Here is a 118,538-nt window from a genome sequence, read left to right on the forward strand (position 1 = left end):
CATTTTGCATTGTAGACATTAAACCAATGTTATTTCTATCTTGTTTCCTTTTAAGCAGTCAGCTTCTTACTGAATTTGCTTCCAGACACATTCTTAAGCACGTCATCCTCTTGTCATTGTTGGTTGATCACAACTTTTCACTAAATACAAGTTTATTTTTTATTCTATTATTGACACGCTTGTTCAAATAATAACAGGCTTTACAAGTCAGCCCAGCTGAAATGATCTGACAGCTTCGGAGAGAAGAATTGTCTGAGGTGCCAGCGTTGAGCAGACTATTACAGAGGCTATAAGATGTTTTGGCAAAGAACGCTCAGACCCTGACAACTTGTCAGGCGTGATTGCTCCACTAACAGCTTTCCTTTACTTGTGACTGACAGGTACATTTTTAGCTGCTCTTCCTCTCAGGTTCAAGACTTTAGTGATTGAGATTTCAGAGACCTTGTTTTATCTTTGTTGAGAATGGGATTGTGTTAAAAGTTTCTGTTGTCTGCAGTTGCTTTATAATAAAAGCAGAAATACAAAGACCACATATTTACTCTGGGAAAATAGTTCTACCAATCGAAAGGACATATAGACCGTAATTTTTACCTCTCTACTCTTTAAGTTGGGTTTTGACCTTCTATCTTTGTTGAAATAAAGAAATGACTAGTAGTATTATTGCTTAAATAGAAACTGTCTCCCATCTTGAAGTGGGCAAAAGGAGTCATTGGCATCTATCAGTCTACAAAGGGTTACAAAGCAATTTCCGAAGAATTTTAATTGTGTGGCACAAGGAAATATATATAAAATTTACCAACGATGGTACTTACCAAACCCTGGTTTTTGTGTACTGTCATATCCCTAGTAAACACACAACAGAAACATCAGTGGAGAGTGTTAGTTTTTATAATTTTGTTAATTTGTGGATGTCAGTAGATGGAGAACATATAAAAAGTAAAAACCACAGTAAAATGCATTTTCTTACCTGAGCAACTGTATGCTAACAAACAACACCCAAAGTCTAGGCATTCAGTTGTTCTTTCAATTGAAGCCAAAATTCAAATAGTCTCATAATGCTGGAGCAAAAGTAAGAATGATGACTCAATCATTTTTGTGGTTGCCTTCAAGTACCAAGACGTTAATCAACAAAACAATCTTTTCTTTTGTAAATGGATCTTTTTTTGTCAAGAATGTGTTTTATTGCTGTAAACTACAAAGCAGATTTCAAAAAAGCCCTTTTGACTTGCAGTACTATGGAAAAAAGAGATTTTCAGACCATGGAAATAGAATAACAAATCAGTTTTCTCATTTGGTAAGCAATTTAACATGATAAACCTAAATGTAATAGATCTATTATGTCAAGATCTATGATAACTGCGACAGTTTCCCAAACTCAACCATCATTGCTCCAGACAGATGGTTTGTACCGACTGTGCAAGGCCTCCTGCTGTGCCTGATAACAAGGTTCCTGGTCTATATAGGGCAACTGTGATTGTAAACACAGCAGCCTGAAGTGGTGTGAACAGGTGGCCTGCCTCATAGGGCCACTGGTCATGTTGTGTGTCTACAATAAAAGTTCAGTTATGAGGAAATGCCCAAGTGCTTTAATAGCTTGAGACAGAATGGCTGGCTCAGATGTGCTGATAGAGAAAATGTCAGTGCTGAAAATCTTCTGGGAAATCAAATGTGGTGCCCTGAACTCATCAGAGGTACAGTCTTTGGTTACAAGCCATTAAAAATGCTGTAGGTTAGACTTTACAGTTATATGTTCATTTCTTCTGTCCTGCTTCACAATGACATCACTTTTGGCCTACTTGTAGCTCTGGCTTTAAATCACTTCCTCCACGTATTTGTTTTTGGACACAGTATCCTCTGGAGGGTAGCAGATGATATTTTCCAAGAGAAAGGAGAGAAATGGTTTGCTAAATGCCAAGATTCAGCCCTTTGTTGTCATTAGGTCGGCGATTATTGGCAGGCATGCTGCCACAGAGGCCCTGTTGAACCACCATCTTTTCCCCTCTTCCTAACGTCCCTCAGCCCTCTCCACATTGACCCATATAGGTACTTTGAATCACTGGCAAGCCAAGGATATCTGGGCCCCCTTCCCAGGAAGACCTTAGAGAGGTGGGTTTGTGGTGGTCGTGCATGCATGATCTAAAAATGTAAAAATATAAGCATGCCGTCAGCCCCCGTACATACATGTGTACAAAATCGGGCTCCTGGCTTGTGACAGTACTTTGGATGCAGATTAAAGTATCCTAGGCTTTGAGTCTCCAGGTGGTTCTCTTCTAGCAGACTCAGCAATGATTTAAGGTGAGGAGGGGTAGAGGATTTTGTTATTTATACAGGGTTCCTACACAGTCTGGAAGAATATGGAAATGTCTGGGATTTGTTTGAAATGTTTTCCAAGTTTGGAGAAATAAGGAAAAAATGTAGCGGATGTTTTAACAATCTCCATCTTATATGTCCATCCATCCATTCAGCCACCAATCAATCATGTGTCTGTTTTTTCAACCATCCTCCTGTTTTATCAATTCTTTGGTTTAGGCAAGCTCCATTGAAATGTGTAGCAACACTTTTTATAGTGTATGAGGCAGTCCTTGGCATGTTTAATTTTAATCTTAATATGTTAATGTTATCCAGGTCTAAACCTGAAGTGAAGGGCAAAACTTAAAACTGATGTCCTTTACTTTGTAGTAGCAAAGTCAAAGGCCTTTGTAGTAAAAAACCCTGAAACACAACATGATAAAGTTAGTAGACCAAACAAAGTTTCCTCCAAGAACTGTGTTGACTGGCGTTCTTCCTGTATGCTCTCTCTTGGAGTCTGATATATATTCCCCAGATTAATTAGCTGTGTTTCAGTCACTTCGTGTAGCGCGACCCTCAGCAATCTTGCCTATCAACTTACAGGGCGCCAGAGTTTTCTTCTCTTTGATGATCGCCTTGGCTTCAGAGTCAAAAAAGCCTTCTCTGATCTGACAACTAAAGGAAAGGGCCCCTGTAGTGCGCCATTGCAGACTGATAAAAGCTCTGAAAAACAACATTTGGGTAACACATACATCAACAGGGACGAAAGAAAAAAATTAGGATTAATTTGGTTGTGAAAACAAGAGGCAGTATGGAACAATGACAATCTGGCTCCTTTGGTAATTTTCTGTCGGCATCTATTCCTATGATGTGGTGGTGACTGTTCTGCTGGGATCAATCAAACCTGTGAGCAGATGGCATCGTATTCCTCCAGCAGTCCGAGGGTTGTAAGAGATTTTTTTATTCCGGAGATGGTAATTGGCCTGCTATTCCATGGACCGGGAGTGTGCTAACAACCACTGCCATCACCGCTGCGCTGCGGCAACACCTCATGTTCTGATCTGAATGACTCATAATGTGCTACAGGCTCCATTTAGTTTTAACGCCAACTTGTGTTTAACATGGCTTCTACTAACAGGCAATAATGATAGTGTGGAAAAGCAGCGACAAAATAGTCCTCTACACAGGGCTTTGTGAAAGTATTCATACAATGTTTTTCTATGTTGTCAAATTACGGTAGAGGCAAAATTATGGTTTTCATGTTTTGTTATTGACATGCCATGGCAAAAAGAGCAAACAATCAGAGAGGCAGCCAAGAGGCCGAGGATAACTGGAGGAGTTGCATAGATCACTACTATTTGTCCAATTAATAAATGTTTTACCTATAGAAGAGTGGCCTGAAGTAAGTAGCACATTATAATTGGCTTATTACAAAAGTAAGATTATCCTGACAAAAATGGTTCTTCATCATGAATACAATAAACTCTTAATGATGAATATGCAAACCCCAAAAAGTGACAGTATGGCTTTTATTGCGTACTGTTCTGATGCGTCATTTTTCTTCCACTTTACAATTACTGCACTACCAATATTTCAAGAAATATACGCTGACGTTTAACAATGTAATGTGAGAAAATGTGAGGGTATAAATTCTTTTTTAGAAGTAACTTGGAGCTTTTAGTATCTTTAGTATCTTTAGTATCTTCAAAATGTTGTATTTCTATTAAGCACAAATATCCGGTCCCGTACACATTTAGTAAGGCAGTCACAGTGGACTAACAGTAAACAAAAACACATAGTCTGCACTTCATTTGCAAATAAGGCTTGTATTTAGGTGTGGAAAGCTTATGTAGATAAATGGAACCGTGTGTGGGAGACCCAGCAAGCTGTATAAAAGGGAAACAGTGTAATTGCTTGCGTACTGTAAGAGTGTGTGTCTCTGAGACGGCGGGCACTTCAAAGCTTTGATGTTGGCGCTCCTAAATGAGGGCCACCAGAGGTCCCGACTAATGGGACATCATGGGGAGATTAGAGGCCAAATGGAACAGGCAGGCAGGCAACACGCTCCTATGTATGTGCATGTTGCCCAGAAAAGCAGCGAGTTCCTGTGTGTAACCCTTTTGTAATTAAAAGTGAAAGATTAGCTGAAAGTCTTGGCTGGTAATTAGAAAGGAAGAACCTATTATATACAGTATTGGTCAGTGCTTTCTGTAGTATGGTATAAATCCTTTATTAAATAATCATAACAATAATTATAATAACAATCATAAAAAGAGCATTTCTGTACAAAGACCCCTTTAAAATAACAACAACAGCAGTCCTAGTAGTGCGAAAAAACGGGGCGGGGGAATCCTGTCCTCTCAAGTTTTTTTTTTTTCCTCTTAGCCCTCCCAGACAGAAGAGGGCGCTGTGACTGTCACTGTCAGTGTCAAATGAGTATATTTTATACCGGCTCCAAAGGCAAGCTGGATCCCCGAGGCTCCAAGGCACTTTGAAGAGAGTCAGTGGGGTCCATTAATGTGGGCCTCCGAGGACGAAAGATGCCGAGAGTGAGGGTGAATGAGATGGGTGCGCTTCTACAGTGAATCCATTGAATTTCATTTCTAAGCTGGAGTGGGTGTTTAAAACAGGCATGTGTGTGTCCAAACATTACGGGTTGATTGTGTACTCAATGTTCTGTATATACAACAGTACATTCAGTTGAAACCAGATATTTACACACATTGTAAAAATATGCACAACCTTTTTTTCATTGTTGTCTGACTAACTTTTACCATATAAGGTTATTAAATCCAGAAGTGAAGGAACTGGTGCACTTCACAAAATAGATTGCATTAAAGTTAAAGAAAATTACGTGGAAATTTTTACAGACTGGCCTTGAAGCTAAGCATAGTGTCAAGTTAGTTACAAAGTGGATTAAGGACAACAAAATAAATGTTTTGGAGTGTCGTAGTCCCATAGAAAATTGTGGGCAGAGCTGAAAAGCTGGGCGGAATCGAGACATACTACATACCTGACAGTTTCACCAGTTCTGTCTTGAGCAATAAGCCAAAATTTCAGCAAACTATTGAGGAAAGCTTGCAGAAGGAACGGTGTGAACCAGTTCACACAGTTTAAAAATGTTTTTTTCTCATTATTTTGGCATTTAGCCATTGAAAATTATTTTTGGTAACTGACTTATGACAGTGACTGTTTAGTTGGATTTATTGTTGGGCGATGGAGAAAAAGGTTATGCAGTGTATGTAGATATCTACATTCAACTGTACAAGTGAAGTGTCTGTGTATTCATGTGCTCAGGAATGAATGCTGAGATCGTTCTTGTTCGTCCTCTTTCTTACTCATGGCTTACAAGTCTCTGACTGGTTCAAAACCATGTCATAAAACAAATACATAAAAAAGCAATGACAAAAAAAGCTTGCCTTGGTACGCAGTGATAAAAAAGAAAAGATTCCCAAAGTAGGCCACCATTAGTCAATAAATTGAGGTGGATGTTTGTGTGTGTTGGAGGAAAGATGGAATAGGTCCTTTAAATCATGGCTTTTGAGGTCCACGTGTAAAAATGTCTCAATGTTGCCTCGACAATCCTTTCCCCCCCCCCAGCATTTCCACACACAATGCTTTGCTTTTAAGGCTTGTTGTGCATCTGGGTACACAGTCGCTCTGTTGATCGGATATGTCTATGGTTTGTTTCTGATCCCATTTGTTCTTTTTGTGTTTTGAAAGCACAGAGCGAGCAATAGCTCCTGGGAGGGAGAAGCATGGGGGAATTCGAGTGCTCTATCAGTCACAGTCTTGTTTGTTCTTTTGTTTGATTCACTTCCTTCAGGGTTTCGGTCTCTGCCCCAACCAGCAATCCATAGGTTGCACCGTCCAAATCTCCTTGACCTTTTCTGATTTGCCGCCAATGTAAACACGACCTTCTCTTTGACAGGAATCAGTAACAACTAAATCTAACAATAACACCTTTCCATCAGTAAAAGAATGTTTCCCTCCCTACCTCTACATACACCCATACACACGCACACATACACGCATACATATATATCTATATATACTTTCTTCACCTCTTTTTTCCCCAACTTATCTTTAACCACAGGACTGGCAACTGGCCCGAAAGAAAACATTAAAACAAAAATAAAGTGATTGAGTAGAAACTCAACTAAAAATACCACAGAGGGAAAGAAACTAAAGGGCCAACTGAGTGTGTAGCAGGAACTAAAGAGTCAAGGGGCCTTACAAAGGAGCTAAGTACTAGGCCACTGTGTTCACAGGTGATCAAAAAATACTCTTTTCTAAACTTATTCCTATCCTACCACCTTTCCAACACAATGTATCCAAATCTGTCTGTAGTTTACAGTATCCAGTTGCAAAACTAGACATATCTATGACGCATTTAGAAGCAGTTTTCTTTTTGTGACCCAGGATTCAGCAATTGATATGTGTTGATATTCAGTGTTTGAGGCCTGTCATCCCTGCAGTGAAGCAGTCGATGGAGGTAACCCTGGTCTCTCAGTCGTTGATGCATTTGCAGAAACAACTGCCAATACTGGACGGTGATTCGTTTTCCAAACAAACAAGTTCTCACTGAGACCTCCACCACTGAGGAACACTAAAGTTGGCAAAGATGAAGAAAATAGAGAGAGATTTTCACAAAATGCCTGTATCTTTTCCTCATCACTTCTCTCATGCTTCAGTGCAGCAGCGCTGCTGGTTGAGTTTGACTTTGTGCTTGAGGCCGTCGTACAATTCGAAGTTGTAGTTCTCCAGAGTGGTGGAGGATCGTGACGAGAGTCCACTGTAGGAGCACGTGCAGTACAGGAGGAGGCCGGCGCAGACTGCCCCGAGCAAGACGCCCAGGGAGCTCATGACGATGATTGTGACCAGGATGGGGTCCAATGTGTATAACCACGAGTTGTCTTTTTCTGAGGTGTGTGTCACTGGAGGATCAGATGATGGCGACGTGGGCACGTTCCACTCTGGGATATGCAAACCTAAGACAGGTAGAGGAGAGTAGATGAGAAAAATAAGGTATTTGCAAAAGTAAAATGCCAGTAGACAACCCATGCATTGAGCAGACGTTTTAGTAGGTGCACCTGCTCAACTTCAAACCAGCCAGTCCCTTTGGTAGGCATGGTGAAGACACCTTGCTGAAGTTTGAACTGTGCCACAGAATGGGACAGAAAGTGACTTTCAATATGATGCGGTCATTGGTGCCTGAGAAGCTGGTCTGAGTTTTTATGACGCAGTTTACAGGTTTGAAAAACAGAACAGGCCGAGTATGCAACGGTTGAGTGGACAAAAAACCCTTCTGATGTCAAAGAAGAATGGATAGAGTGATGTTACAAGATATAAAGACAACACTAACTTAGATAAGCACCTGTTACAACCGAGGTACACAGCAGGTCAGCTAAAGACCAGAAATTGAAGATACTTTATGCACACGTGTCCACTCAGACTTCAGAACATGGCTGGTCTGCTGAATTTCAAATTCAGCAGTAAAATCCAGATAGTAGGGTTAGAAAGTGGTGTAATCAACATAGGCTTGAATCATACTTTGGGCCCATTAGTACCAGTTGTACATCATGTAACTGCCACAGTTTGCCTCATTATTATTGCTGACCGTGTCAATCCCCTGTAGGACCACACTGTACCCATCTGCTGAAGGCTATTTCCAGCAGGATCATGTCAGAAAGCTAAAATCAAAACCCAACTTGGATTCTTGAACAGGACAGTGAGTAATTAATTCAACGTACTAACAGACACTAGATATTTATCCATGCAGTGGAACGGGAGACTTGCATCCTCGATGTGCAGCCAAAATATCAGCAGGAACTTTGTGATGCTATATAAAAATTAAAGGTGTTCCTGAGGCACAAGGGAGTCCAAACTCGTATTAACAAAGTGTACCTAATAAAGTCATGGATGAGTGTATTTTGGTATGTGAATGATGTGCCTTACCACTGCCAAGAGGGTCTCTGCCCATGGAAAGTCTCCCATCTCCAATGTGTCTGGTACCTGTCAAAGAAAAGCATGGGATCTTTAGGAGCAAATCAATTTACACCAACTTTTCACACTCATCCAAATGAAATCCTATAAAACTTGATGCCAAAGAATAAAAACTGATCTTGTGTTTAAATGTTATGTGTCAGATAGCTTTATTCTTGTGCAATGACACAGTGTTTTTTGTTTTGTTGATTGGCACAAAAACTCTGAATATGATGAAACATGGCAGTAAGAGTAAAAGACAGAACCCATCAAAATTTATTTAAAACAGAAAACTAGGGCACTGAAGTTCACAAAGAAGTTACAAAATGTTTCACATCACCCAAAGCCAGCTGTTTTTCTACTTGGAACAGCACTCCAGACCTATTGTACTGTATAATTACCCTCCAAATATTCCCGGTCATGTGTCAAACAAATAAACACTAGCAGGATACATCGGAACATGTACCTAAATAAATCTAAGGAGAGTGTTCATTGCCATACTAATATTAGCAATACATTAGTGCTTTGCTCAACTGTTGTGCACTTCCGGTTAGTTTGCCCCTTTACCGATTCATACACTCATTTTATGCGCACATGTTTATGCTCAGACCTGGTCTACCGCAAGTTGAGTATATTGTTGAATTTTTCTAAATACTTCATACTACACTATATTTCTTTTTACTGTGGAGTTGATCTCAGAGTTTTTGACTCCACTTCCAAATACTAAGGTACAGTGGACCCTGGTATTTCCATGAAAGCTGAAATCTGCAAGATCCACTGTAAAAACACATATAACTGCCTGTTTTAATAGCTCAAATACCAAATATACCTGATAAATCAATAGGCACAGTGGGAGTCATGTTGGCACTGCCACTGTAGCTGACAGCTACGGTCTTCTTTATTTCTGTTCTTGGGGACTGGCTGCTTTGCAAACACCAGTTAATAGAAAAAACTTCAAATAGATCAATTAGCAAATACTGAACTACAAATAGATGGGAGTTCACTGTTCCATAGAAAATTAAAATCATTGGTTCTCAAAGTAGGTTTCAAAGGTTCCTAAGGTGGGTGTGACTGATAATAAACCTCCATTTTTGGACCTGAAATGACTTAATATGAAATGACAAAGAAGCAAAATGACTGGCCACTACTTTTACTGTAAAATATAGAGACCTATAAAGTGAATCACTGAACGGTTTCAAACATGGTTTTTGTGTCTTTAGCTCCATTTCATTCCAATACCTATGCTAACAAGAATAAACAATCAAAAGTAGAAATTAGCTATTTGTGCCATAATATCCAAGATAGGTATATTTACAAGATCAGTACCCTTGTGAATATACCAAATAAATTCACCTACACATCATATTTTTTTTGCCAGCATAAGAAAATAAAACAGACAAATGAGTGCTTTTAAAATAGAAAAATATGACTTTATTTATAGAGAAAGTTCATTAAGATACATTCCTGTCAAACACACAGTCATCACATTTGATAAAGATTGTATAAGACTGCTCATTCTGTGCCAGGACAAGTCAAAACACAATATCAATGTTGAAATCATTGCTGTCAAGGTTAAGAGCAGTGCATTTGACGATTAAAGAAAGAAAAAAATTGGCAACGTTTACAATCAACAAAGTAGTGCTTATGCCTGCCATACTCGTTGACATGGCAGGTGGCCTGAACTTAGACCTGATGCCAATGTCTGAATTAGAACATGAGTAAACTACTAATAGAAGCAGCACTTTGGTTGAGTTTTAACTTTGTTTCTTTGTGTCTGTCTGTGTTTGCTGCTCTTGGCGAGTGTTCAGGAGTGGGAGTAGCTGCTTGGCAAGGGATACGACTAGATCTAGAGGTCTTTGATGGCCGATGGCATTATTAACACGGTTGCCAGGACAACGGAGGTTGGCAACGAACCGGGCGACGGAGGCGCAGCAGATGGGAGGAAAAAGTGCTTACCGCAGCCTTAATAAATGTTATCCATCCATTAACTAATTACTGCTATTAGAAGCTTGGTGGGTAATGGTGTTGGGATAGATTGAGTAAGGTGTCCAGTCCTTCTCTACTCAAGTTGATTTAAAAGCACAATGTGAGAGTGTGCCAAAAACAGTTTTCCTCCACAGCGGAGGAATAAAAAGTGCACCTTTGTAGTTTTGTCAACAGACTGAGGTGTATTCTGCTGAGGTGTGGATAGAAGGTGATGGGTTTTTGCAGTTTTGACAGACCCAGAGTGCAATACCCCATTAAGCTGCAGAGCAAACGCTTCAATTTCATTCAAACCATCTGAGCGTAGGTCAAAGCCTATCAGCTCTGGAGCAACTGATGGGGGGAAAATTGGTGCCAGTCGGGCACATTTTTTGCAAAATTGCTAATAAACAATATTTGTTTTATTATTGTTGTGTTAAGCCAGTGGCATCCAAAGCCGGAGTCCATAAATGTAAATGTATGGGAAGCCCTCTGCAGAACTTAATGACATTTGAATTAGCTGTTTCAATTTGAAAACATATAGGACTGTTAACTACCAGGAGAAAGTGCATCTGCAGTCTTTGATAGCGTCTTATGGCACAAAAGAAATCAAGCATAATAGCTGGGTCAAGGGTTCCTACATGTCTTTCATGTCAAAATTCAGGACTTTTCCCATCTGAGTTTTAAGTTATTTTTAATGTTTAACTAAAAAAACTGAACTATAAATTTATGACGGACATTTCTACAAAGGTCAAATTTAAACGTGGGATGGATGGATGAATTGATAAGACAACATGACTGAGAATAAAGTCTGGAAATGCGTATTTTGTGTAGAAACCCTGTAGATCTGTCCACTGGAAGTCATAATATCCTGAAACTTTCTTTCAAGGATACGCTTATACACTGCAAAACAGCCTCCAGCTGGTCCTGTGGCATTGTGGGATTTGTAGGAGCATAAATCAAGTAAGAAGTGGTGATGGCCGACAGCTGTGTCTATTTACAATCCCCCTTAAAACAACAAGCACATATTCGCACTGAAAAACACGACAAGGCTCGGTCTGGCGCAGGCTTTCATCTGGGCAGCTCATGATGAGGGGGGTTAGAGTGGTGAGGGGGGAAACAACCGGAGTGGGTGGTAAGGAGCACGAGTGGGAGTGGAACAACGTGCTTTAATACACCAGAGAGTCAGAATGAAAACACTAAACACTGAGGACGGCTGCATCCATCACCGACTGATGCCTTTATCAGGAGAGGATGAGCCGCTCAATCAAACAAGCTGGTTATCTCCGTTTTGCGATGCAGGGATTTAAGTATGATGGATTTGCATTCTTTTTGGTTTTAAATGTGCACATGCTGTGTTTGAAAGATCAATGGAAACATATTTTCTTCCTTTCCATCCGGTGCTGCAACGCCCTCCACGTTGGCGTGAGTTGCATCGCAGCTATCCTGCGTTGTTAATACAGAGACCCCATGAGCAGTATTTTCTTCCGGCTTGCCAGATCATTTCCACAGCTACAGCACAGAAAATGTGTCTCAGCCTAACAGTTTTCTCCCCTTTTTTGGGTCTCTTGGGTCTTGTTTTAGCCTTGCCGTTTGGCAGCTCTGGCTGGCTCGACCTCTTCCCTGCCCCCCTCCCACCTACCCACAGGCACACATGTCTTTGTCTGAGTCCATGCTGGGGTCGTTCCAGGCGGACTGTCAGGGTTACGAGGGAGCCAGACGCTGCTAAATGGTCCGAATCAAGCTGTTCGGGAAAAATAACTTCGTCCCTCTCATCGGGGGCAGCGTGGTGTGATAATGTCAAGAGCAAACTCCTTTATGAAACAAAGGTGCAGAGTGTTTCTTTGCAAATTTTCACTTAGTGTCACCATCACCATGGTAGCGTAGTAGCTGTAAACAGGAGTGGATCTGTCGGTCTTTGCAGCATTTCCACGGACATCACAAATTGGCATCCAGATGGCTAACCGGTGCAATAAGCTAAGTGTTTCTGTTTTTAGCAGAGGGTGCGGTGTCGGTCCCGGCTGTCCAGCCTTACTGTCAGGACTGGCTCCACCCCTGGGGTGGCCATACTGGTGGACCAGTTAGAGTACTGGAAGCACTGTGAGGAGCTGTGATAGGCCACGGAGAGCTGGTTCTTCTTGGTGGCCAGGTGTTGTCGGCAGCAACAGAGGGCTCTGACCAAGATGGCTACCGCCAGGAAAAGCAGGGCGCCTCCGGCGGCCATAATGTAATACCAGTGGATGGGCAAGGGAGGCACAGGAACGCCTCCCCCTGGTGGAGAAATACAGAGTGATTGGCCAATGGGAAAAGAGAGGAGTGGCATTTTTTTGTTTATTTTCTGCATTTAATTTGCTGCTTTATGTTCTTTTTTCTTCATCTCTTAGCTCACAAACAGCAGGCGTGCATCTCATTTGAGCATGCACAAGCATGCCAGTTGCAAAGAATAAAACAAATCCTCAATGCCATAAATAATAAAAAAAGAAATTAAAACATTGAAAGCATTTACTTCTGTCATGGAGCTGGGGTTGCAGTTTGAGGACAACCTTTCACACCAAGATCATCAAGAGATTTAGGTTGACACCAGTCCAATAGCTGATTCAGGCAGATGCAATGCAGGCAAGTCTTTTTGAAGCCACAGTGATTTTACTTGGTGTGAACTGAAGCCACAACTATTAGTTATACAAGCAATCACACACATTGAATTAAGGAGCTTCCTCTTCCTGTTTCACACTGGCACAAGATGCCACATAAAGCCTTTGGAGCCATGCAGGAATCAGTGGGACGACCAATTATTTAGCTGGCTCATGTTGGTTGATTTGTCCCAAGTTCGTAAATTATCCTGTTCTCTTGTCTCGGCTTCTTCACATTCATCAGCCATCCTGGCCGGTCCTCTCCTCCTCAAAGCCAAGGACTGTCTCCTTAGAGACCATCTCCACAGATCCTCTCTGCTTCTTCCCCTGGCGCCAACCTCTCCTTCCTTAAATTCTTGGTAAGAACAAACTAACCGTCTTCCAAGAAGCTTGTATGCTCCTTTAAAGTACAGCTGAAATAAAACCCAGATGAGATTTGGGGAATATGAATAAATTAGCACCCACATGAACTGTGTGAAATCTCACACCGAACTAGGGATGGGGGAAGCAGAGCTCAATACTTCCAGATTTTTGGACCGTGTCACATAATTACAGAGAGGGAAATGGTGCGTGATCCTGCTACTTCACACCGCACACACTCATCAGACGTAACAGAGTGGAGGGACCCGCGCTCAGTGCTGCTCAGTCACTCTATCTGATTGCTTTCCGCTGGGAAAACCGCCGCGTGCGTCTGTGTCAACGCCAGCGCTCGTGCGCGTTCGTCGAGGGTTAGGGGATTTTGCGTGGGAGTGCGAAAGCCAGGGAAGTGCACACGCATCACATTCTGCAATAAAAACCCCCAGACAAGCCTGCATCTTAGTGGAGGGCATTATGAGATGCTGAAACACTTGCATCAATCAAAAAGAGACCCCCTCCTCCCAATCCTGTCCCATCCCATCCCCACCTCCTTGGATGTTCTAAACATTTTTCATGAGGCATGGAGTTATTAAATCCCTTCAGGCTGTATCCTGTAGACTAGACCTGGGAGAATGAAGCTCTTTTCAAATACCTGACTGCATGAGGTTGGTTTGATTTAGCTTGCCTTGCACACAGAGTTTGAGATTTATTCTTTGTTGGTGACAAAACTAACCTACTATGCAACTTGCCTTAACTTTTAGACTGAAATTGTGTTTTGCGAATGTGATTGTTTTCATTTTAGTAGGAGGTTTAGAGATTTCTTCATGCTGGCTGATGATAAAAATGAATGCAGTTTAGTCTGGTCAGCTCCAGCAGACTTAACATCGTCAGTGAAGGAAAGGTTTTAGGCGACATTGCAGAAAGTATTCACACTCTTTCGACTTTCCCACATTTTGTCACATTTCAACCACAAAGGTCAATGAATTTTATTGGGATTTAATGTGCCAGACCAATACAAAGTGGAATGTAGTCATTAAAAATCTCATGTGTTTGTATTAACCTTCTCTGTGTCAACACTTTGTATTAGTTGCAATACGAAGGCTGGTGTGTCACTACCAGCCTTGCACATCTAGAGACTGACGTATTTTCCTTCTATTTCACATTTCTGCTCTACTTTGTGTTGTTCTGTTACCTAAAATCCAAATAAGATTCATTGAAGTTCTTTGGTTGTAGTGTGACAAAACTGGAAGGCATTGTAATCTTTCATTGTGCAGTTTGGACAACCAAAGCGAGAACCCCCCCTCTCCCCTGGGTTGATGCATACTGACGGGCAGGAAGCAAGACCACATTTAGGAAGTGACATCCTTATAAAAGCCAAACTCACCTGGGTTTTCTGGAGAAAACGCCGAGAAGGGTTCTATGAGGATAGGGAGACAAGATTCAGACAAGAAAAGAAGAGAATCTCTTAATATGACGGAAAAATGTCACAGAAATGTCACAAGACTATCTAAATGAAATTTTCCTGATATCTAATGTGAATAATGGCATTTACTGAGCTTTTTGGGAGGAATGCAATTTCTTACATGACATGAGTTTGGTTGTGAGAAGGTGACAGACAGAGTGTGTGTGGGCTACATGAACGTGCTTACTGGTGGACTCCCAACAACACTGGGGAAGGCTGGGAGGTTCTGGGTGGCTGTAAACTAACGGAGCAGAACCTTCACTTTGATTGTGTGGAATGCAAACAGAAAAAAAGCGGCGCTGTGTGTGCTTCCTAGGGGGTGTTTGATAGCGTGTGTGTGTGTGTTGAAGGGAGGGCGGTTAAAAGAGAAGGAACGAGGGGAAAACAACTAGGGAACGAGAGCCAATTTTTTTGAGGGAACACAAACGCGCTGTGAAAAACTCAACTGTGTTTCTTGATAAGAAACATCCCGGCATGCCATGGGAGTGGCAGGAGGAAGTAGGCAAAACAGGAGGGGGAGATGTGAAGGCAGGGCTGTCATCTTCGCCTTCCAAGCTGATGGGCAACATAGACTCTCTCAGGACTCTCGTGACACATTTATAAACACAGAAAATGGCGGAAAGTGCAGGGAAAAGCATCCAAAAAAAAAAAAAAGCCCAGACGCATTTTCTTTTAATTATACACTAGTCCACCTGCGAGGCCAGCTCCAAAGAGATGATGGCTGGGGTTTGGCTTTGAACCTGCAGCTTGGTCTCTGATCTGTTTAAGACCCTCTCTGAAGCCCCCGCTTGGGCCAGATTAAGTAGGCTATGCTTGTACTCGACTCACGCCCTACACTCCCAGAGTTTGCTTGGGAAACAGCCTCTCTAGTAATTCCCTCTGACGGTTCGGGAAAAGCTCTGTTTACAAAATACGACAGGAGCGAGAGCGAGAGAGATGGATGGAGCAGAGAGGAAGAGGAAAAATCTAATGAAACATAGATTAGCATCTTCAAGACCCACGGGGCATTTATGGCCTACTTTTCCTATTCTTCTTTTCTTTTTGGTGAAGAAGTAAACGATGTCCCCCCCTCCCCTTACCCCCATCCCTTCGTTTTATCTCTACAGTTGGTGGGCTCGTCGATCTCCAAAAGCTGGGATGTGGAGGGGAGGATTAGAGTTTGAAGTGTTTACCTCCTCATGTGCATCAATGTTCAAGGACCTTGTGGCTAAAATGTTTTCGTACAGCGACTTTGCATAAAAACTTCCATTAAAGGGCCTTGTGGAGCTTTTATGACATAACGTAGGTAATTAATTATAAAATAGAATTAAAATCTTGTATGGTTATTTTTTATTTTTTTTCAAATGTAAATCTGAAAAGTGTGGCATGCATTTGGATTTAGTTGATACTGTGAAAAAAAGCACCCTTCTTCTACTTCACAATTACGCTCCACTTTTGTTGTCTCATCACACTAAATACCAATAAAATAGAACAAAATAAAAAAAGTTTGTGGTTGTAACATGAAAAAAATATGAAAAACAGTCCAAGGGATGTGAATACTTTGCAAAGATACGCCAACCAGAGTGAGCAATGATGGATGTGTTGATGGTTTGCATGTTCCGTTCTATATTTAAAAATCCATTTTGGCAAGCTATAGCATTATGCGACGTACCTGTGCACTCTTTCAGAGGGGAGCTCGCACTCATGTGGAGGTTGTCTATCCAGATGTGTCCTCTGGTACTGTGATGAAAGAAACCCTCGATCACAACCTGGCAGCCAGAAAAGAGACAGAGAAGCGGAAGAATGCATGAGACAGAGGACAAGATGAAGGTAAGGCGGAGCAGGGGGCGGAGGCAAATTGAGAATAGGGACAAACAGAAGGAGGGAGGATAAAAAGTTAATATGAACCTGGTTGCACTCAGCACTTGCAATAATGGTTTAGTTTACTGCAAGCACTTATGCTTACTTTTTTATGAGAACATCCACTTCTTGTGATGTCTCTGACAAATGTATGAGAACAAACAACCAAGCAGCCGGCAGAGAAAATACTTTTCTCTGTGTACTTTTTAAATTTAAACCTAACTTCAAAAGAATAAATCTGACTGTATTTTTTTTTTTTTTTGTTAATAATCTATAAATTCAGCCATTTTCTACCTGGAATTCTTTCGGGGAGCGCGGCACGATGGTCCGGCCTTCTTTCCAGACTGTGGTGTGGTTGTCGCGGAGCGACCACAGGAGGACCTCGTCATTATGGTCGTCCCGCAGAAACACGTTCAGGTTGCCCTGGGAATCCCCCCACATCTGATAGGAGAAAAGGAGGCAGAGGGGTCCGGCGTCGGCGGGCACCACCGGGCTCACGAGGCGAGCGCGCTGCTCCAGGTTCTTCAGGCTCACGTCCAGGTACAGGTAATTGTTCAACGCTGGAATGGTAGAAAATTAAGACTTACAGCAAATGTATTCATTGTGCAACTCACAGAAGGGACGACTGAAATAAAAACCACTCTTTCTGTCATTTGTAATTGGAAAAGAAAGTGAGAAACAAGAAGTAATCATAATCGGATCTGATATGAAAAATCGTATTTTTAAACCTTATCGCCCAGCCCGGTTTGTTTACTTTTGCAAGAAGCTGTGTTTAAGTATTTTAACTCTAATTTGATTGGCTGTATAGTTTATGCCAGAGTTGTGTGAGGCTGGAGGTTGTGTTCATTTCCAACCTGACCCTTGAACAAAAAAAACGGAGCTAATCACTGATTGCTAACAGGAACGGGATCCCTGCTGCACAATGGTCGCACAGAACAATAGGGATATGACAAATATAAACACACCGAAGAATAGGTCCTAACAAGAGGGCCATTCATATGTGAAGTATCACGGCCCATTCCTCTTCATTCCCGTCTCAGGTAACTCCTTTAGCTACTAAAAAAAAGGTCTTGACAAAAAGCACGGCACTCCATTTGTTTACACCAGAGGATGTTTAGTTTGCAAATTCGAAGCCGGCACGAACTGCATTGTGAAAGACAAGCGAGCCGACTGTATGAGAAAGAGATTGAATGCGAACGCGAGTGTGAGAGAGAGTGACTCTGTGAAGAATTTCCTAAGTGGGCCCGGTGGGAAAATGTCCAGCATCAACAATCTGCACATTAAATCACCTGCTTCATCACAAACAACTGTGTATATGCTGCAGGAGTCCTTCAGGGCCAGAAAAAGAATCACGAGCATAACAGCAGATTATAGGATCTGTCTGAATGTGTTAGTTTCCACTGTTTCCTGCACAGCAGAGACTAATAGCCTGTATTATTCAGCGGTGCAACCAAGCTCAGGTTGGAGAGTGACTCCACTGATTCGGACTGGACCTTTTCCTGAGTGGCTGTGTGGGTTTTACGTCGGATCACACAAGCTGTATCTGGGGGGAACAAATCTGTCTCGAATCTGACAGGCCCGCCCCCCCTCTGCCCGCCATACGGTCAGAGTCGCCTGTCTGTGACACTTTCCACACTGTGACTGTGACAGTATCTCCCATGGCCCTTCACGACTCAGGAATGATTGTGTTTGAGTGCAGTCTTCGCTGAATTTGAAGAATATTTAGAGCTCTACAAAGGATTTGAAACCTCTTACATCAATTCCCCCCTACCCCACCACATTGTTGTAACTCCTTCTAGCATTACAGCATTATTAATCTAAAGTTTTCTACAAAAAATGAACTCTTTTTTTTCTTTTACATTTTTGGTGACAGTGAAATAATAGGTAGTTCTAAACATTTTTTAGTTTTTACAAATAAAACCTAAAAACTTTAGCATGCATCCACTTTACTCTGAAACCCTTGCATATAATCCAGTGTAAACTGGTGACTTTAGACGGAAAATTTGTTGGATTTCACTTATTTAACCAACTTATCCACTGCTGTCACAGTGACCCATTGCTATCCTGCTGCTTTTACAGACCTGGTGGAAAGTGGCGTGCTAATCAGACCTACAAACCACAGAGTATTAATAATCTATTTCACTATTTTTCTGCTGCCACAGGAGGCAAACAACGAGTGAATTTGTGGAGCTTAGTTGTCACATTTTCATCAGGAAAGCATCTAAAGCCAAAAATAATCTTATAAGTCCATGGTGGCTAATTCTGGCTTTATTACTGGTTTCACGTCTGAGGTCAAGAGGTGACAAGTTTGTGGCTTTGAGGTCACAAGGGAAAAACGAGCCCTGCAGAGGATTAAACAGTGATTTGATAGTGGTGAAATAATGATCCTGTTCTGGCTGAGATTTCTGACCTTTGACATTAGGAGGAAAATCAAAGGCGTGTATGGCGTGTCAGAATGGCTGGAAATGATACTTCAAACATAAAAGGCGCAACCTGGCTTAATCTATGCAACCCTTCGTGATCCGGCTGTGATGAAAGAAGCCGCTTTGAAGCCCTCTGTTGAAGTCAAACAGATCACGCTTCAGGAGCGGCGGGATTAGGCATAGGATTGTTACTGGTATCAAGATAGATCAGGTTTTTAAAAGGTTAATATTTCAAAAATGTACAATACGGCAGCTTAAAGTCCTTTCAGCAAGATGCTGAAAAAGTTAATTGCGAAAGTTTTTAGCAAGTCAAATTAAAGAATTTTAGGAGCTTATAAAGGCTACTAAGATGATAAAATCTAATAAAAAAGATGTCATATTTACATGTCTCTAAAAAAGGACAGCGGCTGTGAGAATCTCATGAATACTACACAGGAGATTGTGTAAATATTAATTTGAAAATTGAGCATACAAGGTCACAATAGTTATTCAGCTGTGGTGAGGTGTTTCAGAAGGTAAAAAAAATATATATATATATCTATATATATATATACATACGGCTGGTGCCGTATCCTTCCTGATCCCAGAGGGAATCCTCTTCTGTAGCTTTGAATATCACGCTAAACGCCACACATTTGATTATTGCTTATGCATTAGGAAGAATGTCACTTCTGCAGGGAATGATTGAATAGATGCAACTCTCCACAGCGTCATGAAAGGTGGGGCTAACATAACAGTTGGGAATGATTGCTCTTCTTTGGACTTTAATTACAGCTACTGGGTCCTAACCTCTTCCTGTGGAGCTTTTTGACACCGTAAGCCTGTTTGTCACATATGAGGATGTATATACATGCCTGACACATCCGCGGCGTCTGTTTCCCTCTGATTCCCCCGCTTCATTTTCATTTCAACACCCTTGGCGAGCAGCACGGCTGGCAGACAATGCTGCCGCTAAATTAGACTGGTTTCAATTTAAGAAAATTATTTTAATCAAATTGAAAAAGCGACTCAATGAAGACGCAGTGGGAAAATGACTCCATTTAATTGTGGAAAACGGCATCTTGTCTGGACCCGCGGAAGTTGATAAACTTAATGCATTAGTGCTTGTGCTATTTTCTCCACAGAAATAAAATCCTCCCTGCAGCTGCATGCATAAAGGCTCTCAGATGATGTAGAAAATCATCAAACACTGAAATGCATTTTAGGGGTGCCATGTTTTCTAAATTCATTCAGCCCTCGAGTCTCTGCAGGCGAAATCTGAGTCATTTAGCTAACCAGTCAGAGAGTCCAAAGGGGGTGAATTACAAGATGGAACATAAAACAGTGGGTGTTATGCTTTTCTTTTATGAACTATGCATTCAGTTAGACAGCCTAATAAATATGGAGGGTGAAATAACACTAACTGTAGCCATTTACACTATAACTGGCAATAAGAAATGAGAAGGCCTTTAAATAGATAAGAAAAAGTTTCTTCATTGCACCAAATTTGACCAATACCTGACTGACATAATGACATCATTTTAATTTTTGTAAGGCTTCACAGATAATATAAATATGATATTTCATGGGTACTACAAACAAATGTAAGTAAGAGTTTATTTTGTCGATGTGAAACTTAATAAGTTAAAGGGGCTTTTGTGCTTATTCCCAGTCAAAGTTGTACTGTTTAATGTCCACTTTCATAGAAATATGTCCCAAAAAATATAATAGATACAACTGAAAACAAATAGATTCTAAATTGTACATTTTAAAAGAACAACTTGAAATGCTGAGCTATAGGAAAGTCAGGAGCAGATTAGTTTTGGTTGATGTGCTATTTGAGATAATTTAATGCATATTGCATATACTGTATATGTAGTCATGTTAAGGCAACTGTTTAATTCTTTCTAATTATATGGTGGCAATGTTATAATCTCACGCTTGCACTTACAAGTTGCTCTTTTCATTAATCTTACCATCCACCTGGATGGTATTATTACAAAATAGCCAAGTAAATTAGCATTTAGAGTTGATCTGAAAAAATGTATTTAGGGGAATCTAAGTGCATTAAATGTTGTCAAAGATAGCTAATGCGCTAAACGAAAAATTAGATCCACCGTTGGCGCATTTCTCTTTTCCACTCTTTTCCATATAAAGTACTCTCAGACTCTTATAATTTCACTTTGTTGCCCTCATTCATTCACAAAATTGCATCCTTTTGTTAATGTGGGGGGCCACTCACATTGTTTCCGCCTCGACCAGAGCAGTGAGGCGCCGGGGTCCTGTGTCCATCCGCACAGGTCGTGGTCAAAGTCACACATGCCAAGAGATGAAGGAGGGGTGGCTGCTGTTGAAACAGTGAGTAGAGAAGAAAAAATGTAAGAACAGAGTAGGGTGAATGTGAAATTAGCTTTATTACCATTGAATCAAGCCTCCTTAAACGACAAATGATCCAAGGTGGGATGCTTTTTACCTGTAGTCGTGTTGGGGACTGTGGTGGCTTCTGGGGTAGGAGTCGTAGTCGTAGTTGTAGTCGCAGTTGGAGTGCTGATTTCTGCAGAAAAACACGAACCATGTCTCGGGTCAGGATGGTTAGCTACAGAAATTATCTAAACATTTTTCTAATCTGAAAAGTCAGAACTCAGACTTGAAAAACCCTGTGGTCACTGATCTTGCTAACTACTAAAAGCATTGCAACGCAATAACAATACCATCACTATGTGCGCGCATGGTGACACAAAGGCCAATTTATCGCATGAACTCTTCAAAATGGAGAAGATAACAGAACATACAAATGATTGTATGCTCATAAGTTTGAAATTTGCAACAGGAAAACAGGCAGTCACCAAAACGTGCCCATGTTAACAGTCAGAGCAGTAACTAAACAGTTTAAAACACTGTTTAAGTTTAAAGTGCTGTAAATATCTGCTTTAAAGCAGCTCTAAACAGTAATTTCAGCAAATGCTTTAAGAGCCTAAACTGAAAACTGCTCATGCTTTTGTCTCCTGCCAGAGGCATGAAAGGACAGAAAGCCCCTCAAACACCCGAGAGGGCCCCTGTCATGTTTTGTCTACGAGCTTAGATGTCGGTATTCGTCTAAGACGCATACTGGCCAAAAAACGCATACACACACAAACACACATGTCTGACACTAAAGCTGATGGATGGATGTGTCTAACTAACTCCCCTCGACCTTGGATGGGATGATCACACTCCGAGACCAATCTCTGGCTTTCAGCATGGCTCCAGCACGCACATATATAAACAGATACTCAAACCACCACTCTGTTGTCTTCAGATGTGGGCGTGTGGGGGTGTGTGTGTGTGCGAGCAAGTCTTTTATTTTCATAACTTCCATGCATTTGGACAAAAAACTCCCGGCAGGAACAGAGAAATGTAAAACTACTCTCACGCCGTTTCCTGCATTGCCACGTACAGTATGCTGGCATATTGAAAAACATGTGGGTCTAGGAAATGAAGACGGACATCATGTCCTGTCACGTTTTTGAAATAAGTGTGATGCTTCTTTTAAAGATTTTCATGCATTAGACGCATCTATAACAGTAAAAATATGTAATATCTCTTGATGCCTCATGCTCACCCATGTGTTGCTTTCTATTTGTTCCTGTTATGAATAGTGAGTGTATATTGGGATCAAAGGTGTGGATTTCACAGTGTTTTGCTGCTTCGGGAAAGAGTATGTTGTTCTCACTATGAGGTCACAGTTTCATTTTTATATTTTTACTTAATACTTTTATATTTTTATATAAAAGTATTTTTATATCTTAAATGTTTCAGACAAAGATAACTTGATCAGAAGAAGTTATTTAATTCCTTGAGGAAAAATGGCCACCTAACCCTAAATCTAGGTGTTTCTGAAAACTGGAGTTTTTACATTGTTGTGGAATAATCTTGGTTCACTCTTTTTTTTTGCAGAATTGTATGTCATTTTCTCCCCTAACAGTGTCTTTTAGTTGTATCATGAATAAAGCCCTTAAAGGAAACAGAGTTTTGCAGCGATGAAATGTTGTTCTGGGTTCTTTGATGACCTCCTAGATGATTCATTGATGCACTTTTGAAGTAATCGTGATTGGTTGGCCTAACCTGGGAAGATTCGCCGTTGTTCCATGATTTCTCAGTTTGTGAATAATGACTCTCTGTGATTTTCTGAAGCCCTAAAGCTTATAAATGCGAACAACTTTGCTTTCCAACTTTTATTAAGTTTGATTTGTTGCTTTTTGGGAATTGTCAGCCTCCATGTTGCTAGGCAAGTTGTTTTAAAGTAATGTCTTGCAATAATGACACCTGGGTTTCACAGTTGAACAAACAAACTCTTTAAATCACAGATAATTCAAGCTCTTACATAGGGTCAGGTTGGTTCAGATGTTTTTTTCCCCCCCTGAATGAATGAAACTGAAAAAAGTTGTTTTTTAATTCAATTTGTTATGGTTATTTTTGTCTGATACTGAACGTATTTAGAAGATCAGAATCAATTAAGTGTGACAACAAAAGTAAAAACAGAAGAAATTGTTTTTCACTGCACTGTACCTGATGTTAAAGACGTTTTAAAGCATTGTCAGATAGCTATTTTCCAATAGCATCAAGTAAAAGAAAGCATATCTGATTTTTAGCAGTCAAGTCATAAAAAAGGCACAGTTTGCGCATTAAGAAAAACTGAGATATGTACGCAAACACACATGTGGAGCAGGCTGCTGCCGGAATGTGAAGTGGGAGTGTTATTAGGAGCAGATGGGTCAACCTTGGTGCAAACACAGAAGTTTGGGTCAGGTCTCAAACAAAGCTTCACATTTATCATGTGAGCAAATTGTGCAAGAGCTTTTCTCCTCCAATATCTGCAGCACGAAACGATTACAAACATATTCACACCGTTTTTAAGCATCGCTTTCGCAAAAGCAAAAACATCTATTGACTATACAAAGCCGATTCTTAAGCATATCACATTTCATACTCCTTTGTCAGCTTTCCCGGCTTTGTCTCACTTAAGACGACCCAAACAACTCCGAGGCCTGGACGCCCAATGAGCTCATGTGAGACGCTTTCAAAGGGAAAACCGGCGCACGGAACAACGTGAGGGGAAGCGGAGTCGCGAAAATTTACCGCTCCGAATGCCTGTTAGTGCCGCTACTCCAGGGTCCTGCTGGGAATTTTTCATCTCTCCTTGTGACTACCGTTTAAAGGCTGCGGAAAGCAAACACAATGTGATAGACAACTGATCGGCTTGGAAAATGAGTGGAACGCCGGCCCAGCTGGAGAAATGGCACACATGAAAGGGGTCGGCCACAGCTGGCGACGGCTTCTGACATTAACCCAGCGTTAATGTCATGTCCTTTATGCCAGTCATTTTCCACCTAATGAGACGCTTATCACTGCCGGGAAGGTAAAGGCAAGGAAAAGCAGACCTCTTCCCAACAAGCCTCTCTCCGTCGCCTATTTGCCTTTTTATTCCACTTTGACCTTTGAGTTCAATCTCAGGACAAGGTGTTAAAATAAACCAAGAGCCAACACCTGTGTTACCTGTGTGCACAGCTGAATGCAAACACACACACACACACACACATATGCACTTTTGGTTGAGTCCATTAAAATTCCCAAGAACTTGGTGCTTTCAAAGGTCAGGCCCTGTCACGGTGTAAATGGGCTGACCTTTCCAGCGTGTGACAGCAGCGTCGAGGCCAACGCGACTGACTTGTGCATTCGTGCGCACGGAGAAAGACAGAATGTGTGCTAACGTATACGACCTACCTCCCTTGCCTCGAGCACTGTGCTCATTGTGTCCAAGTGCGCCACGGTGGAGAGGCCTAATAATGCGGGAAAAGTCCCTCTGCGGCAGAGCGCCGGCTGACATAACACGTCTGCAGCTGCAGGTGGTGATGCAAGTCATCATCATGCTGCAGGACGCGGCTCCGAACTCTTGGGAGCAGCCGACACAGATAGCGCAAAGTCATGCAAGCAAGCATGCCAAGATTTCTCTCTGGTTTTACACCTAAACCTTTTCTTTCTCGCTCACTCATAGGGAGGTGGCGAGGTCCAGCAATGAAAGACATAGCTCACTCCCAAAGAATCTGACTCAGCAATATGTCAGAGACAGGAGGAAGGAGGGGAAAAAAAATCCTCAATTATGTAGAAAGCTTTTCTGTAAATCTCTCCCTGGCACTCCCAGGCGCAGTCACACGCTGATAAATGGACACACATTCCTGTCCCAGAGGAACGAAATGGGAAAAAAGAAGTAGGGGTGAGCCTTAGTGGTTTATCCCTGCATGTTTTAGTACAGTGCATTCTTGTGTTTCTGTCACTTCAGAAGTACATCCTACTACTAAACCACTGCTTACTCTAAACCAGTCATTCTCAAAAGATTAAGTCCCTCCTTTTGAGAAAAAAAAAAACTTTCTCTGTCTGGCAGGAAGTAAAAAGGGTCAGGTTAATTTTTAGTAACTGAATATTGAATCAAAATTCTCTCAAATGAACATGTCTATTTGATGTTAACAAAGAATTAAATACGTTTGTAAGTAACTTTATCTTTCAGGCTTTGCTTTTTAAAAATAAGTAAGATTAGTGCTTAATCACTAAAATACTGCCCCACCCAATTCACAATGGCGTTCAATGAATGAATGGAAGGAAGGAGATGGATGGATGGATGGATGGATGGATGGATGGATGGATGGATGGATGGATGGATGGATGGACCCTCAAACCTCAGAGAAAGCAGGAAATCAGTCTTTGCCAATGAATCAGTTGGATCGGTTCATGTCGACAACAAACTTCTTGTTCCTTGCTTCTCATTGGTCAGCAGGTCAAAATGGAGCATATTGACCACATCTTCCTCCTTGTATGACATCTAGTCACCATGGAAATCCTGATTCGCTGATTATGTTGCATGGAACCAAGTCTTGGAAGTCAAGGAATCCAAATCTTTTTTACTCCAAATAGCTCCACCAAATAGACATAAAGCCTTATTTTCCTCTTTTCTTAAAAGCTTTAGGGTTTCCTTGAGTGTCTTTAAGTCTTTCTTCTGATGTCATGAAATAAATCCGTTGTTTTATTCTTTGAAGTAACATGGAGACAAAGAGGCGGACCTGAATTTTGTTCTTTTAGTTTTATTGCTTTTTCTGAAATGTTTTGGGCCTCATCACATAAATACTAATTAAAGGAAATTTTCCTAGCCCCTTGAGCTTTGCTGTATTTACTGGGATTTTAACGACAAACAGAAGCACGAATCTAGGTACCGGAGGTTTAAATTATAGGTGTGTACATGAACGTGTGAGGTCTCCTACTCTGGATAAAGCATCGAGATTATCTACCTACATTCTTTACAGATCCACAAGGATTCCAGTCCTGAAGGTATAAATATTTAATTCAAGGAGTATGCAAACAAAAAAATACAAAACTACTTGTATAGCAGAAGCACCGTGTATGAGGCAGCAGTGCGGGAATATGGTAAAAAAAAAAAAAGAAAAGGTGCGCGCGATGATGAGCAACAGGAGAATGAGGGGAAGGAGAGGGAAACTGGCGAGGCATGGTAACCAAAAGAGAACAAAAACATTTACAGACCCACGCACCGGGCCCCAGGCTGGGAAAGGAAAGAACTGAAACCATGTGCAGAGACGAGGGAGAGGCAGCTCATCCTGCCTGACTGGTGGTAGCTGCTGATATGCTAAAACATGCATGGAGGGAGAAATATGTTTGTTTCATCAGCCTGAATCATATAAATAAGTAGAGTGAAGACATCACTGAGCGGTCTGAACTGAATGATTCACAGGATGTCGGCAGCGGCCCGTTATCCCAGCTGAGTTGGTGGTGGTGTGTGAACAATGTGCGACTGTTAGCAAAGTTTCTGCGTGCCACATTTGACCAAAGCCTTTCTCGTGAATTCAATCCTCTGTATCAAAGTGTTCATTTCATTTCGCTTCCATCTTTCTGGTTGCTGTTTGTTGATTTAATGCGCGCAGGCCCGGTGTTTTCTTCACTCGTCAGTCAGCAGTTAATGTAAAACATATTGTTTCCTGTGTTTCGCAAGACTTCAGGAGGTCGATGGAGGTACAGTTTCTTGCAGTATTCACCGCAGTCACAACCATAAACCTTAATGTAATTTATTAGGATTTTATGAGATAAACCAACACAAAATAGCACATAATTGTAAATTAGAGAAAGTATCGGACATGGATGGAACCCTGGAAAAGAGTTCACAGAGAACATCTGAGAATATTCCACATATCAAATTATGTCTTTAGCAGTTCGCCGAATCAGCATGCTTGAAATATTGTTTTACGGCAGCCATCTGATCAGTGACTACCCCTTATGTATCACTGGACAAAATAGCCTTACAGTTTGTTAACGAAAGTTTTGGGTTTTTACAATTTACGCTGTCTATTTTAAATTGTTTCTGTTGAATTGCATTAAAATAGATCGGTAATGTCAGACTGTGCAGTTTTCCACATACGTTGCTGCCATGTTTCAGAGTTCAGGACAACAAATCTTATTAATTTCCCCCAAAACAATATAGGATACACATTGAAAAGTTTAATTTTGTCCACGTCTAACCAGAGCACATACTTTCACACGTCTGCTGCGGCCTGTCACATAAAGTACAGATAAAACACAGAGAAGATTGTGATAACGTGTGAAAAAATTCAAGCCACAGCAGAATTAGCGCAGAAGTTCTTGGAGGAAACTAATCACGCATCTTTGTGTGGTGATAAATCTTCACTGCCCAAACAGATAAAGGAAATGGAAAGCTACAAACAGACCTAATGATGAAAAGCACCTTCAATTCCAATCAACACATATGGACCCGGTTGTTGTTCGGCGGGTTGTTTGGTAAATATGTGGCCCTGTGCGTGTCGAGCTACACGGCCGCCCTGTTCAGGCGCAGCAGAGGGAGTGGTAAACAGTAACAGACCGTGTGTGTGTGTATGTCAGTGAGAGTGTGTTTGTCTCTGAAGGAGCACAAAGATCACATCTGGCCAACAGACCATGCTGGAAAGTGAACAAACCGGCGCTCTCACTTGCTGGAGATGCATTCCTGTAAACCAAACCTTGTACAGATCCCTGCTGAGTATTGCGCTTGGAGAGGAACTGAACTCTTCTTCAGGTGAAACGATTAAAAAAAAAAAAAAAAAAATCAGAAAACTGCCTCTCCTCACCTCAGGCAGCCTCTAATGACTCTCATGCATATCTAATGTGAGCCTGAGCCACCTTACTCAGGGTCCATTCAGTCCTGCCTGGATAATTTCAATTCAGCAAATAATTCGCCACTGAATCCTGCAGGCAGGAAATAATGGGGGAGAATAAAAGCAGAAAGACATCCTACCTGGAAGGTCACATCCAAGGATCTCCACTCTCATCCCAATCCCTCCCGGGGACCACCTCTCTGGATACAGCCTGATGTACTGCGCCACCGTCTCCTCAAAATGACGCAGCTCCGGAGTGTCGTATTGCGTGTTCCCCTCAAATAACTGCACAAAATATTATCACTGAGCTCACAGGCAAATGGGCACCTCAGAGGATGATCTTTCATTAGCTTCACCCACCTTAGGTTGGCTGGTCTTTACATCCATGATGAAGTTCCACTCTTTTCCATCCAGGCTGTGTGCGACTTTGTATTTCCTGACAAACGCACGGTTGTCTGTGGCAGATCCACTTCCTGGGTCTCCTCCCCGCGCTCCCTGGGTAATGACTCCACGGACGATCTTGGGAACACCAAGGTCCACCTGGAATGAGGAATGAGATTTAGACAACATTCATAGAAAACAGCCCAGGTTTAGGTCGTTATTGAACTGTTACTTGGAGTTTCAGGTTACTTGTGTAAGGAATGTAGAGTGGCTTTACCCCTTGTACTTAGGATCCATTTCCACTACACCGGTTCAGTTTGCTTTAATTGAACTCTAGTTCATTTGTTTAGAATGTTCGGTTAATTTGGGAAGGTGTGAATGTACAATCGAACTCTCATATGGACAAAATAAATTGTGGCAAATGTATAATCAAGGGCTGTGAATATCTTTGCAAGGTATTTTTAGAAGTCCATCAGTCCAAATGCACAGTAACTAGGACATAATCTCTTACCTGGAGCCACTCCTCTCCAGCCAGAGGCTGCGTAGGTGCGGGGAACCAGCCCGAACGACTTGCCACAAGCCGAGCCGTGCTGGGATTCCACATCATGTCCCTGCTGGACGACACCGAGATCTGGGCATCAGGGAGCAGGCCGGACATCAAGCCCTGCAGGTCCGAGCACGGAGCGCCTGGAACAGAAAGCAGAAGGAGGCAAGAGAGGAGTTAAAGCGTTGCTACGCATATTCCCACCAGGGAGCGGTTAAAGATTGCACTCCTGACAGCTGAGCTTTAAGATTTCAGATCGGAGGAAATAGGAGAAGCAGAGATTCTGGCTGGACTCTAAGCGTGCAGTTAGACTCCCATTAGTGAGATAAAGGCTCATATTAACTCCACCGCTGCTTTGCATTCATGCAATTCACGTCTCACACTGATATTTAAGCATCTTTTAATGTCATTCACTGCGATGTTTCTGTCACTATACAGGAAATGAGACTCATAGCTGTGCAAGTGACTGGCATGGGGAATATACGTGAGGAGGAAATGAAGGATTAGGCAAAGGTAAAGGCATAATACACAAAGATAGGAGGAAGAGATGGGGGGGGGGAAGCACAAGTGACTAGCAGAAAATGTAGAGATGAGACATCTGCAGAGAAAAACAGGAGGAAAGCAGTGGCGCCGGATCGGCATGGAGGGGCTTTTGAGAGCTTGAAGAAGAGGAACAAAGACACAGAGAGAAAGAGGGAACTGGTGGGAGGATGGGAGCATGGGGGAGATGTTAGTTGTGCTGACGGTTTAAGGGAACACAAATCAAACTTTCATGCTGTTATGTCACTGCAAACGCAGAGCCACGTAAATAATAAATAAATCAACCAGGACGAGCAGATATACGCGTGCACATTCCTGAATGATGCACCTTCCTTTGAGGTCACCGCCCTATATTTAGAAGCCACCTTTATGCGGCAGGTTGCACCGATGCTGTAGGAGCTAATAGCTGTTTCAATAGCAGCTGTTGAGGCTGAACTGAATCACGGTTTCTGATGTAAGAGCGAACAGAAAGCCATGAATGATTGAGAAGTACTCGTTTCCCGATCCGGAGGAGCTCACGGAGCGAAGAGGAAGCTTCAAAAAGAGTTTGGAAACCATGGGAGATTTTTCTTAAAGAGGAAGGGGAGGTTGGAGACAGAAAGTGAGCATGGAGAAGAAGTGGAGGGGCATCAGAAGATTAAAGCGACACATGGTGGTACCTCCAGATGGAACAACAGAGAATGCTTTCTTTCATTAGCCTAAGGCTCGGTATACTCAAAAGACGGCGCTGGGAATATGCATGAGTCTAAATGTACACGTTAGATCTTATTTCTTTTTTACTCTTTTTGAATAAACTTTGCATGATGTACCAGACAGTTGTTCTTACTGGAAAAGCATTAAGCAGTGGGAGGCAGAAAAAAGTCTGAATATCAGATTTTTCCACAAAATTATTGAAATAGGGCTATTATTATTATTATTACTACTACTACCACCATGTCATTAAAAATGATCACTATCGTATACAGTTTGCAACTCTTCATCATGAAAACATATAGTAATGCCATTTAGCAATGTGAACATAGTCTTATGAAGGAAGATCTGTCAGGAAGTTAACCTGTGATCTGGCATCCATGGAGCTCAAATCTCAGCGCAATTCCATTCTTCCAAGTTTGAGGCCGGATCCGGACAAAGCGAGCCAAAACCGGCTGCGGGACGCGGTTCAGGACCACCTCGGCTGGGTCTGTGTTGGCGTGGAAGATCTGTGGAGAAAAAGCGAGGACAAAACACGGCGTCAGAGGGGAGACGGCAGACACACACACATGCACATCTCTTGCTTCGACACCCTCCCGCTGTGCGCAGTTTCGCTCGGCTTCACACGCACAGTGGCAGGCCGGACAAAGCGGAGACAACCCAAACACGGATCCGGTGTCAGCATCCCAGCTGTCGATGTGTTCCCAGGTCAGGGGTTCAGTGCCGGGAGGCTGGGAAAGCCCACTTAATATATATATTTTTTTCCCTCTCCTTTTCACCTCCATGCTTACACGCATGCAGACGTGTAAGCGTGCGTGCCAACTCAACACGTTGGTGGGCACAGGAAACCCACGGGAGACGTGACCTGACACGGCCGAACGCAGGAAGTCTCTCCAGGTGGGCAGGATGTCAGTGAAACCCACTTCCTGAGACGTCCACCTAAAATCATCAACGTTCAGCGTTTTCTCCTTGAACACTCCCTTCCGTCCTGCAGCCAGTTCAGAGGGACGATGTAACCACGGTGACTGGGTTTCTTCCTGTTTTGGGTGGAAAGGTGACCTGGGATTGACTGTGATGTTGGAAATCAGAAATCCCAGTTCATATTTGTGAATAACTTCCCCTTTTTTTCACGTCCTTTTCCAAATCCTCTCCCCACTTCTTTGTCATCTCATTCATTTCTCAAACCTTTTCCTTCCAGACCGCACAGTTGATGTCTGTTCACACCTCCTCCTTCCTCGCCTCTTCCTTTTGTTGGCAGCTACTAACTGAAACCACACAGGAAAACCACAGGAACCCACACACATCCACCCTACACACTCAGATAAGCAGAGGAAGAGCCTTTTAACCGACTGAGTGACTGTTAAGTGTCATTCACTCTCTATCTGTCTGTGGCTGACCGTGGCGGCTGTTAATATAGCATCAAAACACACTGCGTCGCAGCCTCGACGCACAATAAGAAAGAGATGAGAGAGACAACAGTTACAAGCGGCTGAATTAAAGATTAAAGGCATCATCCTTTAAAAAAAGCTTCCTACATGATTTTTCTTTTACTTTAATCTGAGAACAACATGATCAAACGCAAACAGTCTCCCACAGTTTGAAAACTCAAAGTAAATGCATTATATTAGCAAAAGTATTCTCCCATCTACACAAATAAAGTTGAGTAATATCCGATTCTCAACCCATGGGAAGTCAGCCCACCTTATCTCACTGTTAACTCTGTTTTTAGGGAAATCTTTACCAAAGGCATATTTATGAGCATTCTTCCAGAAGTTCAAATTCGAGGTCAGACACTGATGTTGGATGTTAATTCCTGGCCCTTATTCATACCATATAGGTATTCTAGCAGGTTGAAGTCAGACTGGTCCAGTTATTCAACACCTTTTTTGGAGGTTTTCTTGTGCTGGGCGTGTTGGAAAACTATTTTTTGCATCCAAAAAATAGTTTTCACAAACATCAGGAATCTCTTGAGAGCTTTCATAAATATTAGATTTTATACATCTGGGGCCATAAAAGTGATTGAAACACCCAAATTCAATATTTTGGATGGGTGAACAAATATGTTTATATATTTTTTTTTCTTGTGTTAATGGCGCTTCCTTATGGTTTCTAATTTAAAAAATACACTGTAGGAAAAGTGACCCATAGTGACGACAGTATATTTAATCTTGAACATTTTATCACATTAACACAGCAAACTTAAACAACTGCTGACCAGCTTTACAAAATTATGGTAATTTTAGCAGCATAAATGGGAATTTGATATTTCACATAAAATCCTTATGAAGTACATTAAAGATTTTGGTTCTAAAGGTTTGAGCAAAATTCCCTTGCTTTCTAAAGAAAACCTATGTCAGAAATTTCATACTAACACACCGTCTGAATGTTGCCCCTTCAAAATCCTACTCAAGGGGGTTTTATTTGATTTTGGGCATGGCCTGATTTAATCAAGTGCAGCTGACACTGGTAATACAAAGCAGTGTGAGTGTTTGAACAGATAACAGGGCTATCGCCGCTGAATCTGCTGCTGGATGGAGGGATAGGCAGTTGCTGTGTTTACCTAAGAGGCACAAGAGCCGATGCGGGCTCTTATGGGGGGTTATGTAAACTCCTACGCACGCTCAGAGAGAGACAGGAGTGTGACGAAAGATCAGCTGTCCACCGTCTCTCCCACTGTCGGATAACCCGAAACAAGGGCAGACAGGATGAGAAAACAAAAAACCTCTGCAGGGAGGTTCGGATGCCCGCAGAAGAAAAGTTGAAACCAGATGAAGTGGGTAGAAAAAAAAAAACGAAAAGGTTGAATGGAGGGCAGGGTGTAGAAGTTGGAGGGAGATGAGTGGAGGAATGTGGGACAGGACGCAGGGAGCAGTGCTGAGGAGCAACAACAAACAGATTCATCATTGAAACAGGAAATGTCCTTTTCAAGTATTTATCTCGTGATAAGGAGCTACAACCCAAATTCGGAGGAATTTCCTCAATTCTGAAGTGATTTACCGGGAAAACAGCTAAAATCAAGTACTGGAGACCCTAATCGGATGATTGGAATCACGATAGTTAAAAACAGGCACAGCCTCTCCAATAAGCCTGTGCATTACAGTGCAGCTGGCTGCTTTTACCCTTTGCTTTTGTCTTTGGAATAAAGCTGGGAATGTGTCCAAAAACTCTGTTATTCACAGGGAGAACAGGTTGTTCCATAAAAACCCGCTCTAAAAAGGCTCATCTTTTTTTCTGAATGTAAACTAGAGTAGAGTCACAGTTCTTTTACTTTTCTTTTTGGTATTTTGTCACACTTTAGCAATTTAGATCAAACACATTTAATAAGACGACAAGGATTCCCTGCATCAAATATTGAATACATTTTAGAAGGTGAAAAAAGCTTTTCAGCTGTAATAAACTTACATATTTTTTGTTTAATTTTACTGGCTAAAGACAGATTTGATTAATGACAGACCTTAAGAATGAAGAAGTCACTTAAATAGAACAGCAGGAAGTAGGATAAAAGAGCTCAAAAAGCAACACACCAGCTCCAAACCAAAGAAATTTGAGAAGACATGAACATATCAGCCAGGAAACGGTTACAAAACAGTTTCTAAGTCTTAAGCTGTTATTTACCATTGGAGGCTGTGGTGAATCTGCCAAGATCTGTCTAACCAAACAACCACACAGAAATTTAAAGAGGAGCGGCAAAAGCAAATGAGGTAGATTAGCAGTGACAAATGTACATCATCATCGCATCAGATAGACATTCCCCAAAAAGTATTAATGTCTCCTGCTGGAGAAGCAGAGTAGCTGAAGAGAAAGATCAACATTGCTGTCTGAGGCAATAAACTTCTGACCAATCACACAACACTTCGCACAAAGCTCAGCGCGAAATGGTACGACCTGGTCCTGGTGTCGAGTTCGACAGGCGCATGGCTTCTAAATTACGTAGTTTTGTCGCACATCTACGCCACTGAGAAATGTTTTCGTCACTTCTCATGAAGGATGTGGGAGCTTTTAGGGTCAGAGTTCACAACTGACAACTGTGTGGGGCTTCGACAGAGAGGAGTGGGAGAAAATTCTTCTACATAATCTCCAAATCTCCTGTGTCCAATGCACTTCCTCCCCACCATTGTCAGGACACCTGAGAGGTTGCTCGTTCAACTCTGCTTTAAGGTTAAAGGTTAATGGCACCAGGAAGCAGATGGTTGCTCATTGACTAGCCCAGTTGATAGGCATGGCCACTTTTTGACTGAGTAGGAATGAAATGCTGCTGGTGGTTAAACAAGAGTAGGTGCAGCATCATCCATCTGTTTGTGTGTGTAGTGGTGAGGAGGAGGGGAGGCGGGACGGTAATCTGCCAGACAACAACGCCGCGTCTCCAGGATCTCCGCCCCTCACGTGACCTGCCACCGAGGTAGGCTGAATAATTGATGCTGTCGTGTTGTGTCTCATCGTGTAGAGGGTCATGAAATTATAACGAAGAAACCCCCTCCCCGCCCCCCATTACACACACAGCCGTGGCGGTAGCAGTAAGTGGGGGGTCAGACTTGTTTGTGCATCAGGAGTGTTTAAGTATTGATGACCCCTTCTGAGAAGGAGGTCACCAAGAAAGGAGTGTCCATTTCCCAGAATCAACCTTCTAGCCCGTGTAATGCAAAAGCAAGCAGATGTTTTGCTTTTTAAAATAAGGGATAGTTGGATTGCGTCTCGATTTAGTCATTTCGTTTTCTGCACATCATCGTGTTTTCCTTCAAGCTGACAACACCAGTGGGAGATATGAGAAGCTCAGCACAAGACATTAGTCTTTCAATGGGTTTTTTTTTCACTCCTACGGTATTTTATTCCCATGATTACACATCCTGTCCTTCTGATTCTCCACTCGGTTCTTCTCCATAAAGATGCCGAATATATTGAACCAGTTCTGGCTGACGGAAACTGGATTCTATGTGATAGAGCAACAAAAAGTTGAGCTTAAGTGGAAAGTAACAGGAAAGTGCAGACAAAAAAAGATCTAAAAAGGGGGGCATGCATTTAATTTTGATCAGGAACATTCCAGCGTAGCTCTGGCTGTTTGGTTAGGGTTTGATCAATCTCAAGTCTTTTCTAGCGTCCCCACAGCATGATCCCACCGCTGCCATGTTTGCCAGGTGCTATGATGTGTTCAGGTCTTCCAAACCACCTATCATTTTGCATGCAGGCCGAAAACGGAGAGGACTTGCATTTTTAGTGTGCACGAAGGTTTGACAGCCGTCTTTTTGGTCAAGCCTTGCTGCAGATGTTACCATCTGTCACTAACTCCACCTGCGTGCCAATGCAAATTTGATTATGATTGTTGTATTATGCATGAGCATGCAAACAAAGCGTGTGTGTTTGTTTGGTTCTGTGGGTTTGCAGCACACCATGATTGGATGAGCAGGCTGAAATGCTGTGTGGGCTGTTTTTTTTTGTTTTGTTTTTTTTCCTTTTCTCCCCCCCCCATCCCCTCGCTCAGGGTTACTTGATGTGTGTGACAAATTTAGCACAACCTCACGACACTTTTCAGCAACACAAAGCTTGTTTAGCACCAGAGGCTGCTGGGACCTTCCCTCACAGACGCTGACAGATGACAGTGTGTGTTTTTCATGTTAATTAGTGTGGGCACGCTCGTGTGTCTGTGTCGGAAAGCGAGAAAGGGAGAGAGCGATGGAAAAAAAAGATGACTGCACGCTCATGTCTTACAGTTCGCGCGAGTTGGTGAGGAATGCAGCTCCCGAGCGAGTTAGCATCTCATCAAGTAATGAGGTGCATATGTGAGCCGTGCGACTTTGATTTAACGAGTCACATGCACGTTAAGCTGAGATTGGGTTGTCATGCAGAAAATTGGTGAAAAGGAACGACAAAAAACACAAAAGCTTATTGTGGGTGTGACTCTAGAGGCGGTATCCTTGTTCTCTTACTGTAGTTTTCATAACTTCCTGTCCTGACAATGAAAAAGTTCCCTTTTCCTGACAAACACAGGAGGGTGAAGACTGGAAAGCCACTCCTATTATTAATAGTAATCTCTTATCTGGTGTGCAGATGTGGCGCACGTGCAATTCATAAGCCTCTATAACATTAAGCTCACTGTTAAATGACAATTAGAAGAACCAAATCTGAGTCATTACAAGACCCCCCGACGAGAACTGAGCTTCAACCACTTAAGGCTCTTTGGGGGGGCTTAGGACCGGCTAACAGGGGGGCTTGAGCAGCACGACGGGTGGATTAGTGGTCACGGAAGATTCAGCCGCGGCCCATGGGGAAAGACGCAGCCCCTGACCAACAAGGAGTTTAGCATACTCTTCGGTTTTAATATTAAACTGTAAAGCCGGGCTCCAAATTATGGCTAAAAATCCCTTTTGAGTTAGATTTGTTGAATATATCCATTTATTAAGATGTAAAAGTTGGCCTCTTTCAAGAAATCTTTTCTTAAAACATGCTAAAGGAATGCTCTTAACACTTAGATATCCGTTTGATCAAATCAAACATTTGTGTCAAAGATAACAGAAGTGGATGCAAAAAAACTGTTTTCAAATGATTTAATTCAGTGGTGAGAAGTTGTGAAAATATAGCTGCTCCTTTGTTTAAATCATGAGTTAGCCATGATTAACAACATTTTCTTGGGGTCATTTTCAATAGCCACACCCAGCCCTGGTGACTCGCAGACATTAATTAAATCAATGAATCGCTTAAACAGGAGCTGTCTGACTACCTGAAGTACAGAAAACACAAAAACATCATACGCAGATGAAGGGACAGGACATTTACAGCAGCAAGTTCACCTCCGAAAGGTGAAAAAAGCTACAAAAAATGAAGATGAGTGGCTTAGTCAAAGTCTGATTCTAATAAATCCTAAAGCGTGACCTTAAACAGGCCTCGCTGTTTAAGGTCCGCTGTACTCAGGCATGGATCCTGAATAAACGCTTGTGGTTTTAAATCCTAATGTGACCAATAGTCTCATGTATGGGGTCCATCTTTAAACTGTCATCATTTCTTTGTTTGAATCAAAAACAGATGGTGTGGCTCACATTTTATGGAGGTTATGCAATGAGGCAGGGTAAGAAGAGCAAGACTTCCTGGTTTCAGCTCGGAGGCAACATGGAATTAGTTTTGATCGCCGTCGAGTCACACCTAATTTCCCTTTTAAAAACCGCACTTTAAAAATTTGCTAACTTCCATCAATCTCTTTGAGTCATGCCGCCCCTCTGTGCATTCAAAATGTTGAAAACAATTTTCATAATGCCTGCAAGATCCATCCCAAAAGCCTGCAAATGATGCATCTGTCTGAAGCCGTGTCTGAATGTGTCTCGATATCTTTTTTTTTTCCTATGCTCCAACAGATTAGAGGACTCATATTACCAAAACACAGACGGACCTGCAAGCACCATGTGTGTACATTGATATATATGCACTTGCACGCACATCTCCAGACAAGAAGATCAGCCAGAGGTTATTTAAATGGGAATGGGAGGGGGAGGTGTCTGTGGATTGAGTGGGCTTGTGCTTGTGGAAGGAATGGGGACATCTGGGGGCTCTAATAAATTACACAGATGTTGACTTTTAAGGCAAATCCACATTTTGCTCAATAATCTCTACATCAAATACCCCCCACTGGCACCACCCAAACCAATCATGGTCACGCACAGAAGAGGAGGGGGGCCCTGGTCCGTACGGGTTAGTCTATGCGGATTAAATCCCCCCGCCCCCATCACCCCACCTCTTCCTCTTCTCCCCACTCTGTTTTTCTGCTTAAAATCCACAGAGACGTTAAGCTTGGAATGAGGGGAAAGAGTTGGAATCCCCCAAGAGACAGGTGGTCGCACAGCAGCCTCCACTGTATGCAGAACATCACATGCAAAACAAAAAAAGATATAAGGCCCCGTCAAAGCACCAAACAACACCAATATCACATAAATTGTCCCAGTCCACACCTGGCACGACTCCCAACGGTTTCACAACCCCAGGTGTCTGTTTATATGTGAGCAATACCCTGAGAGAGAGATCACAAATCTAAAATGGAGATAAGAGCACACAGAGGATTTCATTGTTCCTGTTTTACTCGTCTTTTGCTTCTTTTTCTACCTCATGACCAGGGTCACGATTGAGGTTTACAAGCAGCGGTCGCGGAAGGGAAACGAATGCTGCGTCATTTGATGCAACTCCTGGATGAACACGGCTGCCTTTGTTACTGAGGAATGAACCGTGGCAGGGGAATAAATGTACTGTAAAAAATAAAGAACCTATAGCTGCAAGCGGAGTCAAGTTTCCTGAAGATACTTGTATGTACAGGAGACAGTTGTTTCTAAGAGAGACTAATTCTTGATAACTGTAAACTTTTCTGCTTGAAAACAGAGTTGACAATCACAGACTGATAACTGCACATTAAACATCTCACAATTTAATCCAACTTGACACACACACAAAAATAAGACTTCATCTGAATTGAAGTAACAACTGTGATACTTTGAAACCTTATTGTTCTTGCAGTCCAGTAAAGTTAATTTGCTAAATTTAAATGTGCGTAGCAAAGACTAACCCTGTGGTTCTTGCCGTGTCGGTACAACATCCAGTCCTCTCCGTTGGTGCTGACCTCCAGTTTGAAGGAGGTGACGTAGTAAGCCTTCTGAGTCTCTTTGGATATGGCCCCCTGTGTTGCTATCCCAGTCAACACCTTTAGGAAGTGGAGGTCAACCTGAAATAAAGAAGAAATTTTATTGGAACAATGTTCACATTATGGGGGCGGGGGAAGCAAAACCACTCCACCTGCCGCACAAATGAGATTGACACCGTTAAGCTGGATGTCACGCTATGATTCTAAGCGGAAGACGCAGATAAGCAAACCCAAAGATGATTTTAAGGTGCAAAAGCGTAAACAAAACATAATTTCCTTTTTCCTGAGAAAAAGGAAGATATGGATATCCTATGAAACAGATGACTCTTTAAGTTATTAAAACGAACCTATTTAGAAGAAAGCCTTTACTGACATAGATACCGGAGACGTTCCTGCCGCTGTGTGCATGTCGCACAGACAGCAGGAATTAGTCGCAGACTGTGCCCCACTGCTGGGGAAACTGAGGAGAGCATGTATGTGCATTGTCATGTGTGTAAGGTGAAGGAGGCGGGAGGTAAAGATCAATGGCTCGGTGTTCGGATGCGTTCCAGGAGAGCACCTTCATCAATCACAGCCGTCTCGCTGCTCTCCTCGGCTCATGCAAACGCATGCGTGTTGGAGACAGGAAAGATTGAAAGTGCAGAAGAACTTCCTTATCATCGGTTTACAGTTCCTCCATTTCCCGTGTGTGTGTGTGCGTGCACAAGGGTGTGTGTGTGTCCTGCAGTATATGAGATACTGTTGTATATTCCATCTTTTCCTCACCACAACAAATTTATTATTCTCAACAAAGTGATCTTTAAGGTCACTTCATGGCTGGAATTTTTATTGAAGTTGTGCTTGAGCTTCGATTTCATAAGAAAAATACAATTTGGTCTGCAAATAAACACCTGTATGTACTCCTTGTTGCTGTCCTCTGAAGGCGTCCAGGCATTGTCGTCGTTGTTGAGGCGGGCCTGCCGCGGCAACCAGCGGTTGTCGTAGAAGCTGGTTGAAGCCGTGATTTGGTCGTCGCTGATCTTGCCCGACTCCATGCCTAGCGCGTTGCTACAGTGGAATGCTAGTAAAGAGAACAGAAGAAAGGGGAGATGATTGGTGAATAAATGCAATAAGAAGATTTTATTTGTCAGTACTAGTGAAAGAAACAAAAAATAGTGTGTATACTACGTACTTGAACTTTTTCAAGTTACAACTACCAATTTCATCATATTTCCTATCTATTTTATGTGAAAGACCAACACAAAGAAGCACATAACTGTGAATTGAAAGTAAAAGTAGCTCTAGTTGTATAGTTAAGTCACTTTTGTAGCTTGTAACAGGTGTAACATATTCTATATAGTGCAACAGCATGAGGCTGTCACCACTATGTTTCATTCAGGATCACATGCGGTCTTAGGTTTCATCCACTCATAATGTTTTACATAAAGAGATTTATTCAATTTTGGCATCAAATGATCAGAGCACCTTATTCCACTCGCTTCCTACAAGCCTTGTGTCTGACTGAGCTGAATTCTGTTGTTGTAGCGTGACAAGCAGCAGGTGAGCTGAGGTAAACTGGGGTTAATTTATGTTCTAAATGAAAACACTATGAGTCTGCTTCTAAGAAAAGAGCAAAATACTTCTGGAGGGAACTTGAAAAAGCATCAAACCTAAAATAGCATTAAAGCAGGCAAAGCTGAGCATATCGAGAAGGTGAGGATAGGGTAAGAGGAAGAGAGAGAGGAGGGGGAAAAAAAATAAGCGTCAGAGAGAAATATGATGCACAGACGCATTCAGGAGATGTTATCCTGCACTCACAGTCGGCCACTTCTTTGTGGGTGATGTTGTAGCGTGCGGAGAAGCCGTCTTTGGCTACGGCCATGTCTGTGTGGAAGGAGAGGGACAGCAGGCCGGAGGACGACTGGATCTCCGGGGGGATCTTTGTCCCGCAGTACCGGCCAATCAGAGGAGACGCTAGAGGAAAAACAAACAGATTAAAACCCTTTACTTTACTTGTTTTGTTTTTTTACTTTAAGGCTGTCCAGTAGAAATTCTACTGCGGTAAGTGTTGACTAATGAGTCACAGCATGCCACCTCTTCCTAGCATCATTCCCAACTCTCCCTTTACTTTCCTGTCCATCCCTCCATCTGCCATGTGTGTCTCAGCCAGATCCCAGCAGGGGGAACTGGAATCCCTGCCTTCATGCAAGCTGCACTGGGATCAGCCGCAGATGAGCACCACATACACTCACGCACAAACACAGAGAGATTAAAATAGTCTCAAGGCAGCCCGTCGCAACCCCTCCCGAGCCAGACACTAAATTCTTTCACCCTTCCGTCTCGTCTCCCGCCCCGAGGACTCGGCTCCCTGGAACTGGGTTACGCTTTAATTTGCTCCTAATTCTCAACTTTGAATGCTATAAATTGTTTTCAGCTATCAAAACCCTTAAATTGGAATTTTAAATCCACTCGGATCCCTTTTTTAGCGACTGAAAATAATAGAATTAGAGCAAATCCTTTGGTCCCAGCTTTATGTTCTGGAAGGGCGGACAAAGAGGTGAGAAATGAATGAATCGCCACTTCTCGCTCAGCTTCCATGAGCGCCTGACATTTAACCTTACGGCGACCCCGGAAACACGCGTCTCACCACTTAAAAAGAAATTAACTGTTGTTTGTCATAATAGTGACCTTCACTGCAAACACACAAAGTCTTACAAAATATTTGGGTCTAGTTTCTAGTGCAATCATCTTAGTACACTAGAAATAAGACAAAACTAACTTACATGTAACGGTTCAGCAAGATATAGAGGCTTGTTTTAAGTTAATATGTTATACTGACAGATTATTTCAGTTATAACAATATATTGTTCCAATGTTATGCGTGAAATGATCTAACAGTGAAGCTAGCACTTTTTATCAATATTCAAGAAGTATTAACTTAAACTCCTATAATTTGCTGAAAAGTTACTTGCAAGTTAGTTTTGTTTTATTTCAAGTGTACAAAGATATTTACACTGGAAACTAGACCAAAATATTTGGCAAGAGTTTGTATTTTTTTGCAGTGATTCAATATTTGGTCATATTTCAATGTTTAAAGTCTTAATCAGGTAAAATGTAAACTTTCAGAGTTTCTAAAGTCATAATTTTGACTTTCAGTTGCATGACAATGATATGTGGTGTCCAAGTTATCGTTTTTTTTAAAAGTGAGAATTATGACAAAAAGTATCTAATTGATTTGAGAATTTCATAGTAGCAACCAGAAGTCAAAATTATATCTTTGACCATCAAAATCATGATTTTAAAACAAAAGAATTAGTTATTGCTAACTCTAACATTCCGCGTTTCATTTGTTTTACTTTCCTGCGGTTTTCCGTTTTAACGCCCCTTGATTACATCCTGAAATGTTTTCCCCTGATCTCGTTTTTTTTCTACACTCATCTCGTCCTGTTGATACCCATCGCGGCTGTCACTCTCACTCGTCTGGGGAGGAAGGAAGTGCCAGGTGATAAGGAGAGGGTTTGGGGGGGGGGAGTGATGAAGAGCGTTATTATGGAAAAAGGAAAAGGGCCATGGGAAAGGCCTACTCCTCAGGGGCATCGAGGCACTTTGAGCTCCCTCTGTGAAATAGCGCTTCCTCTATGGGATGTAATGGAATGTAAGGAAAGGCAGCTCACATCAAAGAGAGTGATGGCAGCTCAGGAAATTGAAGGCCGGTATGCAAATTTACACACAGGAACGGCAGGGATTGCATGAGTCAGTGGATACGGAGTGTGAATGTTCAAAGTGTGCGCGCGTCCATTCATCTCTCCCCGCGGGGTTGCGTTCGGCTCACCTTGCGGAAGGCCGTCCCACACCTCCAGCCAGTCGTACTTGCAGTCGCCCTCGCCCACCATGAGGGGGTCGTTCTCCAGGTCGAATGTCAGGAAGGTGAGGGTGATGTCCATGTGGGGCGGGGCCATGATCATGTAGGAGCACTCCAGATTGTGCGGGTATTTGTCCGGGAAGCCCGGGGACTCGATCATGCCGGACGGGCTGGTGAAGTTGCGGAAACAGAATTCCGACCCTAAGCAGATAAAGGGGATATAAGAATATTTTAATAAATAAAAAAAAAAAAAAAAGGAGGAAGAAAATGTTCACATTAGGTGAGAATAGAGGCACAAGCAATCGATCATGGCGTGGTATCTCATCTAACTTGCAGACTAGCGTCTCAGAGAGTCGTTCGTCACTGACAGCCAGCTGGGATATACAGCAGCTGCGGTGGTTTATGATTACAAATAGATGAGAAAATACACAGTGAGAAAATGCTAAAGAGGCAGATGCATTGAGCGATATGAGCAGTGCAGCATCATTTATTGTCACCCTTGGTAAATACGCATTTCAAGCCTTAAAACAATTGGATATTTTATTGTAGAGGCAAAATTGAAATGAATGAAACAAGCACCCTCTAATGACACTCTTAAATGCAGGGCTAAAGAGCCCGTCTGACCCCTGCTCTTCCTCACACACTGAAAACAAATGAACCCTGAACTCTTCCCTCCTTGTAGTCCCTTTAGTCTCCTCCTGGATGCAGCTTTCCCTTTTAAAAAGCGCACGCTCTTACACCACAAAACTGGTGTAATGGTTCTAAGTGGGCCCTCTGCGGCTGCTCCTCATTAGCCATGCAGATTTATGCGCCCGGGGCGGCTCACCTTGAGCGGCAGCAGCTGTGTGACTCAGATCATGTACCCATCAGCCACTGCTCCGCGGCCCACTGGGGAGCCCGAGTCACGGCCGAGCGTTTATGGACCAGCACCTCAATGAGGGTCTGAGAGAGCAGCAAGCTGACAGAGAGCTTTGCACAAATGTCACACACACACACAACCTCGTTCACAAACCGTCATTTTCTGTCTGTTGTCTTTCCTCCAGAGCATTTCTATCTTTACATCTCTGGTTATAAACAATTTGCTCTGGCTTGTTGAATGTCTTTATGTTCTTCTATTTTTATGCCTGCCAGAGGGTCAAATATCCTCATGAGATATTGTTGCTTAGAGACAGGATTTTCATTTGATCCCAGTTAATTGCAAGTCAGAAATCCCTGCACTAGTGGCCTTGCTAAACTAACTAATCGAATGGTTTGGAAAAAACCTTCCTAACCCTTGAACTTTTTCACATTGGACTTGTTACAGCTGTAAACTTCAATGTGATTTATCGGGATTTTATATAATAGACCAACACAGTCACATCTGTATTCACAACCATTTACAATGATGTTTTTATAATAAAATCTAGTACGGCTAGCAGCCTTCAAATGACATGTAGTTGGTAAAAAGAGTCAATCTTTGTGAAGGTAATGTTAGTGAAGGGTTAGGTTTAGGTCTTTGGTCAACAAGACCAAAGAACACAACAGAAATGTGATAAAGTTTAAAGATTATAAAACAAGAATCATTCAATAAATCAATGGGAAGAGAATGGCACATCAAAGTAAAAATGATATAGAAAAAATAATTAAGGATTTTAAGACACTGAATACAGAGTAATTCATGAAGGAAACCCATTAGAGGTTAAAAAGGACTAAACATAAAGCCAGAGCTACAGTAGAGTGGTTTAGAGCAAAGATGTATGGATTAGAATGGTTTAGTCAAAGTCCAGACCTAAATCCAATCTAGAATCCACTTGATTTAAGTCTTCATTGAATCTGACTGAACTTAACTTTCACAACAAAAATGGTCCAACTGTATATACCACATAAAATACCAGGAAAATACGTTCAACTTTGAGGTTCTAACATAAAACAATGTGAGGTGTATTTTTCCATAATAGTAATTAAATAACTAATTATCAAGTTTTTGCTCATCTGCTGTTGAATTTACCAACATTTTTCATTCTGCAACCGGTGTTGCAATCAGCCCTGTTCTTGCGATTCTTTCCCATCGCTGACTGTGTTGGGAAGCAGACCGGGAAGGTCAAGATGAAGCGGTATCTGGGGAATGTCAAACGTCGGAAACCAGTTGTGCATCGCGCAGCAGCGGCGGCGGCGGCGGCGGCTCTGCACTGTCTCAGAGAACTGCCAGTCTCCGTTTGATAACCACGTTCAGGATTCATAAAAGCAGCGTTTAAAGAGCGCAGACACGTTAGCCGAGCATTCCAGCGGCAGAGCATTCCTCCGAGGCACCAGTCCTTATTATCAGGCTGCCGTGTAAAAAAGCAGAGGGGTCGGCCGGCTGCTCCGGCCCTCCCCTGCCTGTGCTTGGTTAATGGTGGAGAACTGACCCCAATCAGCTTGGAGACAGGAAGAAAAAAGAAAAAAAAAAACTCAGGAGACACGCAGTGTTTTTCTCCTCTTCTCATAACATCTTTTTCAGCCCATTGTGATGCAAATACCTTACATTTTTCACTTCTCGGCTTATATGTGAGCGTATTGGCATTTTTGCAACGTCTTTGTCTGCCGATCGATGCGGCGTACACCGTGCGCGTTGTGCAGAAGATGTTGACACAAATGCATGAATCTCCTCCCACGTGTTAAGAGCTGCATTCAACCTTTTGTGTCCACTCTCCCACACACACGCATGCCCATGCGCGCACGCACGCACACACTGTGCAGCTTCAAAACAACACTGAATCAACGGGCTTCATACACACACACTCCCAGAGAGAAATATGACAGTAATTTACAACAAGCTACAAGCAGCATCTCCTCTATGTTTAGTGTTGCGTAAATCCTGCATGTAACTAATGCACCTATTGTGAGTGAGTAAATGAACTATTAAGGATGCATGAGCAGCTGTTAGCATGTGCTATTAAGTGGTTACTGTAATGTGTGTGAGACTCACTGACACACTGCTTTAGATTCTTACTGGGTCACTGTGCAGCAAAAAAACCCTCAATCTGAGCACAGCTTGACTCCACTGCACTCCATCTCCAAACTGTGTCTGCAACCCTCAGACTTGAACTATCCGCCTCCCATGCCGGTGTCCAGGTGCTTGCACGTGTTGGGGTGAGTCAGTGTGGTGTAAGTGCACGCTTGAGTACCTCCGCTTGCTTATTAATCAGCAACTTGTTGGCATTGGCTGGATCATGTTTGCAGATTGATGTAGGGTAACAGTTAAACAAATATGCTTACTTTTCAGGTAACATTTCTACATTTCTTGAGCTACTACATTAGGGCTGCAACTTACGATTATTGAAGGAATCAATTAATCATATAAAAATGGCGCATTCTACAGATTTTTCATTTAGCCACTTAAGCCTTTGTTATACAGTATTAGAAATACGTCAAAATATGCAAATAAACAGTTCAATTCCTTCTGTAAGAAAGAAAAATAAACATTTTATTGCCTAAAATGCAACAACAGCATTCCTTTAGTAAATTTGAACCAGATGAAGCTAAAACTGTGGCACCCAATGACATTTAGCTAAAACCTATTTGTAGACTAAGGTATTTTCATCTTAAATGCAAAATGAATAAATTTTTTGTACAATTGTATCTTAACTAATCTCTGAAAATATTGCATTGTTTTCAGTAAACGGCCTTTTTTTGATTCTGTATACTGCAGTTAATCAATTACTGAATTAGTTAACAATTAAAAATAATCAGTTAATCACAATTAGTTCAATTAATTGTTTCATGTGATCCTCCACCACAGTCCTTTCCCAGTCAACACCCAGCCCCTGACCTTTTGAATAGTTTGGTACACCATTGGCTACACTACTAGTTGGTTACTTTTGTTGCTTTCATGTCTGTGGCTGCAGGTGTGTGTGTGTGTGTTAGACACAGTAACACACTACCTCAGATTCTTACTGGGTCACCATGAAGGGAAAAATAACCCCCTCAATCTGAGCACAGCTTGACTCCAGTGCGCCCGCCTGAGCTGGCCGCCTTACATGTCGTCGTCTGTGCGTGTATGCATGAGTAGCCCCACTTATTAGTTCGCAGCCAATGAACATGCTAAAAACAAGTTTCCCTGACATGTCTTGACCCATGGCTGAGCCAGACACACACACACACACACATGCCTGTCACTCGCAGGCCACCAGTCGGTGCTTTGCGCCGCACCATGAGCTGCCATTTGGCAGGAGACGTCTCCTGGCAGTGAGCGGGAGGTCATGGTGTGAGTGTGTCAGTGTGGCGGAGAGAGGGGAGACGACGGAGGGCGGGTTGCTGGGTAGAAACCACTCATTTCTTTCACATGAGTGGCCTCGTTCAGCAGCAGCTCCACATGTTGTGTCGGGGTAATCCCCCGTCTCTCCTCCTCCTGTCGTCGTCTCTCATCTTCTCCATCAATTCTTCACCCATATCCGGCTCCCTGTCTCGTCTGAGGAGCTCACCTCTGCCGCCGCACATGAAAACCGCCCCTACCTCCCTGTCTGACAAACATCCACTGCTCAAACACAGGCACGCCTCTCATGCAGCACAACTTGGTTCAAGGTTTCATTGAAGAAATTCTCTCCAGAGCTGCGTGAGGAAGGGATGGGTGCGTGCGGAAATGTGTAACCCAAGAGGCGCTGTGGAAATGTGGTGGTGGGGTTGGAGGCGGTTAGGATGGAAAATCCACAACAACAACAACAAAACATTGTGAACAAGAAACAGCTACAAAAAAAAAAGAAAAAAAGAAAAACAACGTTCCTGGCATGCCATGGCTTTGGCACTAATTTAGACCTCGAACAGAGCAGCTTTTTTTAGAGAGAAATTCCTCAAAGAATATTCACACAAAATTAAAAACAATCCTTCTCAGCTTCCGTCTGTTTAAGACAAAACCCCTTCTCTCACTTTCTGATCAGGTCTCTTGTTTCATCCTGCATCAAGCTTTTCCCCATTACCGTTTAATCACCTTTGCCAGTTAATTGCTTGAGTGTAATTTCAGCGCCAGGGTGACTTGGGTATTACAGGAATAAACAACACCGCAATCAGGAATACGGTAACAGCCAGGACTGACGCAAAGGGGACGGCGTCCAATCAACCAGATAGCATCAAAAATACACATGGAGTCAGTGTTTTGGCTGGAGCTCCAGCAGGTGGGGGGTCCTGCCTTAGGCTCCGCTCCCACTCCCACTGCGACCCCACAGACGCCACTGTCGGCAGCGGTCAGGGAGGAGACCCAACGCCCTTAGGTGCTCTCTGACCGTCTTAACTCTGGATTGGCTGTGGTGTGATGCTCCCCATCGTGCTAGTGGCGGGCTTTGGGGGGGACCAGGGAAAATGGGGGCTTGCTCTGCTAGTCTTCCCTCTGTAGCCGTGGTAACAGCATCAGTGGCACGTGACCGTGTGTATGTTAAAATGTCTGAGAGGCGCATGGGTTGTGATGAATAAAGGGTTAAGCACGCATGAGTAGGACTAAAGTAGGCCACAACAATAAGGGGGAGGAGGGAAGGTTTTTACTGTACCCTTTTACTTGACAGAAGCTTTAAAGGGATAGCTCAGCATTTTTACAGTGAGCAGTTAATATCAACTTTTATCAAGTAGATAAAGTGACTGAAAAATGCAACTTTATGGATCACTTTTGTGTTGGACCATTTTGTAATGTCAGAGTAACTAATATAATGTAAAGCAGCTGTTATATTTCTTATTTTTTCCACTACTTTTTCACAGTTAACTCTTTTTTCCCTTTTAAAATGACTCCAGTAAAAGGCTACTTGATCTACAGTGAACTCTTGCCTATTCATTGTTCAGTATTCGCGGAATCACCTACTTGCATAGTTTTTAGTGGAACGTAACTTCTAATTATTCACAGAAAATGTGCCTACTTGCAGCTTTTTTCAAAAGTATTACAAAGAAAATGCAGCTTGGGAAGATGGCTTCCCTAGGCACAATGCTAGTTGACATTGTTTTCCTTGGTGCTGATTGGCAGTACCCCCAAAAAACAGAAATAAGGAAGACAGTTAATGTTAGCTTCTGTGGCACACAGAATTTCAACTGTGCGCATTAATTGATATTAATCTATATTTTCGGTTAAACCATGCGATAGGCAATATAATAAGCATTTTTAGAGGGGGTCTTAGGTATCGTCAGATTTTAGCTCAAGGGATTGGGTTTTAAGATGGCAGAAATCTGCTTTGGTCTTGGCTCCTAAACAAGCAGTTGCATTCAGCCTCCCGAACCTGCTAATCTGAATTCAAAGAAGATAAAGATGTAGAAGAGTTACCTGCAGCAGGTATGATATTAGCTGCGTGTAACCTGTAATTAGATCCTCGCTTGAAAAACCATAAACTATTCCTTTGAAGTGTGCATGTCCAAGGAAAGGAAGTTGTTTTGGGGAAAAACACTCACCGTCTCCCCTCAAGAGGCACAGTGCTGGGGGGAGAAAGTCATAGGTTGACTACTGATCTTCCTCAGTGGAAGTAATTTGTGTTACTGTACCCAATAACACACACATACACACACACCCCACGCCAACACAAGCTCATCCCTCGTCCGATTGAAAAATCCCTGGAGTAGCTATAGTCACTGCTTATGAAACAGGATTCAATGAACTAAATGGAAACAAGCCGCTGCATCATTAGCTCATAGTACAGAAAGCACAAACACACATATCCACACACACGCAATCAAAACCAGACACACACTGTCTGACTCTGAGACAGAGTGGTGTCTGTTCAAGATGGGGGAGGAAGCTGAACACAAACACACATCTCCCAGCTGTGTGCTCTGATATCCATCTCTGGACGCACCCTTTAAAAACACATACAGACCCATAAACACATCCCTCATACTGTACACACAGGTTGCCCTTTAAACGCATTGGAATTATGGGTTTATGAAATGCAATATTTTTGGAAAACTACTCTTAGAATCCTAATTAATTTTTCTTTTTGTCACACTTAAATGTTTCTCATTGTCAATCAAATTTTAATATCACACACACATAACCCAAATGAATACAAAGTGCTGCTTTCAAATTAGTAACTTCCTTAGCTGAGGAAAAAAAGTTGTCCAAACTAGCTCGACCACATGTGAAAATGTTATTTCCCACTAACACTAGTTCTGCCACCCTTGGCGGCAACGGCTGCTTTCAAGTGTTCGAATCATGTTCTTCCAGCTTGATTGCTTCCAGCTTGATTGCTTCCAGACGTGGCGACTCAAGAAGTCACAAACAAAACCTGTCTGACAAGATGAAGTAGGCTTAACGATCTTAAAAAGCAACACATCATGTCCCAAGGTAAAGAAATTCAAAAACAGATGAGAAACCAAATCACTCGAGGGAACCAGTTGAACAAAACTGGAGAAAACAGTGAAGATCCTTTCCAGGAGTCGCTGGTTGACCAACGTTATTCCAAGAGAGCATCAATGATTTGACAAGCAGGTCACAAAAGAAGACAGAACAACACAGAAAGCTCTAATGGTAACGTCTGCATCAACGGTATGATTCAACAATAAGAAAGAAGGTTGGCCAACATGGGAAACTTCAAAGGACAAAACCACTGCTGAGCAAAAATATCATAATTTTTCTAAACAAGGAAATTCCCAATGCAGGAGGAAAGGAGACGAAAACACCATCAGTTATGTTACTTAAGCTCAGCCACACTTGGTGGCACAATAAGCTGACACAACAACAAATCAAACTCTGAATGGCTCTCAAAAACAAAATGAAAAGGTTTGGAGTGGCCTAGTCAAAGCCCAGACTTAAATCTGTTTGAGGTTCAGTGGGATGACCTCAAACAGACTTTGAAAATCAAACAGTATGGCTGAAGTAAAACAATTCTGTTACTTTTTCTTGCACACAGCCAGGTTGGTTAGGATAGCTTTTTTCTTGTAGTAAATGTGATTGAATTTTATTTCAGTTCCTCCAGCTGGAACTGGAGGAACTGAAGGATCCTGGTTTTACCCGACAGAAGCTGCGAGGTGTTCAGTAGAAACCTACAAACCAGACCTGCCACAGACAGACAAACAGCCATGACGAGCGAGAGGGTGCAGGCAGCAGAGCTGTCGTAATTAACACTTAGCCTCAATCACGCATCCTGAATACGTTTTCACTTTCTGACGTCCTCCCTTCCTCTTCGGTCTGGCGAGCAATTCCCCAACCGTCCCTCGTCTTGGTTGTTTTTCCTGTCTCTCATGTGCAGCTATCACGCCACCTCCACATATACAGGCAGAATCTCACACAACGAGCTGAGCAGAACCACCCACACACACACCTACATGTGCTCGCACACTGACACAATCTCTTATAGCCCCAGAATTTCTACCAGGATCTTATTAAAGCTATAGCAACCGCATCCCCCATCCTCTATCCACGTCTGTGTGCGTGAGACAGATGCAATCTGAGCTAAAGCATCATTGGGGTTCAAGGCGGTGGCCCTGGTAACGGAGCTGAACGACAAATCTGGGTCACAGTCGTTTGACACAAACAAGAGAGATTTTTCTCAAAGGTGGGAGGCGATAACTTGTGATAAGAGGAATGCTTAGTCGATTTTTCCCCCACCCAGCTCTTCCATTTTCCATTTTTTTGTGCTTAAATCAAGACACGTTGGAAGCAGAACGATTCAGGAGCTAGCTGAAATGCTGCAAAAAGTGCTGGTGCGCTCACTTGAACATAAATCTTGCAGCTCCGAAGGCCATTTAACCTCTTCTGCCACTGCGACTACTATAGCAAACACCCAAACGGCCAAAACAAATCTACTCCAACCTTGCGTGCACTTTGCCCACTTTGAGAGAATCCCATTTCAGCTCAAATTCATCCCCATCAATCTCCTCGCTTCAGCTTCTTACCTATAAACCTTTAACCTTCAGTCTAACTCTGAAGTATCCCCAGAGCTCTCTCCATCATCCCACCACAGCCTTCCACATCCAGACTTCCTCATCTTCCCAGAAGAAGCGGACTTTGCGCCAATTAAAGAGCCTTACACGCAGCTCCTTACAATCTCCATGTCTTAAAGGTAGTTTGCTTTCTTCTCTTTGTCTGATTACATCTGTTTTGCTTCTACTAATAAAAGTAGGGGAGAGTGAATCCAGGTTTTTGGGTCCCACAAATCATCGTTTCCTCACCTGTTTTAAAGATCTCGTAGCGTAGAGAGAACCCCGCGCCCTGATGAGCGTAATCTGAGACGAATCTGATCTGGATTGAGGGTCCAGACGAGATGATGGGCGGCGGGGCGATGTTGCTGCAGTGTCGACCCAAAACGTCAGCGGTTTCTGAGGTCCCATCGCGGATCTCTATGAAGTCATACCTGAGCAAAACAAAACAAAACAAAAAACAAAGAGGGGAGAAACGGTTTCTATTAGCGTTTTCTCGCAATCATTTGTCTAATAAGTTAGTGCTGCATTCAGTTTATAACAGGAATGTCAACAAAAAAGTGATGGGGTAGTTAGGAATTTGAGTTAATGAAGTCCAGACAGGTGTTGACCTGAGATCAGTTTTATGATAGCATCCCTGAATTTAGAAATACAACCAATCATGGGGAGAAATAAACTGTGTTGTCTCCCCACAGATGGATTCAATAAGTGTAGCTCTTCTGACCCAGTTTTTGCTCGGGACGGCACGCTCAGATCTCTTTGATGACAGCTCGGGGCGAACAATCCCCAAATCCCTGAATATTGGATCACAGGAAAGAAAACGGAGGGAGGGCTGTATTTCAAACAGGACATATTTTAGTGAGTGTCTGTCAACTCGGAGGCAGAGGATGCGGGCAAACAGACAGCTGGATAGATTCATTAATAAGAGGGGTAAAAATAGATGGTTGAAGCTCATGAAAAAATCAAGAGGTGAGCACCACCGAGCATCGGCACCAAACTCGGTTCTGATTAGCTTCCGCATGCTTGTTTTCTCAGTTCTTCGTTGAGCTCTGACCGACCAACTGACCCCGAACGATGAAAGCAAATTCTTATCTGTCAGCTCGTGCGTGTGTGTGTGGGGGGGTTTAAGTGTGTATGAAAGAGAGGGAGACAAAGAGAGACAGTGCGCACCTGGCTAATCCTGAATTAGCTCATAGCTCTGTGTACCATTCCGTATGTCAGCATCACTGATTGAAACAACATGCAGATTTGGTTCATGTTGGATGTTTTCATCCTTTTTTGGGCTTTTCTACTTTTGAGAGCACGCTGTGTTTGGTTGAGTGCGCTTCAACTCTGCAAGGCATAGCTCCAAAAAAAGAAAGGTTTTAATGGACCACAAATGTTTTTGCTAATGTCTTCGACTCGGAGGTCATAACTCACATTGGGGTGTTTGGCACAACATGTTCTGGTTGCAAGTTGGGGGGGAGGGACTCCGGGATTTGGTAACTACTTTCATAAATGTATGCATTCAAACAGAAAAGGAACATAATCACACAGAGATATTGTACAGTAGTTTATGTGGAACTGATTTAATGAGATGAAATATTCCTGTAACTTTCCCAACATTTAATATGTGCAGCAGGAATTTTGGATACTTTACGGTGTCTCGGAATGGCTTGACTGAAATTTTTTGTCAAGAAGGTGCAGAAACATCCTAGTTTGGAGTGTGAACTTTTAAATGTTGCATTCTTAGGTACAAAGGATGTAATATTGAGGTGGATGAAAAAAAGCTGTGAAAATTAGGATGCATCAAAAAACTAAAAGTTTGGCGCACAAGTGCAAACTTTCCTGAGCCTTGTTGCTGATTGGCTCATTAATAAGTTGCAACAGAAAGATTTTCTGTAAATATAGGTTGTAATGTTGGTCTTTTTTGTTTTTACACTCTGAAAATGGTGGAAATTTTCACCTTTTATTCATTCATCTTCATAAATAAGTGTTGCCTTTACCGGACCATTTTGGGACCATGAAATGCTTCAGAGTGCCAGCTTTTAGCATCCTAATGTGGGGTTTGGTCAGCATTGGAACGGGGAGGAATGTTTTTAATTTTTGTTTGGTGGCAGCCTGGTGCTTAAGTGCTATTTAATGCAAGGTTCAGTATAATTTATCTGAATAATTATGCTCTTTTCACAGACTATTAGACTCACTTTTATACCTCTTATTTTCTCTAAACAACTTGTTTGATTTTCCACCAAATGAGCATGTTGATGAGTTTCTAGCGGCAAGACTGATTCATTTTCTTTCCATTTGTGTCTCCGTAGTATCACCTCCCTTTCCTGGTACGAGTCTCTCCTCAGTCCTCATGTTGTATTTTCCTGTGTTGCTAACTGCATCGCTGCAGGAGCCTTGCAGCTAACTGGGAGCGCCCTCCGAACGTGCAGACGTGCAAACACACTTGTCTGAATTAGTTCATGTGACAAAGCTGTCAAGGAACAACAGGGTCGCCGTTATCTTGCTAATTAGCGTGATGAGCCGTTTGGTGCTGACAAAGCATTACAGGCATTTCTGGGCTCAAGCACATATTTAAAACCAGTATCTTTGCTAATGTTCTTGCTGCTGCTTTAAAGGGAAAAGCATTCAGGGTATGCTGAGACATGGCAATCAGCTCAAGCCTGTGGCTGCTTGTGGCATCTGAACACTAAGATGGCTTTTGTAGTTCCAGCTTGAAATAAAACCCGGATTAAGAAGAGTCACTAATCTCCTTTTTTTTTTTTTAGCTATCTCGCTCTTGCAGTGTATCGACTCCAGTGCTGAGCATTCAAACTAAGACTGCTGATCGAGGGATAATCCCAGCACATAAATCTGGGTCACAGTGGCAAATGCAAAGGTGAAGACCGGAACACTAAATGGCTGAAATGAGCCGGAAATGTTGCAACTGTTGTCAGTGCTGCGGAAGAAAATATGGAGAGGGCAGAAGTATAATGCAAGAAAAGAGTTCTGGAAACATTGGAGAAGAGTTCACAATGACAAGGTTTGATTTCGACAATAGGAGCTACAAGATGCACCTAGCATAGGCTAGAATCTGGAAATCTCCACCTCTGGAGGCTAATTAAGGAATTTGTTTGTCCTTGCATTGTGATAAACAAACCAGTTTTAATCATGACCAGATGTGTTTAAGTCCTCATGTCACAGGCAGTTTGAGGATTTGAAGTTTTAGGCCTGAGTAGCACTCAGCTCCTTTAGCTTGTGGCTAAAGAAGCTGTCGTCCAATACTCTTATACATGCCCTGCTTGTAATCCTGCATTACAGAGGCGATCGTAGAGGCTTTAGTGCCAGGCTCCCACAGTGAGTCTGTGAGAGCCACTGCTATCCCTAATGCTTAAGGCTGTAACTGACACATGCTTAGGGAAAACAACATTCAGGAGCATGCCAACAAGCACACACCACTCATGCAAACAAGCGCACAACGTGGAGATATGGGCAAACACGGGCGCGCACGCATACACTGAGTGGCGTATCTCCAACTCCGGGGATAAAAGGCCCGTGAAAGAGCTGAGAGCCTAATTAGGTTTTAATTGATTTTGGAGTGGGTCTTTATCCTTCTTTCTGTCTCTCTCTCTCTCCTGTCGTGGATTAGCGTCAGCGAGTGAGTGTTCCTCAGATGTGATTATTGACCTGTTCGCTCAGCCTCTCCCCAGGCTCTGATGAATACATGTATGAGGGCCCGATGCGCGAGAGCCCCGCCGTCTGCCTCTCACACACGCGCACTTGAACACATTCCAGGACGTTGCACACAAATCGCCGGCGCACAAGTGTGCTCGCAGACCCGCGAAAGGTGCGCATGATACAGCATCTGCACATTCGAGGAGACAGGTCCAGATTCCATTAGGGCTTGTTTTGAAGCAAACTCCGCCCCGTTCTGTCTGACACCACCATCCATTCCCCTCGTATGTCTGGCGGTCTGTCTGGGGTCTTCCCGACTGGCTCCTCATTGAGGGAGCCATAATAAGGCAACTGCTTCACCCTCCATGGTTTCCCCTTTGGGGACTAGTTGGAACAGAGGGAGAGGGGTTAAGGAAACTAAAACTCCTCAGGGGCCGGTAATTCTGCACCGGTCCAGACATGTCTTCTCTTCTTCTGCTCTCATATATCACAGCGCCCCTGCGTCAAAGCAACTAATTGCCTTTCACACCTTTGCTGTTTGCTGGCGACCAGGGACATTTCCTCCAGCCGACAGTACCTCATTGCAGCCAAACAGAAGTCTAGTATTGATAGACCATATGTGTGCACATTATTATGTCTCCGTCCCAGCCTTTGGGACCATATGAGCTCTTCTGGGTCACTCACAGTCCTATAAACACCTGCTGGCACACTCCTTGTTGGTTGTCTTTTAGATTGTGTTAAATCAGCAACCAAAATCTTGTTTGCCAAACTTTCTTGAAAGTATTTTTTAGTTACAGCATGAGATTGACCAAAATTTGGCTTGCGGCGGAACCCTGAATGTTTGATTTATTTTGTTTTTGCAGATAATGCAGCAACAGCTGTTCCGGAATATCTGCAAACCAAACTTGGCTGGATTTAGACACTCGGGGGGGCATTCAGCTGAGATGATTTTCCCCTCTCTGCTGTATCTCGTTTTATTTTCTCCTGATTTTCTACTCTCGGAGCAAAGAAACCCACTAAATCCCTAACTCCCAGACTCTCTGGGAGTTAGTCTGGGAGTCTAACTCCCAGACTCTCTGGGAGTTAGGCGTCAGGAGTCTGACTCTCCCAGAGTCAGACTCCTGTCGCTTTCTTGTCTTGACAACGCACAGAAACAGAAAGGAAGTAGGAGTGGAGGGCACACACACTCCAACGTCCCATCTCTCTCCCATCCTCAAAGGGGACTCTAATAAACCATAAGTGCCTCTGAAATATTAACTAGATGCTGTGAGCGGAATCCCAGAAGATCTGCAGGGTCTGCCATCTTCAATCTAGGCCCCAAAACAAACCGTACATCTCTTCCTCCTGTCCTCATGCTTCACTGCCTTTCCTCAGCTGTCCATCACTGGCTCATACTTACAGATGACAGGGGCTAAACCGCTGACCGCAAACCATCTAAGGTCAGCAGAGGATTAATCTCAACTTCTGCAGCTGTGATCCCTTAGAGTTTCGTCAACCTGTATGTGTGATTAGGCTTTTTTCAGAAAGTTTTCAAATTCCTACACATATTCTGGGAGGCTTAGAAGGAAATTTGCAGTTGCAATTGCTCATTGACCCTCAAGGTTGAGGGTCAGTTATTGCCTGAAGCACAGGAGTTCAAGTATGTTGGTACTCATGAAACATGGGAGGATGGGGCTGGAGATGAACAGAAAGATTAGGCTCTTGTGTGTGGTTATGCCCATGCTTTTTCAGTCTGTCAAGGTAAAGAAAGGTGAGAGCCAGTAGATAGCAAAGGTTCTGATTGAGCTTCCTCTATGGAGTGGCTGGGACAAGCCTTGCAGGTAAGGTGAGGAACTTTGTCATCTGTGTGGGGCTCAGATGACGGCTCCTTTTAAAGATTCTGTTGTAGTTTGACAACATGCAGGATGGACTACCTTTCGCTTCTGACCTGAGAAGGTTTTAAGATCCTCTAGAATGAGTGTCTGGAGAGCTTTGCTAAGCAGTTTCCCTTTTGAACCTGCTACCCTGAGGATCTTGGGTAAGCGGAAGATGATGGATGTATGGATGGAACTATACATTCCCTGTGAACCATAGCTCGGTGTTCCAGGGTCAACATGACTAATTGATCTCAGTAGATATATCATCATTCTGTGTTTGAAACTACTGTGACTTCTGGAGGTTGATGATTATGATTTCGTCCTAAACATCGGCCAAGCGCCAAATATCGACCAATCCAGTGCTGAACAATTCCCTTCATCCGTGACCTTTGGGAACTCATCCATCTCTCCTTTCACCCTGAACCATACTCTACCTTCTCTTCCTCACTACCTTTCCTTCTGGCTATTGCTGATCATCTATAGATTTCCCATTACAAGCGGAATACGGGGATCGATTCCCCTCTACGCCCCTTGGGTACCAGTAAGAGAGCGATACAACACATAGAAACACACACACACACACCTGCAAACGGAGTTACCTGTCATGAGGAGGCAGTGTGTGGATTTACAGCTATATGTACATGACTGTGTGCGCATGTGACGTTACGAAGCTATATCATAAAACCTTCTCCCCAGAGGCGGAGTTCAATAACACATAACCAAATAAAAGAAAGAAAAGAAAACCCTCAAAGGTGGAAGAAATGATCTCCTTGACTGCAACTGTGCCGTTCACTGTTTAATTTGAGCATGTGAAATTAAAAGAGATCCTCCCTGGGCTAAAGAAGAGACAGAACGGGGGAAGAAAAAGAGGAAGCCAGACAGACTGAAAGAGGAGGATGAACCAAAATAGATATGAAGCAGGAGAGAAACAGGAAAACAAGAAGGAATCGTCTCCACCTCGAGCTCTTTCTCCGCTTCCTCAGCAGCTCCTGCTATATCACTAGGTAGCATCCTGGGGCTCAGTGATGGCAGATTGCATTAGAGATATGGGCCTGATATTTCATCTAGCCTTTATTACATTTAGTTCACATCAATCGGCTGGCAGCCTGGAGGTAAGAGCTATTTGGCACATGGCCGGACTCCCCCTGAAATGAAATCCCGAATTAAAGTGCCACCTCAGACACGGAGCGCCTACACGAGGCTGCCGATTTGATTGCTGCAGTAGAGCCGCGGTCTTTGGCTGTGTCCGAGTGCTGAATGGGGAGGGCGAGGCGGGGGGAGCGAGAAATCACCAGCTGGCCGGGTATACTAGCCAGAGTTCAGAACACATGCATGGGCTGAGCAAGCAGTTTTTCCCAGCTTTTTATGAGAGCCTAAAGTGCCCAGGGAGGGGCTATGATGGCTGATGAGCACTTTCACACTGACAGGCTGCATCTTTAAGTGTGTGTTTTTTTAAGCATCCAAAACATATAAAGCCTCAGAAGGGTATTTACAATTCTTGAATTTTGTCATTTTATCACTTGACAACAACTGTTTCATCTATTATGCTTACATTATATGTGACTAAACAACCATAAGTATTCCATAACAGTGAATTGGAGGAAAATATTAAGAATGAAGTGTAGGTATACGAGTTGTTATTCCCTTTTATTCTGATAATACTTACCCTTCACACCTAAGCAGTAAATAAAGTCTACCTAGAGAGCAACCAAGAAACCAACTGTAACTTTGGAGGAGCTGCACAAATCCACAGCTCAGGTGGGAGAATCTATAAGCTATAAGTCCACAGATCTGCTCTTTTTGGAGAAGAGAAAAAGAAACCCATTTCTGAAATAAATACTGTTTTAAAAAACATAGGGGACACGTTTTTTACCAAAATTGAACCTTTTGGCTTCTATGCAACTCGGTAAGTGTGGCGGCAAACTTACATGCTTAGTAGACATATACTCAAGACAACATCATGCTGTTAAATACAGGCTAATCCTGATAGAAACCAATTAGAAGCTGTGAAAGACTTGCAACTGTGGTGAAAGTTTACTGCCTTTCAGCAGGTCATCAACATAAGACTAATAATAAAATTCAGATGCTCTCCATCTAATCTGACAGAATTATTATGCGAAGAAAATTTAGCAAAAGCAGCTGGAGAAGTAATCTAGAAGACCGGCAGCCATAACTCCACCAAAAGATAGTTCAAAAAAGCATTGACTCAAGATTTTTTAGAATAAAAATGCACGCTGCATTTTTCAGATTCATATTTGTGAACACATATCGTGTTTTCCTCCAATTCTGCAGTAGATTGACATCATCAGTGCTCCTCTCCTCAGGTAGCACATTTCTCTCCGCTGCCGTCTCCCTAATCCCCGCTGCTATGCAGATTTTCAGCGCCGGCCGAGAGACTGAACCCCGCCACCTCTTCACCGCGCCTCCGGCTGTCCTTGTGGAGAACCGTGAAAACATGCAAAAAAAGTCTGCTCTCTGCTCTCGCCTGCTCACACCGTCATGCCTAATCGCACAGGCGGAAAAGAGGGAAAGGAACCTGCAAAGGGGCTACAAGACTCTGATCAAGCCTTGCAGAAAGCATTACAACAGGATGAAGAGAACAGAAATATCTAGTGCCTCGGAGGGGGAAAGCATCTTCTTTTGATGAGCAGAACATTAGTGTTAGAGGTCACGCATGCATAAATGTTGCTGCGATTTCCTGTTTTTTTGTAACTGGGGCTATTTTATGGCACTGGATGGATGGAAGCAGGAAAACGGGAAGCAGAGCTGCTAATGCTTAGTAAGTCGTCCTCAGTGCAAACACACAGGAAGAGTGTGAGTGGGAGTGTGTGTTAGAGGGCAGGCAGAGGCCTCCGACCCTCCAGGCGAGTGTTAAAAACGGGGGAAAAAAACTATCCCAATAAAACTGTCTGTGAAGAGGAAGAGGGGGGGGAATCAGCCTCCTCTCCGCCTTGCACGCCTTCGGGCTGTGAGAAACTCCTTATCAACAGCCGAGCTGGAAGTCAGCTGACTTTGCGCCGTTCGGGCCGCGACGCTGGGTGTTAACATATCGGCAAAAGAGATAATTACTCACCATTTCTGCCTCACGATGGAGAGCGACAGAAACGTCGGGGGGAACAGCACAAAGCGCAGGGATCAAAATAACATTTCCAGCTCGGTGTGGCAATGTGACACAGCCAAATGAAAAGAGCTGACAATCATCACGAAAGCCCCCTTTCACCCACCGAGCTACTGATGCGCTTGTGGATGTAGCATTTTTCTCCTGGCTATCTCTGAGAACAATGCAACAGCCACCATCTGGGATTATTAGATCCTGAATTTAAGGAGAGAGCGAGACAGAGAGAGAGGGGAAACAAGTAGTCGGGAAGCCTGTGTTCATTGTGCATAATGAACTCGCACATAAACTGCTGGGTGTGATGGGAAATATTCCCCGTCTCCTGGTTGTTTAAAACTGGACTCAAACAAAGGAGACAGTGATTTCCTTTGAGGTCAAAGACAATAGAAGCTCACATGCTTCTGATTATTCACGTCTCTGATATAAGAGCTGACCAGTTTTATCTAGATAAACAGCTGGATTTCATTTACTCCCTCCTCCCCCCTCTTTTGCCTGTTTATTCTTCTCTGCCCACACCATCTACCGTGACTCGGCTCTTTGATCCTGTTTTGGTTTCCTTCACTCCAACTGCCCTACATGCCCAAATTCAGCTCCACAGATTTCAAAAGCGTCCTGGTATTTGACTATCAGATGGAGAAGTTTGTGTATGTGTGTTGGGGGGGCGGGTGTTTATACTCTTGATAATGTCTCCAAAGTTTCCCCATTTTTTCCATGGATTAAATATATTGAAACAGCTCTTGACAGGCATGCAACCTATCTTCAGCTCTAGCTGTTTGAAAAACTCTCTTTATTTTTCTTCAAAAATAAGTTTTGGCTTCTGCAGAAGCTCTGAATTAACCTATGATAGGAAAAAAAGCTGTATGCTTTTTATATGCTACTATTTCTTTAATTTCTTCGATACAAATGAATTTTTCCAACTCCTGGACAAATACAAATATTTGTCTAAAAGTTTTTATCTTCTTCTCACCTGTTGTCTCTATTCCACACAAAAATAGGTACATAAAAAAAAAAGGCTGTAAGTGTTTCAAATAAATTAATTTAAAGTAGTACATAGTTTGTGTAGGTAACTGTCTCTGCACAAAAGGGTTAAAAGGTTTAACTAGTTTCCATCATTCAGGCAGAGAAATGCCACTTCAGGTAAGTAGACACAGCTCCTCCTCTTCCTCCTGGTCTTACTTGCAGTCGAGCCTCTCGATCTCGAAGTGAGGGTTGAAGTTGAGGACGATGCGCTGCGAGGTCTCCGGCGCCTGGATGACCCAGTGGCAGTTCTGATGAGGCGGGTACTCCAGAGGATAACCGGGTGAGGTGATGTAGCCGGGCTTGCTGGCGTCCAAGACGCCTCCACAAGCTGAATCTGTGGTGAAGACGGAGCACAGAAAGAGGCCGGTTATTCACCGTTCAAACGCTCATTTTGAAGCATTTCCAATATTTCCACGACCGCCATAAAAAACGCAGTTCTCTCTTCTCGGTGCGATGATGCGATGAGCAACAGATGAGCACTAAAACAAAGAAAGCAATTTAGGCCTTCAGATTGGTGGAAATTGAAAAAACTTCTCCATTGTGGATTCTCAATGCACTACTAAAACAATACAAGATGATGCATTTATTGGAACACACACACCCAAGCGAGGACACACACAGTCTTTTATCCCCTCCTTCCACACCCAGCCTCTTATCTCCATCCTTCTCCTTGGGGAGCGTTCCTCCAAGTGTAATTGTTGCTCCGGCAAGCCAATCTGCAAACATTAGGACACATTCCCCGATCCTATCGTGCTCTCTCAGGAACAATAGCCTGCCAATAGCATCGCTTGGAAGGCTGAGGCAGGAAGTGACACGCAGACGGCCTGTCTAGCGGGTTTCTGAGGGGGTCACCCCGACTCTGTATTAAGAAGCTAACGCTGCAACAAAGAATCCATTCTCTGCTCGCACCCTGACGGCCACAGTGGCTTTGGCGCTTTGCGTTATCTCGCGCAAACACGCCAAACACATAAACTCACAGGCACAGACAAAGGGAACATGGATAGCAGTATTCTGCACATACAAAAGGACGAGTCGCGGGCGCACACACACAGCTCTGGGTATGGCCGTTCCTTTATTACGTTTTATTAAAGCAGGAGACATGTTCTCCATGACAACAGCAGGAGCTGGTTTATTGTAGCTAACGCTGTTACGGCTGCATGCATGTGGGTTTGCTCATGCTCTGGTGGGAACTGTAAATCTAATGAACTTTATATTGAACTCAAACACCTCCACATTATTATACAGCTGTTGTTCAGTGGCAGACAAGGAAAACATCAAACAGATGAAGGAGATCTGGCAACAAAAAGCCTTAATGTTCTAACTTGGGGTTCAGGACCACGGCCATGCCGCCACTAGTCAACAGGAAAACCTACTGATGGCTTGTTTGTTTATGTAGTACACACAGTTTTGTTTTCTTCAATCATCCCTACCTTATTCTTACTGCCCCACCCAGACTCCTTTTCCTCCAGTCGTACTTTGTACAAATCCCTTTCATCCAATCTATCAGCCTCATAACTTCTTACAACTCTTTTCCATCCCAAGAATACCGTCCATCCTTCTTCATGACCTCCTTTCATCCCACTCACCCTCCTCGTTCCTTTTTAACAAACATCCACCTGTCATCTTTATCTATTTTAACATTTCATTATTGTACATACCACTCTTCACCCTCCTCATTGGTCTTTACAGCCTTTTTTCATCCCATTCATCCTCCTTGTGCCTTTTTACAAAACATTTTCATCCCACTTGTCTCCCTCATCCCTCTCCCATATGATCTTTCATGAGATTTTCCTGATGAATCTCATTCTTTCTCCTCTCTTTGAAGAGAAGCCACAGTTGTGGTCCTTGCTGTTGAACTGATTGTTAAACACTGTAGTTGCATTAAAAATGCAGCCGCCTACAACTAGATTTAACCACTCAGCCTCTGAATCCAATCGGCTCTTGACATAAAAGGGCCGATTTATTTATTTTGCCAGTTTTCTTTCAGATTTCTGCGAACACTTCAATAGAGAATGAAAGAAAAGGAGAAAAAAATACAAGCACCAAAGGCTTGACGTGTAATAGACCCTTCAAGTGTTGGCATTTTCACCGCCTATTGTGCTTAAAAGGCACACTTAAGATTCTCTGACATTTGACAGAGCCGCGATGGCTTTCTTACTTTGTTACCAGAGAGGAGCGACGCCCACGCTTTGCGCATCAGCCCCTCGCAGCTGCCGGTGATTTCATGCAAGTGCGTGACTCCGGCTACAAATGCACGCTGAATTGCATGCATTAGCACACACCCAGCTGCTGCTGCATGTTCAAATGCACACCCACGAAGGATGACACCTTTGAGGGCCTGTCAATCACAAGGACCAGCAGAGATGGGGATCGGGGGGAATCAGCAGGCAAAAACTGTTCAAAAATATAGCAGGGATGGCAAAGAATGGCTGAGATGGACAGGAAGCCTCACATGCACACACACAGACATAGCTTTATCTGGTGTGACTGTGCAGACAGACAGTCATTGTTGAGAAGCCCATGGAGGGAACGGTGTGAAGGAGGCTATCGGCGCTCAGAGCCTCAGCAGATTAAGCCCTTTGGGGAGAAATCCTGCAGCCTCAACACTTTTTTCCTCTGAGCTGCCCATTGAGCGGCCTCCAAGGAAGGTGGGGAGAGAGTTGGAGAGTGGAGAGAAAGGGATTACAGTGGAGAGAAAAACTGGTGGAGGAAGAGAGCGGGGATGAAAGGGAGGAAGAGGGAGACGAGTGAGGAGGGATGGATAAAAGACGGATTGAGGCGGAAAAAATGGAGAAGGGGATTGATCGGGAAGGGGGGAGGAGGAGGGTTGATTTATGATGGGTGGGTGTGGGAAAAAAGAGTATGGGAGAGGACAGGTGAGTGACAGATGTGTGGAGGAAAAGGTGATGAAGAAGTATAAATTCAGAAGGAAAGGTGGATGCAGAGAACCTGACGAGACTCATTAAGACATGCCTGCTCTGCGGCGGCTGCCTGCGGACACTGACCCCTCTGTGAAACCTCTGTCAGTCAGCTCACACACACAGACACACGCATTCATAAACATATGCACTATATTGACAAAAGGTGCTCCAATATTTTGAATAAAATCCAACACAAAGACTGCTTCTGGAAGTATTTGTTCAAGAATGGGTCGCTCCAACGTGGCACCATGATGGGATGCCACCTGTACAATAAGTCCATTTATGAAATTTTGCCACAAGGGATTATTCCACAGTCAGATGTTTTCAAAATAGAAGCGACTGAGATTGACAACAACTCTGCCACGCTGTCAGAAGCTAAGTGACATGATGTGTCAAAGGCTGCATCCCTCCAAAAGTCATAAGACCTTCAGAGTAGCTCAAGAACCCTGAAGAGGGCTTCATGGATTGGATAGACATCACTAAGTAACTGCATTCAAGTGCAATTCAGAGTGTTGGAATCATTGGTGTAAATCGTGGCCACAGTGACTCTGGTTTAGTAGACATGTTTGAGTGACGGATCAGAACAAATTTCCCTGAATTGGAAGTTTGGGAGACCCGTACTTGCCTGACTGAATTGTCAAGTGTCATTTTCGGTGGAGGTGGGATTATGATGCGGGGCATTTTTCAGGAGTTGAACTCGTCACTTCTTAGTTCTCAGAGAAAGGAACTCTGAATTACTGCTAGGAGATTAATTGAATTGATTAGTTCATCAAATTTTTTGTTTAAGATTTAATTTGGATTGTTTTTTTCTTACCAATGCGCTCCTTTGGTGTCCATAGTTCAGAGTAATGTCAACCTGAACTGCCATCTTGTTGTAGCGTGTCTTATAACTTCTACTTACTTAGACTTTGAATTCAGGTCAACCCCCAGAAGGGATGATTGAAATAGAAGCCAGTTTCTGAAAATATTTTCTTCTCAAAGAAAAAAGAGAGATAAAAATCAGAAATTGAATTTAGTGTGAAACTGAAGATTTCATTTTTAAGCCATACTGCTACACATTCTACTCTGAATCCTTGAGCATATTAAGACTTTTGGACATATTTTTGCTTCATTCAAAAACTATTCCCCAAGCAAAGTCCTTAAAGAAGCTTTCTTGTCCAACATCAGTGTCTGACCTCATGAATACATTTCAGGTAGAATGATCACAAGCTCTCATAAAGACACTCCTAAATCTTTTGGAAAGTCTTCCCAGAAGAGTTGAAGCTGTTACAGCTGCACAGGGTGTGTCGACCTAATTATAAACCCCATTAAGAAGAGGATAAAACTCAAGTTGATATGTATGTGAAAGCAGATGAGCAAATGCTTTTGGCAATATAATGCATATGTGTGTGTAGTCACTGCCATATATCAATAGATGAGTGCATGCTCTTTTAATTTCTTGGTCATCTTTCACACTTAGTAAGCAGAAAGAGGCTCTCTTGTAGTATGCGTGCGTGTGTTTTGAGTGTTTTCGTCAGTGTGACTTGTAGGGAAGCACTCAGGAGCTGCCAGAGAGCCTCATGAATTACACCCGTCTCGTCTTGTGGAGAAGTCCATCTGTCTCCACATACACACACGCGCGCTGCATATGTTCCTTCCATGCAGCCACCAAAACCTCATTACGCCAGAACAATGACGCTAACTGCGTCCGCACGAGGCGAGTGTGTTTGCAGAGTCGAAATAAAATTAAAATCTAGCAGAAGCACCGTGAACCTCTCTATGCTCCTGAAGCAGCTGCACAATCTAATTTTGGCAGATTGTATCAATGAAATAAGTAAACTCACTCTTTGCATGTGCGCGCATTTGAGTCACTCCCAATCAACTTGGACTGGGAGACGTCTTTATCTTCGTTATCAGAGAAAATGTGCAAATGTCTGCATGTCTTAGCTCATGTCCTGCCGTGTGTGCGTGTCTGCGTGATTGTGTGTGTGTACATTCATGCTCTCATTTCTATTAGCTGCCTTATCAGGAAAGCATGGCTTCACGCTTTGGGATAAGCGGCGAGAGTGAGGAGGAGGAGGGCTGATAAAGCCCTTCATCATTCTCGTGCCCGTACCCTCCCAGCCCACCACCACCATTACCAGCACCTTAATTAAAATGTGCTATCACCCTGAGAGAGGGAGGAAGAGGGCCGAGTGGGCAGCAATCACGCATTCATTCAACAGTAAGGCCTGGGTTTAATCTCAGACATTCTGGACTGAACCAAAGCAGAAGAATCTTTATGAATCAAACAACATTTTAAAGAAGAATGAGCTCAACTTGGAAGATTATATCAGCCTACATAATTCTACAGAATCTTGGCGAAGGACTGCTGACTTTCATGTGGAAATCAAGGACCCAGAGTCAGGAGGAAGAGAAGAGATTCAGATTCCTTGAAGCTCGTAGTGAAGTTTCCACAGCTGGTTCTGGTCCCGCTGCGTTTTCTAAAGTCAACGCCGCAAACTACCAGGAAATTTTAGAGCATTTCATGCTTCCTTGTGCTTAAAATGTTTATGGAGATGCTGATTTCATTTTGTAGCAGGACAACACTGCGAAAGGTGCTAAAACTTGGTTCAGTGACCATGGTGGCACTGGGCTTGATTGGCCAGCAGACTGGCCTGACGATGCAATAATTCATGCAAAAGGAGCCCCAATCAAGTACTGAACTCATGTACTACAGAATAATTTTGAATGGGCTGACATTTTTTATGTAACATTATTATTTTCTGAGAGACCCGTAGTCATGCAGAAGAGAGAGATTTATAAAACGTCTTGAGGCAGACGGTTACTTTTTGCAGTTAAAAAGGTCATAACTGCACAAAAGTGAACAAGTGAAGAGGGGAAAACTTTTTTTTTTGTTTGATTTTGACAAATCAAATTGTTTTCTTAGTTTGGATTATTCCCCCTCCTCCCTCTCGTTCCATCATGTGTCAGGTTTTCACACAGTGTTGTGTTTCAAACCCCTCGGCCATTGTGAAAGACACAAGGAACAGGGGGAAACAACAAATTTTCATGGCTCAAAAACAATGCAGCTGAGTTTGAGCAAGTATGAACAAGAGTGTAAAAACTCTTCACAGCCTAGCAAATGAATGAATGTCCTTCAAGCCGCAAGCCTCCTTGCTTCTGGTGCGTTTTTTGTGACGCAAGCAGGAGATACAGTTTCCTGGTTTTAGTCATGTCCCTTTCCTCATCAGTTCTACAACTTTGAAGACAATCGGCAGCAGTCATCCCCGGAATGTAACATCCAGAAACAGTATTTTTTTTGTTATACAGTGCTAAATGAGTTTAAAAGAAGATCTTAACCAACAAAAGCCTCATCAAAAGCAAATAAAATCCCCAAATCCTCTTTGCCTCCCTCTTTCCTCCTCCCTCTCTAACAGGATAAGTGGCCCATGCTAATCAGCTAAATGCACGGAGCTGGCCATCCTGATCAATGCTTCAATGGATCAATGAAGTAAAGCAGATGGCTGCAGGAAGAGGGGATCTAATCCAGAAGTCTACCTATCATGTCTCCTTGTCCCTTGATGCACTCTAAGAGTCAAACCTGCGCTGCTAAGGCACTTCTTTGCACAAAAAAGCTTTCCTCCTCATCTGGGTGGAAAGGAATAAAATTGCAGAGCCGGCACAAGCAAAGGAAAGCTGTGTGGAATCAAGTAATGCTGTGGTAATTTTCGGTGTGATTTGTTGGCCCTCCACCTTACAGAGAGTTAGCTTCCAGGAAAACTGACTTCTTTAGAAAGAAAAAAAAGAGAGAGAAAGAGACAGCAAAAGCTCAGTAAAGCTGTTTTTTTTATTCACACCCTTGACTGTTCTCTTTTAAAACCCTCTGTGTGTTCAAATCAGCTCAAAATCCATTCAAAAACACTTTGGCTCTTGACAAAGCTGACCCCCCGCCGCTTCTTTTCTAAGCCGGTCCCAGAGCTCCAGCTAAGACCCCCCAATGTGGCTAATGCGACAAACAGAAAGAGCAAGCTTTGTTTTATTTATCGGGGTCTTGTTTTTAATTTCACCCCGAGCGCGGCGGCCCGTTTCCAGGAGCTTTGCGAGGAGCCCGTGACTCCCATACCTGACTGGTATCGAACCGAGCGCTCCGTTTGTCTTCGGCTATGAATGCTAATGGGTGACCTTGTTTTTGCAGCTGATGCCACCGAGGGCAGGCGGCTCAAAATGCAAAAGCTTTGAGAGGAGCAGGGAAATAGAGGAAGAACATCAAACTAATTAAAATGACAAGAAATTTAAAAATTGAAGCGATTATCACATGTAATGTCAAAATAATATGTATGGAAATTACATGTGGTCAAAATTTGACAGGCAAGTATATACTATATTCAAAAGTGCAACATCAGTATCCACTCTTTATGAAGTGAACAGTCAATCAAACATTTAATGTCAGACAAAAATGGCTTTAGTAAATTAAAAAAGCAGTTTTCAACTGTCTCAAAAAACACCTTATATTCTGATCTATCAGCAAATCAGACTGTAAAATCTTACAAAACCACTTTTACGCAGTTAACCAGCTGAACACAATTAGATAAAACTGTGAAAAATATTTCCAAGAGGTGCTGCTCCACAAAAATGACTCAAAAAAAGAGCATCAACGGCTCCTAGAAGAGGCCTATAAGAAGAACCCAGAACATCTAACGCCCTGCGGGCCTCACTTTCCTCAGTTACGACTGGTGCAAAAGATGCTGGGTACAGAAGTTTCAAGACCAAAACCACTGCAAACTAAGAAAGGCACAAAGACCTGTGTTGGATTTGCTAAAAATTAAAAATAAGACAAGAAATAAAGGAAAAGTTTTTGGAAGGTTTGTTTCATGGCACATAGGATCTAAAACTAACAAGAGTATTTCAGAAAAAGAGTAACATACTTGGAGTTGAACATAGTGGTGGTGGTATGATGATCTTTGCTTTTATGCATTAGGACAACTTGCCATATTTGATGGATTCATTAGTTATGTGTTCGCTATCTGAAAATATCAAAGTTTGTGACCTAAAGGTCAAGTGAATTTGGACACTGATCCACAGAACACCAACTAATGCCCCTCTGAATTAAACAAAGTGAAGGTTTTGGTGTAGCCTAGTCAAAGTTTAGGCTTTAATCCAATTCATATGCTTTGGCTCATCCTTAAGTAGGCTATTTATGCAGTTATTAATGCTGTTTGTACCAAAATATAAACTGCATTACATATAAAACATCATCTAAACTTGAATTAAAGAAACATATTTTAATTAGAATATGACATTTAGGTCTGTTGTACAATTATCCTCACACTAATGTAATGATGTTGACATTTAGACAGATTTTTGTAAAAAAATATAAAATGAAATTTACATTTTACTGTAGACTTTTTCACTACTATTTCTTATATCAAGCGTTAAAAGCTTTAATAAACATAACCCGCCTCAAGAAGAAACTTATTCAAAGGATGCACAGCCACCCACTTAATAAACATGCAAATAAGCTGGTTAATGGCTTGCATATTAATGTTTATGGTAGCAGTAATTATGCACATATCATGGAGTCAAGCTATTGTGATTACAGCACAGAGTGTAAATTTCTCTGCTTTAGAAAGAGCGAGGCGCAGGAAAGTAATAACGGATCTCTAATATTTAGATTTCTTCTGAGCGCTGAGACAATCCAACGCGCCTGGGGCCAGAATCAGTTTGCTCCGAAACATTTAAAAAGAGCCCAGTGAAAACATATCACGTTACTACAGTCTGCCATCAAAAGCCAGAACTTCTGATAGCTTGGTTTTGTAACAAGTCTGAGTCAAAAGCAGACTTCCCCTCTTTTTTTTTTCTTTTTCTTTTTTATCTTTCTCTGATTTTCCCCCACATTAACTGCATCACCCGGTGTCGCCTTGTAACCCTTCATGCGCTCTGTTCCCTCTGTCCAGTGCCATTTTGACTCCGTGACCCCCTGCACGCTTTGATGTCCCCTCTGTTTGAAGCACAATCCCCCACCCTCCCTCCCTGCACTGGATCTGCTCCCCAAGCCCTCCTACTGCTTGTTTCTAGTGCGGTTTAGTGGATGGCATGCTCTCCTCTCCTCTCCCATTCCCTCCCCTGTCTGCTCTGCTCTCCGTCAGTCTCTGGCTGTAATGTGGCTCTTGAGGCACGGACATGTGGCGCAGTGTCTTTGGCAGGAGAGGGAGAGAGTAAGAGGAGCTTGGGGGTTGGGGGGCAGAGATGCCCAATGACTGCCAGGAGAACCACATCTGTCTCTGATCTGTGAGTACATGTGCTGTACAACACACACAGCCAGAACGGACGACTCCTGCTGTAAGCTAGACGTTTTAAGAAGAGGAGGAAAAGCCCAAACAGAGCAACAGGAAGAGTGTTTACTTCCAACTGTATGAGCAACCAGACTGCCATGGATGACCTAGCCTCATGTGTCATCCTACCGGCCGCTTCACTTCTGAGCATGACGAGCCCTCAGAAAACAATCAGACCACTAGATCCTGGGCTAAATGTTTTGCAGAGCAGTAGTTCCATTTTTAAACCCTAATTAGGTGCATTTTCAGTACTATGTGATCTAGTTACTAAAATGTTTTTGGATGGACAAATCATAACCAACCGAGGACAGGGAAGCTGAATTTGTCTTTGCGCCTGTAAATCCAGTACAAATAATTGCCTGCTACTATGTGTGGCCAAAAAGTAATGGTTCTAATCAACCTGGACTCCTTCTCCCAACGAGAAAGCTTGAAGTCGATCTATGCCGAGCACCAACACCGGCTAACCCAAGGACTCAAAACCTCCTAAATCCATCGCTGACCACAATCTCCTGTTTTTATGATCTGATTATAGACGGCTCGGCGAAAAGCCCCTTCCCCAAAGTCGCCACAGGCAACTCCTGTCTTCATGCACCACAGGAACTCTGGAGAAAACATGGAGCTCCAGAGGGACAGAGAATGGTGAACTTTTATCCAAATTCCACCAATTTAAAACTGTCACATTTGAAAGACTTTGTAGAAGATAATCCCACAAATTTTGGCACAAAAAAATCTGGAAAAATGTTTCTTTCCTCTAACGTGCTTTGAAAAGAATCCATCTCAACGCTTACTTTAAGCTGTGTGAGGAGAAGAACCACATTTAACACTCGAATTTCAACACAGAACATGGTAGTGGCAGTATTATGCAGTGAGGATGCCATTGATTTATCAGGTACTTTAAGCAGGTCAGTGACGGACAATCTTTTTAGGATATGGTACCAAAAAAGTGACACCAACAACCTGATCACAACCTGCCGGTTTAATAGTCATCTGACCAGCGAGAGCGCTGTGAGCCCCCTGCCTCGAAAAAGCACCTGGAGCTACTGGGAAAGGGAGAGTGGTGGTCGCTAATGAACGCCCTAATGCGTGAGTCAAATCCCGCAATGACAGAGTGGCTTTTACGCACGCTTTCTTGGCCACCAGCAAAAAGTGGTGAAAATTGCAGGTTGCAGAGAGAGGTCCAGCCCTCTCTGTAAAACACTACAACCCCCCACCCCCCACATCCCCGTCCTAATCGGAAGAGCTTTTTAATCAAGAGAATGGGTTTGTTTGTTGTTGCTGATTATTAATTAGAGTAAATCAAGGAGAGAGAAAAAAACAAAAAACAAGGAGCCAAACGGGAAGTGTCCGAAATTTGAAATGCTTCCCGTTTTTCAGGCAGCTGCTGATGGTTTCAGTCCGTCTGGGACATGATTGCTTCCGTTTTTTTCTCTCCCTAATTTAGCAAATTAATCAGTTTGGGAATGTTTGCCTCACTTAACTGTACACATCTAAAAAAAATGTGCGTATATTTCTACGATTACGTAAAAGAAAGATCCTTTTCTGCATTATATTCACCGAACAGAGAGAGAGGAGAGGAAAACGGTTTGTGGATTTCACCAAGTTATGTCAGATGTTTAGGAGAGCTGGAAGACAAAAATCAAAACGCATGACGCCCAAACTCTGGAAAAAAAAAATTAGTTTAAAGGTGACGATCCGTGCGCCAAAACCAAGAACTAACTCAAACTCACCGCTCTGTCCTCCGACTCCACATCCCAAGTGACACAGTGTTATTAAAAATCCAACCAGCGTGGTGGGAAAATCCATCTCGGATCAGGCAAAAAAATTAAAAATAAAATAAAATAAAAATACAAAAAAAAAATGAGTGTCTGCTGTTTCCACTTTGTTGGATTTAAACGCTGCAGTTGCTCAAAAACACAAAAATCCACATCCACTTCGGTCAAAGCCAAATTCTAGAAACCTTTTAAATTAAAGGACCCCCGATATTATTACAGGACCATTCGCTGGGAAACAAGAGCATCGGAGTGATGCTCTAAAAACTCATCCAAGAAACACTGAGGGGGCAAAGTTCTTGTGGAGAGTCTGGACAGCGGCTCCAGGGTCGCGTCAAGTTCCGACTCAGGCTCCCCTGTCTGTCCGAGTATCTCCCTCCTCTGCCGCTCCTGCGTATTTTACGCACACGGGGGTCGCTTCTCCTGCAGCGATCTGAAGCCCACCGCCGCGCTCCGAGCGTCGGATGCAGCTTTCCCAAGAAATCAAACTGGAAACAATCAGGCACGGAAATAAACGACCGGTCTTCTCCTGTCTGACACACCGCTCATGCCGCGCCGCTCTCCGCTTCACAAGCCCTGCGCTCCGCTCCTGCTCCGCTCTGACACCAGCGTGCGTCCCGTGTCTGCCTGCGAGCTGTGTGTGCAGCGTGTGTGTGAGTGATCGCTCTTTTGAGCTGAGCAGCTATCGCGTTACAGTCACGGCGCCCGGGCTCCGCCTCCTCTACCCCTCCACCTCCTCCAGCCCTCCTTCCCTCGCTCACTCCGGTTCCTCGCCGTTTATTTGAGAGAGAGAGAGAGAGAGAGAGAGAGAGAGGAGAGAGCATGCCTCCACCCTCTACCCATCCCCAACACACACAGCCCCTCTTCCCCTGGAAGATGCCACAGATATGAGCTCTTCCACAGATAAAGCCGAGATAAAACCACATTGTTATGGTAAAACAAGGGACCCCAACTTCTCCAGGGGACGTTTTATCTCACAGCACCGGCTCAAGAAATAAACGCAGCGGTTTGCAAGTGTGCCTGTTGTGTTCAGTCTAAACTTTTCACGCCAAAGGTTGCCCCATCCTTAATAGGAAAACTGTCCTGTTGGTCAGATCAGGCAGAAAATGTCATAGAACACCAGTTTTAGCGCAGATTAGAGTTTGGACTTTGACTAGGACATTTTATCGCATACATTTTCTGTGATCAAAACCATTTCTTTGTTGCTCTGGCTGTGAGTTTAGAGTTATTCTTCTTCTGGAAGGTATTCATCTTCTAATTGACTCTGAGGCGTTTCTCTGCCCATGCTGAAGAAAAGCCTCCCCAGAGCATGATGCTGCCACCACCATGTTTCCGTTTGTTCAGGCTGATATACAGTGACAACTTTCCTCGCAGTAAGACCAAGAAGTTCAGTTCTGGTCTCATCTGAAAAAACAGCCAGAGATTACCAACATATTTTAATGATGACCGTCAATAAATTTAAAGCAGACGGACATTTTTCACCAACCTACTACTAACCCAGCCTTTTAAAATATACTGTCATCTTAAATAAATGCCTGAAATCATAAAACTTTGGTTTGTTGACAGTTAAAGTGACTACTTTTATTTATTTATTATAAGAGACAATCATTGACTGGCTGGCTGCTAGGCACAAGAGAATCTTGTGCATTTTGATTGGTTGAAGCACTTGAATCTTAAGCACGCTATATCCTATTTCAAATGCAAACTGAACACAACTTCTTGATATTTTGTAACATTTTCAGATATTTCTCAACTGTTCCTAATACATTTTTGATAATCGCTAATCATTTTTTCGTAATTTCTGATCAATTCCGGTAATTTACGATGTTTCTCTAAGAAGAGTCCAAGCAGAGAAGTGTTTTACAGTAATGTTCAGTTCCAGCAGTAATTTAAGGGATTGTTTTAAAAATTGGTATGAGGTCACACTTATTGTATCTTATTCAACATTTCTAAATAACAGTATAACATGCAAACATTAGCGGTTACCGCAGTAATTACAATCAAATAAGCACAAAAACACACAAGTACATTGTCTAATGTGCTTCAAAAATGTCCTTCAGGTCTTGGGCAAAATCTTAAACACGCTCAACTTTGCAGTTGCAACCAGACTGAAATGCTGCTACGAACACATTCGCGAGGCTCTACATCCTCGAAAGAGTGAGAAAGGGAGGAGACATGGCGCACGGCCGCCTTTCACCACGAAAAACACATCAAACAACCGAGGCAATGTCAGGGCCCTTAGCCCACCATAGAGAGCCCACCTCAGCCCAGCCCAATGTCAGCCCTGCAATCAGCCAGGCCTAAATACAGAGCGGGGAAGCCGTGTAATGACACAGTAGTGAGGCCCAAAATAATCTGCTGAGAAAGGCCTCTGCAGTGTCCAGCCCATGTGCCCTGCCTGTGGCTTGTATTACCTTGTAATGGAGTGGACTGGCAGTATAATGACTGCATGTAACCTTGCTGGAATCTTTATTTGGAACAGCTCTGTGCATTCCTACCGGTCAGGACTCATGGGAATCCTTCTGAGCCAACACAATTGTTTTTAGGGGGGACTTTTTACCCCAGGCTCCTACAATGACAGGAATCAAACTTAGTGCTTGGAGAACTGGAAGAGGTTCAGCTTTTTCCAACAAACTTAATTCTCACTGGATCCAGGAAGTCCTGAGACGTAAATGGCGTCGACAGAGTGACCCCCGATGCCCTTGACAGAAGGTTGTGTGACGGGTCTGCGTGTCCCCTCGTCTGTCACCTCGGTCAACTGTCATCCCCCGGCTCCTTCTCGCCACTCCGCCCCTCCTCTCTCTTCTTGACTAGAAGACATCGACTTTCTGCTTTCTTGCGGCTTGTCAGTCATTTTTAAGCCCATCCACATCCGAAGGATGGGCGGCTGTCAGACATCAATGAGATTGGTTAATCTGAGCCTCTGGGTGGGGTGGAAGAGGGGTGGGGGGGTAAGAGGGTCTTTCTGCTGGCATAAACCAGTCTGCCATGTGCTCTATTCTGGATTTGCCCATGCTTGTGAGATTACACACCAGACATGAGTGTTAGGTGTCTAGAGAGCTCTGATTAAACGCTTTGTGATGAGAAAAAGTGATCTTTGCTTAACCTCGCTTCGACCCTTTCACAGAGATAAGGAGAGGCGGAGAGAAGAAGAAGCAGGCCATGTAAAACCGTCAAGCAACAGTGGGCTTACTTTCTGTCCCCCCGCCCCCCATTCCTGTCCCTGAGGGTCATTTGATAGTCTCATTTTCCATTTGTCAACATCTCTCTCTTTCCACCATCAGCTTTCAACCCCCAAAATATTGGGTCAACACTCAAGTAATGGAAACTGACCTGAGAGGGGGAAACAGCAAACGTTGTGAGCAATATAAGTTGGTATATTATTGCTGAATTGTTAACTGAAAACATGCATTGCTCTGTAATAGAACTCATTCCACATTTTTCACCTTACAACCACAAATGTACTGTTTTAATTGGCGCTCTATGTCATAGTCCGACAGAAAGTTGTTTTGGTTTTGGATTATTTTCTTTCCTTTTATGTTTCTGTTTGGTGATATGTTTTGTGTTTGATTTATGAAGGGATAATTTTGTGTAATTTGATGTGTAGGGCATGCATAAATATAAGCCTTGTGCTTCTGCTTGTATCTTTTCAGTCAAATTGTTTATAGTGTTTTAAAGTGTGCATAACAAATTATTTGATGACTGACTGAATAAATAAATTTAAAAAATCAAATCAAATCAAAGTAGTGCCTAAAATTCAAGATTATTGTGATATAATCAGTGAAGCATGGGGGTGGCAACATCATGCTGTGGGGATGTTCAAAAATTGTTTTATATCAAAATATTCTGATCGGATACAATCACTTCATCTGCACAGCTGGTGCACTCTGAAATCCTACAAATAGCTTCATGCTAAAACAGCAACACCACTGCTGGAAGATGCTATTTTGAGCACGTCTCTGTGTAGGAGTCTGTGAAAGCGCCGCAGTTCTGAAGTCAAACCTGTAGTTTTAACGCATGAAGCTCTTTTCCTGGTGTGTTTTTCCACAGCTCCCACCATCTGCTTTCTCTCTCATCCCCCTGCTGCACAGAACAGCCAACAAATGGCTGTCGCGCAGTCCAAATCCTCACCTCAGCACACCTGCGCTGGGTTCACTCATGGGTGGTAGAGGAGAACCCAACAGAGTCCCCTCCCCCCCCACTCCCTTGGTTGTACGGATGTGTGTGTGTGAGAGAGTGTGTGACAGAAAGACAGAAAAGAGAGGGGAGAGAGATACCAGGCTGTATACCGCCTCGCTTATCACAACCTGCCCCACAGACTGACAGCATGACTGATAACTCTCCCTCTCTTTCTTCTCCTATCACACACTCCCCTACTCTTTCAACGCCTCTCGCCATCTTCTCGCTGTCACCTCCGCAGAGCTGGTTTGCAGGTTCAATTCTGGTTGAGGGCCTCGACTTTGGTCTCTTTAAGCACAGAAACCTTGTTGCTTTAGTGATCATGAGTTAGCCTCCACTCTGGTAATGACATAAGACCGTATGTTATGCATCTAAATAAATTAGAACATCATCCAGAGGTTGGTTTATTTTAGGAATTTAATTGAAAAAGGGAAGCTGGAAACAGGGATAAACATTAAACCTTTTAAAATTGGATTTTGATGCAAAAATGTTACAATCATTGGGAAAAAGTGACTATAAGTTCATCAGTCAATAAAGGTGAGTACTGGGAAGTTAAGTGGAGGGAAAAATGCAATTAAAAAGCTAAGCATACTGTACAGCACGTGGACATACCGTTCAGTAGGTCAATATTTCTGAATTATTAATTCTCTCTGATACCTTTTTCAGCTGCTATCCTGAAAATGCCTATTGATGCCTATTCAACACATACCAAATATTTTCATCATCTAAAAGTTGTGAGTATGAACAACATCCATCCATTTTGAGTTAAAGTATAGGGCTGTATGTATGTGGACCAGATAATGGATCATACAGAAATGTATGTTGTAATTCAGTTTTCAAAACCAGAAAACTTAAGTATTATCATGCTGAATTATATCTAAAGCTGCTGATTTGGGTCATCTATTGTGTCCAAAATTAATACAATTCAAGTACAGGTGTAAATAAACGGAGGGGGTACTCATTGGCTTTATACGATATATATTTATTAATTAAAATAACATTACAATTCACTTGAAACACAACATTATTAGCTAGATTCTGATATTGAACCTGTATATTTTAGTCTTGTAGGTTTCAATTGGACCTCAGCAAAAGAAATCCCAGTTCTTCAGTCATAATTTAGCAATGGCAAACTCTGCTGCATGCTGAATGAATAAGAGGAGATGTACAGAAAAAAATAGCATCATAACATAAATGTATCTTAAGGATATACTGAATGGTTTTTGGCATTAAAACTCTCCCCGCTGTGTGTTTAATCCTTGAAATGTCATGTTTAATATATTTCTGTCGTCATGCTGTTCTTAGCTGTTGCGGTGACCCAATTTCCCCTTGGAGTCCCTTAAAATCAACTGATCCTTATCTTTTAAGTACATTTGCATGCATTTAAACCACGGATCGTAATCTAACTTGAGATACTTCCTTCTATCCACACATTCCTCCAGTGAAGAAGCTCCATGTTATTCCCACAAGGCCCTTGTATCTTCTGCAGTTTCTTGACTCACTCCAACTGTCACATTCCTGATAGGCCACCCAAGTTATGGGCATGCCCTGACCAGGGTAATAATTACTCACAAACCCATACTTTAACCTTCTACTGTAATGCTTACGCAAATCTTCCCTCTGCTGTTGCCGTCTCCTTGGACTATATGGAAACATCTGGTGTCTGTCTGCCGTCTTCCCACTCCTCCTCCCTCTATTTTTTATGATTTTTTTTCCCCGTCAGTGCTACTTTCAGTGGCAGTAACAGCTCAATCATCAAAACACTTCAGCTGCAGTAAGAAACAACAGTCGTGCCAGACAGAGAGGAGGCGTCGAAGTAAAGTTCTGCAGAGGTGTCGTTGCTCAACAAAGCAGCCGCGGTGGGAGAAGGTTTTATTATCTTCATCATTCTGTTTGGAAGAAAACAGACATGGCATGAATGTAAATATTATTACTTCACCAGCTGATGCGGGCATGTTTCAGTAGTGATTAAGATGCAATACACTGCTGAGCCTAAAGGGGGCAAGCGACAGCATGAAGCCGAAAGGGTGAGAGGTCCTGGCTGCAGGCAGCCTTCAGAAACATGCCTGAAAGTGTGACTGCAGTTCTTGCTGATGCAGACATTTTAATAGACAACAAACAAAGTTATTGTTAGAAATATTAGTAATTCCAAAAAACAGACAGATAAACAGACTTGCTGGCTTAGTAAAATGTGTGAGAAGTCCTAAATCAAGCACTTTTTTTATTGCTGAACTTTTAGATCAAAGCTTTTGTGAACTTCTAGCTAGTAATATGTGACTTTCCCTTACCCTAGGATGTAAATAGCATCTAGGCTGGATGAGAAACCACGAGTGTCTTACCTTCAATCACAAATGTAATCCTGTCCAGTTGGTTAAATTCCAGAACAAAGAAGATGAATGTGCGGGAAAGCACCTCACGCCCACTAAGTGACGGTAGGGATCTATGATGCAGTGGGCCTGTTTAAAACCTTAATATGTTAAGGTTTTCTCCCTAAAAGATAAAAACACAATCTAGAAACTGGTTTACATCTGGTATTATAATCCATTAGATTATTTGAAACATTTTAAGTGTAAAAAATAAAAGCAAAAAAAAAGCTGCAGAAATCCAAGTCTGAGTAGTTAACACTGTTACTGTTTTCCCAGTCTCCTATTTCAGCCAGTTTCACCAGTTCCTATGTAACTAGCTAGCCATGACTGGTTTGTTCAGTGTGTTTGGTGTGTGTGTGTGGGAGTCAGTCACATGCAAACAGATCAAACAAGTGATCTGTAAGAATGTCATTGTAAAACTGTAACACCTTATTTTGGAGAGCTGTTCATGACAAACCAGCTCCATCAGTAGCTGCTTTGTATTCAGATATGAGTTCTGCACATACTGCACTGCTGTGGAGCCACAGTGGAGCTTCAAAAATATTGTTTGCTCACTTTAATTGCAAGATGTCTGCTCTATTCCCTGGCTACCTCTTGTTTATGATACAGCATCATTATCCTCCATATGTTGCAGAGTCAAAAAAAAACTAGGAGATGTGTCTCTTCTTCCTTTGCTTTTCCACCAGGGCCTATTTTACTTCTGCTCTGTTTCTTTCATCTCTTTCCACTGCCCTGCTGTGTGCCTTTATAGTCACATCAAAGTGACCTTCGCCACCCTGCTCCCTCCAAAAATCCCCACCCCCTTTTTTTTAGTCAGGAGACACACACAAATATATTTCCCAGGCAATAATGCAATAACTCCTGTATTAGGCAACAACTGGAATCTTTTTCCAGCACTTATCTGTGCTTCTTGACATTGGAAAGGTTAGTAATATCAGGAAAAATGGAGACAAATCTCCTTAGACTGTGCATGCAGTGTGGCCCGTTTTACTGCCTTCATAAGTAGCAGGAATTATTGCTGCTGCATTATGAGGTTTTAATTATCACAATAATAATAATAAAGCAGACAGCCTCTTTTCCGTGCATTATTCACTATGCGCAGCCGTTATCGTTTGGTCTCTGAAGGGAAGATCTGCAGTAGACAAAGCAGAGAGGAGAAACACTGGGGAACAAGTGCATGCTAATGAGAAACACTTCTTTTTTTTTTGGTTGCTGGGAGATAAAAGGTGTTGCACAGCTAGGAGCAACACTTTAATGTGTGACAGCAATGTAAGTCAGAATAAGAAGAATTATGTCTTTCTTGTATGAAGTCAGGCACTTAAACATTAGGCATGCAAGCTCTTACTGTCTATTTACATCATACACATAAGCAGTTTTACCCAGCATGGATTAAATGTATGATATTTAGGACATGTGTCACACAGCAGTGACATTACAACCTAAAGCCACATCATATTACAATGAGGACAAAGGATACATTTATTTTTACAAAGAAAAACCTAAAAAGTTGGGATTTGGTATGTATCCAGCCCCATTCACTCTGAAGCCACTAAATAAAATCCAGTGCAACTCTCAAAAGTCACCAATTTAATACATATTAAATATGGCTCCATAAGGTGAACCCTCTGTATTCGTGGTTTTAGGGACAGCAGCTCACAAATAGTTAGAATCTGTAAATACTAGGGACCCTCTTTAAAAAAAGCTTAGCACTGTCTGCAATACCAGACGTAGCATAAATGAATATACTCAGTGGAAACCGTATTAGCACTACCGAACATGCTAACATCTACAGTCTTTCTTATCTCAAGTCTTTGGAGTTCAGCCAATCAGCGCCAAAGAAAATAAATGTTGCTTCTGGATTAACTTCAGCCGATAGCATGTCAAGTAGCATTGGTTCTAGGTATTTTAGCTTCCTAATCTGAATTTTCTTTTGAATAGTTTAGATATGTGCCACATATAAATCTGCAAATTGGTGAATCAGAAAAGCAGCAACAAGAACCATAGCACCAATAGAGGGGCTTTGTATATTTCTCTATCAAACAATACCCTTACAGATTACATTTAAATGCATGGTTGCTACCTAACGTGTATAAAAATGATCATGATGTATGAATATGGATTTTATGCAGAAACAAAACATAGGTTTGCAACAACAAATGTTGCTTTAATCATGGTTGACAGATTTAATCAGTGTGTCTAGATGATATTGAAAAAAATTAAAAAGTGTAAAAAAAAAAAGCTAGATGGAAGCATTGACTTTAGGATTTCCTGTAGAACTTTGAAAGGCTACTCATTGTGATATGTGCGCAGAAAAGAAAGAAAAATAGAGATCAAATTTGAATCTATAAACTGCTAGACTTGAGGCGTTTTCTTTCCGAAGGAGAGAAAAACCACAGCAGTAATTCAAATGAGGTGGAAGGAGATGGAAAAAAAAAAATCGAGAGGGAAACAGATGGGAATAAGAAGCAAAGAGTTGTAAAGAGCCACGGAGAAGATTTGCTGTGCATCTGCTGTGGAAGAAACTGGAAGAAAAACAGGAAAAAGTCAGGGCGAAAACAAACGGAGAGGTTCCATGGGTGCAATTAGGATAGAGGGCAAAGGGAAGGAGTAGAGGAAGAGGGCTCGGAGGTTAAGATGGCTGGCCATCCAGGAAAGCAGACGTTTTTGAGACAGGCGTCTTCCTTAATGGGGTTTAACCCTGATGCATTCACATTACCATCGTAATCTTATCAGTATATTTTGTGTGTGTGTGCTAGTGCAGCTAACAGCTAAGCACTTGGCCCCATTAGTAAAACCTAACTGACTTACAGCCTTCTGACCACAAAGGTAACATCTGCGTTTGTCATGTAAGCGAACGCCCCATGTCGACCCACGGCACGCTCTCCCATAGACACAAGCACGTTTTAAAATGACATCTGGCTCCAAGTGAGTCCCCAGCTGAAGACTGACCTTGATAAGCACCCAGGGACGCAATATGGACCTTTTCCGATTTCTCCTTGAACGGAAATAGTCCAGGGTGAGTAACGACAAAGACGACACGGAATTTTTTAGATAAATCTGCAAAAACTGCCTGGTTGACTTAATTTCCTATCCGTCTTTTTCCGTTTGAGAACAATGGCTGCAGATCTAGAGCTAGAGGAGCTTCACATTTGACTGCATACTGCTCCAGTGTAGGGTTAAGGTCAAAGCCTTTAGAGCCCAACAGAACCATCAATAAAGGATAAAACGATTGGGGACAAGTTAGCAGCCCTGGGTAGAAAACAACCTGAACAAGCTCGTCATTGTGCCCAGAATGTGGAAAGAGCTCTTGCTTTAAGTATACAGGATCAGCTAGAGATTAAAATGAACTTCAGTAGTCTCCTGCTTCCTTCCACAAGTTACCTCAAGGGATGCGATAATAAGCCCTCTACAGATCCACCAAGCACTTATATACCACACAACCAAACTCCCATGACCTCCAGCTCAGCTACTCGACAAAACAGTTTCTCTACTATAATATTTTGAGTAATCTACAATTTTGTTAGATGTATTTAACCAAATGATAGCATAACTTCAGAAAGACATTTTAACCATCTTATTTGTCTTAATTAGTTCCTTTCTTTGGCTGGAAAGTGGTTTCCTCCGACCGCCCAAAAAGACTCCAGCCCTCAAGAGCAACTGACCTACAACTTTTAGACACATGCCTGTTCTAACAGAGCTGAATCAAATGACTGAATTAGCCTTTGCAATGGCATGAATTAGACCCTACAAAGATAAGTGGGTATAGACAATGGATGGATAGTTTCTTTATTCACTTCTACATGGCATTTAAGACCTGGAAGTAACTTAAAAAAGATTTAATGAAAAAGTGGAGCTAATGCCATGGAGAGACGTTCAGGGACAATAAAAACTCTACCATATATATCCCTTCTGCATATCTATTGGATAGGCAAGGATAAGCCTCAGCTTCAGCCTACTCCTATAATTATTGGTTTATTTAGTAGTATTTTCTTTTCTTCTTTTGTAATGTTAATTTACCAAAATAAAGTGAATCTAAATAGATAAGAGTCTTTGGTACAGTTAGAGCTCAGTGATAGGAGCATGCTATTTAAAAAATGTCACCACGTGTATCGATATAAATTATAGTCTACGTATGCGTGTTTGTGTCTGATACGCTGGGAATTTAGTTTCTCCAACACTCCTGAAGGCATCATTCACCTCCCCTAATCTGGAAAATTGCTCAGGTGCAGTTAATTAAGGCGAGAGGCCGCGTAAGAATGATAGCGGAGCAAATTAAGCAGCCCAACAACAAAATAGGGACTTTCAGAGATTATATGTTAATTAAATATTTATTTGCATAGGAAAGTATAAAATTTTGACTCCGGAAAGAGACTGGGACATGTTTTTTTTTCTCGAGTCACCTGGAGAAGGTCACAGCTTGTCGTACATGGCGGCATAAGGACTCATAGTGAGGACTACAAGGTTCAAGACTCCTGTAAGAAACATTTATTTTTTATTATTTAAATGACTCTGAAACATGTTAGAGCTGCTAAATACCAACTGCGGTGTTTATTTTAATTAAGGAGGAAGAACTGTCGTCATTGCTGTCAACTAAACGTGAGTAATCAGTTTATTTATTCTGATATCTGCGCTGCTTTTTATGCTATGTCCAACTTGATGTTTAACAGTCCTTATGTGGTCAACATTAAATATTAAGCGAATTATTCGGCCACAATATAGCGGTATATTTTGCGCTGTGTTTTATTTATTTATTTGTATTTATTTATTTATTTATGTTTTGAGTTTCGGTGTGTTTCCGTTGTTAATAATTTTGTGACTTGGACATTTATTGTTGGTCACACACTACATGCTCTGGGTTTTGATAAGTTATTTGTTTGTCCAGTTGTTTGTTTTTTAGTGAGCTGAACTGGTTAGAAATCCCTCCTACTGCTGGACAATACGGTAGGTTTTTCTGGACATCTTAAGTGGACTGTTTGGTGTAACTTTTATTCATATGACTGCTGCTTTTGCATCGAAATGCTTTAGAAGTGTATGTTTCTTTTTGTTGGGATCTGAACAAACAGCTGAAACTGCTAAATTGGTTTCCATTGACACCAGAACTCAGTTTCCTTAGAAAGGACGATTTTTAAATTGAATGACTAAAAGAGTTTACTAATGGGACATCAAGATTCACAACAACATATAGGTTTTGTAGACGTTTTGTGCAAGTAAGCATGCTAGAGTTGTTTTGTGGCATACCTTTCACTTATAAAGCATGGAAAAATAATTCCTTTATCTTCATGTATGAACTTAAAATGACCCTTTTGGTTTTAAACACTACACCCCTATCCTTTGGAATGCTTGAGGTGAAGACCCAAACCTTGATAACTATTTATCATGGTAAGATTTTCATAAATCTTACCATTGCATGACACAAGAACCTGTTTTAATGGAACGCACCGGAGCTAAATCCGTGGAGTACCCTCTTGATTTTAGTACAAACAAAATAAGAGTCCAATCAGGCAGGATACCGGAACCAACACAGATAAACAGGGGAGGTAGAAATGAGACAAAAAGGGGGAAAAGGCTGACAGGTGAACAAGACAAACCCGAGGATCCATCATTATTTAGCTTTGGATAAACAATATCAAATGGAGGACAGGCGACGCCTCCATATCAGCCTGTTATTATTGAAAATGACTAATATATTCTGAAGAGAGAAAAGTCAGAGTGAAAGAGAGATGGATGAGATATGGAATCGGATGGAGACTGACACTCAATCTTTCTGAATAGCAATCCAATAACATCTCCCGAGTTTCCTTATGGCTAATCAATCGTGCCGCAGCGCAGAAACAAATCACCATATCGCAGAGTCAATAACCGTCAGTCACGGAAATACCTCGCCTCAACCGTCAGTGTTTATCAAACTCGGTCCGGTCTCAGAGCAAGGATGGGGAGAAGAGTGACAACGCATGCTTGGTATGCACTGCTGTAGCGCCTTACAGTGGCCTGGGCTGCTTGTAATTTAGATAGCGATAAGGAGGCGATAGCCTGGTGCTATCTACCATCCCATGACCCCAGGTGAAACCAGGCTTAACCAGCGTTAAGATGGATGAAGATCTGGGTTTGGAAAGCTAAACACAACAACTTTATCAGGGAGGGAATGGGGGAGGCAGGTCGACTCACACCTTCATGACAAACAAGATACAGGCCTGCCATATTGGACATGTCTTAACGAAACTCACTGGCATTATTTACACAATCCCTGACTAGTCTGGAGGCAGAACAATCCATGGAAAACAAACATTTAACCTTTATGTGCTCTGTTGAAGGATGTTTATATTTATTGTGAGCGTCCTGGTTTGTTAGTTACCTTTTAGTATGAATTCAGTTAAAAGAAACGTATTGCTTTGGAATATTTAGGTGATTTTCAATCCAAAAGTAGTTTTGAAGTGATTTTTTTTTTTTTTTTTTTTAACTGAAGAGCATAATTTCATCTCGTTTCAGCTTCCAATAAAATTCTATTTAGTTTTCACAAGTTGAAAAAAGTTAAAATTTATCGTTGGAGTTGTTTTGTGGCTTTCCTCCCCCCAGTACACGTTTCCTACTTAATCAAGCCACCCACGTTAGTTTCAGTGCCATTTTTCCAGCTCACTTTAAATTATAACTCTGAAACTAAGAAAAATGATTTTATCTCTATAAAATGTGACCCAGCGACAGACCAGCTGGAAGAAGTAGCTTTAGGAGAAGCCAAACATGGCCTGGTGCCTCACTGACCTCACTGTGGCTACGGCTCTATGGTTTCATATTAATTACACAGGGAAAAATTGTCAAGTATTTTATAGCAAGATGATGGGTAAACATTTTACTTGCCTTTTTTTCCTCTATATTGAAAGTATTCTGCTGCTGAAGGGGAAACTTGTAACTTAAAAGTAGGAAATTGCTACTTTTAGCACCACTTGGGTAATTAAAAGTTTATATAAATGTGCCAATTTACTACAAAATTGGCACATTCTTAGTCTTCAACAAGACTTGTGGCCAAAATTGAATTGTAAATGGATAGCTGTTCTGGTTTATGAAATTGATAGAGATCGTGGATGACGATCAGTATATTTCATTTGAACTTTTGATTTATATCCTTGACCCTTGACTATTTGCATCTCAATATTTGCATATTTCTGTTCATGTATTTTCCCTGTGAAATTAAATTTTAAATTATTCTTGGAAAATTTGAATATTTGTTCATTTTTCTTTCTTTTTCGTAGAGCATATCTAAAATATTTAAAAGAAAATGCAGCAGGAAGTGTTGAATGTCACTATTACCTGGTTTTAAAGACAGGTAAATGCGAAGATTATCTGAGTAACAGTGAAACTTATTATCACTCCTCATGGCAGCACTATGATCAGCAGATTATATGTATAATCTTTTAAATATACACATTAAATCCAATGAGCGCAGTCTGATATCTGTCAATTTATGTCTTTGAGATGATTTCAACAGCCGAGCTGTGATCTGGACGCCTCTCTGTTAGCTTGGCTGGGTTTAGTTGGTTTTGGTGTGTGTGCACACCATCTGTACGCTGCGGACAGTGTGTGGGTTTTATGGTGACGAGCCCAGTCGAAAATCAGATGTGGTTCAGTGCCGGCTTAACCCAAAGGCCATCTTTGAGAAGAATAATGTCACACATGTGAAGAAAGTTCTTCTCAAAAGTCAGTTTGATCTGGAAACGGAGAAAGTATCACCTAATTAGCTGAACATTTCTACTGCTTAAAATACATGATTGGAGAAGTCTTTCAAAAAGTACTGTACTTTTTTCTTTTTATCTCTTGCTTTGACTATAATACAAAGAGATAATAAAAAAGACCCTCTTACCATCTCTGCCTGCCATCTCTGTTTCCTTTGAAAACCAAACAGTGGTGTGTTTGACGTTATAACAGACCATAAATGCTGCTTTAAAATCCTTTTACAGAGGAGGGGAATACAATGAACCCTCGTGTTTTGCGGAAAAGAACCAGTGATAGGTGAAATCCATGAAGTAGTTACCTTTATTTTTTACAATTATTATACAGCATAATTACTCTACATTGAAACCAAAGAACAAAAACTGTTTTCAGGTCTAAGTATTTTTTTAATACGGCCTGACTTTGCTCTCTTGTGTCTTTTTCTGAAGCCTGTATTGCAGGCGTGTTTTTTCAGGAGAAGAACATACTGTAGTTATCGGTAGTTGTTGTCGCTCTTTTTTTTTTTTCTGGGCAAAAATATTTGCCAAGCTGTATTACGTATATTTAAATACCGTAACGTTATTGGCACACAGGTAGAGAAGAAGCGCAGAGACTGTTTAGCCAATCAGGACGCAGAACACAATGCACTGTGAAAAAAAAACTGCACAAAAAACTCTGCGATACCGTGAAAGGTGAACCGCGTTACAGCCAGGGTTCAATGTACTGAATATTAACTGCAGAAAGCATAATCTCAAATTTCTCAGCTTCCTGTTTGTGATTTTCTAATGATGACGCCAAAATAACTACAGAACAGTCTGTGTACTAGGAAGGTCTTTTGTGCAACACAAAAATTTCGAGCAAAAAATGACTTTTGTGAAAGAGAAAAATCTACTGATCAAATGATTTGACTACCCATCCCGAGCCCTTTTCTGTCAATTAAGAGTAATTCACCTCTGCAGATAAACCTCCTGGACTTTGTCAAGCTGTGTCTAAATAGCCCAAAGACACCAGCCAACACGAGGAGCTGTCAGTAATAACAGGACCAGCTGCCAGTCAACTGGAAGCAGCCTTTCAAACACAGGGAGCAGAGAGCAAGATGCTGCAAAAACTATAGAGCTCTATATTTAGGAATAAAGTCAGTGGGATCCAATGACCCGTAAGAAGTTGGGGCATCCAACAACAAGCTTCTTTATCCCAAGGGGGAACACTGTTTTAGAAGAGTAAATCAAAGCAATATGGAGTAGGTGGAACATTTGTTGCTCTATTCTTTTTTCTTGTGACTTTCAATGGTGGTCAAAGATATATATGTAGTACATAAGCTTTAAGTAATAATAAAAAAATAAGTTGCATCTTTTTCAGAAAATAAACATCCCATCCTAAAGAAAAAATATAAACCACACAATGGTGTTACAGTTAAAATATCATCCAAATTTAACAGAAAAAAAAAAATTCCAATGATATTTCTTAATCTCAGTATGCCATGCAAATGCTCTGTCTACATCGATGAAGATTAACTCACTTCTGAATGACAAATTCTTAGATGAGCTGCTTTGGCAGAGGAATCTGACCTGTTTTCCGATTCAGCTAATAATTACTGAACACACGGGTTCATTCAGATTAAGCATGAAGTATTAAATACTCCACCAAACATGAGTGTTTAATCCTTTATTGGCCTTTGGAATAAAAAATAAATATATATCGGTTTTAGTTTTAAAAAACCTTTTTGCTCAATGACTGTTACATGTTGTTAGTGATCTTTTAATAAATTTAATTTCACTGGATTTGGACCCTAGAAGAATACTCCTCTAACACACAGGCCAGCAGGAACCTCAGTCACGGGTTCTCGTTAGTCAAACGATCATGAAATGTTGGTCTCACATGAGAGTTGAATTTCAAGTCTCGTGATTAATTCGACCACTGCTCTGCTTCCTGCCCCCTACTGTGAACTTTTATCAGCCAATTACACGCCTTTGTTTTTTTATGGTTTTCTAGTGCGTCACATTAAAGAACACCTTGGGCCTCCAGCTGTGAGCTCAGAGCTATAAACCTTGATCACCTTTCAGACTCTGTAGTAACCGGGTTGTTTATGACCCTAAAACGTCATTAAATTTCTACAATGAGTGTTTCTCTTTGTAGTGAATTTCAAAGGATATAATTGTTGAACTAGTCTCACTGATTTACAAAAAAAAAAAAACGGTCACAACTTGTCAATAACACATGATAAAAAGGTAAGATTTTTTTTAAAAAAATATAAAAACAGGATGGAAAATGAATTGTTTAGTAAACCTTGTTGAGGAAAAATACCACCCAATACAAAATCCATGTCCAATAGCGACTGATGAACTAAAACAAATAAAATAGGACAGATTAATTCACAAGACTATTCATCTTGCATCCTATTTATTGAGGAGAGGTTAATCAAAATATGACCACTATTCTAGTAATAAGATATCAAAGTTATTATTAATCTGATGTTGTGGGAATGGTTATTTTAATAATAATTTGGTCTTTTATGACCCAGTTTACGGAATATTTGATCTAAGTTAACATTTTGCTTTTATTGTGCTAATTTGCATCACTGGGTGTAAGATAAGCAACATAAGGATGAGGAAGAAGGAAAGAGAACAATCATATTTCAAGAAGGGCAGAAGGAAGGAGAGAGAAACTGTCATCTTCGCCGTAATGGGAGGAAAGGGAGCTTTTCCTGATTGGAGTCGCCATGGCAATGGTTGGCACCTAGTATACGGGCACATGATTGTGTTTTGTGTGATGGGCTTTTGTGTAAGTGCTTCTCAGCATCTGGAAATGTTTGTTGGAGTGTGTGTGTGTGTGCGTGTGTGTAGTTGTAGGTTGAAATGGGTGATCTGTTCGTGGGATTACCAGTGTTATGAAAAATGAGGCAAATGAGGAGGTGGGGAGCAGAACGGCTGCTCTAAGGACGCCAGACACATAAAACACAAAACCATTTCAAAAAATTGTTTATGTAAGAGAAAGGGCAGTATGATGTTGAACAGTGATGAAAAGTTATAGTGGCATTGTCTTAATTCATCAAGCAATTTTAAAGAATTTTTATAACATCATCAAAAAAATAAACACAATTAGATCACATTTTCTTTAACTGGACGACTAACTGTAGTTGCCTTGAAATTAAATCTACCAAAAACCTTCTAAAATTACTTAGAACCCCAACTTGTTCTTGTGTTACCTTTAGTGGTTTGAGTTTGAATGTTAGGTCAATACAGTGCTACTACTGGGACATTGAAAGATCTTAAAAAACTCTAAAATGTCTAAATTTTTATATTAGAGCTTGAATTTGTTTGCTTATGTTTGTATTGGTTCTTGCTGCTTTGATTGTTCAGACTGTCTATGTATTGCAGCTGAAGTCACATTGTTTATGTTCAAAACTTGGTCATTAAAGCTGATTCTGAATAACGAGAGCACAGACAACTTAAAGGTATGCTAATGATCTACTTATTGACATAAATGATGACTGTTGTCTTTGGCCAGAAGCATCATACATCTCGAGTCTAAGGCTGCTTTCACACATCAATTTCAATTTAATTTCATGGCAGACTGAATAGCCCGATTCTGAGTTTTTCACCCACTTCCCCCCAAAAAACAATCAGATATGTGGTACTAAATCGGAAACGTATCCAATAGCTTTCAAATTACTCTTAACCGTCGTTTAGCAGTTGAGTTTAAGTCTCGATTAAGAAAAGTCTAAATCTTTAGCAAGTGGGTCTCAGTTCAATCTGCAGAGGAAGTCAAATCTTAAGTCTTTAGAGATTGTTTAGCTCTGGACCTGCTGCTTTTCTTTATACACCTGACATCCAAATGGAATTTTGAGGCCAGGTTTGACCTCTGACCTCCCCATTGAAGAATTTGAACATCAAGTGTTTCTTGTCAATATTTGTTTCAATTTCAAAATCTTTAAGAAGCTCCTACTCTTTCCAACAGTCCCTCTTCAGCACGTCATGACTGCAATGCTCCTCCCTTATGCCATTTACAATTGTTCTCAGGAGCATTGGACTGAAGTAGTTTGTATGATGGACTCAACATATGCACCATGTGTTTGCTAATTGCTGCTGCCGCTAGTCTGGAGGAGCTGAGTGGGGAAGTTGTGGGAGAGTGGAAGTCTGTGAAGTTTTGTGGAAGCAGGCAGTGCTTTGTATGAGCAAACATTTAGGCAGAGTGCTAGCTAGCATGGATGTTAGCATGTCGTAAGAGCAAACCTCTGCGTATGACCTTATTTTGTGTGGATAAATAACAACCAGCTAATCAAAATACTACACTAAGTGGCTGCTGGTGGACTTTCCTAGTTCCCCTATCCCTGGGCTTATCAAGATTTCTGGGGAAAACACTGCATATTTTTTATATAATATACTACATAAATCTAAAATCTTGCCATAATGCTGTGCAGACTGTCATTGTGACAAACAATTCAATCACATTCAGAGTTTTGTTGATTCACTTGCTACCTGACAGCAATACACACTAACAGGTAATGATGACTGCAGCCAAACTCATTATTTTCAACCCCAGGTTTCTGGGTGGTTACCATTTAAAGGTCGTGACAGTAGCTTCTAAGTGACTTCAGGGGTCAGCGGCTTGTTTGTCCAAAAGCACCTTGCATGTCCTGCTCATTATTAATAATAACCGCAGTGCTGCAGGATGTCACGGCCTGCTCGAGGTCAATGTGCTTTTCTTTTTTAGCGAGTCGGGCTTCAGAGCTGATGATGGTTTGCCTTGTGGCTACAAACCCATACAGCTGCAAAATGATGGATGTGTTGGGTCTAATAGCTAGGCTACTGTAAAACTGTTTCTAAGAGGATTATTGTTCGACCCTGAGAGGTTTGTGTTTTCTACTGATGTTTTTGCTTCAAACTTTAACACGGATCTCCTGTCAGCCCACAGCAATGGGTTCTGGATTCTGTAGATTTACTTGTAAAAATACTTTTGAATTGCTTCCTTGGTTTTCTTAGTCCTTTTTATTTATTTATTAAATAAATAAAAAGGTTTCCCCCTTGAGATAATACACCTAGACAATCTGAATTGAGAAGGCCATAAGCTGGTCCACTATAGCCTGGGACAGACAGGTGTATAATGACAGCTATTTATAGGCAACTTATTTATGAAGGGAATGCCAGCAAGGTTATTTATAAAGGGAATGCCAGACACAAAGGCAATTCAAAGAGCTTTTTATAATGTATAAACAGTAATGCACCATATTCCTTCAAGACACAAGGAACAAAAATGTTAACACAAAATCTAACTCAACCCAAATAAAATTAAAAGTTTGTTATAATACTGAAAACACCTTTCTACCTGTTGGTAGAAAATGTCATCTTGCAGATAGATTCTTTCTACCAAAAGATGTCAGCTAAAAAAGTACAAGGAGCAAAATGGTCAGTGAGGGAAATTACCAGTACCTGCGTGATGTGGCCATTCAAATATATCTTCAATGTAAACCAAAATCTGGTTATTGTGAACATGAAAATAATAATTATGACATTCAAGTAATATTTTCTAACTTAAGGAAAATATCTTGGGTGCTACTGGAATAAATACAGATTATTTTTTAGACTAGTACATTAAAGGGAAGAAGACTGATGATTAAGCCTTGTGGAACTTCACAACAGATTATTGTGGATTAGGACGCTCATATTTTTGCATTTGCTTTGTCTGACTGCTGTTGATTTTATGCTTAAAATACTATTTTCTTTCTCTAGTTTCTATTGTGTTTTCCTTTCCGGTCTTGGTTAATCAAATGAAGTCTGTAGTCTAAATCATACCTTCCGTGTGTAAACTTGTGTTTGCGTTTCTAAACTAATTTAATGTCCTTTAGTTGGTTTTAATAGCCACAGGTTGATTATGGAAGTTCAGCAAACTTTGTGGTTTTGCAGTGTGTCAGATCCTTGCATCAGGTTGGTTTGAGCTCTTACTTCCCGTTGAGTAAAATACAACAATCGGCTCAAACCGACTGTCATTTCACTTTGACTTCAAAACCTCAGCTGCTGTAGGAAAGCACTCATGTTCATAAATCATTCACTTGTTACTCTGCAACCTAGATTTTAGGAATAGACAAACGCATCCCCGTCCACAGCTTCCTATCCCACATTACATCCATCTTCTACGCAAGTGTGACAGAAAGTCCCAGCGTGACTTTCAATCATAGCGAATGTCAGCCTCTCTGAGGTTGACGAAAGGGGTTTGCTTCTCTGAAACCATGACGGGCTTTTCATGATCGTTTCAGTCCTGTGATAATTAGGCTGAAGCTGGAAAAGCACGACGAACAGTGATGCCATTCCAGTGTTTGTGTGTGAGGGTGCCTGTGGTGATGTTGGAGACCGGGTGTAACTGAGCTGATCCACAATAGACAATGGACTGGCAACTGCCATTGCTGCTGCACATGTTCGGTCGAGAAAGTTGGCCGAAGTGTGAGGGAGTGCAGCCAAGTTTCTGGCCGGTGATATCAGATTTCATGCTGTCATTTCACTCATCTGTGTTGTCTGTTTAAAAATAAAAACACCTGACTGACCAAATCAAAAACAGTGATAGTGTTATGTGCAAAACATTTCTAGGAGCTGGGCTTGTGTATGAGCGAGGTGTGAAACCGGCATATAGAAACTAGTGTGCACAAATGGAACAAAGTGTACTTGTGAATGCTGATGCTGGCACATAATGTTGCTGCAGTTATTCAGGTATTCTTCCTCCGTGGTGGAAACAAACTGCAAAGTCAGGCTGTTTTCTCTCTCCTGAAACATTAGCAAGCGGAAGCGCTGAAAGTTTGGAAATTTTTGCAACCGTTCTTTTATAATGTTGAATTCATGGGGATCATAACTTGTTGGTAGATTGTGTTTTAACAAAATATCCATAAACCAACATATCCAACACTTTTTTTAATCAACAAAAAACATTCCTGACTATTGTCAAGAGAAATATTAATAATGGGACACCCATTGGAAGCTGAGGTTATTTCTTGTCATTTAGGTGCTATTAAATTACTTTTCATTTATTTTATATAAACAATATATTGGATATAAACATGTGATTATGCCTTTTAAAAGTAGATATTTTTGGGTTATCCTAATTTTTCAAATCAGAGAATAAAATTCCTCTATTTATATAAATAAATACATGTTTAACGAAATGTCAGATTCGGTCAGTACATTTATTAAAATCTTCTTGATATGCCTCTGTGTGCTCGAGATTTCCTTGTGGAGAGATAAAGTTTTTTAATGATTTGGCAAGCTTCCAGATGCACAATTTCACCACAACTAAACAAGCAACTGCACGCTTCTAAATATTTGACAGAGTCTGCTGATTTCTCTGCCGTCGTGAAGCGCTAAAAGCGGGAATGCCATTAGTGTGGGCCACACGGTCTTCAGCCATTATCTTAGCAACACCATCTTGACACAAACATTTTGGAGGCAATTAAAGATTATATTTGTGTGTGTGCGTGTGTGAATGTGTGTGCAGCTGTCGGAGAGCAATTACAGTGACAATTTCTTCAATGTAGTACTGGACGGCTCATTTTCATATCAGAGGAAGCTGCTATTTTTCTGTTTTATTAATGTGTTGTCAGAGGGAGGTGTGCGGTGCTTGTGCATGTATTTGACGGAACAAAAGACTTGAAATTACAAACGGGTAAACGGAAAAAAAAAAGACATGTATGGAGATGATACAAGATGCAAAACCGTAAATGTCTTTTAATATATCCACTGCATTCTGGGTTTTATTACTCACAGGCCAGATTTATTGTTTAAATATACTGCTTCATGAAAAGAAGAAAATACAAAACGGAGCCCAGAAGAGCAAATGAAGTGATTTCATCATTAAGGGGAGGATGGTTTGTGGTTGTGTGTGGGTTAAACAGGAAATGGGGTTTACATTATTGTGTCTTTACAAGTGTGACGGTATGTGAAGCAAGTCAGCTGCAGTGTTTGGGGTTGACCATAATTGAAAAGGGCCATGCTTCTCAGCGTGCATAAATGTGTGTGTGTGTGTGTGTGTGTGATCTCAGTGCTTCGAGGTGCTTTGGTTCATAATGTGCTTAAAAACAGAGAATTCAATAATTATGTATGAAAAAGATGGAAATTAGTAAAACACCATGTAAAATGTGGTTCATAATATTTCTGTCCGTCTTTAAAAGAGAATTTTTTGTATCCAATTTTTTGTATTTTCCGTATTTGATTTTTGTTTTTTTGTTTTTAAATGAAGGGGAAAAAACTGGTTTCATTCAGTCTGGGGCCTCTAATTAAAGTTAATCAACAGGGTTGGATTGGGCTCATACTTCTTAGACCCACTCTAAACTAGTGCAGATTGTTCCTACAGATGTGGGGAAGTTGTGAGACTTTGTGTTCAGACCACAGCAGGTCAGGTCTTCATAATTTAAGTTCAGTTTTCATTGCTCATAGCTATTGGGTTAGATGTGTTAATCTGCTTGATGTGTGGTGGGGTCTGGACTCAATCTGTTCAATATTAATTAAACTACATAAAAATAAATGCAGTTGAGTAGCATATGTCAATATAATCTAAAAATTGATGAGTAAAAATAGAATATGACAGAATTTTTTTGGACAACAAAACATCTGGTGTGACCTCCAGGACCAGCCAAAGGTTTTTAAAAGTAAAGGGTTGTTATGCATTTGTGACACAAATAAGTGTCACAAAACTGTAGTTACAGTAAGACAGGAAATAGAAAAATATCATTTTTAAACATTCTTTCTTGTTGCATTCTGTTTTCAAAACACATTTCCTTGAACTTTTTCAGAGAAGATGCGTTTATTCATCACATCCGAAGCTTTAAGATAATTTAATGAGAAGAAGCAGCAATAATTATTTGGACGCAATGACAAAAACTTTCAAATAGCACGAAGGAACATTCTCTGAATCATGTGCTGTAACGCTAATAATGACTAAAACCTGCTTTCATTTTCTGCCAGCAGTCATTTAATCGGAACAGGACCAGTTTTTTCCAGATGACGTAAATGTCAGTTTGGAGGGAAAAAGTGAAAACGCTGCAAATACAATTAAAGTCGGAAAGTTTGAAAAAAGCCTGGGTGCCTTTTACGTTGTGATTACATCTGGGTGTGAGTGAGATCACATTATTTTTGACGGGGGTGTCTGTGTGTCACACGGGGGGCCTTAATTGACACTCGGTGCTGCACCAGACTGGCCATTATGGAGCTGAATCTTGATCTAATCCACAGAGTTAGTGGCCTTAAATAGATAATGCTCCTGTAGCAGGGTCCAGTCGCTGGGGAGGCTCAACATATGCTCAGTGTGTGTGCATGTGTGTGTCCAGGAGAAGACAGCTGAAACCCAGCCAAAGACAGAGCAGCATGCCTATAACATGAGCAACAAACTTTCCAGAGAAACTGAGACCCCCAGCTGGTCTCTGCAGAGCGCCGTAACTTTAACACTGCAGCAGTCCACTAATACGAACCGACACTGTGGATCCAAGAGGATTCGCCGTGTCAGGACCCGAGGATGATGAAACCAGAGCTCACGGTGTAGAAAGCTAGCAAAGCAGACAAGAGACTGACAAGCAAACAGACGGAGGAACCCGCAGGGTGGGCAGATGAAAACAAAACAAGCAAGAGAAATGCCGGGAGCAACCGTAAAAGGAACAGGGAAAATATGCATCAAGTGTAGGAGAAACTGCCAGAAAACACAGAGAGGAGAAAATACCCAAGGTACTCTAAATTGGAGCTGGGGCATTAGAACGACTTGTCAATCACAGGTGGGCAGAGGTTCAGCTGATATACACACACCGATGAGTCAATTACAGACCAGCAAGGCAGAATGTCACGGCCGCACGGACACTAAACCGAAGGCTTAACCTCCTCACACCACATCAATATGCCTCTGTGGAGCTGGGGAGAGGTGGAGGAGGAGGAGAAGTAGGAGGGAGGGAGGGTGGAGGCTGCTGGACACCAAAATCACATAATCCACCTTTCATGTTGGGTAAAAAAATGACTTAAATTGTGTCTTCCAGCTACTTTGGGCAGCAAAGGCTCAATATTTCAATGCATTCTCAATATTTAAAAATGTAAATATTGAGAATACATTGGATTATTTCTACAATATTACAAACACTGATTGTTTTTTAAGTATTTCTGTTATTTGACGATAATAAAAACTTGACTCCTGGGTTTTGATTTAATAGTTGTAGCCTGTTTTAGATGTGAGCGCCCTCAACTATTGAATGAGCAATACTTCACAATTCTTCCAAGGTTATGATTATTAAATCTACTTTACATTTTTCCTTCCACTCAACTTTCTATTAATATGCTTGAATGTAGCACTCTGAACAGCCACTTTCTTCTGCAATTACCTTTTTAAATAAGGAAATTATATTTCCGAATTATAGTCCGAATTATAAGTGAATAAATCATCAGTAAATTCAAGGGTTTTTATAATATACAAAATATCTAAAGCACTAAACTCCAGAATTTTAAATTATATGTACGGAAACTTTACATTAAAAATATGTAGGATTAATGAAAAGACACAGATGAGGAACAACAAGGTTACTTAGAAAAGTTTACGCCGGCTTTTATGCGCCGCATGAAAAGTGTGTTAGTAGTGAAATAGAAATCTTTCTTCAATGACAATAATCCCGTCTATTTAAGCACCGCCACTGACAGAAACATTACATTAAAGTCATTAGAGCTGGTCCAGGAATTCGCAGATTCATCTGTTATCAGTGTTTTGTTTGACAAGCTGCTTGTCTGAGATGTGAACACAATGGCAGCAAGCGATGAGGAAATGTGTTGACAGAACTCAAGTGTTATTAAGTGACTCTTAACAGCTGCTCCCGTCATCTGTGCTGAAGGTTTTATGATCCTGATGAAGAGAAACAAGACATTCCACTTTCTAGTTAAACACAGGATTCAAATCCGACTGAGTAAAAGTATTCACACCAATTTAATTTGCTCTTTTTCCACATTATGACCCCTGACTCAACCCCAGAAGAGCCACTTGTGGCTCTAGAACCTCATGTTGTAGACCCCTGGTATAGATGAAAGCATATTCCTGTGTTAGATTGGCCCAGTCAAAGTTCAGAGCTAAATCAAATCAAGAATATGTTGTAAGACTTTAACATTTATGTTCACAGACACTCTCCATTTAGTTTTGAAATAATTGTCAACTAACTTAGTAACTGATCAATAGCTACTGGATTATACTGACTCAAAAAAGACTAATCGCTGAAAGAACTGCATATTCAAAGCAGTAATTTAAAAACATTCTGCATTTAAGATGGAAAAAAAATGTTTTTCTAAAACTCAAGTGGCAGTTTTAGAAAACTAAAAAGAAACGGATTAAATTTCTATCAATTTAATCTGTTAATCCAAAAAGTAGTCAACAGATTAGCCCTAGAATGTATTAAGTCAGCAGCAAGGGCTGAACTTTTCACAGGTTGATTTTTAGCAATAAAATGTTTATTTTCTTATTTTAAAAAATTTACTCATTTATTTGCATATTTTAATGCATTTCTAATATTGTACAAAAAAATGCCTAAATAAAAAATCTGCAGAATGTGCTAGCTTTTTACCCAACTAATTGTCAGAATATTCGATTACTAAAATAACTAAGTTGCAGCCGTTGTTGAGTTATTAATAAGAAGAACAGGCTTAAATGTCACTTTGTAATACTTTTGCAAAGTACAGTGGGCGTCCTTCAGGTGCTTTTCTGGTCCCATTTAGATGAAAAGTGACAAAACGTTAAAGTGAGTTAAAATGAAACAGCTTCACGATTGGATAAGTAAAATTTCACATGCAGTCTGCAGAAGAGGACAGATAAGGCCGGACTTGTCCTCAGTGACACTCGGAGGCCTTCGTCCCTTCAGGGCATCTCAACAATTCATGTGTTTCTTTCACTGCTGTGGAAAAATCCCACCTCAGTTCGTGTGAAGCCAGCGCCGGGGCCAACAAAGCCCACTGTGTTCCTCTTTGACGCGTGATTCGCAGCAAAAACACCCAGGGATTTCCCCCCACCAACCCCACCAGCTCTGTCCACGTCCCTGTGAAGTGGGGTGGGCTGAGATAAGGCTCGTAAGGAAAACACTCCCTCAGGGAGGGGGGAAGGGGGGCAGGTCACATATCTCTGCTGTTTACAGGGGAAATCATGAACTTGTTGGAAGGACTGAGGTCGGTTTACTCAGCGAATAGTTTTATCTTGGCTTGTGAGGAAAGGATCAGGGGAGGAGCAGGAAAGCAAGGCTGTGGGCAAAAGGTCACAAAAGTGGGGCTTTCAGGGGTTCTGCCCCCTGCAGGGCAGAGGTGGAATAAGTGCTTCTGCAGTCAGCATAAAAAGGGAATCAAAGGAAAAAATCAGATTTCACTGCATCTACTTTATCTCCAGTGGAGTTTTATCTTTCCAATTTGTGGAAAAAAAAGATTGGCTGTGTGTCTGTGTGTGTTCCGACTTTCTCCCTATCACAGAGCTTATCTCTGGATTGCTAAGAATTGGGAGTGAGGAATGACAGAATGGAAAGAGGAGACGGAAGAGTGTGGTGGAGAGAATCGCAGCCGGAGGAATGGAAAGTCAGGCTGCGGAGTGAGAAGGGCAGGCAGTTGGTAAGTTGTGTCAGTTTGACTGTTGTGTCTGGAAAAGCAGGCATAATGAAGGAGAGGGAACATTAAAATGACTGGGTAAAAGTCCCCATTAAGTCTTTTTCTCTCTGGATCGGATGACACAGCCGGAAAAGAAGCCCCGAACTGTCTCAGCAAGCTGACGATAAACAATTACACACACACACAAAAAAAGAAAAATAATTGTGTCAGATGTTTTCGGTATCCACAGGATGCAGCAAGAACTTTTTGCTGCAGGGGAAAGCGTCAAAACACTCTGCTTTAAAGTAGAATGTGACTTAAAGATAGAAATCCAGATGTACTAACTGGTCAAAATGCACATTTATAAAGAGAGAACGAGAAAGCAAATTTATCTGCACTGCAAAAGCTTCTCAATTAGCCAGTAATTGCTTCGCCTTAACGAGCAGGACATTTCTTCCCGCTAATGAAGCTGGTGGCAGGCTCAGAGAAATGGTGTGTGTGTGTGTGTGTATGTGTGTGTGTGTTTTCGAAACGACAGAAAGCGAAGAGAGACACAGCGGAGATCTAATGGAGTCAGGTCGGCAGCTCATTTTCAGCGAGCTGTTTGGCATTCTCTGGAAGGAATGTGTGGATGGATTACACTGCTGGCTGCTACAGTGACTTTCCAATCAGGCTCCACTTTGTCTTCACCCCCCGATTTAATCCACGCCAGAATGACGGCCGCAGCAAAATGAAAACGAGGCCGGAAGTCAGGTGTCCTGTCTGTTTGTTACAGCTCTGTGGATTAATGTGAGATTTGAGAAATTAAGCTGCAGTCGGTGTGAAAATTAAGTCTGTGCAGTGGAGTGATTTGCGTTGCTTATTGATATGCACAGAGCAGCTTTCTGAGTGCAAATGGAAACTTATGCAGTAGTTTAACTCAAGCAGAAGTGCAAAACAAATGGATAGAAACTGTGCCATACATTTCTAATTAAAACATGTTGACATATTACAGGTTGCAGATCTTGCTTTTAGCATCTTAGAATCGATGTGAGGGATGAATTCTTAACCTTTGCATTTAGCGATCCACCACATTAAAAGAACAGAGAGATTTCTGGAGATTTTCTCATTAATAACATTTGATTTTTAAGCAATACTAAGATTAATCTACACTTAAGATTGCAAGAAATTTAAAAAGCTGTACATCTGTGTTCAGATTAGACTGAAATTGAGATTTTTGTCAATGAACACTCAGGGTGGATCTGGCATGAAGCAATAAAGAAACTCGCATCCATTGTTGAGCAAAGTGAAGGAGCTGTGATTCTGTTGGCCTGTTTCTCTTTAAAAACTGAAAATGGTAGTTATTAGATCTTTCAGCAGGTTGATACAGAACGTATAGCTTGATTTACTTCACTTTGCTGATTTACGATCTTTCTCATACTATTTCAGAGTCAGGCATGTAGGGGTCCAGTCATCCTGTAGATTTCTGACTTGTGCAGCGCCGTTAAACCAGAACAGATTTATGCTCTTCACGGTCATAAACAACTACGGCCGTTTGTCTTGAGAATTGCTTTTGACACGCAGATCTATCAGCGAAGAAAATATGGCTAATTGAAAAGTAATGACGTCTCATAACTTCAAGTTTCAGCTGCTTTTGGGAGATTCCCCCCAGATGGCCGTGACTGCTATACATCACGCTCCGTTCTCCATCTCTGAGAAGCCAAGCAGTCTCTGATTTCTCCTGGGTCGTTGCGGCGCTCCGTCTCAGCCAAGCGGCGAGGCTAACAGGGACGTGTAACATATTACCTCCATCTTTTCCCGCCGCCATTTCTAAGCAACCCAACACCCCTGACACCGAACTCAACCCCAGCAGCTCTGGATGGCCAAGCAAAACACCTGGCATCTGTGCGAGAAGGGCGCCAGCTTCACAGCGACTGCCAGGCGGTCAGCTGAGGCCCACTGCCACACTAGAAAACATGTGTGGGTGCTGGTAGGGACAGTTTGAGTTTGCTGGACCTGAAACAGGTGGGAATGCGATAAAGACAGTAAGAGGATGTGTTGGGGTAAGAATTTAATATACAGGCAGTGACAGACGGCTCAGTCTGGACACTCGAAACATTTATAACTTAATGTCCATGTGGTTAGCCACTCTGATGTGGGTTTACTCTCATCCATGCCAACTTTGGGGCATGTCATTGTATTTGGTACCTCTGTCTGTTCCCAGCTGAATGCCTTCAATCCCTGGCGGACGTTTTTTATGTGTCAGAGGCCAAGGCTGGTGCTGAGAGGCTGATGGATGGGTTCAAGAGGTCACAGACTTCAGCTGTTGTTGGTCACATCACAACCCACAGAGCTATACCAATGGTAACCTGAGTGAGCTGCTTTTTTGTTGTTGGTAGTTTTCATTGTTAGAACTCTAGGACAGCTCAAATAGTGGCAAAAGATGGAGGAGTTTTGCTGCACCTTGTACTGTATTTAGAACAGCTGTTGCTTTCTGAATCTGTTTATTTAAAATTGACCACAAAGCTTCTAAGACAGTATATTGTAGCGCTGCTTGGGAAACTGAACTAGCCGCAATGCTAGATAATTAGCTGGCATTTACAAAGGAGCAAATCCAGGATCGCCATTTATCTTCCTTCTTTCACATTATTATTATTATTATTATTATTATTATTATTAATTTTACCTGTCTGGGATCTCAGGAGTACATTGACCCTCCCTGAAAAAGCTAAATTCTTTCTACTCTCCTCAAAGGGACATAAAAGCATCTCATTGTTGCTACGACAATATCATCAGCTCCAAAAGCGGGCTGTTGTGCCAGGAGCTGCGGCCATGTTGTCATGGTGATGGCCGGCGTGCAAAAGACGGCGGCTGGTGGCTCAGGCTGCACTGTGTGGGGGCGAGCAAACGACTCATCCAGAAAGCGGCGTTGCTTTAAGGATAAATACGGCCCAAATTAACGCCGCTGCTGTATCAACTCTGCAGCAGAGGGAGGAAAGAAAAAGACACCGAGTCAAAGTGAATGTTTTAAACACGCCGCAAGGTGAAACCGAGCAAGAAAATTGCAGAGGATATGAAATTATTTCCAATATCAGCCCGAGTGTGGAAATTCAATTTCACAGTCCATGAACAATATCAAACAAACACACTGGCTGAAAGCGCACACTCCAGCTTGAGTGATACTGCATCAAAAGGCTACACAGCAGACATAAACGCGAATGAGGTGGGTGAAGGGCAGGCTAACAGCTAATGGTAATCCATATTTGGGGCAATCTCCATATTCAGGCCATTTGAACTCCACATTAGCCACCAGCTACTCCCTCAGAAAGGAAAAAAAAGAGAAATGGACCTGCTTCCTAATGAACTGCATAATTAAATAAAGATCTTTGCTCATCCTGCTCCGACTAAACCTGAGAGCACGACTCCTTAATGAGGGCCGAATTGAAACAAACGGCAGCAGGTGAAGGACGAAAGGACAGCGGCGTAATGGTGGAATGCGCCTTTAATGAAGAAGCTGGAAGCAGACGGAGGTCAAAGTGGGCGATCACACTCCGGTATCTGCTCAGTCTTTTCAGGGTCCTGTGCAGGAAGCAGATAACCGCTTCAGCTTTCCACTTTGCCCTCGCAGGAGCATGGCTTTTTGATTGACACATGCTAACAAGCTGAGATGTTCAACAAGGGTGCTGGCAGAATGGATAATGCTAGGAGAATCTAACCAGGGAATTCTCCCACAAGCCACGAATCCCGACAACCGGTCGAGGAAGAGCAGGGGCAACAGAGCGCCAAAAAAAAAAAAAGAGGCAGCTTATGAGGCGTCAAATTAATTCATGCAAGATCCAAAGTTATAAAACAGTCATACAGGAAGCTTAGGCAAAAGGAAGACTGGTGCAGAGAGCAGATAAATAATTATTAAGGAGTTTTCTGGTCTTTCTAAAAATCAGAGGTTATGGAGCAAGGAGGGGTGAGCTGATATGAAGCAGGAAAAAATGTCCGTCAGCAAATCTGCAGCCCTGACCTGCTGGACTGAGTGTCCTGAGACTGAAACAACAAATTTCTCCAGCACAACCATGGAATGTACCGAATAATAACTTGTAAGCATTTTCATAACCTCTGGACTTTTTCATGTGTTTTCACAACTTCAAGGTATTTTATTTTGTTAAATTAAGTTTAAAAATAAAATTCTGGAAAGTGTGGCATATATTTGCATTCAACACCAGTTTAGTTTTCTCTAATCAAACTGTAGCTTTTTACCTAGAAAGTCTGGTTTGTTTGGGGAGGTGTGAATGCACAATTTAACTCTGACATGGACCAGAGAAGTGAACTCTGGTCTGTCTACAGAAAGTAGTCTTGGATTGGTTAAAGTGAATTTTGCCGCGGTTTGAACACATACATGAACTCCAAGCGGGCCAGAGTCAGCTCCAAAAGCAGGAGGCAGACTCAGGTGCAGGGCATTCTGGGTAAATACAACTAAAATAAGCATGAGATTCTAGCGCTATAATGAGAAATTTTTGCTTGCTTTTTGTGAGGAAGAAAATTGCGCTCAGTGTCTTCAGAGGTTTTTGTGTTGTTCCTTTCAGTAGTTCTTGGTGCAGCGCCACCACAGGTGAGGAGGGTGAACTGTTTTTTCAACTAGTTTTATTTATGTGACACAATGCCGAGTGAAAGCAAACCTCACTAGCTGAAAATGTTGCCATTTTGGTCCTCAGTGAAACCAAATCTATCAGACTAACAGTTGTGAAAACATCCTTAATTCCACATTATGTTGCAGTTTTAATGACTTGCTGCAAACTTTAAACAGGACTTTCTTTCAACAATACGTTTCTTCCATGAAAGGGCTTGATAAACAGATTGACCCACCTCAGTTGCAGCTCTTCCAAAGTGTGCTTGGCTCACTTCAGATGGACAAAGTGTTTCCACTGTGTTTTTTGTGGGTTTGATCCATAATCTGAAAACAGATAATTGCCAAACTGTAAACAGTGCCTAGTGAGAAACTTCCCCACAGCTTTTCCTCTCACCTCTCTGCCGTGCTCCTTGGTCTTCATCATGTTTGATCACTCCTCTTCTCTGAGGTCGTCACAGAACAGCTGGATTCACACCGAGCTGAAAATACTCCATTTACTGCTGTTGGACGAGTGGTTTTAGTGTTTTAGTAAGATGGCTGCTGCAATCCTGACAGCCGGTTCAAAGCTTTTGTTTAATGGACGGTAAAGTGCAATTAATTCTCCAATATTAAGTTGCTGCTGTTTATTATCGTAAGCAGCAAACCGACCACAAGCACTTGAAGGAGGTCGTTTACTGCAGAGTCGTTCCTTTAAGTACAGTAAAGAGCCAGTGAAGACAGCAGTAAGTGCTCCAAGTTGTGTTGGCTGCTGTAAGAGTGAGAAGGCTCGGGCCTTACCACGTCCTGAGAAGGATGGGTATGTGGAAATGTTGCATTAGGTGGAGGATCTGTAATGCTGTGGGCCTGCTTAGCTTCCAAATGCATGGGATAGACAATTTAAATGTACTTTTATGTTAGACGTCGTCTTCTACTGTAAAACAATATCACATTTCAGTCAGACTGTAGAACAGGATTGATGAAGTTAGTCTGCTTGACGTTAAAGTTGTATTGTGTGATTCCCTTTTGTGTGTTTTCCTTCTGTGTACTTCAAAAATACACAGAAGGAAAAAGAAGAATTTTTAAGCAACATTTTACATTCCTCTCAGAAAGGATCCTGCGATCAACCTCCTGTTCTTTAATTATACCTCATCAGATATGATTTAAACTTTTTTTTCCCTGGCAAAGTCAGTAAAACATAATTAAACTCATTTCCCATTTGCTTGTATATATAAAGTAAATTTCACATTAATGAGAACAAACAGTTTTATATTGCATGCTAATCCTGTGGCACCTTGCTTTGCTGGGTGATTCATACACATGAAGGTAATTAAAGTTTGTGTTCATTCATTAGATATTTTCTGCACATTCAGCAACTACTGGGATGCATTCGCCAGTGTAAAACAGATTAACATCATTACAAGAGGACAGAAGCTGGCTGGTGGTGGTTCTACCAGGTGTAGCACACATCTGACGCGTAAAACGGTTTTGTCCTCATTGGACTTTTAGATATTGTCAAAGAAACTTCTGACCAGTAATAATGTTTGAATTTTAACCATATCTTAATTGATGGATGGATTAATATCTTTAATTTGGAGATTATGCTGATGCAACTAAAGATTTTATTCAACCTATTTCATCAGAAATGTGTATGGAGGGCTTTATACATGCATCCTGGACTAGTTTTATTTCTCATACTGACAGCGTTAGATGATTGTTTGTGCTTGTTTCAAACTATCAGCATGAGATTTCCTTGGGTTTTGTCACAGGATGACAAGCAGACAGTTGCTTTTTCCTTTTGTTTACTGCGCTTCTGTCTATTTTGGTGCGCTGTGCACCGTATCATTGTTCCCAACATTTAAATACCACCAGACATCTCAAACAGTAAGTATTTATTAGTTGATGAAACAGACGTAAATTGTCTGGTTCTAAATAATGTGATTTAAAGTTGGTCTGTTGCGACTCTGACAGAGGAAGGTCAAACCAACGCAGAGACTAGGCCCATCAGCATATGCTTCCTCCCTTCCCGCGCTGCTGCTAATTAAACATTAACTGATAGAAAAAGCCCTCTCCACACACAATTATGCACCATATCAAGTCTAATTTCACCAATCATGGCCATCTTTACTTACAGAGAGCAAATTGGGTATTAATCATTTTCTAGTGGAGATTTTCCTGCCCCTAATTGTTGGAGACGATTCAGCCATTATCGGGAGGCCGGCTACTCTTATCAGTCATCTCACGAGGGTAAATTTATCTGGAGATTGAGCAAGGAGAAATTCAGCTTAACATCGTAATGAATTTTTAAAAAGCGATGACTCATGGCGCAGTTTGACAGCACGTTTCAAATATTTATGCGGGGAACAGAAAGAAGAGAGGATGAGAATCTCAAAATATTTATTGCAAAGTATTTGTAGAAAAGAAAAAAAAAAATCAGTTATTTGACAATGTTTGAAACAAACCGTAAGCTACACATCAGTCAGTGCAACTAATTTCAGGTTTGAGATGTTAGAGAGGAAAAGATTTAGTTTAATTCATTACTAGTAGCATAGCTCATAAGAGTAACTCTATTTACTTTATTAGAAAAACACAAAAATATCACAATTAAATTCTTCTCGGACAGTAAAGGTGTCGGCCTCATCCACATAATCAAAGGCAAAAAGACAAAAGAAAAAAACCCCGACATGTCAGGAAGTAAAGGAAGCTTAAGCGGCAAAACATCAAGGCTTAAAAGTCAAGAAGGAGAGCTAATTCCTGTTTTTGTTTGTCGGCTTCCTGTCATGATCTAGCTGGTAAAGGTGATTCCCCCCATTTATTACCTTCTGTTTGATCCTTCTGGACAAAATGCAGTGCTTTCAGTGCTGGAATATACTTCAACTTAAACATCTATATGGCACCAAGTTTGCTGTAAATATTTGTGCAATTTAATCTCATTTCATTTTGCATTATAAAATCCGTCATCATAAACCTTGGCAACACTGGAATACTCACAATATCTCCACCAGAAATAATATATATATATATTTATATACATTTAAATATAACTCTTTGCAAAGCGCCCGTGTTAAACCTTAACTTTCATCACTTTACACTGCACCTATCATAGGGTCCTTCCGCCTTGGCTCAGGCTGTCTTTCATCCTCATGACGGTAGCCATCAGGGCTGGCGTAGCGTTGCTTTGCTGTAGGGTACCTGTCTGGGCTGGTGTAGCGGCCGGGGCTGGCCTGCCGGTAGCCGTCTCCTCTCCCTACCACGGGCTCATAGTACTTGCCGCCCCCTGCGACCAGCCGTGGGAGACGGAGGGACATCCTGTCTCAGAGCTGCACGGTGTTGCTGGGCGGACGGGTAGTAGCGTTGATTAGCAGGCGCCTGCTGGGACTGGTTGGACGACTGAGGAAGTGGCAAACGGCCAGAGTTGCTGGGACCTGGAGGGTCCTGTTAGTGACCGGGGGTAAGGGACTGGCTCCCTGTGAGCCCTGGAGTATGTGGGATAGTCATATGGATCCCTCCTGTAAGATAAAGAAAAAAAAATGCATACGAGATGAAATAGTCCTGTCACAACAAAATTTAAGACCTGTAATTATCGTATTTAAGGCCAACTTACATTTGTTTATAAATTTAAGTCATTTTAGAGACTTTTAAGGATTTGTGAACACCTTGTAATTGTTTTTTAAAATTTATTCTAATTCATTAAGTTCCCTCTGTTACAGATAGCTTATTGTATTGTGATGACTATTCTTGATACTGGTTTGAACTGGTTTTGGAGTGAAGGACGGCTCTCTGTTGGTCGGCTTCCTGCTGTTACTCAGTTTATGTGGTGAGGCCTTGGCAGGATCGAGTTGTCAGGGGGACGTGGATGGAAGATGCCAAGAGATAACGGCAAATTCCTTGGTAAGCATATATGAGGTTGTGTGTGTGTGGAGGAATGTGTGTGTCCCAGGGGTGTGCAGTAACAAGGCAGCCAGCTGGAAGTCTCCGGTTCCCTCCCACTAGCTATGGGTGATTAGGGGCTAAACCCTGGGTAAGGCGACACGGGGGGCTTCCGAGCAATGGGTGGGAGAGAGAAAGAGAGGCAAAGCAAAAAGGCTGGCTCAAATGTTTTCCATCTTATGCTACGTTTCCAGGGCCTGAGTGATAAACAAGTCTTCTTATAAAGCGAAGCGTAAAGTTTTTAACTATCAGTTTCCAAAGCAGAGAGATGCAAGAGCCTGATGCAGAGTTGCTGCAGCTTGTTTGGAGACTTGCTATTCTGACGCTGGCAGATGTTTGGTGTTTGCTGGCTGAAATAAGCAAAGTATTTATAAAGGAAGCATCTGAATTAGTTACACTGAGACCAGTATTGAGTGTTTTTGGACATATTTTGGTCAAAAACAAAACTTTTCTCAAATCTCTCGTTCGTGGAAAGGTTTGTACAATTGAAATGCTCATATAAGTTGTTGTTTTCTTGTTGCAGTTTCCAAAGCATCTGGGTTCACAGTGGTTAGGGACACCGGCTGCACACTGATAACTAAAATACCTGAATAATAACTATCATTTCAATAGTTTAAAAACCAAATATACCTCAATAATCATTAGTATGCATGGTGGGAACTATTTTAGCCCAGAAACATGAGGAAACATCAATGGTTTGGAGATTATAGCCAATTGGTGTCAAGGAAAATAAATTTGATGCTTTGCAAATGACATCTAATAGCATGTCAAGTAGCTCTACACCTGTGTATTTCAGCTATATTTCCCAAGCTGAATTTTCTTTCTAATATTTAAGATACGAGCTACAAAAAAAAGAAAAATAGGCGGGTTTCTGTGAATAATTTAGGTACATGCCATAGAAAAACCGACGAATAGAAAAAGGTTCACTGTAGTTTCAATCAGCTCTTGATAAAGCGCATTAAACTAAGTTTCTGTTTCTAACTTTCTATTTTAAGAAAGGTGTTACACAGTGTTAGGTAATCACAACATTGTGATACTGCTGAATATAGCAGTGGTGACATCAGATACAACTAGAGCTAGGTTCAATAATAACCTAGTTGATTATGTTTGAAAACCATAAAAACGGTTTAATTTGTTGCTTTCAGTGTTGGTTTAATGAAAACATTAATATAGCTTTTCTAAGTTTTAAAATTTGACAGTGTTTGATTGTGCATCGTTTTTTTAACACAGTTGTATAACTGAATGTAAGTGGTATAGTGATGTAGCAGATTTGGTAGTGGGTAAATTTTTTTTAAAGATAAGCAACAAAGAGAATCATAGAACAGATTTCGCCATCTACTTCCCCCGTAACAATGGCTCCTACTGTAGTTATTATACAGAAGCTTTGAGCTTAGCTTCTGCCTTGTTCTGTAATTGTATCCCTGCATCTGCCGCGTCCGGTCCCTCGAGTCGAGCTCAGCACCTGTTGACCAGCCAATTAGAATGAGTCACTCACCACAGTTTAGGCTGCACACATCTTGCTTGGGAGCGTGCGTCTGCACTCGTGCCTGACAAGACTTTCCCCTGAGGATATTCATAGACTGAGGTGATGTGGACTTCAGCATGTGTGTTTGCAGAGACCTGACCACCCATAGAGAGGGGCTGGACAGGACTCACAGGTGGTCCCAGCAACTACCAGCCCTGCCTTGTCCGTCAGCATAAACAGAAGCACAGACACGAGGAATAAAACTGGTGGAGGATGGAAGAATGACAGAAAGCTAAAGACTTTAATATGAAATGAAGATGTGACAGAACAGAAACAGATGTGCAGTCTAGTCTGCGTGGAAATAAATTGCTCCTTAGATAGTGGTGTGAAATGAAGCAGCAGTGGAAAGAGCAGGAGAGAAAGAAGCGAAGGTCATGCTCCTCCATTAATCCAGATTAAACACTGAAGGCCACCAGGAGAGGCACTGAGAGGGAATAAAAGAAGGATGGAGATACACCCAGATAAAGGAGGGGCAACACCTGGGTCCTCAACCCGTCTCAAGGCCACCCAAAAACCCACAATCCTTCTTCTCTCTTCAATTCCTTCAACATTTTTCTCTCTCCTTTATGCTCCATTTGTCTCTGCATTATCTCTCACTTTAATGCTTCTCTCCTTTTTGCATCTCATTTCATCTTTTCTCATCTTCAGTGATAATCGGGGCAAAGCAGTCACATATATCTTCTTCTACACCACCAGTATCTGCTGCACTAGACGATGGTTTTTCCCAACATCTCAAATGATGCTAATAGAGAAATGGATTCTTCCAGACTTCTGACCTGCTGGGCTCTAAGTTGTCGTCCTATACACATCAGTCGGTACTTAAGCACCTTAATCACCTATCATTGGGTCAATATTTTCTCTGACTACATACTGTAAATTAAATAAAGTTCTTCAACAAAGTGTTAGTTTAAGGTGCACATACTTTTACAACCAGGTTTTTGCAGACTTGTGTGTACTTTTTAGTTTAATAGTAAAATGTTAAAGATGGAGAAAAGTTCTACATTATTAGTGAAAGATACAAAAATGCGATAAGAAGTGAATAAGTGAATCGTAACTTATATGGAAACGATCATGTCGTGGCTTTAGTCATTTTATTATAAGATATGTTCAGAACTACGTCTGTCGCAAACTTGCATTAATATGCCATTTTCAATAGATTACCTGAAAATGGTCTCAAAACAACAAAATTATCATTTATTGCAATCATTTCTGGGACAATACATCATCAAGTTGTTTTTTTTACTGTGACTGTGCAGAACAGCTGTATTTATCCTGAGATTAGATCACACACAGATGGACTAGATTTACTAATGAGGGTGTTTGAGGGCTAAATGCAAATACATGCCAGACTTTTCAGATGCAGTACAAAAACTTTAATAATTTCCACTTTACAATAAAGAGTTTCTTTGTGTTTATGAAGAATTTCAATGTTGCATGCTGAAGCTGTTCCAGAGGTAGGAATACTTCACAAAGCACCGAGTCCATGTGTGAATTTGTGGCAGAACAGGGAGACGGTTTGTTTGAGATGCAGACAGGGAAGGGAGCTGATGGCTATGTTTAGCAGGGGACAGGCAGAGAGACGGATGAGACTCCCCCGTCTGTCCCTCTGAGGTCTATATGGAGCAGCAGAGTAAGGTGTGATGTGAACCACGGGGACCAACTAGAGTGGAAAGCTGTAATGACACGCAGTCTAATACATCTGACTCGCACTCTGAGAACATCATCACCATACACCGCACCCCCCACTGCCCTCAGAGAGCCGCTGATAGACTCAATATTACATCCAGAGCTGTGCATGCGGGTACGTGTTGGGAGATATACGATTACACACACGCAGCAGTGAAAGCAGAGTGTGTGTTTCAGTTTGGGGCCTGCTTCCGCCCTGTGACAGTGAGGAATCTGTGCGTATGGTGGTTATCCCGCACCTGCCCCAGGAAACGGAAGGAGGAAATTAGTAATCCCACACCCACAACAGCCCCCCACTCCTCATTAGTCCCACACTCCCACAAATACCCCCACAACAGCTGGAAAACAACCATGTGTCTGTCAGACACACTCTCTGAATGAATGCGACATTTAACATGAAACAGCATTACTCTGTTTGACATCCTCCATTTATCCATAATATAAGTATACTTTCAGATTGCATCACAGTACAATTAAGAGATCTGCAGAATCCAAAGAAGGCTGCACACAAGGGACAGGGGTGAGAAACCAATATTGAATGTTCGTGATCTTTGGGCTCCCAGGCGGTCCCGAATTGAAAAGCAAACATGATTGTGTAGAGGAAATCAATGCACGGGCTCAGGAACACCCCTGTGAACAACTGGTGTGGAAGCTGGAGCATAAATTCAGTCTATCGACGACTCTGCCTGAGATAGAAGCTGCATACTTGGTAAATATTAATCAGAAAGCCAAATAAAAGTCAAAACTATTTGCTGCACACTGTCATGTCAGTGTTCTGTTTTAAAAACTAATTGACAGACATTATGAGAGAGTAAAAACCAAGTGAAAAATGTCAACTTACACAATTAGAGGCTGAAAAAACTGACTAAATATATAATGTAGAGAAAATGCAGAAAATAAACAGAAAAATTGGCCATAAATAGCATGAAAAAATGACAATATATATGTGCTAAAGTAAATGCAGTTTTATATTCCCGGCTACTGGCTAGAGTTGCTAAATGATAAACATGCAGCACTAATTAAAATAAAAGCATGAAATATAATTAAATAATCAAAATACTAAAGTTCTGAGTCTGCAATTAAAACAGCTGCCTTCAAGTGTTCAGGAAAGGTTAGAAGAAAAGATGATCTCACTTCCTGAGGGTTTGGGCAGCTTGTAGGATTAAAGGTAAGTCCATAAATAAGTAAGACTAAGATCATTATCAGTGTTAGAAATACACTGAGAGCTTAAAATCAATTTTAAATTGCACAGCAGAAAAAAGTAATAGCTTCTGAGAAACGTTATTCTTATAGATTAAATCCTTTAAATGAGACACCAGAGGAAGCACAGGACGTTTCCACCAGCTGTTTGGATCAAGATTTAGTGTTTATTTCATATTATTTCTGCTTAAGCGACAGGAACAATCTTAGTAAATGAGTGTTTTAGTATTATAGATACATAATATAGAGAAGACTACAATTAATACTTGTAAACAAACCTTTTTCTTGCTGGCATTTTAATAAAACAGGCAACAGCAGTGTTTAATCTGCTGATTCTGCTGCACCATTATTTTTACATTAGCTTATTTTACATTATTTTAAAAGCCGACTGACACTTTTTGGTGCCTCCATACTCTAGAGCACAACACACAGAAATGACGCCAATGCCAATTAGATAGCATTTAATCATCGAATTCATTACAGTTCTGATTATAAAACATATGGATGCACATGTGAGCACATCTGCCAATTATATGCTCACCTTACGCCCACCGCATGCAAAATATATCAACTGCTCAGCAAAAAAAAGTACCAGCTGCTGCACCTCGCTGCCACACACTCCCACGCATATTCATTCATATGCATTTCACATTTCAGCTGAAGCTTTTTCAGGGTAAACGGTGCCACAGTTTGCAGAGGCACAAACAGTTTTTCCCTGCGGTGGCATGACTTTACGGATAAATTGTGGCAAACCTTTCCTCTAATCTGAGGAGACTGGTCCTCAATCTTTGTGGAAATGTTTAGGGATAGTTGACAATACTCATTAGTGCTTGATGCATTTACTAGTCTCCCTAAAATCAGCACTGTGCAGGCTGAGTGCTGCAGAGGAAACCATTAGCCACCGTGGCCTCGGCCATCAAGACAGCTCTGCTAATCAAACCAGCCTATGTCAACAACGGTGCTGGAAATTGGCTCTCACCTTGGTGTGCGTTCTTCATCTAAATGGGCCCGTGTTTACACTGAGCGCTATTACATAGTAAGCAGCGACAGGGAGTGTGTACAGTATCAGTGGCAGGTAACAGCAGGGGCTCTGGTTTAGAAAATGAGAAGGTGAGAAGAGACGGGAGCCACCAGTAATAACAGGCTCTATGACGATGTTTCCACACAGATTTAATAGGTAATAATGATCTATTTTGCTCAAATATGAATGCATTTATTGCTTTCAATTAATAAAAATGCAGAATGACAGCCACTAAAAAGGCATAAGCAGTTAAATGAGATGTACCGTCTGGAGCTAGCAACGAGGAGCTTCGTTCTCATGTAATAAAGACGAGTCGAGGGAAACCAGTTGAGTAAGAGCTGATGACGGAAACAGATGGGAAGTCATTTTAACAGCAGTGCTATGGAAGAGTTTTCATTCCTCTTGAACTTTTCTACATTTTCTCACAATCCAACCACAAACCTCAGAGGATTTCATAGGGTTTTTATTAAATAGACCAACACAAAGTCTCCCAAACCTGATGGATCAGGCGAAAGAATCATGCAAGGCGACACGAGCAAAATGCTACTGTACAAACTAACTAGTGTTTTAAGATATAATTATAACAAATACAGGTCTTAGTTGTTTTCTCCATGAAAAAAACTAAGAAAAGCTGTCAGTTGTCTTTTTGCTGAACTTTAAAACCTATAAACAGAAATAAAATGAGATTTCCTATTGTAGATGTTTAATAAAAGTGTAGAGTTGTTGGGAAACACTATCAGCTCTCAGTCTAAAAATTCCCTTTGGACTGTAAAATTTTTTGACCTCTTCTCCATCGCAGAAAGTCCCAATAAAACACATGGAGGCTTGTGGTTTCAACACAGAAAAAAATAGAAAATATTAAAGTTTAATGATGCCTTTGCAAGGTACTGTTATGCCAAAGATGTTTTATGTTGATGATGCATTAAATCTCTCCACAGCAGTTCCATCAGTAAAAGAAGATTTACCTTTTGGAAAGTGGAACAAAAAGCAGAGCTCTCATGCTGTGTTGAGGGGAAAACAGTCAAATCAGAGCTGATTATGAAAACAGATGGGGAAATATTTTGGACGAGATGTTTTGTACTCGTCATTGCACATATTGAGCTCAGTTTGTCCAGGGCTGCTGCTTTCCATTTCCTCCTAGACGAGGAAGACAACATTTGAATTCGTCTTTATTTGTGGACTGAATGCGATGCCGATTCTTACACAACAGTTTTTGTATTTCTAACTGAGCTCATAGGGAGCGCCCGGGCCTCAAAGTGTTTCTCTTTTGTTTTTTATATGATGCGCCAATTTCATTTTCCCATACACAGACCCTAGGAGACAGACAGAGAGACGGGTGGTGAAGAAGAAACTAAGGGAAACATAAACAGAAGTGACAGAGAAATGCAGACAGAAGGATTGATGGAATCAGTAGAAAGCAGAGAAAGCCCAGTTAATGTAAACAGGTAGAGCCACTGGTGCCTCAGCTGTGCATGTGACAGAGCTGCTTTAAGACCTTTCATTTCCTTCTGCTGACTCTATTGCATTCTTCTGTGTCTGAGCACAAAGTGTGTTAGCTTCTCAAACATTGCTGCGTCTGCCCACAGTTTCATAAAAAGCCACCAAAACCAGTGAAGGGTCAGGACACTCGTAGGAAATCATAAAACCTCAGGAACTCCTTGGCTGCTCGTTTATTTTTATTATTTAGACTTTTAAACCACTTATCCCGCATTCTGAGTCCAAACAATTCTTTCAATATAATTCAATCTGAGCTCCTGAGGAATTAAATGACTTGCAGAAATAACAACTTTAACCGAGTTGGGTGAGTTTAGAGTGAGTCATTGGACAGCTGGACAGCAGCAGGGCGGGGAAAACAGTGAAGCTGTGAGAAGCAGGACTTTAATAAAGACGGGATGAGAACAGCAACAATATGATTTCTCTGCTGACCCTGAGAAAATCTTATGAATTCACCAGGAGCTCCAAACAATATTACAGAAGGAAAAATGATAACAGATTTCTGTAATAAATGCGACTGAACACCTGAACTGCACAGTGATGCACTTTGACTTTGAAAGTTAGACTGAAGGAGACACAGTAGAAGCTTTTATCTCTTAATATTGAAACTGATAGTGCTTAGTGAAGTGAAAGTCTGTCTGGTAAAGAATAATTTGTTTTAGTTACCCCACACATCTAAATGTTGCAACTGAAATTTATACTCTGTTTTCCAATCTTGTTCAGTTGGCGTGAACATGTGTGAGTTTTAGAGTGCATTCACACCAAGTCTTGTTTAGTACGCTTTACTCAACCACTTGTCTAGGAAGTCTGGTACGATTGAGGAAGCATGAATGTGTAGTCAAACTCTGATGGGGTCCAAAAAAGCAAACTCTGGTCTGCCTAGATCTCGGTTCCGTTGAAGTGAACTCTGGTTCGTTTCGAATTCGTATATGAATGTAAGTGGACTGGAGACAGCTCCAGAAGCAGGAAGTAAATTACAGAACAGGGCATTCTGGGTAAATGTAACCTAAACAAATTCTTATCTAGCGCTAGAGGAAGAAATGGCTGGTGTTCTTTTCCTAAACACATAAGATAAATCTTAAAACCGCTAAAATGTGATGATTGATAAAATCTCCATCTTTGTTTACATTTAAGGAAGGACGTGCAGTGAAACCACAGGTGAGGAGGTTTGGTTTGTTGGAGTCAGTGCAATGTGAAAGAGAACAGCAACAACTGGAAATGTAACAAATGTCGCAAAGTTGGTCCCCAATCGAACAGAGTGTACCGAACTGTCAGTGTGGTGAAGCATTGGTTGCTTGAACTGCTAGCTTTAATCTCAACCCAGAATGTCCATTTTCTCTTTTTCTGACCACTTTCTGTAAACTCTAGAAATGGTTGTCCTTGATATTTCCAGCAAATTAGCAGTTCCAAATATTTTAGTTATCTTTTATTTCATATGTTTAGGAGTGTCTAACATGGATGTAACTCATTAAAGCCTCAGCAGAAAGGTTGATGTGCTGGAGAAAGCCAAGTACCCGTAAGCTTGGGAAGAATGAGTTTGAGGTATTCAGGAAGGTCAGACAAGAGCCCTTAAGGGACACTTGTACACATACTACAGCCTACTCAGCATGCTGTGGACAATCAAGAAGTTGCCCCTGGTTTTTATAAGGTGGGGCAGAGGATTCCAGTCTCTCCACAAACAATCATGAGAGCCTCCTCAGAATGATCGACTGTAATCACACATGAACAGAGGTGCTAGCTAGAGGTCTTCTGAAATTAAACACCTCTAACCTACGTGATGCACAATTTGTATTTCAGTACTGAGATCGGTTTTGGTACACATCCCATGTTTCAGGTCAGTTGAGCATTAATCTGCCAATAATCAGCCATGACCAGCAACTTGGTGCCAGCCTGCCTTCCCAATCCAATCACCTTAGGGGAATAGGTCAGGGGTTGTTCTGATTGGATAACCCGGGGTTGGGTCACCGCGCCCATGACCTGCCTCTTTGAATTGGTAATGACGGTAATATTCTCCATATGGCCTTGTGTGTCTGCGTGCGTCCCTAAGCGTAGAGCCTATCCGGAGGCAGAGCTACACCCCCGCGTTAATGGCCGATGGAGAGTGAGGTAAGAGCCAAAGTAGTACTCTCACCCTCCCTGGGGCAAACCTCTCCATGTTACCACTTCCAGCTTTTCTTTCCAAATCCTCTTTTCCAAGCCTTGAGCTTCACTTACTGGCTGCTGTGCCGTGCAGTAGCCCCAAGGAGCCAGTTTCAGGCTGATGTCTGAGGTTTCTTTCCATCACACTTCCCTACTCTGGAATAAACTACTTCAAGTTTCTTAATTTGAGATGTAGGGACAGCCAGAGAGAAGCTGATTTATTGCATCTACACTTTGGGCCGCCACAGTGTGATGAGAAATATTTTCCAGAGGAATAAAGCAGATAACGGGGCATGCTGTAGCCTGCAGTCTGTTTTCTGTTTGTGGGAAAATTTATTTACTGAAGGTCTAATCCTTTTCTTATATTTCTACAATGTAGCATAGCAGAGCAATGCTCACAGGAGTCTATTACTTTGTAAGACAATTACAAAATGTAGCCGTGAAAAACTATATTTCTTTAGGTAAACCCAGAAATTTGCCACTTTGTGTCACTTTAAAGCCTTTCTCTGAAGTAACTTGACAGCATATCAGTCATTCGAACATCAGGGCACTCCATTAAGTGATAGCAATAATAAATACCATATTACTTATGAATCAAAAGATAACAAAACTGGGGTTTTATATCTGAAGGAGAAAGTTGGATCATCCCAGTAGCTGACATTTATTCAAGCAAAGTTTGTCCCACTTTCTCACCTTTAGCTGAGACAACTTTAAGCAGTGAGATAAACATCTGGATTTTGACTTAGCCTTTTTAGTATGTTGGCTCCTCAAACATCTTTGGATCATCATCATGTTTCTATGTTGTGGGTCCAGTTATGCTTCAGCTTTAATATTTTTTAGTTGTTCATATTTTTTCCAAGTTAAAACTTGTGGTTTTATCTATAATGGAGAGCTGACCAAGTATGAGGTCTTTGCTCTGAATGCTTTATGGTTTTTGGTTTATGTCAAACATATCTATCCAAGGAACATTATTTGAGAAGTCTGGGTCTCTCTCCTCTCTGGAAAACCTGAGTCTGGCCTTTTTGTTTTCCTTAAAAAGCAAGGTTCTACTTATGAAAGTTAAACTTGTCCAGTCCCTTTTTGATTGTTTGTCTTCATTTAGTATATTGTGGTCTGCTCTCGGGGCAAATTTGCATGGACAGTAGTTGTGCTCCACTTGTAGACCATTTTGGAGACTATGTTACCACCATGGGAGCATTGAAGTGATGTTCTGATGTGTGATTTTAGGATTTTGTAGTGGGAATAAATGTGAAAGTGCCCAAATGTATTCCTCACCTGAAATGGCATCTTTCTAGAACTGTATGTATGAATAAATAAATAAAATAAAAAAACAAACAAAACAAAAAACAAGTGATCATGGGAGTGTCCAACCATATTTGGTTTAAATATGTGTAAATACTGTGATACCACATATACTTTCCAAAAATAACTTCCTTGTTTCAATACACAAATAGCTGGAGCTTTATTCAAAACTATCATTTATAAATATCTTGGGTGCTACTGAATAAATACAGATTATTTTTGACTAGTACATTAAAGGGAAGAAGACTGATGATTAAGCCTTGTGGAACTTCACAACAGATTATTGTATTAGGACGCTCATATTTTTGCATTTGCTTTGTCTGACTGCTGTTGATTTTATGCTTAAAATACTATTTTCTTTCTCTAGTTTCTATTGTGTTTTCCTTCCGGTCTTGGTTAATCAAATGAAGTCTGTAGTCTAAATCATACCTTCCGTGTGTAAACTTGTGTTTGCGTTTCTAAACTAATTTAATGTCCTTTAGTTGGTTTTAATAGCCACAGGTTGATTATGGAAGTTCAGCAAACTTTGTGGTTTTGCAGTGTGTCAGATCCTTGCATCAGGTTGGTTTGAGCTCTTACTTCCCGTTGAGTAAAATACAACAATCGGCTCAAACCGACTGTCATTTCACTTTGACTTCAAAACCTCAGCTGCTGTAGGAAAGCACTCATGTTCATAAATCA

At 41.7% G+C, this 118,538-nt stretch overlaps 1 protein-coding gene across 2 annotated transcripts; it reads right to left on the reverse strand.

Moving 5' to 3' along the window:
* Window positions 1-4,503: 4,503 nt before the first annotated feature.
* On the reverse strand, window positions 4,504-72,851 carry nrp2a (neuropilin 2a). Of its 2 annotated transcripts, XM_032556514.1 has the most exons (18): window positions 72,137-72,212; window positions 61,352-61,529; window positions 51,818-51,999; window positions 42,692-42,922; window positions 40,678-40,833; window positions 39,771-39,940; window positions 38,806-38,961; window positions 30,634-30,778; window positions 29,007-29,182; window positions 28,475-28,654; window positions 28,255-28,399; window positions 21,400-21,480; window positions 21,169-21,273; window positions 16,819-17,084; window positions 16,337-16,433; window positions 14,608-14,640; window positions 8,248-8,304; window positions 4,504-7,280 (listed from the first exon to the last, which is right to left on the reverse strand). In XM_032556514.1, exons 1-18 carry the CDS (start codon window positions 72,210-72,212, stop codon window positions 6,973-6,975), a joined length of 2,742 nt encoding a protein of 913 aa, XP_032412405.1. In that variant the 3' UTR covers window positions 4,504-6,972. The 2 variants fall into 2 exon arrangements, with proteins under 2 accessions (XP_032412405.1, XP_032412406.1); XM_032556515.1 differs by lacking the exons at window positions 4,504-7,280; window positions 8,248-8,304 and adding an exon at window positions 9,680-12,507 and having other exon boundaries at window positions 72,137-72,851.
* Between the last annotated feature and the right edge of the window lie 45,687 nt (window positions 72,852-118,538).

Source organism: Xiphophorus hellerii, chromosome 24 (genome assembly GCF_003331165.1).
Source record: "Xiphophorus hellerii strain 12219 chromosome 24, Xiphophorus_hellerii-4.1, whole genome shotgun sequence".
In the NCBI taxonomy this organism is placed as follows: Eukaryota; Metazoa; Chordata; class Actinopteri; order Cyprinodontiformes; family Poeciliidae; genus Xiphophorus; species Xiphophorus hellerii.

Excerpts from the sequence above, each read along its gene's own strand:
- nrp2a (XM_032556514.1), bottom strand. The coding sequence starts at position 72,212 with ATGGATTTTCCCACCACGCTGGTTGGATTTTTAATAACACTGTGTCAC. Across the intron at positions 52,000-61,351 it reads ATCGAGAGGCTCGACTGCAA|GTATGACTTCATAGAGATCC; the intron begins GTAAGACCAGGA and ends TGTTTTGCTCAG. Across the intron at positions 42,923-51,817 it reads CTACGAGATCTTTAAAACAG|GGTCGGAATTCTGTTTCCGC; the intron begins GTGAGGAAACGA and ends TTATCTGCTTAG.